The sequence below is a fragment of the Parus major genome, chromosome 2, assembly GCF_001522545.3.
Source record: "Parus major isolate Abel chromosome 2, Parus_major1.1, whole genome shotgun sequence".
Lineage (NCBI taxonomy): Eukaryota > Metazoa > Chordata > Aves > Passeriformes > Paridae > Parus > Parus major.
Window position 1 is genome coordinate 66,348,721 of NC_031769.1, and position 144,179 is coordinate 66,492,899.

General features: G+C 38.4%; 2 protein-coding genes and 1 long non-coding RNA gene across 11 annotated transcripts; 2 read left to right on the forward strand and 1 right to left on the reverse strand.

The window, feature by feature from the left end:
* The first annotated feature begins 26,345 nt into the window (after nucleotides 1–26,345).
* On the forward strand, nucleotides 26,346–52,802 carry ECI2 (enoyl-CoA delta isomerase 2). Of its 3 annotated transcripts, none has more exons than XM_015619808.3 (11): nucleotides 26,353–26,451; nucleotides 36,970–37,159; nucleotides 40,949–41,111; nucleotides 42,378–42,476; nucleotides 44,156–44,347; nucleotides 45,148–45,217; nucleotides 46,578–46,680; nucleotides 48,228–48,348; nucleotides 50,419–50,508; nucleotides 51,327–51,470; nucleotides 52,257–52,802. In XM_015619808.3, exons 3-11 carry the CDS (start codon nucleotides 41,004–41,006, stop codon nucleotides 52,410–52,412), a joined length of 1,083 nt encoding a protein of 360 aa, XP_015475294.1. In that variant the 5' UTR covers nucleotides 26,353–26,451; nucleotides 36,970–37,159; nucleotides 40,949–41,003; the 3' UTR covers nucleotides 52,413–52,802. The 3 variants fall into 3 exon arrangements, with proteins under 3 accessions (XP_015475293.1, XP_015475294.1, XP_033367989.1); XM_033512098.1 differs by lacking the exon at nucleotides 26,353–26,451 and adding an exon at nucleotides 36,431–36,480; XM_015619807.2 differs by lacking the exon at nucleotides 36,970–37,159 and having other exon boundaries at nucleotides 26,346–26,451.
* A 7,799-nt stretch (nucleotides 52,803–60,601) lies between these two features.
* On the reverse strand, nucleotides 60,602–85,689 carry PRPF4B (pre-mRNA processing factor 4B). Of its 5 annotated transcripts, none has more exons than XR_004495986.1 (19): nucleotides 85,582–85,689; nucleotides 80,683–81,876; nucleotides 77,614–77,787; nucleotides 77,190–77,345; nucleotides 76,372–76,453; nucleotides 74,601–74,811; nucleotides 72,083–72,156; nucleotides 70,735–70,825; nucleotides 70,192–70,339; nucleotides 68,847–68,984; nucleotides 67,521–67,674; nucleotides 66,508–66,622; nucleotides 65,880–66,031; nucleotides 65,317–65,403; nucleotides 64,365–64,642; nucleotides 63,867–64,001; nucleotides 63,308–63,353; nucleotides 62,702–62,788; nucleotides 60,602–61,876 (listed from the first exon to the last, which is right to left on the reverse strand). XR_004495986.1 is itself a non-coding variant. In XM_015618215.2 (15 exons), exons 1-15 carry the CDS (start codon nucleotides 85,617–85,619, stop codon nucleotides 64,439–64,441), a joined length of 3,018 nt encoding a protein of 1,005 aa, XP_015473701.2. In that variant the 5' UTR covers nucleotides 85,620–85,689; the 3' UTR covers nucleotides 63,102–64,438. The 5 variants fall into 5 exon arrangements, 1 of the variants encoding a protein (XP_015473701.2); XR_004495984.1 differs by having other exon boundaries at nucleotides 60,602–60,787; nucleotides 61,831–61,876; nucleotides 63,867–64,642; XR_004495985.1 differs by having other exon boundaries at nucleotides 60,602–61,416; nucleotides 61,831–61,876; nucleotides 63,867–64,642.
* Nucleotides 84,878–97,323, forward strand: LOC107200145. 3 transcript variants are annotated; one of them, XR_004495989.1, is made up of 4 exons: nucleotides 84,878–84,962; nucleotides 86,529–87,761; nucleotides 92,985–93,101; nucleotides 94,222–97,323. It is a non-coding gene; the product is annotated as an uncharacterized LOC107200145 (long non-coding RNA). The 3 variants fall into 3 exon arrangements; XR_004495987.1 differs by lacking the exon at nucleotides 84,878–84,962 and adding an exon at nucleotides 85,741–85,837; XR_004495988.1 differs by lacking the exon at nucleotides 84,878–84,962 and adding an exon at nucleotides 85,741–85,837 and having other exon boundaries at nucleotides 94,415–97,323.
* Nucleotides 97,324–144,179: the final 46,856 nt, after the last annotated feature.

Genomic DNA, 144,179 nt, shown 5'->3' on the forward strand with positions numbered 1-144,179 from the left:
TCAAAATATGGCAAGCATTTCAGTTTGTTTTTCTGATTTGTTTTCTGAAAATGAGATACAAAATTTTTGAATATGATATTTTCTAGCAAATACTTGTTCTGCTTCCGTTTAAAATGCTTCAGCACCTCAACTGAACACATATTTAATATCCTGTCTGTTTTTAAACAGGTGAACAGTGTGAACTGATTTCAATAGTATCTTGTATGTCTTTTAACAAGACAGAGAACAGAAGAATAGCTGAGCTCCCAGGGCAAACTCAAACTATACAAAACAGTCGTCTCTAAAGTGCATTAAGCTTGGTAGGCATGACAGGAGGCTGTTTTGGCAAGGTCATTCCCCTCTGATGAAGAAAGATTTGGGAAGCTTACAGGCTGGTCAGTCTTGTCTCAGTTCCTGAGAAGAAAATGCATCAAATCTTCCTGAACATCATTTTTGGACAAATTAAGGAGACAAAGGTGATGAGACTACTCATTCAGTAAATAAGGGTATGAAAGTGGATGTCATTTACCTTGCCTTTAGTAAGGCTCTTGACACAGTCTCCCAAAGAATCTTTTCATCCTATCTGGAAGGGTATGGCTTATGTGCATGGAAAACTAGTTGGCCTGCCAGCCTCAAAGAGCTCAAAATCAAATGGTAGTCAGTTACTAGCAATGCTTCTAAGTGTTGATCTTGGTACTGGTATTGCTTAACATCTTAAGAAGCAGAGCACAACCAGTCACTGTCTGCTACCAACACACTGCTGGCAGTAGGAATAGTCTTGGTCACAGAACCTCGAGGCTCCATGGGGATGGACACCATCGGAGTATAATGCTGTTGACTGGTGCCACTAGAAGGCATATAAAATAATGGTATAAATAAACATAACAGCACACATCCAATATGCAAAACTTACTTCATATTGACCACAATCTATTTTCTTTTCATCTGCCTAGACATGTCATGGCAGGGAACAAATCTACTTCTTAGTTTTTTGAAAGCCAGCAGCAAGTCTGTTGTGACTCAGATCTCGGGGGAGTATCAGGAGCGTGTTGAAGTACTTAGAACCACAAATTAGGAATCCTTTCTCATTTTCATAAATTGGCCTCCTTGATTTAAGATTAGAAATCCAGGACAGGATTTTTTATGGCTAGGCAGGATCATCAAAAATGTTTCAGATCTCTAAATTTATAATATGCCATTTAATTTTCAGGGATTAATGCACTGTTTTGACATGTTTCTGTTGCAGAAGTAAATCCTGAATAAGCTAGATGAAAATCATCTCTTTTCCTTTGTCTTCCTTTCTCTGTTTCAGACTTTTGGGTAACTATAAGTGTCCTGAACATTTTCTAAATATGAGTTGGGACTGTGCTTTGCAAGTTAGGGCATCATATTTACTTTTTGTAACTTCTCTTTTCTCAAGCAACCAAACACTTTTGACTAAGAATGTATACTGTACATATGAAAATATGAAGGATTTATTGCCATTTTTCTATTTCTTTAAATACATGAATAGTATCCTAAGATATCCTATCAAATGTTAATGGAAGGGTTTAGAAGGAAATGTGTTTAGCAAAGTTTTTTTTTTAAAGAATAGAAAACAATTGGTCTGGGAATACTCTTCATTACTCTTAGGGGGGAAAAAAAAGCATTTATATAAAAACAAAAGAGACTTCATGCCTCCTACTACTGTCTGCCATGACTGAATAGAAGTTGGATTAAACATTCCTGCAGGACAGATGGTGTTGGGCATCCCTCTTGACACATACCTCTTCAGCCTCTGACTACTGTAAGAGACCTACAAGGGCTTATAGCCTATTAATTTGTTTAGGTCTGTTTGGTGGTACAGGAACACTGCAGGTTTTGTTTGTTCTCTTTGTATCTGTCCTAAGCCTTCACAAAAAGCACATTGTGAGCATTGGATTAATAGCTCCTCTATGCTACAAGTATCCAGACAGCCTTGAGGTGTATGCAACTCATGCTAAAGACATCCTTCATGCCAAATATAATCATCTGTAATAACACAACAAATAGCTTTTGAAACTGATGGGAGGCTGCTGTGGAGGGCACTGTGGATGAGAAGTATGGCATTCATATCCAGTTTTAGGTCTGCTTGATGACTTTGTATCACAAGTATGCCCTTATTGATGAGAAAAACCATGGACACAAACCATAAAGCATCTACTGCTGGATTCTACTGCAATGGAGCTCTCTTAAACTATAAAATAACAACCCTCCTATTTTCATAATTTTCCTATCTTGTTTTAATTTGAATTCATTCTTTCAGGAAGGAATTGAGTCTTATCATTGTTAATGCAAATAAAAGACTCCTGCAACTTACCACTAACAGCAAAAAGCCAAAGCAAAAGTAAACTACCCAGAAGATGCAATTTTACCACCCCAGTGGTATACTGAGTAATGCATATACTGTAAACTACAGATTACCAAACTTGTGCAATGAATTTCCAGATGCCTCCTAAGGACTGTCAAAAGCAGTTGCTAATACCTCTAACATCCATTGACTTCAGAAGAAGTGTAATCAGGACAAGCAGAAGCACATCTAAGCAAGTTTACATTGTCTTTTAAGAGCATGATTACATCTAGACCAAAACCAACGTACTGAACTTCTAATCCAAAGAAAAGAAAGTATAATTTGTTCCTGTTTTGTTCTTTCTAAGCAAATATTAAGTAGAAATACAAGTGGTTAAACAGCAATATATATAACAACATATACTAACATAACAGTTTTTAAGAGATCCCCTCAAAATATAACTCTACATTTTTTTCCATGTAAACAATATATTATGACAAAACTTATTATGTGAGGTTCTTTCAAAAAGAACACCTAGACTTCAGCTGGCAGAGAAAAATTTCCAATAAAACTGAGTAGTATCAAATTTTGGATCCTATACTAGGCTGTGAATTTATCTTTACAAAATACCCAATGGTCTGACTAACATCCCTTCCTTATTAATTAACACCAGGCTTTGCATTTATAGGTGGGAGATTTCTTTCAGCCTCTGAAGTTTGTTTTCAGAACAATGTCCTCTCAAATTAGTCCTGCAGTTTACAAAGCATTAATACACTTGATTTTTAGTGGCTGAAGCTCATGATGCTTTTCTTAAAGGCATTCACTGCCAACTAGTGACTGGGGAGACAAAAGAACATGCATTTGAAGTTTACCATACTTTAAACATGTTGCAGCTGACTTAAGGGAAGGCACAAATACTTAACACCTAATATTCCATTTCTTCTTTCTCAAAAAGGATGCAAGGGCACAAATTGGTTTATGATTTGTTCATAAAACTATTCATATAAAATACAGTTATTAGAGGTTTCAATAGCTGAACTGAGTACAAACTGTTCTATTTAGTTGCATTTATATAATCTTTCTGGAGGCCAAGTCAAAGAACTGGGGAAGCCAAAGAATTCAGCCTTAAATTGATCAAAAATATTAATGCTCCTGGAAAGCTAAACAATAATTTGATTGCAACCATGGGACAGCCTACAATAAAGTCTTCTGGCTCTCAGTCTTGGCCCTAATTACACTTCTTCCAAAAATAGTGATGTGTAATTCAACTGGAGGCACTGTAAAAAGAGCAGGTGAGACCACAATCACGCCTTTTGAGTACAGTATCAACCTCTCCATACTTTTATTTAAAAAAAAAAAAAATTCCTCTTGATTCATATTACACATTTTTTCCTAGATATCCTGGCAGAAAAGCAGTCTCTATTTCTCTCTCTTTTCCTTTTTTTTATTCAGAGGTACATGGAAATTACACAGCACATGAAGAGCTGCCAAGGACAGTTCAGTTCTAAGTGTCATAACAAGCATCATACTTCATGCATTTCTTAACCAGCCTTGATGTACTGCAGAAATGATCAAATTATCTTTGGCATGTGCAAGTGAAGGACACACCAATATACCATGTCAAAGCTACAGCAGGAGGAAGCTGATATGATTGCAAGGAGTTTATTATCTGGGAAATATTTCAGCCTTGAAACCCACCAAAAGCCCTCAGATAGAGTTTCAAATCTTAGAAAACAAGGCAAGGAGCTAAATACTTAAATCTTTTGCTCCTCCTAAATCTCTCTGTGGGTGGTGTCCCTTCCAACCTTAACCATTCAGTGATTCTATGAGATTTACTTCCAAACTTGCACTGACTGGGTTACTACACATCAGACTGACTCCTTGCTTCTGTCTCCTACCTTCTCATGTACAGGCTGTAGGGTAGAACAAGAGCCCCCAGGAATCAGTAGGTCTGCAAAGAGAACAACAGTGTGTTAGAGGGCAGGCTGCTGGGATTCCAGGCAGGCGCAACAGAGTACCATGGTCAATAACAAGAAGGAAACAGGGATATGCCTGTGACCTCTATTAAAACACAGAGCACCTTTAGTAATGCTAATTACTGACTGGTAGAATGAGAATGAGTGTCTGGAGAAATACTGATTAAAATAAAATACAAACCATCTGAGCCTGGTCTTTTCCTTCATCACCACTCAGAAAGCTGGACTGGATTCCTTACCCCATTGCTTCCTTCGTGTCTCTCAGACACACCTGCATCATCAAACTGTACTTCATGTAAAAGTGGATGAATCCCACATATAAGAACAGCACCAGTTTGCATTGGTGTGTTAAGGAGACCTCCTTGTCATTCAGGGAAGTAGCAACTACTACTCTCATGAGAACAACCTCAACAATTTTACAGAAAATGTCAGAGAGTGAATAAATTAAGAAAGGACATTTTTAACTTTGGTCTGTAAAAGCCTGAGCCAAAACCCACCCAAGACAGCAGGAAAACCTAGTGCAGAACCTCTGCTGGTGCAGCTACACAGCCAATGTCTGTACTCTAGATGCAGCCTGCAGACAAGAGCGGCTCAAGGGACTATTTGGAGATTTCTGCACTGTTATCTGTGATATCAACAAGCTACAGATACAGATGGATTTTGAAACAGCATTTTTTTTTTTCCACAGTGGTAGTCAGTTGACAACAGCAGTTTTTTCCAGGAAACTTTAAGAGAATTCAGGAGAAAATAGGACTGTCCTTATATTGATCTATTTGCAACACATGTCCCACAGTTTTTTTAGCATCTCCTCCCACTATAGATCTTACTTATTCATATATCCAGCCTCACTTTACTGCATCTCGGATTCCTATAAAGCCTTTTGCATCTTATTAACTTTCATAATTCTAAAAACAACTTTCAGGAAAAATAAGGTTTTGGTCTGCTTACAAGGACCTTCCTACATGAATAAGATTTTTAAAGTACTTAAAGTCCTGCAAGTTTTATTTAAATAAAACATTGAGCCACCCACAATGAGTTCAGAGGTAGCCCGTTTCTTCTGGGATTTACTCATTTGCACAATGGCTGAGCTAGATTGAGACAGGAAGGACAAGTTCTTACTGTACCAGCTAGAGCAGCAGAGAGGCTTCAGAGCACATATGAAGGGAGGGAGGGAAGGAAGGAAATTAAGAGGGAGGAGCACTGTTTTTTGAGATGGGAGAAGGATAATAAATTCTCATCTCCTTTAGCAGAGAAACACAGGATAAGATAAAACATCATAATTTAATGGGTTCAAGTGCCCTGCTAAGGCATTCCTGTTAACCTCAAGGGTATTTTATTGATGGCCAATATTTGCTCATTTGTTCGTTGGGAAAGACTGGGAAGATGCATTGCCTCTCCTTTATTTAAAACTCAGTGATTGCTTGTTGATAATAATGGCAGACAAAGATGTCTGTTTCATTCTTACTTAAGCAACCCTTTTATCTAATTAAATCCAGTGCATGTGCTTTCCTTTCTCCCTACCCCAAAATCTTTAGACAAAACCAACATAGTCAAGACCTTCTTTTCACTTTCATTTTGTTAAAAATGCTGATCTGAAAAAAGTAAAAATAGAATTTCCTTCAAATGTCACTGAAAGTTAAAAATAGGAAGGTATCAGAAAAGCCTTTTATAGTGCAATCATAATACTACCACATCACTGTTGAGCACCACAATTAAAATGATCCACTGTGACAGTGATGTGATACATCTCTGCATTTGGTCTTTCAGGAAGCAGAAAAAGAAATAGTGCAATTCTTGTTCTGTCTGTCAATGGATTTTTCAAATGGGGTACTCATATACTTGGAGATGCTAAAGTATTCTTTCCTTTATATGTTATGATATGGATATTTTTTAAACACATTTTTGAGATGTTAAAGTAGCATTATTACATAGCCACCAAATCTGCTAAGACAAGAAAAGGAAAACTAAGACTCTAGGGTACTTAATACTTGCAGCTGGCTCCAAGAGCCACAGTTTGTTTGGAAGACTGTGGCCAGGATAGTTATGTTGCCTTTTGCGAATTAAGTAAGAGTTGCAGGTGTGAAATTACTTTTGATATTTAGATAATTAAATTAATTTAGGAGACAAATTTGTGCTGACATTTATAAACATGGAGGCTGCTAGAGTTCAGACTGAAAATGAAATGTGAAAACCCTTTAAAGGTGAAGCATGTAAAGAGGCATTTCTGAATTATACAAATCCTGTTTTCTTTACAATGAAGGGCCATCAGAAGAGAGCTGTTTTCTTCAAAAAACAACCCTGTTACATAATACATAAATTATTATAAGGGTCCACAGTACACTACAATTTAAGTAAGTTAATCTTACTTTATAATTAGCTACAATAAGATATTCATGAATACTTCATCGGTTTATTCTATATGAATTAAGACCAAGGAAGATTGCAAACTTAAAGGAAATTTTAGATGCATGTATTAAGTAAATAAAAGGAAAAAGATTTACCATTTCACCAGATCTTGAATATGCAAGGAATTATACTAAGAAATACGAACCTAAGTTTAAGTCCTTATAGGTATTTGAAGTACTGTGTTAAAAACAGGGGAGACTGTGGCCAGTCCCTAAGAGCCATGCTCTTGAACCTCCCCTCCAAGCTGACTTGGACATACCATCTGTTTGTGATATGAATGTTACATATTCCAAAACATTTGGTCAGTACTTCTTTGCTAAGAGGGCTTTGAAAAACAGCAGCTTCTTTTCTAATAGTTCTTTCTGCCAATACAGATGACACAAACTTGCATTCAACAAGATCAAGGAGTTTACCTCAGTAGGACACCAATGGAAAAACTGGTGTAGGGAAAAATTAACCTCAGGGGGTAAGAGTTTAATTACTGCTTAAGCAACACAGCTGTTTGCAGAAGAGCATACCAATGTGTTGCACAATTCAACATGGAGTGGAACCAGAGTATATAATAATGACATTTAACTCAGGAAGAAGGAAAGAGGGGGAAAAAGAGAAAAACCAGGAAAAAACCCATTGCTATCTATAGTATGGGAGACAAGGAGTGAGGAAGGATGACTTATTTGCAAGGGCAGAGTAGTCCACTTCATATCATTACATCTGAAACCAAACATAAAGAGAAAAAAATAAATTCCTGATGTTAATTGTAGAGATAGGAATAACTGGAATATGGGACAGTATAAAGACTATTTGCCAAAGGTGTACTACTGGAAACACACAAAAATTGACTGAAGAATTAACTGAAACCATTAGAATTTTCAGGTTTTTTACCACCTAGATTGTAACACCATGACCTGGACAGAAAAGTGCTGTGCAAGGTTTTGTCATCCTGCTGAAGTAAAAGCCGACGACATCCATAGCTCCTTCCTCTTTCATAGATCTAGTCATTTAGTTATAACATGAATTGTGTCAGTCAATGTAATAAATGAAACTGATTTGTGCTAACTAAATTATAACTATTTGGAAAGTTTTTATTAGAAGCAACCAAAAGAATCAGTATTACAAGGAGGTGTACCCCTTTACAGATGTTACATGTTAAAATTGAGGTGCAGGATGTAGTTTGGAAGATAAGTGATGTCCCAAGATGAAAACGGCCTTGAGATGGACAAAATTAGAACGACTTTAGGCATAGGGCCTAAATTTCATTAAATGTAAGATTAATTAGTAGACTTACATAACACAATGCTTAGTATGCACGTGCAAACCTGTGAGGCCATCCAGAGGACAGCGAGGATGAGTGTAAGCCTTTGTCCAAAGACCACCAAGAGACGACTGGAGACCCCCTAACAACAAGTGAAGCATGCACCATAAGGAATAGTGACGTAAAGTCAGAAAAATCAGAAATAGGAGGAAACTTACAGGACACGTCAATGAATACGTATAAGCATACAGTATATAAGTTTAGCTTGAAGTGCCTTGTTTTGTACGTGAGGCAGGGTGGGGAACCCCCCTCCTTACCCGGTCGGTTTTGTACGTGAGGTGGGGTGACAAGCCCTCCCTGTACTTCAGCCAGTTTTGCTTATGCTTTAATCATACTTAATTACTGGCAAATTATCGCTATAAATTGTATTTATTTTACTAATTTTTTTCTTTTATTAAATTGTATTATTTTATACCAAATTACTATTCAATTCACTAAATTGTATTCATTTTTAATTAAACTGTTATTAACTCAAGGGACCTAGTTGTCAAAATTCTAATTTCATTTATAACAGTCAAGCATATCACCCTTGACAAATTCACAGTGTTCTCAGTGATCTTCTTCTCCTTCATGTGGTGAGGACTGGCTTCCAAGAGGACTTGAGCCATAATCTCCAAAAGAAGTAAGCAAATTTGGCCCATCTAGTTCCATGTATTTTTATGGGTTGAGATTTCTCAAGTGAACTCTCACTTGGCCATCCAACACAATCCCTCCTTATCTGAACATGTCTCTGACACAAGGCTTGGGAAATGCTGATAAAAACAGAAGCATTTTTAAATCTTCTGCCACTAATTTTCCCAGCACTTTCAGCATTTGTTATTTTTGCTGCTAAGCTAGCAGTAAGCATGCCCTTGATGTTTATTGTCTGTTTCAGCTCTAGCTGAACTTTTACTGCCCTACTGCCACCCACGCCATTGTGGGCAGCCTCTATATTCTTTCTTTGTAGTCTGCTTCTGCCTCTTACATACATTCCTTTTGCCTTGGAACTGAGCCACATGTTCCCTATTTTGTCAGGCCATGATATGTATACTCATTCTCCTGGACAACACTTTCCTCCTTATAATAAATAATAACTTGAGCTCCTTTGCTCTTCAGTGATGCCTTCTACAGGATCTCACCATCCAGCTCACCTTGAATAAGCCAAAGTCTTCTCAGCTGAAGTTGAATCTGTCCCTTGTTCTTTGCCTACCTCATCCCACTCAGGATCTTGAACATTGCTGCTCTATGGTCGCTGGGGACAAGCCTACCATTGAGAAATTACATCATCTCAAATCACGGTATTCAAAGGGCTGAGATACTCAGTCCTAACGCACCAGCAGTAAAGATCACTCCTGAATTCCCAGGGCTCAGAATACTTGCAGAGGAAGGTTCACTATGCAGCAGAAAATGTGTTAATTTTCTTTTCCTTCCTAAAAAATGGAAGAAGTAGCAAAGGCTGTACAATGTATTTGTATGGATTTCATTATTTAGGAGAATCTATATCAGCTATTTGCAAGACAGAATTATCAGTTCTGGCATGTCACATAAATAAATTTATTCTTGATAGAATAGGGCACTGGAGGACTTGAAGCCATGCTCCTATCCCCTTCCCTTTAAATACCCAGCAATGACAACTGTACCAGTCTCCCATGAATTCACTGGCAGCTGTTTATTTCTTTATGCCTCACTGTCTTTCTCCATCCTGTTGTCTCTTTAATTGTAAGCTCTTTGTGGCAGGAAAGCTCTTTGTTCATTGTTTTGTTGTGGGTTTTTCTGGGCAGCACCCAGAACAACAAGGAATGAGGTTCCTAAACTTTATCATAATACTAAGCAACACATGTTCATATTTTTTTCTATTTTTATATCTTTAGAGGTGACATTTTAGACCCTTTTTGCCCAGCTCAGCTAGACTTCAGAAGCTGCTTCGTTCACATCTTCACAAAGATAGTGGTTTCAGCCACAGTAAGCAGAAGACTAATCCAAATAATCTTCTTCAAATATGTGTAACATAGTACTGTCCAATGTGTCATCTACAGATATAATCAGCTTTCTAAAGAAAGACAGAGGCACAAAAAGATGACCATGTTACAGGCAGCTTTTGCCAGAGAAAGCAAACTGGTCTTTGTTACACTGCGTGGTTTTCTTTAAAAATAACAGAAAAACAAATGAGAAAGAACATGATGTTGTTCTTCATGATAGAGGAAGACGGTTCTCATTAACTTTGCCTGAAGAACTGACATACTTGTACTTCACTTTCTACAGTAGGTGCTTGGACCCAGAGAAAGATTACTTTTCATTTTTGAAAACTTTGGAACATCAGAACACCAGTGTTTCATCATGCCTTCAACGATACAGTTCTGTAGAACAAACCTCACCTTTAAAAAAATTACACACTCTCCACAAGCATAGGTGCACAATTTCATGGATGGTGGAGAAAGTAAAAAGTGTTTGTCTCTAAAGGCCTCAGTTCCTCTTTTCACAGGTTTTCACAAACTGTTTCTTGTACAATTATTTGATAAGTTTAGTTCCTTCCAAGGCTTAGCAAGTGCTACCTAAAGTGCTACCTACCACTACATTTAGTGGTGTTTCAGAAGAGAAGAAATAAAATAATTCTTGCCTCTAGAGATGAGACTAGTCAGGTCACCAAAGAGGTGGTCCAACTGTACTAAAAGTCCCTCTCATCCCAAATGTTTCAGTGTTTAAGAAAATGGTCTACAGCTATGTAATCTACTCAAGCCTAATCAAAATATCCCAGGATAACAAGAGCACTGATGAAGGATGACTATGTTCTCATCTGTGTCTATATGTCAGACCCATTTTGTTGTGGGGGTACTTTGAATGGAACATCTTTTTGTTCCAGGAGTAACTATTCTGAGCAAGACTTGAATACATTAGTGTCTCCTTTCACCTCTGTAAATAAATTTGCCAACACTTCTAAGCATCTGAAAATAAATAATAAGAAAAATGACCTTTCATAAAGTCTGACTAGCATAATATTTTGTACTCCGTGTGCATTTTTCTCAAGAGAATCTAATGCTCTGAACCCTGAATGTATTCCACATGACTCTCAAAATTTCAACAGTTTAGTCCTATATTAAATATATCTAATGAACTCCCGAAGCAAATTCAACACATTCACCTTACACCATGACATTCTATCGAAGATCTAAGGACTAAGAAACAAGTATTATATCTAAAACGCATTTGTAGCTCTTGTAGCTTGCACATGCAAAACATTTAAGGTGTGCCTCTCAGAATTTATTTTCATAATTTAATATTTTGTTTCCAGGTCTGCTAGTTTTTCTGAGATGCTCGTATAAAAAACTTTAAGACATGACTTCTCTTTAATGCATGTGAAAAAGAGATAGGTAGATAATTTGAGTTCATACTTAGAGGATTCTGCAAACAGCAAAGGATTCTTGTGCATCATCTAACAAGGCTGGCTTTTCATGCTTGTTCTGCACTGAGAATAGAGTCCCTCACATCTCTACTACCTTGTAGTACTATAGCTATTCCAACTGAGGACTCACAAGGGGAAAGAGACTAATGGACCAACAATTTTCTACCTCACCCCATCAGTCCTGGCTGCAGCAGGACATCATGTGAGACAGAAGACTGTGCCTTTCACAGCCAAGATTAAGGCCCTTAGAGCGATAAAAATCATCAGTGGACAAGTCTGTTCATAAGGGTGATCAGAGGCTTATGCTGAGGGGCTTTTCTATATGAGCAGCTCCTCTGAGATGGTCCCTAAAATTGGTAACATCAGTGTTTTTCCTGCACCTACTGGTACTGCAATTATTTCCACAACACTAACAAGTAATTGATGCTGTTTACAATAGCACTGAATGCAGGTTTGTAGGGTAAGTGCCAAAGATATGGAAACATATCTTTGAAAAAAGAAGATCTAGTGCATGCCATTCTAAATGAGAACATAAAATTCACACAGCTTCAGAAGATCCAGGTGTCCACCTAGTGTTCCTCCAAAGCATTAATTTATGGGACACTCTCCGAAGAGCTCACAGAGCTTTAATCACATTGCAAATCCACATGTAGCCTGAATATCTGAACTAGATTAAAAAAAAAACAGATTCAATAAAGTGCTGCACCCTTGTTCTCAGTGAAAAGATGTTCAAATATCATTGTGTCAAAAGAGCAAGGCAGCTACAATTCCAGCTAAGAATAAATTTCTAGGAAGTGACAAATTTCATGTGAAACAACAACACAGAGACAGAATGTTTCTTTTGTCAGACAAGAAACAAAAGCTTCAAGGCACAAAGGAATCATGAAGGATTAATTACTTCACTGATACCGTCTTTCCCAAGTGGGCACTTCAGTGAATCAGCAGTACTTATGATGACATCTATCAAGAAAAATGCAATACCACCTTTCAGAATTATTCATTTTCACAGACCATGTTTACTGAAGCATTCTTTGTTTACTCATGAGATTGTGGTAGGAAAAGTAATATTTTTGATGGTTCTTCTTGCTATAATGCCTATCATGACCATATGAGTAGAGGCATCTAATAAAAGGAACTGGGTGCTACAAATGTAATTACTGAGAGGGCCAGACAAATTGAACTATCTAGGATATCTGCTTGTCTACAATGTGCATAACAATAACTTTATCAGCTAGACATCCAGTTGCCCATGTGCATTGAAATAAAAGATTTTGGTTCAGACTGTATTTTGAAGCCCTTTTGAAAGTATTCTCTTAGTCCAGGTGGTAAATAATGTCTCTCAGGGGTTTTAAAAGGGTTTAGTTTTATAAGAGGATAAGCATCACAGAATCGATGACACCAGAGTACTTGTATATAGACATTTGGATAAACACAAGGCAACTGGATAATTATTATAAACTCTTGCAGTTGACAGAAGTTTGGGATTTAAAGAGATCAAGAGGATGTTGGGATCTTGTTCAAAATACTCAAGAACAACTGGATGGGTCCAACAAGCAGTGATCAGGCAGTTGTCAGCCTGTGAAACTAGTCCTGCCATTTTTATTCAAAGCAAGGAGAAGACAGATTCCAGATCTGCCTAGAAAGAAAAGAAAAATGTTGTAGTAAAACACCTACTAGAACTTTACAAGGGTTTGGACTTAATCTGAAAGAAAAGGCTGCAGGACTGTCAGGAGATAATGTTACCATCAAACAAAACAGATTTGTTTGGACCATGGTAAGCATTGCTCTAATGTCTTTTTTATTGCTTCAAGAACTGCTCTCCTCCTCCCATAGTAGGTTCAATTTCTACAAACTGTAATGAAAGACCCAGAATGAAGCAGCCTCAGGAAAAGGAGCAGCAAAGAATGCAAGTTGTGCTAAACCCAGCCCCTGGCCAGGTTGGCGTTATTGCTGGCCTAAGTTTGCACCAAAGAATAAATATTGTTAATAGTAAATTGCAGAGCTTGTGGAGAGGTCATTGGCAAATCAAAACAGCACAAAAACCTAGAATTGATGTGGTAATCCATACCTGCTGGGGGCGCAGCAATAAAATGTGATAACAGATAAAACAGAAACTTATTAAAGTGTTTAAGAACACATCTGCAGATCACAGTATAATATGATTTTTTGCAGAGCTTTATCAGTAAACTGCATTTACTTAAATGCTTGACCAAAAAGGAAAATTAAAAAGATACTACAAGCATAAGCATGAGAAAGGTATCTGTAACACTTCTATAATACTTAAAGCAGTTCCTATGCTTTATGGTGGCCAAAGAACACTGTGAGGAAGCCTAACTCCTTGAATTATCTGTGGAGGAGAGGCCTGTTAATTTGCTCTCAGTAGGTATAAAAAAACCAGTCACTTCTCAAAAAACTCCATCAAGAGGAGTATAGGAATGAAATCGCATATAGAATACCAGAAAAATATGGAGCAAAGGAAAAAGGGGAAAACTAAACCAAATTTTAGGAAGAAAGTGTGCTTGCTCGTAATCAACACTTGCAAAGCAGTGAGAAGCCTTTGCAGCATTCTTGTTTACAAATTGTATCAGCAGAGCAATGGAACAATGAAAACACTGTAGTCTTGGCAAGCCTGTGAATTTTTCAGCAGACCTCTTCTGGGTTTAAGCAAATCTGGGGTTTCCTCAGTTTTGCCTCAGAATATGCAGGAATTCTCACGGCATATATATTCTTGGGTCATAGAATAGTTTAGGTTGGAAGGGGCCTTGCAGATCACCCAGTTCCAACTCCCTACCATGGGCAGGCACACCTTCCACTAGGCCAGGTTGCTCTGAGCCCCTCCAACCTGGCCTTGAATACTTCCAGGGATGAGACATCCACAACTTCTCTAAGCAACCAGTTCCAGTGCCTCACACCCTCATAGTAAAGAATTTCTTCCTAATGTGTCATCTCAGTGCAGCCTTTTTCAGTCTGGACCCATTTCACCACAAGTATAACAACACAAATCACATATAAGTGAAAGCCATTAGCAATTCTTCTGCTCCAGAAATTTTCCAGTTCAATCCAGACAGCTCCTTCTCTGCAAAAGCCATCTGTATCAGCTTGCACCCTATGCAAAAGTAAAGCTGGACTTGTGTGCAATTTCTGCAGTATTGGCCCATGGTAACAGTCTCAGACAACTGGCTGGGTTGCAGCAAATTACCTAGAACATAGATCTGTATTAGCTATAAACTTACACTGTTCAAATAAACAGTGAAGTAAAGGGTGCTAAAAATAATTTTAAGGTTGACTGGCAGAAAGAAAATTAGTAGGTTGTCTCAAGTTTACATTTAATTCCTTATAATTAACTAAGAGTATACCTAACGGCCTTACTCCAAGAAGACAGCTACATGTTTATTTATAAAACAATGGGTATGTGTTATATCTCTTAAATTGTGTCAAGAATCTTTAGTTACTAAAGGAGTGTGGCTTAAGTGTTACAGCTTGTCTTCATCAGTAGGGATAAGGTGAATGATGTTACAAATACGTATTACCAATTACCAAAGGCTAGTAAACCCTGGATGTAGAGTTAAGCATCATTAGAATTTATGCTTCAAATGTGACCGATTGCTAACGTTTCTGGTCTTCATTGACTTACTCAGATTGCACTGAACCTTGCAATCTGAAAACTGTTCTACAGGAAAGCAAGCATCTACAACACTCCCATGTATCTGTACTCAGCTTTATAATTTGACAGAGCACGAATCCTTTGATTAGGTTTGTTTCATTTGTGTTTTATGTTGTATTTGATTATCTGTGTTGGTGCACGACAAAGGATGCTGCCTTAATGTCATCCTTGTCCTCATTTTCCAGTGCTTTACCACGAGGAGGAGCTGTAGGGAGCCTTGTAATAAGATAGAAAACTCCTGGGAAATTTATCTTGGAACACACTTGCAGCAAGCATTTGCTCCAGACCCCGCCACTGCTGGCACAAGTTCTTCACACAACTGCTTACAACAACTCTTATTGTCAGGATAAAGGCTGCACTAGACTCTTGTCCTCTGAAATTATCCAATGTGATTTCTATGTTTTTTTTAAAAAAACAACAACTTTAGGTCACTAACAATTAGATTTAGCTATTTTTTCCTAGCTTTTGATCTTCCTCCCAAATGCAGGATGATGAAATTAACTGTTAATGCCAGGATTCATGCATAGTCACATGTATGTGCATGCAAAGGTCCCTTCTGTATGGGAGGTGGTATTTTTTCCCAAGCAGGAGAGTCTACCAGAAGCTGAAATCTATATTTGAACAGGCTGAGTTCTCTCCAGAGAAGAAGGAAAAAATGAATTAGCATATATTACACTCTAGTGTCTTCTAAAAATTTAGTGTACACATTATTTATAAATCCCTAGGGAGAAATTAGTAAAGAATTTCATTTGAAGCCTATAGAATTTTATGTTATTTCCTGCTCAGTTTTACAGCGGCTTTACTATTTAGTTAAAGAGATGTAAAACACCAACAGCATACTGTGAACATGCTCTTCAAAGCAATAGTCATGACAAATATTTTACAAGCCAACCATGCTCTGAAATGTTTTAACTTTTATTCCTAACCCAGATAATTGGCACATTTCTTTATGAAGCAGAAAAGGATGAGAAAATTACCACAACTTTTTCATTTAGCCTTCTCTTTCATAGAATGAGATACTTCAGTCATTTCCTGATATCCTTCTCTGCCTACCTTTTCTAACATTCTCTTTTTTCCAGTATATGAACAGTAGAAATTGTCTCACTCTTCATGTCTGTTCATCCTTTTGCTTATCTGCTGCCTGCTGCTGTCAACCAGCATGACAACTGGTGCCAGTGTCTGGTATGATCTGGACACCTACTTGCTAGGAATTAGAAATGAGCTTGGTACAATTTCAATGCATGCCTCTTTAGGATCACATTTAACTTTGCAAAAGAAATTCCTATTTCCCAATTTAATATGTTCAAAAATATTTGAATCCCAGCACATTCAGTCAAAGATAAAGTTTTATTTTCATTGCCAGAACTTTACAGTTTTGTTTTCAGTGATATTATAAACAGGATAATTTGGAGCCCTGATGTGTTCCACTAATAGCTTTCATCACTGAAAGCAATGAATCACTGTCATTGCTGAAGGTCTCTAGGCCATCACAGGAATAGGAGCCATACATAAAAAAGCTGCTGTCGTGGCCATAACTGCATACATCAGATACTCTCTCCATAAAATAACACTCTATTTTCTTTGTCTACTGCCAAAACAGATCCAAAATCAACAAGAGACACATTTAGAATCTTCAAAGATAAAACAATTCAAATCTTCTGAGAGGAAACTACAGCTCTGCACCTTCCAAGTAATTAATATTTAAATGTTAAGGGAAATATCTGCAAAGCACTCTCCACACATGACTAAAAGCACTGGACAATTAAAGGGTATTCATTGCATACGGGAGGAAAAGGACCATTATCCTCTCCTCGACCAAGCATTTCCACCACTAGAGAACAGAATTCTACTGATTTACTGCAGCAACACAAACTTCTTTGTCAGGCACAGTTTGCCCCTTTAAACATGAGGCAACACTTCTGGCTCACAGGGTTTATAGCACTGTTGGGATGCACAGATTAAATCCCCATGTACAAGAAGGAGGCATCATGATTTTCAACAAACTTTACCTTGTTTTTCAAGAAACAATTTTACTTATTGGCACAAAATGTGTGCTGTTAGACTGAAGGATCTTAGCTATGCCAAATCCATTTCAAGCAGCTTAGGTTTTTGGGGTTTTTTGAGCATAAACAGTCTTGACTTTCATTTCAGCTACAATTCAAGGCCATTTACTGGTTATGCTCAGGTTCTCTCCATGGGAATACAGGCCCCAGTACTGCCCAAATGCATTCTGTATTCAAGCCAGAGCCCAAGTTCTCACTTCATTCATAGTCATAAGATTCCTGATTTCCTTAGTGGTGATTCCATGCAACAGAAACAGAAAATGTCATGGTCTCCATTACAGCAACATAATTTAAAGGTTTTCTCTGTGAGTTTAATGGCTAGGGACTTGCATGAAAACAAAAACCTTCTAAAATGTAATTGGGAAACAGCATTTCTACAAACACTCTCCTCTAAGAGAAGCATCTCAGCTAAGTGTATTAACCTGCCTTAGATAAATATTGAATTAAATTTTTTAAAGCAACTAGTAACACAGGAGCAAGTTTGAGGTTGTGTTGGTGGGGAGCAGGGGAGAGGCAAGAGAATAGAAACTGAGGGGGTAATTTGAGAAAAGGAAATAAGAGGTAGAGAGGAAAAACTTACAGGAAGAAAAGAGATAACTTACTTAAGAAAAAACAAGGGACTCAAGATTTAAAGTATCAGGATTTCAAAACTTTGACCAAGTATAAGGAAGTTTTTACTTCAATTGACTCTTAAGTCACAGGACTCCTTAAGGGGTATGTGAGGATGTGGGGGGGGGGTGACTTCCCTTAGGAAAGTACTTCTATTATTCTAATGATTAATAGATTCCTTTATATGACCTGTTTATCAATCCAATTGAAAATAAAAATTATAATTTTAAAACAAATTAAATAAATCAGTCAGGTTAGTTCACATAATTTCAAAGTAATATACCTATAGTATCAAAGCACCTAGGTAGCAGGTTTACTTCCTTAACCTCATAAGATTTATGATATACAGGCATTTTTTCCCCAATTCATACAGACATGAACCAAGATGCAAAGAGTCAGCTCTGTTTTAATTGCTATTGAGTACAAAACTGATGTTATCACAGAATTATTACAGTTCAATACTTTAGCATACCTATTAAAATAGAATGGATATCATATAAAATTTTCTAGAGTGAATTCATCTGATATTTTACCATCCAGCCACTCAATCTTACGATGTTCTTATGCATATCTTTGCCATTGGCATGTATCTTTCCTTCTGTGTTCCTACTGTTCCTACTCCATTAAGACTTGCCAGGCCAGTGGAAGAGAAAAGTGCAGTGCATGAAATATGTTGTCCTGGTTTCAGTTGGGACAGACTTGATTTTCTTCCTTGAAATTGGCACAATGCTGTGCCTTGGACTGAGGTTGAGACAAACTTTTATATACACTGATGTTTGCTGCTAAGAAGTGCTTACCTTAAACTAAGGATTTTCAGTTTCCCATGCTCTGCTAGACAGGAGGTGCACAAGATACTGGGAGGAAGCATGGCCACAACAGGTGACCTGAGGTGACCAAAGGGATATTCCATACCACAGACATCCTGCTGAGCATATAAACTGGGGGGAATTGTCTGGGAGAGGCCTATTGCTGCTTGGGGCTGGGTATTGGTCAGTAGGGGTGAGCAAATGTACTCTGCTTTGGTTCATAGGTTTTACCTCTTTTTTTTATTCTACATTATCATCATCATCATCATTATTAGCTTCAGTTATTAAGCTGTTCTTTCCTCAACCCAAGGGTTTTACTTCTTTTCCAATTCTCTTTGCCATCCCATCAGTTTGTCTGTGTGTGTGTGTAAAGTGAGTGAGAGGCTGTGTGTTACTTAGTTGCCAGCTAGGGTTAAACCAAGGCATACATACTGACTAAAATTGACCGCAATTTCAAAACTAAACTGCCTAAAAGCAGAACCAATGAAAATAAGGATTACAAAGGAAAAATGTTATGTATTAGGGTAGTCTCCAAAACACCTTCAACAACCCACAAAATTACTAGCTCATATTTAAAGAGGAATCACCAGCCTCTGACATCTGAGTTGTGCAAGCAGTTCAAGCAAAGCTCTGAGATGGACCTACACCATACCCTTGTCAACAGATTTATGGCAGCCTGGAGTCTGCTAGGTCATCCAAGCCCTGGGCTGTGGGAGGAAATGAATGAGCAGGACTAAGTCTCCAAATTACACTGGATACAAGCAGAATGCCCTGCTGCACTTAACTCCTACCCAACTGTGATTTACTGCTAAAACTCCTGTGCTGACACTGGTCACCATGTGGAAAGGTGAAGTAATGAATTAACTAAGTGTTACTAAACAGTGATACAGTCCAAATATAAATGTTTCAGCGATCTCAAAGTGTGACTGTGCTCTGAGCTGTCAGCTCCACTGTTCTTGTGGAGAGAGAAAATCAAAATGAGAAACTGGTCCAGCTAATGGGTTTTCTTGTGTGGGTTATTTTTTAACTGCATCAGTTCTCTGATCTGGTTCGTTGAATGCCCACACAAATACCAGTGTCAGCACGGCACAGTGGGCTGTGCAAGGGTGATCACAAACAAGCAGAAGCAGAGAATGCTTCTGCTTACAATACATCATGGCCCAGAGAATCTCACACATGAGAAAAATGTTTACTACAACAATTGTTTGATAGAGGACAAAGCTTGTGATGCAGTCTTTTGCTTACTGGAACCATTAATAGCATCACTTTCTTCTGTAAACACAAAAAAATGTGTAAGGACTTAATATCTTCTGCTATCTCTGTCAAGTTTCATTTTAACATGCTACTTGATGCAGATCACTGTCAATTTATAATGTGCCTCCTAGAGGAGCCAGGTAACAGCCCCATTTGTACCTACTTATATGTATAGTGCTTCCTGCAAAATAAAACATTTTAGCAATCTAAACAGCCCAAGACAGAAAGCATACCAAATCCCTCAAGGCTGTGACAGAAACCGAAACAAATCCCCCAGAGGCAGGGCATTAATGCTTTAGTATCATAAGCTGACGAAACTGCTGCTGAAAGAAGCAATCCTACTGCCTGTCAGGCCCCTTCACATCTCCCTCCTTGGCTGATGCATGAGTGTGCATTCATGTGTGTGACGAAAGGGATAAGTTGTTTGATCTGGGTCACAATTAACCATCATTCATTTACTTACTGGGTTTTTGCCTGGTTAGTTGTAACTCAAATCAATTCCCTGAGCTGGGTCAACGCGTGGCCATGAAAACAGTCCTGTCAGCAGAAAACAAGGCCTGGGAGTGAGCTGGGAGGGACTGAGGAAAATAGAAAAACTGCTTCTTTCAGTAGTGTGTTTGCTTGTTCTGGCTTAAACTTTAAACTGTGAAACGAAGGCCCAAAATACTTTTTTTTTATTTCAAGTGAAAACACAAAAACAGGAGTGCCAGATCTTTGGCAAAAGGGTCTGATGAGCCCACAACCAACACCTGCATCATTTTAGTGTTCAGGAAACTAAAAAGGTCTCCAGCTTAAGAAGATTTCAATTCCTTTAATTAACAACAATTCTGCCATTTGTTGTTTCATATGTAAAATAAGACTCCTGTAACTACATCTCCTGATTGAATTCCAGGCAATAGTGTTTTTTTACCAGGTGATTTCAGTGTGAAAAACCAGTGGAACCCAACATATCATTTCACATGAATCCAAACAGGATTTTCTCATTTCCTGCATTTGCAGATTAACTTTAATGGATATCTTGCCGAAGTACTGACAAACGATATCTGATATGTAACCTTTCACAAATAGTTGTAGCACTTGAGAACAGGAGGATGAAAATGTACACATTCCACAGATTGTGAATAGAGGTTGCAAATCTTCAACATATTTAAAAACATAGAGGTCTTTAAAAAGCTTAATACATAGATTTGCTGGTTACCATGTAAATCTCCACAGAAATATCTTTGAGATCACTTTCCATGTTATTTCCTGAAAAAAAATAAATTATTTGCAATTGCACTTTTGTTTCTGTTCTTGTTTAACATCTTTAGAATAATATTCCTATGCAGTTTAAATGTTCATTCAATAAACCAAGCAAGATGATGAGGAAAGTGTTGCAATTTCTGAACACAAATACACTGGTTAGAGAGAGGCCTCAAAACAATATTGCCAAGTAGTTTGTTTAAACCTGAAACTGTGACTTGTAAAAGTAGCTAACAGCTGGTGATAAGAAGCACCAAAGTTATTATGATGATGACCACAGAGTGAACAGCCTTCTCAACAGTGTCTGAAGACTGTAGGTAAATAGCAGATGACCAAAGTAAATAGGAATCTGCCCACATTCTACCTATGGAAAATTGTACAAGACCCTGAGTGACACAGGCACCTCCTGCAAATGTATTGTAAAGGGATCAGAAAGATTGGAAGACTGGAAATTTTCTGGAAGAAAATTTGAGAGACATTACAGCACACAGAGAAAAGAACTAAGCAATAAAATAGAATGTGACAGCTAACTTTATGGTACACTTGAGGTAAGTCCTTCAATAGCAGTGTAGTGCCTAACTAATTACAGTAATTTCCAGACAGGAGGCTTAGCCCCTCAGATACTCCTTTATGAAAATATTTCAGTGAGACAGGCCTAAATTTATAGTCCAGTACATAGGATCTTGATAAAAATTATATGCATTGTTCAACCTTACTGAATGCTGAGAGTTTTGGAAAGATTCATAATTCAAGATAGAAGAGATTATATTTTTATTAGATGAGAATAATCTGCAGCTAGATGGGACATATTAATTTACATTCATGGTAAAAGAACTGCAATGATTTGGAGTGACAGAGATATTTTTGAATGGAACATTAGGGCAAAGTGTAAGAAGACAGAGACAGCTCAAGGCATGCATCAGGTGGTCAGCGGAGGTGACTACTGAGAATTGTGGACCAAGAGCTTGGTATTTTAGATCCAAAGTAAGCGCGATGCTGTGAAAAGGCTGTTCTTCCAGAATTAATGATTGCATGAGAATGAAGCAGCAAACCAACCAAGAAAAGTGGAGCATAATTTGTGAGCTCCTGATTAAGTCTCATGTTTATATTTCTCTGTTGGTAAAAAAAACTCTGCTTAAGTAAATAGGTCCAAGTGTAAATCCTTCTTGAGTGTCAGGAACTGAGCATACTTTTCCGGCTGAGGAAAAAACAGGGCCCACATAAACAGGAGGTTGCAAAAACGTCAGTGATTAATGCCCTTTGCTAACATTGTCATTCTCTATACTGTAGCAGCAAAACTATGAAAACTCCTCTCCCACATGTCTGAAACAAATTATCATCAATGCAAAAACCATGCTAATATCATCACAAAGTAAGTCTTGCAGGATTCATTGGACTGGTTTTCAAGTGGAAAACCATTTGTCATGGAAATCAAGTTCTGAATAATAAAGTACACAACACATCCACTTTCTGGATAAGCATTTCCATCAAGGAGAAAACAGCTGCCTTATGGTAATTCATGGTAAAGAATTGCAAATATTCAACTCCTTATATATGAGTTCAGTCCAGTAACATTATAAAAAGCTTATTCTAGAAAATCTACAGGAAAAACAATCAAACCCAACAGAAAGACTACAAAAATTATTACAAAGATGAAATAAAAAGAAAAAAAAAGATGATTGTGCTGGTCAGAGTGTAGAATATTGCATAACTGAGGAAGAAGAAACTGGTGATACAAATGATAGAATGATCACCTCAGCATACCAAAATCAGCTTTGATTGTGTCATCTCCATTCCTCCCTTCCACCACAAAGTTACGCAAAGCACTTCTTGTTCAGACTTGTACCAATACACCAGAGAACCTGCAATTATGCTGAAACAGAGAGCATGTAAGTATAGATTACAACAGGCAATCATTCTGCAAATAAAACATCAAGATCTGGTGGTCTGAAAACTTAGTGCATGATTTGATGTTTCATAAGAAAGGCCTGGTGTTTTCTCTAGCACATATATATGTGCCTATGTATAAAGGGACAGAACAAAAGTGCATAAACATTGAGCCACACTGAAAGCTGTGAGGTTGGTGGCCTTGTTCTCGCAAGATCACAATTCCAGTAATAAGAATGCATCACAAAGAAGAAACAGTTAAAAACATGCTAAGAAAAGAAACCTTATTGCATATGTAAGGAAAATATAACACCACCCATAGGACAGAAAGAGGTTTATGTGATAAGCTATTCCTAAAATGGGGGATTGATTATGTTTTAGCTCACCTGAACAGTGAGATGAATGTAAAGAAGTTGAGAGAAAAACTAGAGAAGAAAAAAGAGAAAAGAAAAAAAAGAAGAAGGACATCCTGGAGGTATAGGTTTCTAGAGACAGACACATACAGGAAATTACACTCTTGTAGACACAATACATGGATTGTGATCTGTATCTTACAGAGGTGATGAGAAAAAGAAGTTGCTGAGGCTACCATTTCTCTATGCCCCTCTCTGTAGGCACGGAATACGGCCTGTGTCTGTGTTTAATCCTATAGTATGCAATCCATCTTTGAATGCAAAGACACCTTTGTGCAGTCTTTAGGCAAAACTGAAAAATGTTCATGTATTTTCAGAAGTTCCAGTGTGACCTCATTAAAAAGTCTGGCCTATTTAAACTGACATACATTCAGCATAAAGAAATTAAGCAAAATTAGACTTCTAGGCAGTAGCAGAAAATGTGAAGATGAACTAAAGGAAAGAACATGTCAATTTTACCCAGGATAAAAGTGCAGCAAGGAAAAAAAATCTTCATCTTACCATTAATAACAAAATGCTAGAGAGGACATTGCCATGAGGGACTTGTTTGTCAAACAATAAATCTGAAGCAAATTACTAAATGAGTTCTCTAGGGAGCCCTCTCTAGATTCATTACTTTAGTGCTAACAATACTAGTACAGTAAACTTCCAACAGATATTAATAATGTTACATTTATGTAGTGATTTTTCTGGCCTTTGCAAATAACAAGACCAAAATTGTTGTGTCCATAAGGTTTTAGTTTAAAAAAAAAAAAAGTGTTCCTATAACTGAACAAAACAAATGCTAGCATTTTAGAGCCAAATTCTCCCGTTATTCACAGAATAAGCCTCGATCCTATAGCTCAGAGCAAAACTTAGCCCACAGTTCAAAATATTGTCTCTAACAAGTTATATATTTGTAAGCCATGAGTTTTGCTTGATTAGGGGAAAATAAGGATATGGATCAACAGAAGCATTTACTGTAACACCTTCAGGAGAGTGCTTTTAAAGTCTTCTGCAAATATGAAATAATTTCACATCACAGTCTAGTGTAGCAAAGATGGATATTGCTACTGAGAGGCTAAAGCACAAATAAATACCTGCTTTAAGTAGGTCTGCTAGAGCTGTAAACCAGTAAAGATTGTTTCTGAAATTGAGAAATGCTAGGCTTTTGGATCTGTAATCATGAGAAAAAGCTGTGCATCAAATTCAAAGAAAAACACCCAAACTTGAAACCCAAGGCTACACTAAAAAAAGTCAGCTACATGTGATTTGACCCAGAACACACATCACGACCTTCACAGTATGAGGGGGAAAATGTATCATCCTGATTGTTAGTCTCTAACAGTTACATACTATTTGGAAAACTCTAATCATATACTTAAGGAAGGAGAACCCTGAAGGTCATTAGCAGCTTCAAAACAGTTATCCTTGAGGAGAGTCTTAAATGCATTTATTTTTGGGGAGGGGGAGGGGAAAGCCCCAGGACTAAAAGGTAATTTTATTAGATGTCTTTTGAAAGGAAACTATCAGATCTGAATCATACCTGAACTGTGAGGATCTTCAGAGCACTTACGCAAACACAAAAACATCTTTCACAGAGCAGGTAACACTGGTAAGGGAAAATTAAATACACCTTCAGGAGCTGAAGATGAAAAAGCAAAAGCTGAGCAATAGTGATATCTTTTAAGTTAGATGGAGCGGACAGTAGTGTTTATTCTGCCCTTACATGGTTACAGTGCCACTGAGGTACAGACACCAAGCCAACCAGCAGCCTGTCAAGTGATTTGTCTGTACAAACAACAACACAAACATTTTAGGAGCTTCCTAAATACAAAGTTAATACATTATGTGGATGTAATTAATGATACAATTAGCCCACTACAAGCTGCTTTTGCAGGGACTGAGACAAGTTCACTACTTTTGCTTGTGAAGGGGTTCTGGTTTCCTATCAATTCATTTTCCATTGGCTGCTCTGGTGACTTTGGCCAACCACCAGGTTTGCACCACAGCTGGTTCCATTTCTCACCCTACAGAATCTGCAGCATGTGGAACTGCCTGGTCTTCTTGTTACCCTTGCTGTCAGTGAGTTTAAGGTCCTGAGCAGCTCCTAAAGCAACTTTAGACACTCCCAAGTTTAAGGGACCAGATGGGATTTATCCAAAGGTCCTGGGGGAGCTGGCTCTCCATCATTTATTATCAGTACTTTGAGAGCTAGAGGTGCTTAGCCTGGAGAGGAGGTGATAAGGATGTAGATGATAGACCTTATCAGTCTACAGCTGCCTGAAAGGAGGTTGAAGCCGGGTGGGATTGGCTTCTTCTCCCAGGCAACCAGTGATAGCATGAGACAAGGTAGCCTCAAGCTGCACCAGGAAAGCTTCAGGTTGGACATTATGTGTTGCTATATTTTATATATTAGTAAAGGCCTGTATGCACAAACCAGCCTTTGAAATAGGTTGTGATGTTGGGGGCTGGAGTCCTTGAAACTTGCCTGCAGAAGAGAGAGTAAACCAAAACAATATTCTTGTGTAAAAGGAAAAGAATGTAAACCTGTGTGTGCTAGCCAATAGTAGCTTGCTCTGCCCGCGGACCCTGTAAGACCCTATAAAAGGTGTGTTATTAATAGAAATAAACGGCATTCACAATTACTTCTGTGAAGACTGGTGAATAGCTGGCGGTCTCTCAATAATTATGAATAATTTTTTCACGGAAAAAGTGAAGACACTGGAATGGGCTGTCCAGGAAGGTAGTGGCGTCACCATTCCTGGAGGCGTTCAAGAAACAACTGCACTAAGTTCAGCTAGTTCACCTGCTGCCATGGTCTAGCTGGTAAAGTGGTGTTGGGTTGTAACTTGGAGCCGGTGATTTCAGACGAATCTGTGGTTCCAGGGCATAACTACGGAGCACTGCCACATACGGCAGTGCCCGCCTGCTTTTACCGACGGGACGGGGATTTACCCCGACCCCGCCCTCAGGCCGCCTTCTCCGCGGCCTTGGAGGCGGCTCCGTCCCCGGGCGGGGGCGGGCGGCCGCCACCGCCCGGCTGAGGGCCCGGCCCGGCGGGGCGGGGTTTTCCGTCTCCTCCCGCCTCCCGCCTGCTTTTCCCCTGGTTATGGCGTCCCCGGCCCTGACCTTCGTCCGGAGGCTGTGCTGGCGGTCGCTCTGCGGGACAAGGTGAGTGCCGATCTCTCCGGGGCTGCCCGGCGGGGCCCCTCACGGGGGCAGGCGGGCGGGCTTGGGCCGGGGGTGTCCGGGCCGGGGGCTAGGCAGCCCCAGCTGGCTCCCGCCGGGGCTTGGCGTGCAGAGCAGGTGCTGCCCTGCCCGTGCCGCTGGATGAGCCGGGCTGGCGTTCCTCGGATGGCCCCGGCGTTAGACACCGGGCCGGCCGCCGCTCTCATCCCAAAAATGGGGGAGGTCGCTTTCTGGGGACCCCTCCGGCCTTACCCACCACCCTTAAGAGTTTAAACGCAGCGTGGGACTGGGAAACCTATGTTTGATGCCTTGCTGAGGGGATATTTCAGCACCAGAAAAATTGTTGGTTAGGCTGAGGGTGAAGTATCCAAAACCGTACTGGAATGTGTAAAAGAGTGTGTGTGTGTGTTTGGGCCTTTTCTTGTTTTCTGCATTTTATCAGTCCCATAGACCATATAATCATGAATGGTTTGGGTAAGAAGGGAACTTAAAGTTCATCTAATTCCAACTTCACTGCCAGGGCAGGGACACCTTCCCCTGGACCAGGTTTTTCAGAGCCCCATCCAGCCTGGCCTTGACAAAACCAAGCTTAATTGTGTGTCCAGCTGATTAGGCCTTCTTGCTAAGACTTTTCTGGGTTTCCAAATAATCACACAGTCTCTCCTACACCTCTATTTATTACATATTGCTTTTAAGCTGTTTCCAAATAAAGTGTCAGTAAAATGCTTGTATATGAATAAGAATCACAAAGTATGCCAATTCATAGAATTTCCTCTTCCAATTATAAATAGCTTAATACTCAAGAAAAAGCAAGATGTGTTAAATATACTTGGTAAACAAGTTTCTAAATAGAATAGTGAAGCAGACATCATCATACAATAGATTTAAAGATGAGTGATACTCTGACTGGTAGCAACATTCAGATTTGACTGTTATAATGCACGCTTTCTTAAGTGAAATGCTTTTTCTCAATTATCCAGGTATGTCTGTTAAGCATGAGGGCATCTTAACCAGAAGACTGTAAGACATTTATGCATTAAACTGTAGTATTTTTCACCCAAAGCATTGTATGAATTCATTTGAAGTACGTACATGAACATCATAAGACAGAAGGAGAAACAAAGAGAATTGTGTGACTTCTTCCCTCATTTGAAAAAAAATCCCTAGGCAAGCTTTCACAGCTAAATAATATTAGTTTAATGTATCTAAATTGCTACAATGAGAGTGAGGGAAAGCAGTACTAGATTGGGAAAACACGTAAGAGACTTGCCTGCTGATGATCATTAGGCTGGTGGAGTCAGATGCGTTTGAAATGGCAAGATTCTATATGACATAGCAGTTCATAAATCAGCATTAATAATGGGTTCATGTTTTCAGTATTTAATCAGATATAATAAAGAAAAACAGCGCAGTTTTTCTAATGCTGGAGCACCAGAAGGGTGAGCTTTATTTTCTGTATTAGCAGTATGCAAGCAGAATTTTATTGAAGACACTGGCAACGTTGTGCCGGTGAACTTAGGAAGCATTTCTTGCAGTCTAAACTTGGAAAAAAAAGAGTCATATCCTTGGACCACTGAAAGAAAGACTTGTATAAATATAAAGGCAAAATGCAAGAATTGCTCTTGCTTTGTTTTGGTTTGTTTGTTTTTCTAAGCAAGACATAATTCTTTCAGATGTGGAATTTTGGGTTCTACGGGCTCTTCTTGCCCTTCCCTGTTGCAATATATAATTCAAGCTTAAATGTTTAAATTTGTCTGAGGAGGGGGGATGCTGATGCAAATGCACATTCAGAAGAGTCTTACTGGGGCTGTATGCATTTGATGGTCTTTGCATTCAGATCTTTGGGGCTGGAGGCCCCACAACACCACTGCTGTGAAGCCATATATGCACTTAGGGCAGGCCAGACCACTGGGTGCCGAATGCTTGCTACTGGAAAACGTCCACCTGTGCTGTCCTTGTTTTGGGGGTTTCCTTTGGGCTTTGCAGTGCAATCCCAGTGCTGAATGCCTGTCAGTGGCTGGAGGACATCTCCCAGTTTTGTGTAGTCTAGAAGGGATCTGATTTGCATGTGCCAAGCACAACTCGGGAGAGTGGAGTTGGCAGCAGCTCAGAGACTTTCTCCAAGAGCACTCTCCTGGTCAAGACAGTAACAATCACACCCAAACTTCCTAATGTGTTCCTTGGTACACGTATTTCAGCAACTTTAAAGGAGGTCAGATCTTTTCAAAGACCAATTTCCCACGAGCTTTTTTCTCAGAAAAGCCTTTTTCATAGGAGCACTATTAAAGGCTGAACTGGATTTCAATTTACTTTAGGTAAAGTAAATTGAAATCCAGTTAATTTTCTCTTACATTGTTGGCTTCTCCTTGCTTCTATAGCCTTGTTGGTCTCTGTGCCTGGAATACTTCCTGCTCACAGTAAATCTCTACTACAGTATCTGGTTTTCAGCTTGGGAGACAGAAGTCTTTAGAGTTCAAGTTTACTTCCATCTGTCTCTTGAACAGCATTCCAAATCTCCTCTTGTCATCCCCTCATCGTCTTGTGACAAAACATCTGGATGTTTACATCCCACCCACATGGCAGGAGCTCAGGTGTTCCAGCACAGTACACAACAGTTCTTATTCAGTCTCTGTAGCCTTTTTATACTTCTGCCTGGGTGTTAATTGATCCTGCTCCCTGAATTGCTTACTGTTTACTTAGTAGTGCAGTTGCATTTGTTGGTCATTATATCAAGCACTCATTAATATATTTATGGCAAAACAGGATGTTATAACCCTTTCATCTTTTCCTTTATCTCTCTCTGACTGCAGACCAATAGACCCACAGAAAAGAGCTATGGCTCTTTTCTGCCTTGCCTCCCACTAAGCCAAGTCAGATGTAAAGTCATGGGTCTTTAGGGCCCAGAAGCGTGGCTTTGCTATGAAACTCTGCTTTTAATGAGGAAGCTGCTCCACTGAGGGCAGAGGAAGAACTGATCTCTTGCAGCTGAGAGATTATTTCTTGCTTCATCAAACGAGTGTGCTCGGGGGCCTTCTTCAGTTAGAAACAGCTCAGTATTCCAGGTCATCCCCTGAAAAGACTTCTTGATTGTATTAATGATGTATCACCTGCATCACAGGTTTTTGTTTGCTTCTTTTTAATATGTGAAGAGCACATAAATACATTTTTCCACTGCTACAGACATGCAGTAAAGTTTCCTGCATTTGAGGAGAACTGTGGATACCAGCACACCCAGCGGTCATGTAAGCCTTGCCTTGTGGAAAACCTCTTTGAGGCTACTGCCATCCTGGAGGTGATCACTAAGTCTAGTGGTATCCCCTTTTCCATTCTGTTTCTTTTAGGAGCTTTGTTCTGGTGTTCTCATCTGGCTGAGCAAAAAGGGCACTATTGCCTTTTCACTCACTTTCCCCCTACCAGGCCCTAGTTCTGTATTGTAGCAGCTTTCCTTTTTTTTTCCTGCTGCCTACTGTCATCCCTAATCTAATTCCCTTTACAAGGAGGAAGAATGGATTTTTGTAGTGTTGCTCTCAAGTAATAGATCAGACTATATTTTTAAAAACCCTGTTTGCTAACATTCCTGCGTCTCTGTACCAAAACCTCTGGTGCTAGCAGTAAAAGTTGCCTTTATGCCTGAAACATTTCCCCAGATGAAGACAATGTGGGTCTTGTTTCTCTCCTGATCTCAGTGAGGAGTAGGCAGCAGGTGCCCTGTAGCCTCCTGAACATCTGCCTGCCAACTTCCCCACCCACTAGCAGCTGATTGGGAATTCATCCTGGCTCACTGACATGGGAAATGTGTCCACATATGAGGGTTGTGTATTATCCACAGTACAAAACACAGACCCTGATCCTACACCAGGGAAGCCCTGTGGAGTATGTTTTTTACTCCCGGTCTTACACAGGCTCTTGCATTTTAGTTTCTGACTCTCTGAAAGTTGTGCCTCTTGGTGCTGTATTTCAGACTGCCCTTGTACATCTTGCTCAGCTCTTTGCTATTCCCTATCAGCCAACATCTTTTTCTGTGACAGATTTCCATTCATCAGCTCTCCTTGGCTTGTGCTGGATTCCGTAGTGCTCGGGTACTCTGCTCTGCTGCTCTTGCTCAAGATAACCATGCTTTATCTTCTTTGCAAACTTACCTTTGGCAGGTCAGATCTGTAGTTCTAGTTGGTTTTTTTAATCTGGGTTATGTGGGCCACCAGAAAAGCAAGCAGAGCACATATCTGCCTTTATTATAAATCTGTTTTTTCCCTAATCTTTTCCCTAGTCTTTTCTGTCTTGGTACAAGTCAGTAGGAAGTTTAGAGAGCTCATCATACTCTTTTTACTTTTAAGTAAAAAGATTTAATTTTATTAAAGATTTAATTATTAAATTATTAAATTAAATTATTTAATTTTATTAAAGATTTAATTTTATTAAATTTTACTTTTGATATTACTTTTAAGTAGTAATATTTTTTTTTTGTTTCTTATATTGAAGAAGCTACCTTCTTTCCTTTATTGAAACATTGTGCCATTTGACTTTTGCACTAGGTTTTTGCAAAATACTGGTAAAATCAGCTTCCCCTAGCATTTGTAAGGTAGCTTTCAGAGTCTCTCAGAAAGACTCTTCATACCACCAATGGTTCTTGAAATTCTCCTTTTCTTTAAGGGCCAGGATTCTGAAACATAGTTTACACTGTGCTTTGAATATTTGACTTAAATAGTCAGAAGAATGAACAACAAAATGAACAACTAAATCTCCTAATGAGAGGCTTTCTCTGCAGATACTCATGTTAATTGCAGGGGTTGCTACATCTTGTTTGCTCATGCTGGTTTACCAATACAATTTAAAAGACAAAAGGTAATGAGATGATTGGCTAGTTTTCCAGAAAAGTGTCTTGGTAAACTTAGGTCCTTATGTAGGCACACTCTTAAACTGTGTTGAGTGGAAATACACACAGCAGTTAAAATTAGCAAAATGTAATCCAAAGCAGCAAGCTATATGTAATTGAGGTGGATTTCACAGTTCATAGCCAATATCAAGCCAAGGTGTCTGGAAGCCCTGAGGTTGGGTTGTCATGGAACACAGCTTTCTGAACAATCCCAGTTCTCTAGGATTCCCTTCACATGTGAGATGTTCCATCGTTGTGGTCCTTTTCTGGTCTCTTTCCAGTATGACCATGTCTCTTGTACTGTGGAACTTGGGACTGGATTTAGTAATTGAGGTGTGGCCTCACCAATGTTGATTAGAAGAGATTCCATTCTTAAATGTGAATAAAAATTATTTATTGAGGATCAGAAATACTGTGCTGTATGGATTCTTTGCTGATTCTTTGGCCCTCCAAAAGAGTGGCTACTGTGTTTCTGGTAAGGTGTTCTGATAATATTTTTTCTGGTATACGGGGTATGTAGTTTATAGAATGGCAAATAATTCTTGAATAATTTGGTTCTTAGAAGCTAACCATTAAACAGGGTAAATTTTTAATTTCAAATGTGCTGTCATTTCATACCATGATACACATGCTTGTAAAATGCTTGCTGCTTCAAATATGTCAGTATAGTCAGCCTGCTTCTGAAACAAAAGAACCCGTTCAGTTTTGTGTTGATTTTCTTAATTGCCAGTACGGTGCCAGATGCAACACACTTTTATTTGGAGGAAGAACTTCCAAGTTATATGGGTTGTCCACCTCTTTCCCAGATCAGTAATTCTTCAGGATCTCCACAATGACAGCAGAAGCCAGTTTGACTCTGCCTGTGTTGCATCCCCACTTTTAACTGGCACAATTCAGCAAAATTCTCTGATCTCTGTCTTGGGAGCTGCTGCTTTAGGTGCAGTCTTCTAAATGCTATAATTTAAGCTTTTTACACTGTCTCAGTGAGACATGATGTGAAGTCCCTTGCTGTGTGTGTATTTCCATTTCAGATTATCAGATTTTTGTTGAGTAAATTGCCCCTGGTCTTTAAAGACCTGTTAAAAGCCTGTTGGTCTGTTTGATTGTGGGTGCTGGAAATACTGACAAAACCAAGAGCACTGTGCTACTCTATGTTTAGACCTAAAGTGTTTAATTCTAAGGTGTCTGAAAGAGATCTAGATTTGGGCAGAGTAAGCCACTGGCAAGTACTGCTTTGTTACTGTTTTGTTCAGTATTCTTTTTGTCCACCCCTGTTGTATCTAGGTGTCATGGATTCGGGAGAGAAAGAAAGCCTCAGACAAAATTTTTGTTTTCTTTCACTAACTCAGCTGCATTATGAGGAGTGTCAGTGGGTGTTCTGATGTAGGTGGGAGCTGCAGGAGCTGCTTGTATCCATGTCAAGAAACCTACCTATGTTTGCCGTAAGCCATTAATACTAAAGTCTACGTTTTCTTGCTTTCCATACAGCCAACAAGATTTGTCCCTGCAAGCCAAATCAAAATGGCTTTTTCCTTTCTCCATTAGCAGCAAAATGATTTTGAGTATTTGTTCATATCTTTTTGTTAAGCCACCTTGGATAAGGGTGTGTAAGGAATGTATTTGAGTTTGCTGCTCTCCAAATGCTGCAATAAACTCTCAGTGATTCTCAGCAAATGTCACACGTATGAGTGTTGCAGCTCTATATTTTTTCTTCTAACGTTCTTATTTTTAACTTTGGAATGTTCTTCAAAGGATATCTCTGTAAATCTCCCGCTTTTAGAGATGTCTTGCATGGGCTGAGCATATACAGAAGGTTCTCTCATGTTTTATTAATTCACCATGTCCAGTCAACTTAAGTCTACTGGAAAGAGAGATTGTGGAGTTTTCAGGAGATGATCATAGTGTCCCTCCCAGCAGCTGTGATGAGAGCATAAATAAATTAAAGCTGTGCATGTACAGAGCACAAAGATCAGACCATTTCATATTTCAGTGAATGGTAATCTAGAGCCTTCATTCTTAGCTATTCTATAATATTGAAAAAGAAACTATCAAGCACAGCTGAGCCACTTGCACTAAACAACAGTGATTCAGCACTTCAATTTGCCAACAGACACATAATTATCCTCTAGTTTTTATATGTCAAAACAGTGTAGGAGTGTAAAATACTAAAAGCTGATAAGCTCATTTCTTTCTGTTTTTTCAAGTAGCAGTAAGTAAATTGTTTATAGAGCATTTGAACGGATGTTTTCTACTAGTTAGATACATTGGAAATATGAGAACACTGGAAACATTGCCTAATAGCAATAAATTTTAGTTACGCCATGCTGCGGTCTAGTGAGGTACTGCCAGGGACTGTGCTGGTGGAACAGGAAGGGATAGTTTCCTTACATCTTAGGAATTCTTTTAGAAAGGCTGAAGTTCTGTCGACTGAGTCATCAACTCTTTCATGGTGTTGCCATGGTTAATAAAACTTAGTATTTCCCCGGATGAACCAAATGCATTGATTTCTAGAGAATAACTTTGATGCTGATAAGATCCCATGGATGGAACAAGGACTGTGAGCACATGTGCAGGAACTCTGAGCAAACAGAAAACAGCATTGTAGCCAGCAACTATTAAACTAATTTATTAAATGCTTGTAACAAATTTGTTCTCTAACATGCTGTGGTAAGATCTGTATCTCAACCTTTTGTGCCCCACATTGAGCATCAAAAAGGACTGTTGTGGTTTAACCCCAGCTGGAATACCATGCAGCCACTTGCTCACCACCTCTCTTCTCCTAATGGTTACTCCACATTTCCCTGTATAAGAGAAGAAACTTTAAAGGACAGACCTAGTAATAAAAACCTGAAGCAATTTGCCTTCATTAATGTAAAAATTGTCAAGCTGAGATTTCTTTTAATATTATAATGTCACTGCCTGCTACACAACTCCTATTTGTAAGAAAATCTGTCTATAAAATTTAAAGAAAAAGTGCTTTGCAGCTAAAAGTCAAACAGCGGCAGCGGGCATCATTGATTTGATAGGCACACATGACAAAGTAATTCAGTAGCAAGCAAAGAAAAAAAAAAGACAATCTGGAAGAACTATGTGGTGAGAAGTGTGTATAGTTAAATTATCTGAATTTCTTTGGGAACAGCCTGTAATAAGATGGCATAAAGAAAGAAGGGAATGCTTTTCTTCTACAGCCAGAAGAAACTACCCAAAATTTATCTGTAAATTTACATCTACATTCTCCATAGCTCTTCTCTTTCTTTCTTTCTTTTTTTTTTTTTTTGCTCCCAACAGCAAAGGAGCAATGAGTGTTCCAAACATGTCACAGGATGCTCAGTTTGCTTTAGCATTTTCAGGTGCCTCTTCCTTTTCCCAGCTCAGGTCTAGGTAGCTTGTATGGGGAGAATAACTGGAGAGATACAGCAGAAATGAACCCTCTCCACTTTAAGCAGTATGGGGAAAGCTCCTACATTGCTGTATAAGTGCTTGGGCTATGTGAAAAATTTGAGTCCTTAATGTTACATTATTATCTGTTTGGTTTCAGTAGAATGTAACCAATGGCATGATGAATGAGAAGTTGGGGAACCTGCAGATTAAAATTTTCTAATCATTTTTATGTTAACAGCATAGACAATAGCTTCCTCTTGTCAGCAAAATTAAGTGAAGTACAGCTTTAAATTTAGCGCATCCAGAAAATACTGCACATAAATATGGAAAATGATAAATATTATTTTCCTGGTTACCAAGGAAGCGTGGTACTGCTAATGCTTTGCTCATTGTCATTATTTGGTAATTAAACTTTCGTTATTTAATCTTGTTAGAGATTCTGATATGAAGTCTTGGGGGGGGGGGTAATGAGAGGAGTTGATGTGTCAGGTTAAGTTTTCTTTTTCAGACGGTTCATTCATTTTCTCGTGGTTATAGTTTAAATACAGGTCTATTCCCCTCACACTCCTCATTTCTTAACAGTTGCTACAATTTCCAGCCGTGACAAGCTTTCCCACCAGCTCTGCTCCTGCGTCCCTTGATGTAGCTGAACTAATGATCCAAAGTTGCTGTTCCTTCTCCAGATCCCTCTTCCCCTCCAGGGAGATAAATCAGGATAATTTTAAGGGAGGATCAAAGTGAGAGAAATACTGCTGAAAGAAGGGGAATGAAGCCTGAAACTGGTTGGAGTGGTACTGTCCAGGCACCAGCAGGCAAGGACTGCCCCAGTGACCTTGGCAGGGAGCACACGTGGTTCCTCACTGTGGATGGATGTGTCCCCACAGCAGGAGGACAGGGAGCAAGGAGGTCTCATTTGGTTGCTCTCCTCCCGTGTGACTTCACAGCAGCCTCAAAGAGCAGCACTTGCTGGTGCTGGGGAGCAGGTGAAGCTCTTGGGATAGGTTTTAGGCTCCTGAACCTTGTAGAAAAATTGGAGGTGTGGCTGGCACCTGCAAATCAGGTGTGAGCTGGGCTGGGAAATGTGCTGTCTCTTCAGGGATTCAGGAGAGGTGTGCAATCAAAGCTTGCTTTTGGTTATAACCAAACACTGAGAACCTTGAGGTTTGTGGGAATTGATTGCTTTGAGTCATAACTAAAAAATTCAACAAAAACCAACCCATACAACTCTTTAAATAGCAGTAGCAAACCAGTATTTAATTTAATTTTCTTTTAAGATGGAAAGAAGATGGGCAGAAATAGTGGCACTTTATAATGCTGTAAAACTTTGTGTGGAGGAAATGGGGTGGTTACTGTGCCCTTTGCTGTTCTGCATGAGGAATGTGTGGAAAGAGCAATGGAAAAAATGACAGCACCTTGAGACAGCGATCATGGCAAAGAAGGGATATTGTACACATGATCTGAAGTATTACACATAATGGACAAAAGATGTTGCAGGACTCCTCCAAGTGACAGTTTAATGTGCTTCTTGCTTCTGTCTAACAACGCTTCCTGTTCTTTTTCTTGCTTGTCTCCCTAAAGCTACTTAAAATAATGTAAAATGAGCAATTTCCATTTCTGTCAAGAGTTTTAAACCCATGTATATCTAGCACCACCCGCTGCTTTTAATCCTAATAGGATTTTCTGTGTGCTTTATTTCCCAGGGATCTACTAATGTTTAAAAGAAAACTTGTACTAAGTAAATAGAAGATGGATTTCAGGTATATCCATCCCTTTCTTTTGCTGAATGTGTCTGATGTTTCCCGTGCAAAGAGATCTTTTGACTTCTGGTTAATCTTATGAGGAAACTGCTATGTTGCTTTAAAAGTTCGAAAGTGAGCAGTCAGTATTTTACAAAATATTGGCATTTTAAATTACTTTGAAGTCCTTATGCAAGTGACAGAAATACACAGGAGTGGCCTGCCTTTAACAGGCTTTGCAGTCTTTTTTGTGAATAACAGAAACAGAGAGAAATAACTTTCATTGTAATTACGGTCCTAAATTTAAGAGATATTTGGATGTTTATTGGGAAAAAAGACATTTAAGTGAACAGGTAGAGGGACTAGGATGAATGATAAGCCTCCAGGATATCCTGAATGACTGAATGGCAACAAAGAAATGTCTGAACCAAGGGAATAAATACGAAATGATTGTCAGCCTGAATGTTTCAGGTTCAGACAGTGATGCCCAGGATTTATTTCTTTTTCCAGAGCGTGCAACTTGCGAAGTCCCCAGTGACTGGTCTTGCAGGAGAGCGCAGGCATTTGTCATGGACTTTGACTGCACTGCCAAGTTGTGAATCCTCTTACTTCTGTCTCTCTGGTGGGAGCTGGAATTTTACCCAGCTGGGGGAGGTTGCCCAGCCCTCACCACTGTTCTGTGGGTGCCGCTACAGCAAAGGTAATTTGTAGTAGTGGGGCAGTGGCAGCTAATTGCCCACAGGGTGCAGGATAATAAACAGGCAGCTTTTTGAAGGAAATTATTTAGCTTTGTTGCAGTGAGTAGATGAGAAAGAGAAATACAGACGGGTTTTTGATTGCCTTTCCTAAGCTGTTTTTTCTGGTTGGATTTAAAGCTTGTACATCAGGTTCCAGGCTCTCTGCCTGCCTTGCATGGCTTCCGCAAAGTCTTGTGTGGCCGCTAAAGTGGGGCATGGATTTGCTCAGTGAGGGACTAAGAAAGACTCGGTGTCACAGCAAGGGAGCAGCAGATGGAGGGAGGAAGTTGTTGCATGCTGTACTGCTGCAGCCTCTCCTGTTCCTCTGTCCTTGGGACTGGCATGGCACCACTCTGCAGGGCCAGAGGTGGCAGCGCTGCTGTGTGTGCTGAGAGGTGTGGCGTGATCTCCTCCCTCTGCGTGATCTACTTGGGATCAAGGAGATTTCTTACTGCTGCTTGTGTGTGCCTCTGAAGAATGAAGTCCTGCCCAAGATGAATTAATTGTGAAGCAACTTAATTTTTCCTTTGTGTTTTCATCATCTGTTGTTATTTTAGTAGAGAAATCATAGTAATTGGCTTAGCCTTAGTGTATCGAGAATTGATGAGCATCTCTGATGTGTAGGAAACGTCTGTAGAAATCAGAAGGCATAAGGAATGGGGTGGCTCATCAATGTCCTGCAGAGAATTGAGCTACAAGCAGCAAGGAAGAATGAAAGATAAAAGGCCTTTTTTTATAAGCAGACTTTAATAAACACCTAAGTTGCACAATTTCCTATTACAAATCAGTAGGTAATTAGGAAAAGAAGAATGAAAGATTAAGTATTTGAAGTGGATAGATAACAGTTTTACCCAAAACATTTAACTAAGAAGCAAAAAGTGAATATAACCAAACAGCAAAGTTCCTCTGAGCCTGGAAGATCATTCCACTTTTCCCCAGCCAAACTTTTTGATTCACCTAATAGTTTTCTCATCATCTTCTAACTTGTCTACTTTGCATTCCTTAATAAGGAAGAGAAGTGTAACCTGCTTAATGCTAAGAAACTAATACCAAACCAACCTTAACCATAAATATGTGTGTACATACCTTCAGACCAGCAGCTATGGCATCCTCCTCTCCTCAGCTGCTCATCCTCAACTTTTGTTAATTTATGATCATTATCAAATTGTATATAAAATAGATTATTAAAGCCTTTTTATGACACTGACCACAGCCAGGCTGAAGTGAAGACCAGATTTTCAAACATGGTGTAAATCCAAATCTCCATTTTTAAGCATGGCATCTACCTCAATCACTGCTTAGACTGACAAGAAAATTTGTAGTAGATGTGCAGATCATCTTGTGGACAGTAGCATTCCAGTAATTCCAAAGATGGCTAGCAAAGTTGGAAGGAAAAAAAAGCCAGACCGAAACAAACAACTACTCTTCCTTCATTCTCATTTCTTCTTCCTGTAAATGTGACTTTAAAACACGTTTTGAGAATAGGAACTGAAACTGTCATGTTCTGGGACTCCAGGACAGACTAATGAAAGAGATGCAGATAAAAATCTTGTATCCATATCCATTTAAGTGCATTTTTTCCTATTGAAGCTATTTTTAATGCTGGAAATGGAGTCCACAAGTTGGCTAAATAACCTCCTGGCTATTTAAGGGGGATATATTTTAATATTTTATTTTACAATATATTAAAATATATTTTTAAAATATAATATTTTCGATTATTAAACTTTGACAGAGTCATCTGAACACACTAGCTTGAGTGTTGGTTACAGTGAGGATTGTTAACCCTGTGTTTGTCTGGGTGACCTGCTATCTTAATAGAAGCTTTAAGTTGATCAGCTGAAGTAGAAGGACTTTCTGTTCCTGCAACCTTTTTTGATAGCCTATACCAAACCTAGATAGGTTTCCTGCTACTAGCATAAGATTTTGAAGCAAATTTTGAAATCCTTTCACTTTGAAAGAAATTCTGTATGTAACAAAAAATACTTTTTCCATGTCTGTCATTCAAACTTGGTATCTCCAAAATATCAGAACTTAGAAGAAGGGCTGCAATACATTAAACCAATAGGTCTTACAAATATATTTACATCATCTATCTACATAAAATGAAAGAGGAATAAAATTGATGGGAAACAGTTCACATTCTTCACACTTTGTGCCTGCAACTTTTAGGCTTTCAGCAGAAAATACATTTTCTTTATTTTAAGCAATAAGAGCAATGAGGATATTTTTGAGGTAGGCAGTAGAACATCTTTTAAATTCTCATTAGGTGTGTATAAAAAGGCAGAATTTCCATGATTTTTAAATTATTGCCTTGTAACTGAAAGATTAATATTAAACTGATTAAACATTCTGTCAGTCTCCCTTTGAGATACTCATTAATTTTTCAAATGAGACTGATTATAAAATGTATCATATATGATGTTCTAACATGACAAGTGTGTCTGTAAGTTAGAATAGGGAAAGTTGCGCCTTTTTTCTTTTTTACTAGAATAGAGAAGAAAGGTTAATACATTAACTTAAAGCCAACATTTTAAAAATAGTAAAAATGCTTAACATATATTGCAATTTAACAACAACAACAAAAAAAAGCTGTAACAACATGCTTTTGCCCTCTTGAGAAATAAAAATTGCAAGACTTCTTGGCTTTTGATTCCAAACTTTACTGAAGTAAACCTGATTTTACAAAGTATTACAGAATTGGGTTAAGTTTGCTACTTTTGGGGGAAGTTTAATGGAACTGCCTTGTTCTGGTGGGAAGTTGTTCTCCTAGAATATTTTGACTGCCTTGTTTTTTCTCAAGCATCTACGAGTTGCTTTACTGACAGTCCTTTTCTGAAGTACATTTTGAAATTAGTCTTCACCTTTGCTGCCCTGAAAGGAGAACCAGACTTTCAAATTTAAGTGTTTCTAGCTAGAAGCACACACACTTGAAAAGATCATGAAGAGCGGACAGGCTGCGTACTCATCTTAATTCAGGGACATAAAAAGCTGCTAATCATAGAAACATTTAGGTTTGAAAGGGCCTTCAAATGAGATCTTCAAATCCAACCATTAACCCAGTATTGCTAAGTCCATCACTAAGCCATGTCCCCAGATGTCACATAGACACATCTTTTACATACCTCCTGGCATGGTGACTGCTCCCTGGGCAGCCCCTTCCAATGCCTGACCACCCATCTGGATTTTAGGATGATTTTCTTTGCTACTGGTGCAACTTGAAGCTATTCCCTCTCATCCTGTCAGTTGTTACTTGTGAGAAGACACTAATCCCCACCTGGCTACATTCTCCTTTTAGGCAGTTTTAGAGAGTGACAAGGTCCCTCTGAGCAGCCTTTTCTCCAGGCTAAAAAACCCCATCTCCCTTAGCTGCTCCTCATAGGATTTGTGCTCCAGATCCTCTGCCAGCTTTGTTCCCTTCTTTGGATACATTCCAGCATCAAAATGTCTGTCCTGTAGTGAGAAGCCCAGAACTAAATGCATTATTCAAGGCAATGACTATAAGGGGATGAGATTTAAATAATTAATAAAAATCAGAAATTTCCAAAGGTTAATTATATCACAGCAAAAGCAAACTTCTTAAGCAACTGTCTTGTGACTTTTTATATCTTTCTTGTTGTTGTTATTTTGATTAGTGTTGTATGTAATGTTTCACATTTACTTTAAATGTCTTAAAAAACAGTGTGTTTGTTTCTCCTCTAGTCTTTCACAAAAATCAAATAATGGGATTTTTTTTTCCCACTTACCCCTAGGCCAACACAAGCTGTTTGCATTCCAGCGATTCACCTGCACGTGACTGCAGCCACCATGCAGGTCAGCCAGAAGGACTTCCAAAAGGCTCAAGAACAGCTGAAGCTTTTGAAAAAGGATCCTGGGAATGAAACTAAATTGAAACTCTATGCCCTGTTTAAACAGGTAGGCTTGACTTGACTTACTTTGTTTGGTAAAGAGCATTTATAACCTGAGGGGATAGGCCTGTAAATTTTATTTAAAATACAGGCTGTTCAAATGTATTGTGTGTTAACAGGCTCTTCATTTTATGTGCTCAAATTGTATTCCTGAAATGTCAGCCCCTTAAAATGCCTAAATTCTAAGGGAAGCCAAACCTGTTTTTCACATGCTTTGACTAGAAACCTTTATTCAAAGAAAGAAAGCAAAATTACATCCATTGTGTGATGCCTTCCATATACGAATATTGATTCAGCTTTGGAAAATGGTTTATGCCTAAGAAAAAAAGAGTAGGCTGAATGCTTCCTCTTAAATTTCTTATATTACATGCCCAGATGACTGTAGATATAATGGTGCTGACATTTCAAAGTTGATTTCTGGGGGTTTTTCCTCTCTTTTTTTTTTTTTTTTTTTTTTTTAGTATGGTCATTGTAGGTTTTGTTTGGGGTTTTGTTTGTTTATTTTGAATTCAAGGAACTGTCCATCTGCAGTTCGAGTGAAGGTTATTCTTTATCACAGTATGAAAGGAGACCTTTGCAGAAATAGCTTTATATTCATAGCAGGCCTTGTATTGGTATTTCAGGAAGTATTTGTGGAGTTGAATTGACTGCAGGATCAGTAGAGGCTGTGGCTTATTATGTTGAGGAAGGCAATCAGTAACACGTTTAAAAAAACCTTAAAGACAGCTGATGGTTCCAGGTAGCTTTATTAATAGTAGTGAGCTCATAAATGTATTCTTTCTTCTTTCTTTCCTGACTCACACTTGAAATATTTCTTTCCAATAGTTTATTTTTCTTCGGAAAAACTGATCATAGAATACTTCAGGATAGTTCAGACTGTTGCAGTTCAGCTTGTCCAATGCCCTTGGTCATAGCAGGCCAACTTTGAAGTAAGATCCAAATTAATAGATCCTATTCAATGGTCTCTTCACACAGCTAACAAGTTTAGAAGATTCTAACATTGAGGCAGGACAACTTAACATGCATGGTTGTTTTGGAAACCAGTCTCTCATACTGAGTAGGTGCTTCTGGAAGCCCAATGCAATATTAGAAATAGCAGACACTGAAAACCTCATGGTATGTGGACTGTCAGAATATTATCCAACCAGTATTCCTTCTCTCTCGTAGTTGAATTCTGTGTCCTGATCAGTTAAGTATTCAAAACAGTCATCATCTTTTCAGACCATCTGAACTTTCATTAAAGGCTTAAATGTCTGTTTCTCTCTCTTTTCAGGCTACTGAAGGTCCCTGCAATGCTCCAAAACCAGGTATGCTGGACTTTGTCAAGAAAGCCAAGTGGGATGCATGGAACTCCCTCGGCAATTTGTCTCAGGTGACAAAACCCATAATTTGACTTAGATACTTTGTAGATTACTCTATCTTGAAGTGCCTGGTCTTTAAATGAATGGCTGATGACTAAAAATATTACATGCTAGTTGAACATCTCTGCTTCAGCCATCAAAATGTTTCCTACTGTATTCCTCAATCACTTCACTGCTTCAGTGTTAGGAGATTTTTTTTTTTTTTTTTTTTTTCAGTGTGTAAGCCTAGTTCTACATTATTACTGCCAGCTTGTATCTGTGTAAGAGAACTTGCGTGGTGACTCCTGATGAAAATAGTGGTTTTTTGTGTTATGGTCCATTCTTCTCTTTTCTTTAAGAAAGATGTTAAGAAATATTCTCAGTTCTTACAACAAAACACAAATCTCTGAATTCAGCATATTCATAAGTTTGCCATTTAAAAAAGTCAGTCCCTTATGCTGTTGACTAAAAGCCAACAATACTAAAAAAAAATTGGTGTATTGAGAGCCTCTCTTCATTCCTTCTTTCTCAATATATCTTGATATTTTTAGTATCTTTCATAACCTTTAGAGAAGTCAAGTGAAGCAAGCAAGGAGAATAAAGATGCAGAGATACATAAGCATTCCTTTTTCATGCAGGCTTTAGTAAGTCTGACTGCACAGAGCTGCTGTGGTTTCCTCAGCTGCTATTAAATGAAGAAAACAAGATTTTCAAATTAGCTGTTTCAGTGCTGCATTAGGCCTGCTGCTCAGTAGTAGTTGCTGAGCTCAGTCAAAAAGATTCTTTAATATAGAGGAGGGGTTTTGTATTTTTCTTTTTTTTCTTAAAGAAAACACTTGCATAATTTCATGAATATAAGATACTGTTCTGCTTTGGCTTTCTTGGGGTACATTTTGATCTTATTTTTAATTTGTGGTTTTATTTTTGAGATGGCCCTGCAGCTTTTAGGACTAGTCAAGAAATACTTAAGGAAAAGAATTAGCTCCTCAAGTTAGTGGAGAGTGGATAGACAATTTCATGTGATGCTCATTATGGATTATAAAATTGTTCAAAGCCACTTTCAAGCCAATAAGTTCTAACAACCAAGTACTTTAAATTCTTTTAAATTACTGCTTACTTTAGAAATAGGGAGACAGGATTCTTTAGGCTTCTGTGTGTCATGTTAGTGCTAAATGAAAACTATTGTCTTCAAGCAATTTTATAATGCCATAAGATCCATATCAGTGCTCTTATTTTCAACAACACATATTCTAAAATAAAAACTTCTGTTGGAGAAATGTCTGACTGGAAAGAAGAAACAAAGGATCCATAGAAATGTGTAAATGCTGGGAATATGACAAAGGTCTTTCTGGTAATTTTAATCATGGATTGGGGCACTCTTCCAGCAAAATAAATGTCATCATCCCAACATCTATGCTGTTTATTTTATATATCTATTGGTGCTGCCTTTAAGGTGACTTGAAGCATGTTCTGCAGTGCTCAAATACAACATGTTCCCCATCTCTCCCCCCCTAACTGGAATATAACAGAGATTTTAATTTTTTTTTCCTGAAGCACTCACCTTCCCCTCCACTCAGGTACCCATTTTATTAGTACTCTAATTTCAATTTTAGCTTTTCAAATCTTGTGTGTGTTATTTTCTTCTTATTTTTTTTTAAGTATTTTCCCCCTTTTTTTTTTCTTCCCTATTTTTAAATTTCTTTTATTGCAGGATGATGCCAGACAGAAATATGCTGAACTTGTCTCAAGTCTGGTCTCTGCAGAATCTGCTAGCCAGAAGAAAGAGGCTTCTCCAGAAGAGGGCAGACATGATGGCTATGAAACTTTAATAGTTACTACCAAAAACAATATCACAAAGATAATGTTTAACCGACCTGATAGGAAAAATGCCATCAACCATCAGGTAATGAAATTAACTTGGGAGGATTAATGATTTTTTTTTCATTCTGGACAAGCTACTTTAATCTTTAGAGTACTTACTACAGGTTCAACAGAACTGACTGAAGCATGGTGGTCTGAATTTTGTGAGGGATCAAAAACAGCCAAAGGAATAAATATCCAGTACAACATGAAATCATTCAGCTAAAATTTTACAGATTAGGCTTTTCCGTGTCTCTTGATTCCTTTCAAACTTAATGTAGGATTATGGTCTACACTAAATTAAAATGGCAAACTGCAGGAAGGCTGGCCTGTGTTTGGATGCAAGATTTGTCAGCTGTGTTAACAAAGCATTTGTGCAGCCTTTGGCTCAGCACTGCTGCATGTATGTGTAGGTGATCTTCAGTTTCCCACAGTTGTCTTCATGAGTAATGTTCTGTTGGAAGCATCACAATCATCCTGATTTACAACTGCAGAGATACCAGAGCAGGGTCTTCTTAACCCCACTGCTGCTAAGGCCTAAGTATGTTTTGTCCACTTGAACTGCTGTACTGAAATTAGCTGTTTCACATCAGTGCTTGTTTTTCCAAAGGACCTTGTATTGTCCTTTATATTTGCACTGCAAGTTTGAGTATTGCAACCATGTGTCTTTATGGTCAGAAGTACTTCACATGGAATAGCAAACTTTCTGTGCATGACAAATTCTTCAGCACCTAAAAGGATCATAGTTAATCTGTCTCTTGAGTTCCTTGTTGTCAGTGTCAATCTCATCTTTGTTCTTTTGCAGCATCACATTTATACTTTGTTGATTTTCCTTTTATGCAGATGTACAGAGAAATTATCAAAGCACTTGAAGAAGCTGGAAAAAATGATTCTACCATAGCAGTTATTACTGGTATGTTTTATGTTGTACCAAGGTATAGTACTGACATGAAATACCTACCTGTGTTTTAGACTAAGGTAAAATTCAGCGAGGAAGTTCTTTCCTCTGTTATAGACCAAAGATTTTCCAAAATGTTTTGGCAAATTTTCTTCAAGCTGGTTTTAAATTCTTAAGAAAGCATGCTGTTACATCAAAACATTTTTCTCAGCTGAGTAGATGGACATGGAATATTCCTAAGGGCTTTATTATTTTTGAGTAGCTACCTGTCTGGCCATCCTCATTGTAGAAAAGTGGCTTTTTAGGAAATCGGCCAAAACTTGAATTTTGGCTTGCAGCTAAGTAGTGTGAATTCAAGGTGAATTTGGGCTAGAACCTGTTTACTCTGGGGTAATTTCTTGCAAATTCTTCTCCGCTGTCTGCTTTACCAACACCTGGTTCCCATTCCCAGGATGCTAGATGTCCTTTCTGTAGCAGTTACTGTGCACCACATCCCTTACAGGATAAGAAAGGTGATTCACACAACTGAAGCTGAAAAGTCTAACACATTACATAGCTGTGAGTCAATAGCAAACACCTCTGCAAAACCTTTCTGTTCCTTTTCACACAGTGAATAAGAGCACTGCAGTGTAAAGTAGGTCCCATGCTGTGAATGTCCTCATGGAACATAGGGAGATTTAGGCACTTGAGTCATGCAGTCAGCTTTTAAATGCTTTTTGCTCTTTTGGTGGTGCCTCAAACTGACTTACAGATTGAACACCAGCTTATCTGTTTTATTACTGATGAACCCATCTTCCAGTACAGTCATGTTAATGCAGTGCTGTCAGTCTTATCCTTAGACTGCTATGCCTTCTTCTAAATAGATCATAAAAAATGTGGAACACTACTACATGTTAAATAGGTTATTCTGTCTACTTTCAATTTCTTCATCCATTTTTGAAGGTGGGTGAACGGAGATGCATCAACTTACATTTCCATTGTCCTGTTTAAAAAAAAGTTTCTCACATCTAATTGTTTGAAGGACTGCAAATTGACAGAAAAAAACCCTGAGGAAGTGTGGAGGGGGAGAAATAAAATATTTTTTCCATCTTACAATTACAGAAAAAAAAAAAAAAATTAATTTCCCCCATCAAATATTTCACAACTAACGTTCTTTGGCTTTTTACTGATTGTTTTTTTCAAGAAATTGACAGTGAAAACTTACTTTTAAGCTCTAGATGTTCTTTAAGATATTGTGTATACTTGGAGAAAATACCTCCAATTACTTAATGTTATTAGACACTCGGGATTAAATTATTTTGTAAATATAATAAATGAAAGCTTCTCTTTCTACTCAGAAACCATTGCTGCATTTACTCCTATGTGTTCTCTGCAGGAAATGGAGACTACTATAGTAGTGGAAATGATCTGAATAATTTCACTAATGTCCAGCCTGGTGAAATGGAGAAGATGGCAAAAGATGGAGCAGTATTACTCAAGTAGAACATCTTGCTTTCATATATGCATAAGTTAATGCAATGGGAAAAATACAATTTGCAGGCATTGTTAGAAAACACGACACCAGAGACCCAGTTATGCTACAATTCATCTATTTGGGTGACTGTGTCTAAGGGCTCACCATGTGCATAAACACAGAGATCATGTGGGAGGAAGTGGTATTAATTGTATGAAATTAATACATTAATACTAGAAGTACAGTGATGCTAAAATCTTGATTTCCTTAATTAGTTCCCAAAGTACATACAGATACAATGACAAAAACATTATTTTAACTGTATGAAAAAATTCTGGTGTTTACACTAGCAGGAAAAGCCAAAATACCTTCACTGGCAGACTTCTTTGAACAGAGACAGGTGTAACGAGCTTGTTCAAAATTGCCCAGTTCTGGGATCTTCGTTCTGCCTTTTAAGTTTTAATTTACCTGTTAAATGAGTTTATTTTCTAAGGCCAAGTAGATCAGGGATATCATCTCACATAAGGGTCTCTTTTTCCCTTACTTAGGCAGATTTTGTCTTCTCTTTTACTTCTGTATGTGTTAATTGCATCAGAGAGATGCTTGCAAATTGCATTGTTTCCTTAGGCACTTGCAACTGGTGGAAAAGCTAAAATACACAGAAAATCAGTGGTTTTGGTTTATGTTTTAAAAATGAACTGCATGTAAAGTACTCAGTTTTTACAGCTTTTACTTGGGTGGGCTGTCTGTGGATCACAGTTGCCCCTCCAAGTGACAGTGATGCAGTGTGAGCCTGTTGTGAAGATGTTACTCACTGGTACTTGGCAAGTGTTCAGCCTGCAGTGTTTTGTAGGATGTTCAGCACAATCCAGGGTCTCCTGTGCCTTATGCTCTTTAACCTTGCTCTTGGGAGAAGCCTGTGTTTCCTGGGCTGTTACTATTACACAGGCATAGTGCTTCACCACAACCAATGCACAGAGATGGCAGAGGAATGGAGTTCTTACAACACTGTTCTCTTTTGGAAAATGTTTTCTTTTGAGAATGCATTTTGCACCTCTTGGATGGAGAAGCAGCTGTCAGATGAAACAAAATGCTGTTTCTCAAACCTGTGCAGAAGAGCACTAGGGGATTCTGTGTTGTGGTAACATCACAGTGGTGGTGCCTGTTGGGGCTTCGCTGCAGAACAGAGTCTGTGAAGGGAATTGCTATCCCATGGGTGGAGTTGGGATGGATGCGTAGGCAGAGGGCTCTTGTCAGTGAGATGTATTCAGCAACTGTAGCTGAAGAGGAAAACACTTCCATAACTTGATCACAGGAGCTAGGAAAGCTCTGCTGACATGTACATGTTTGATTCTTAGTTGCTGAGGAAATGCAGCTTTTTCAATTAGTTCTTATTTTGTCAGAATTCATTTCTGAAAGACTCAAAAAACATACATTACATAGTTTCTATCTAGCTCATGGATTTTGTTACACAGTGTCTAATCACGTGTTCTGCAATTTGTTTATATTGGATGAAAAAGACTTGAGATGTGTGTCTTACATCTTGCATCTTCTGCTTTCCCTTCTCTCTAGAGAGTTTGTGGGCCATTTTATTGATTTTCCTAAACCACTGATTGCAGTGGTAAATGGACCAGCTATTGGAATCTGTGTAACAGTCCTTGGTTTGTGTGACCTTGTCTATGCTTCTGACAGGGTAAGTACTTTACATGGCCTATCCCAACACAGTCTTAAAGCCTCTTTCTGCATTAAATATTATTTGATTTGGGCTAATCTGAAAGAAAAGAACACTTCAGAAAAGTCTTAAGGGTTTGTATATCACATCAAGGAACACCTGCCTATATTAATAACCAGCACAGGGGTGAATCAGCCAGGTTAGTTAATGTGCATGGAATTTCCCGTGCTGTAGTTATGCTTATCAAGTTACTGATTCCAATTTAGAGGCTCTTGCTAAGAGCCCCTCCTCTAAGCTGGTGTGAAATGGTATTTGTAAGCCCCCATCTAGGTGTGAAAGGGGGAGAAGTTTATTATGGCATGCAAGTTCAGTAACTGGCTGAAGTAATTCATTACAGATCATTGATGACTGTGTCACTCCTGACATGTGCTTGTATAATGTGCATGACTTAGTCAGTCAGTTATGGCCCATAGATCTCTTTTTTTACTTGAAAAATGTTGGCTTCTCCTTCTTTCACCCCTCTCATCTGCTCTTTTTATGCTACTGGGTGAACCTGTTTTCCCTTCCTCAGTTTAAAAAAAATCTATATTCATTGTCCCTTAGAATAACTTTAGCCATCAGTGTATTTAACCTGTTAGATATACCTCAGGTTTACCTTCTCAGTCTTTTCCTTTTTTTTGAGCTGAACAGCTGCCATTTGTTCAGCTTTTCCTCATGTGGCCTGCAGTCACATTCCTCAGGACTCCTTCCATTTGCTCTGTGTCTCTTTAAGCATAGTGGTACAAGCTGGACACATCTCTCCAGCTCCTGTGTTACTGACGTGAAATGGAGCAGAGAACTTCTCCACATTCTTCAGGCTGTATATCTGATTTGACATCCCACTGTGTTGATTTACACACTTGTGATCTGATCTAACACCTGGATCTCTTACTGCAAAGTTGCCAGAAAAAGTTTTCCCTATTGTATATCACATGCTACGTACCAAGTTCTTCCTGACAAACTTTAACTTGTCCATTGGTAGTATCTTCTTACTCATTACTCTCAATTTTATTAAGACTATTTGGAATTCCAGTTACTTCCCCTTAGCATATCATCTCCTTATACCATGAGTTAGTATAGATTTAGTTGAAGTTTAATCCAAACACGCACAAAATGTTTTGTCCTGTTAACATTATCCTCCTTTCTTGAATGGCTTGAACTTCCTTTTACTGGTTGTATATATAATCATTGATAAATGCATCTTAATTTTTCCTTGTGGTTTTTTTTTTTTTTAATATCTCTGCATGCTTGTATTAGTTGCATACATGTTGTCTGCCATAGTTTTTACTTTCTGTATATTTGTGTTTAAGGTCCATGGCAAGCTCATTATTTAGAGTCTGCTAGTGCCTTCCTACCTGCACTGGGACAGCTTTTGCTTGAACCCTTGGTAACAGTTCTTCGAAGATTTCTATAGGATCTAACCTAGCCTTTCACTTAGATTATCCTTTGTGACAATTTTCCTATTAACTTCAAGTTTATTGAAGCCTTTTCATAGATGATTGTTCTCTGTTCTAACAGATTGTTCACTGTTCAGTTCTAACTTGCAATTATGGTATTATTTTGTATGACTTCTTGCTGCATTTCTGGCACAGTCTCTTTTTAGATTTGCTTAAAAGTTGGTGAAGGAAGATTCAGTGACTTGAATATTTCAGAAGAATAAACTTGGTGTGCCTTCAGAAAGGCAAAAATGCTTTTTGCCTCCTAAGTTATTTGGAATATGTATTTAATAACTTTTAAGGCAAATATGAATTGGCTTTCTCTAAAGATTTTGCACATATATATTAGTTTCTCTAAGTGCTGTATTCAAATAATATAACTTAATCAATAGGGTTGTTGGATGTAGGAATGGAATTAGTACCAAGTTGGCTCTGAGGTGCATTGAGAGGATGAAGCAATGTTACCAGATGGTGTTTGAAGCCTATTATGGTAATAGTTCAGATGTGTTTGGTGAACTCTCAGTAGAATATTTAAAATTAAAATTAAATCCTAGTACTTCAGTTCCGTGCTCTGATGTAAGGTTTCCTTTGTTTTGTTCTTTTTCTTTTTTTCCAGGCTACGTTTCACAGCCCATTTAGTCAACTTGGGCAGAGCCCTGAAGGATGTTCCTCTTACCTGTTTCCAAAAATTATGGGCTTAGCCAAGGTAAGAATGTCTGCACTGCCTGTGGGATCATCTGACCTTGGTGTGTTGGTATCCTCTGAGTGTGAGAGCAAGTGTGGTCTTCTGTCCATACTCTTAATTTCTCTATCAAGTCTAGAAATAAGGAAACTAAATAATAGTAAAAAAAAAATAAATGAGACAGTAGAATCAATTCATTTTTCTCAGAAGAGCAAAAATCCTTTTTGCTTCTTTTGATATCCCACAGAAAAAATCTGGGTAGTTTTAAATACTTACCTGACATTTCATGTATTAATATAATGTATTTTTTTGGGCAGGGTTTAAATCTATAAAGAGCAGAAGCTTCATAGAAATCCAAGTACCAAGAGTAGTCCGTTCAGTGAGACACAGCCTGCTAGTACATGTTCTAGAAATCCTGGAGTCACTGCAAAAGTGAACAAACACATTTAAGATGAGGTAATTTCAGACTGCAACCTTGGAGCTCTGCTCAGAAAGACATGTACTGTCCTAGTGAACAGTAGGAACTGTAGGCCAGTACCTAGTGATGAAGCCCAGGGATTGATTCTGGGTGTGAAACTTGCTTAACATCTTCATTATGGCCTGGATGATGGGACTGAGTATCCTGCTTGAGCAGGGCCTTTGAAATAGACAATATCTGGAAGTTCCTTAGTAGTAGTAATAATAATAATAATAATAATAATAATAATAATAATAGTTCTTTTCAGAGGGCAGATATTAACAAGCAAGAGAGTAAAATGACTATGTGGAAGCATGCAGCTTCCCTGTCAGACAACTCAAATCTTGTGTCTTGTTGAATCACACTTTTTTTTTTCCATATATAGGCAAGTGAGATGCTGCTTTTCAATAAAAAGCTGACTGCAGCAGAAGCCTGTGCCCAGGGACTTGTGACTGAAGTCTTCCCTGACAGCACTTTTCAGAAGGAAGTTTGGGCAAGATTAGAAGCTTATGCAAGCCTCCCCAAAAATGTCAGTATTTTTAATTTTCTTCCACCTTGTAAGCCTGTAGCATTCCCAATTCTTCTGCCAAACCTATCCTGTCACTTGGTTTCACTTCATCCTTAATCAAAGTAATGAGGCTCAATATATTTTCCTTCAAGCACAGATCTGTCCCCCTGCTGCTGGGAAACAGATCCTTCTTTGCTACTGTCTGCATCTAAGGCAGTGCACTGTCCACAGAGTTGCAGTGGCCGATTAATCCACCTGTGCAGTGTCTCTGTGAGTGCCTTAGGTGGCTTCTCTTAGGTTTTTATTTTTCCAATAGATTGTATTTAAGAATCTTACCACTAGTTCTGCAATATTATTATAGTGTGTGCACTCTGGGTACTCAGGACACTGGGTGGCTTTAATTTCTGCTGAACTCTGTCCCTGCTCCCTAGTTTAGGATTTGCACTACTGAAGTCATGGTGGTCTTGTGTTACCTTGGACAGGGGGAGATGTCTGTGCCAGCAGCTGATAATGTGGGTGGCATTTGACACTGCAGACAGTTGAATGGGTTTTGTTTCTTTTGCCCATCTACTCTGATTATGAGCACTCATGGGACTACTGGTTTGCTTCCCATGAGCTCTCTCCACCTTATTAGCAGTCTGGGGAATTAAATGCAATAAATACTTCCATCAAAAAGGTGGACCAAAAGCTAAGAGATCTGATGTTAATGCAGTTGGGTTAGGATTCCAGTGTGGGTTTTGTATTATTTTCTGAAGCATCCAAGTATAGAAAACTTACCTTTCTAACGTTCCTCTCTTTCTCCTCCAGTCCTTGGCAGTGTCCAAGCAGCTGTTACGAAGTGTGGAAAAGGAGAAGCTCCATGCAATCAACAGTAGAGAGTGTGAAGTGCTGACGGAGAGGTGGTTGTCTGATGAATGTATAAATGCTATTGTCAGCTTCTTCCAGAGGAAACCAAAACTCTGATCTTCACCAGTAGAGTATTTCACCATCTGGCAGTAGCCTAATCTGCCCTCATCATTAGTAAGCTTCCTCATCAAATAGTAATTCTTACACCTTTTCATGTGGTGTATCTCTGCTCTGAGTACTAGGTTAAACCTGGTTCCCAACATTAATACACTGTTATGTGCCTTGGATCCATTATGGATATTTGGGGAAAAAGGTTCATTATTCTATAGGCATCAGTAATGTTGCTGAATAATACTAAAGCAGATTGTCTTCCAAAGAAGCAAGAGCTTCTATAGCATTCTGTTTTGATTGCTCTTCAATAAAGATCTTATGAATGATTCTTTTTATTTGTCTGTGGGGAAAGAAACACTGTATTAATGAAAAAATAAATAGAAATGTTTAATTACTCTTGCAATGATTATTATTCTTTCTGTGACACATCTTGAGTGAGAGGGCAAGTAGTTACTTGGGAATTAATTGGGAGCCCTATTAATGTAATAATCTTACAAAAAAGAATTCACTTGACTTCACATTCAACTCAAAAGATGTTTGTAGCTTTGCAAGTCTAATCTCCAATGTGTTTTTCCATTTTTTGCCTCATATGACTCCTTTTCTGGGGAAAAGTGTGATGTATTTGCTTTCTTCATGGGAAAATGCAGCCCATGATAACCTGTTGATGGATGAAATAGCAGAAACAGGGATGCCTTGATCAGTAGATGCCAGCACACCTCTTACAGAAATGGGAGATAAACCACTGCTCTCTGTGAGTAATGAGAATAAATCAACATTACCCCTAGGGAATGGAACTCCTGTGTGGTTTCAGGTAACTTTTGGCAAAGTTAAATCAGTGTCTCAGATAACTTAGAAAACTTATAACTTTTATGTTCACAAAATGTTTGGTTCAAATTAGCATCTTTAGTAATTTATACACATTTTATAGTGTCTGGTATTAAGAACAGTGAAGTCTGATGACTCTCTTATGACAATTTCTATTTACCCCATACCACAAAGCAGCAACTTTGGATCATTTCTTCTGGATTACGGTAATTTATTTATTTTATCTATTAGAATTAGATGGTGAGAATTACATCAGTGTTCCTGAATGTTCCCTTCCAAGGTATCACTGTCAGATGGTGCACATTTTTGTAATGGGGGTGCAATGTACAGTAGGATTCAGGTCCTGCTCAATGCAATTATACACACACCTACTATCTGCCTCTGTGTTTGTATAAAATCACAATAGAAGGTAAATAATCATATGAACCACATGAATATCAGAGGCTAGATACAAGCACCAAGTTTCAGAAAATAAGGTGATCTAAGCTTACACTGATGAGACCTGCTACATTCATTGATTATATTCATTATAGTTGCTGCTAATACAATACCTGTTTGACTAAAAGCACATTTGAGACTAACAATTAGAAATCCAAAGTCTGTCAGAACCCACAAAACTGGCTATAAGCAATATACTCAGTATTTTCAGGCTGCATTCTGAAGCCAGCTTTTTTGTGTTTCTAACACTGAGTTTACAGTCAAATATCCATAATGACTGCTGTGTTGAAGTGCCTCTCCCTTGTTCCACCTGGATGTGAACACTTCCATGAACAGTGTATTACCTGAAGAGTCTATTACACTTCCATATAATAGATCTCTGATCTGAGCAAGGGCATAAAAATTTTCCAAACAGGTTAGAATTTACGATGAAAAACTAAACTATGGTCATAGTTAAAAAGTTTCCTGCACCTAGAAAATTTCCTTGGTACTTACAGACAATTATGCACATTATATAATCTTGTAGGAATCAAGAAAGATATTTCCATTTGCAAGATTTTCTTTGATTTTTCTTCAATTTGCAAGCAAGCAAACATGAAAACATTTTTGCCTATAACATATGTAATGTCAATATCAATCAGTATCAATACATTTTAGCCATAAGTAGGTGGAGTAGGTTTAGAATGCAACACGTAAAACCTGGGGAGGAAAACGCTAGCCCAAAAGCTTTGTCCCTTCCTAGAGTCCCCATCTTGTTCATGCAGACCCAACACCTGAGGTATGTTAAAAGCCAAGCTTAGCTCACTGAAACTAAGTTACACGCTTGTAAGAGGTTAAATTTTTCTAGTAAAAGATCAAAGGCAAAAAGCAAGTCAGTAATTTCTGAGAAGTGTTTTAGAAGTGTTTTCACATGCACTATATTTCAAATTGGTTTTCTTTTTTTGCAGGACTCTTGAGGACCTTTTTCTAAACTTGAGGTTATCTGAACATCAGTGTAGCATAACAGAGGTGAACTTTTTTTGCCAAATAAATTAGGTATCCTGTTTTATTTCATATTCCTTGTGCTTATTGTAAAATAAATTTCTGATATTTGAACAAAATTTTCTGTACTTTAGCTAACTCAAAATATCAAAAAGAATGAATATTTTATGCCTGGAAGAATTCAAATGAAGGTAAAATTGTTTTGAGCAAGTGAAATAATGTTCTAATAATTATCAAGTTAAATTGAGTAGTTCATGTCATAGGCACCCACCCAGGCCAAACAAAGGAGAGCAATGCATGTGAAAACATGTTAGCACTCTGGAATTAAATATAACAGGTAATTATGTTTATTTATTATGTACTTTCTAATTGGAGCATTCAAAATGTTTTTTATTAATTGATGTAAATTTTTTTGTCATTAAGGAAGGGCATTTGGGAAGTAAAAACCAGTATGTTCCAGTAAAAGCTTTGAGTCTTCTTTTGAGCATGTTAATCTGTTGAACCCTGAAGATGCTTGTAGACATCTAAATATACAATTCATTAACTCCATTAGTATAACTTCTTCGGTAGATAATCTTTATTCTTTGTCTAATTGTTGGTTTTAGTTATTGATGAAGTAGGATAGAGCAGGAAGGGAGGTTTTGTGTAGCTGTTTGTCTCTTACTGGTACTGGGCTTTCCCTTCCAATTTAGTGAAGATCCTAGAACTTCAAGAACCACGTCAGTACTTTCAAATATTTCTTGTGCACCATGTATTCTAATTCATAGGAAATGTTTATGCAGATTTAGAACTCCAACCTGAACTTTGAATAATCACTTTCCTTGTTTTGCCTGAATGTTTGCACAAATAATGATGTCTCCAATTTGTATCCCTCATGATACCGAGGGACATGAAATGTGTTCACCTTAATTAACATTTAGTGATGTGTAGAGTTTCATGTTTTTCAGCCAGTAAAATATCTGTTGTGAATGTATTTTTTACCTTGTTTTTTAGATAAAAGTAGTGTAACTAATTTACAGATATGAAATAAGGAATTTTTTACTTATTGATATGAATGTTAGTTTAAAAATCTGTTAAAGATAGGCATAGCTTAAAAAACCAGGAATTAAACTAGAAATTCCATGGAGTTTGTAACAACGTACCTAAAAGAAGATAACAAAACAATTTATAAGTTGCTGCAATTAAAAGAATATTTTGGCTGTCTCACAGCACTGCTGAATGTAGTTCTATTTCATTTTGACATTTAAAGTGATGACTCAGGAACATTTTAAAACTTTTTTTTTTTAAAGCATCGGAGCAACAAAAGCCAGCTTCAAACCTTATTGTTCCATTAGTCCTGATCTTTTGAAAATGTGTAACTTCACAGTTCTTTTGTGATACAAGTACAGAATGCCTTTTTATCAAGGTCTACCATCATAAAACAAGTAAAAGAAGGTACAGGTAAGTACACAAAATTCGTGGTGAGAATTTCTTGGAAATCTCCAAGTAGTAATAGAACTCACAGTAATAGAACAAAACATTTTGTCAAGGACAAACAGTATCAAATTGATCAAATTTCCTTCATGAGTGTGACCTGCTTGGTGTGTAAGTGGACAGCAGTGAATGTCATTTAAGTTTAGTAAGGATTTTGTGCTGTTCTGCTATGCAGCTGCAATAAACAATTCCAGGAAATGAGATCTAAATTAAATCACAGTTGTAGGGTTGTAGAATTGGCTGAAACACTCAACTAAAAAGCAGTCATAAGGTTATCAAAGTGAGAGGGCATAGACTGGGATCTGCAGGAACTACAGTTTGGGATGGAAGGGACCTTTAATGATCATGTAGTTCCAACCTCCCTGCAATAAGCAGGGACACCTTTGACTAGATCAGCTTGCTCAGATCCTCATCTCACATCCCCTTGAATTTTCCAGTCATAGGGCATCCCCCACATCTCTCTGCAACCTGTTCCAGTGTTTCACCACCCTGATTGTAAAAGACTTTGTTCTTAATATCCAATCTAAACCTGCTATCCCTTCAGTTTAAAACCATCACCCCCTGCATATCACAACAGGTTCTGCTAAAAAATCTAAGTGTGGTAATGGCATGTATCTTCACATGTACTTTTTTCTGGAAAAGCACACTGAAAGAATTTGCTGCTGCTGTTTTTCCTGATTGTGTTTCTAAATGAGTTGGATGTCAGAAGAAAATATTATTTTATGAAATATGTGGCTAACACCAAGATTTAACAGTCGTGTGCTGGATTGTTCATATTCAAATTCAATGAAGAGAAGAATCTTTCTACTCATACTACTACTGTTGTATTTTCTTTTGATGATTCTACTAACAAATAAATTAGTCTGGTAATGCTGCAATTAGATACCCCAAGAATGGACATAATTGCTTTAAAATTGTTACCTCAGAACAATTTGAATAATGATTAATTTTTTAGCAAACCTTAAATAGGTTTGTTTCAAATTTAGTTCTTGCTAATCTACCTATCAAGGACAGACAAATTCTGCAGTATGAAGAACCCAAAAACCTCTTCCATTAAACATTCCCCTTTCCCAAATCCTGCCCTTACCTCATAGTTCTTCATCTGTGAGAATGTGAGAATCCCTTTGCTCTTGCTGCAAAACATAGAGGAAGGTGATACTAATGGGATGGAGAGGGGAATTGTCCCAAGTTTTGCTACTATCTCTGCTGCTAGCAGAGAGCAAGTGGCCAGTTTTTTCTTTTTAATATGCTTTTGGAAGTTTTTTGCCAACTCTGTATTTCAAAAGATTTAGGAAGAATGTCTGTGATATTACATTTCCTGTTACAGGACAATCTTGTAACAGTTGTGTCTTCTCCTTCTATAATAAATCAGGAAAGCAATGGATCTATGTGTGATTGTGTCTGCTCAGTCAACTCAAAACTGTGAGAACCATGATGGGGATTTCTGCCACTCTCTCCTTCCCTACTCCATAAAGCCCTGTGGAAGCCCAGTGGCTTAAGGAGCGCTCAGCAAGGGCGGATAATATTTTATCTCTGTGATGGATGTTAAACCAAGAAACCACTAAAAAGTTTCAAACTCCTGCCCCTTCATTCAAAATGAGCTTAAACCAAACCAGTTTCCCTTGTGCTTTTCAAGCCTCATTTCCTTTTATCATTCCTATTGCAGATAAAGACCCTGATAACCCTTTATTTTCTTCTGGCCAAGTGTATTATCAGAGTGTATTCATCACAGGGCACTGGACTATTGATGGTTATGGGAAAAATGAGATTGGAGCTAGAACACTTTTTTAAACCAAAACCAGACTGCTGTTTGTGGGTTTTTGGTTTACTCTGCCTTTTTGGCATCTAGCAGTGTTATGGGCATTTGGATAGCTTTTAATACATAACATTGCAGCACATACTCTGAACAAGTCTCTGCTTTGCCACAGTCAAATTTCTGTCACTGAGGCCCAGCTGGGAAACAGCAGGAAAGCCTAGATGTTGCCTCATGGTTAATTGTGTTTTGATGTCTTGGTTTAGGTGTTAGTTCTGTTCTGTGATCAGTGTACTAGGAAATCAAAACCATGTTGTGACTCCAGTAGGAACAGTAGAGAAAAGGTCCTCAGCCTCCCCCTGGCCCCCTGGCCCTAGAAGTGTGAGAATGTAAAATGGGTGTGCACATTCTTGTGGGAGTCTGGATCAAATGTGGAAGTCAGTTACAAATGGATTAGTTGCAGTCCTTGGAGCAGATCATCTGTGAGATGCCTTAAATTGCTCTCAAATCCATGTATTCAACTACTATGTAATTTACTACAAGAAACAAGGATTTTTGAGGGTTATTTTTAAAGAAAACCCTCAAGAAAAAAAAGGATTTTGATCCAGGCATTATTTGGGATTTTCACATAAGCACAGCTCAAGTTTTTTATTAAGGCCTTATAAATATAAATAGATTGTAAATTATCTGCAAATAAGAATGGACATGGTAAATCAGCTTTAATGAGCTACAGAGCCATTTGGGTCAACTTGTGAAACCAACCGTTTCCTATGCTGTCAGAGTGCTGGATGTTCTCTGTAAAAAAGGAACCTCTGTGCCTAGATTTGCTCTCCTAGAGGGAGAAAAAAGATAGGCATCCTGTGCATTTCAGATTTAACTTAAAAATTCACAGTGACCAAATTGTCATTATTCTGTGTGAAGACCACCCAAAGGTTGGAGGCAGTCCTCACATTCAACCATGATGCTGCAACTTAATTCAAGAGGCTGAAAAGAATACACCTTTACTAGTTTAACCCAGCTGGTGTAATCTGTCTGGATATTAAATTCAGACGAAATTTTATGAAATTATTTACAGAATTCTGTGTGTTGCCTTCCTAGTTGTCTAGTAGATACACAACCATGGTATGGAGGTCACCTTGGCTTTAGTTGAGCAAAAACTTGTTCCTTCCCATGGAAAAGCTGCAGCCCAGATGTCAGGCTTTCAGGTTGTTTTACATGGAGTACCTCATCTGCATAACATTTTTAGGATGAGCTTTGTTTTAACATAAGAAAAAGATTTGTAGAATATCTGAGCTGTCCGCTTTATAAAAATTTTGCAATCAGTATTTAAGAGCTGTTTGAGAAATTAATATGCAGATTGTCAAACCCAGACTATTAAATACCCTTTTCTTGCTAAGACAGAAGATTATTTAAAGTGGTTACCCATCTTTTCACCAATGAATTCAACTGCATCCTGTAAAAAACTATGCTTGTGCCTGATACTGGGTCAGATTCTGTGACTGATCTGCCTCACCAAAGTGAAAAGTCTCGTGTAGCTGCAGGTTTAATAAATTGGCTCTCAAAGACTCGAACATGTCAGTTTCGCTAAGTCTGTGAAAAGGTCCATTTCCTCTAACAATATAGATTTAAGGTTTTAACACCTTACAATCAAGAGTGCTTTCTTCTCTCCCTTCTTGTGCCCAGTAACCTTTGTTATCAACTCCTTTATCAACTCCTTTCTTTTTAAAGCTGTACAGACTTTCTTTGCTTAATAACTTGGTAGCTACTATCAGTCCTATTCTTCAGACTGGGTGTAATCCAGGTGTCCTCAGGGACTGCCTCCTAGTTTCTTTTGATGCACTCTCACTTAAAAAGTCACTTCTGAGACTGAACCATCAACAGCTACTCTATCAGATATAGCCTATTCTTTTATACTTGCCCATAAGAAGCTTTAAATTATTTCTCAGTAACTTAAGCCAAATGCTGAATCTTTGGAAACATTCATGTGTTCATTATTTTATAAGTAATTACCTCATACCTACTTTATAGAAATATGTGTGCTACAATCATCAAAATCAGTCTTTATGAGGAAATAAATAAGACAGTGAAGAATTCAATAGATGTACAATGGAAGGAAGGCCAAGGTTTTACATTTAGAGTAAGTATTGTCACAAGTTAAAATTAAGTTTTCATTATCTACATACTTCGATCAACAAAACTAAGACACAGAATTGTAGAACAGATGTGGTAGTCTCACTTCTGTACCTCCACACAAATATACAATATTATAAAAATAATTTACAAGTTAATAAGTGAAAACACACATTTCCCCCCACTTCACCATGCTGCTCCTCCCCATCCATTTTTTCCCATATAAGGATTAATCTGTTAGTATAGATGACTTCCCTTCACTGCAATACAATGCAATTCTTTCATCTCCTGACTCAGTGCAGGTTAATACCTTGCTATAAAAGATAAAAAAAAGGCACAGTGAAAATAAAAAGTGAATTCACGTTAAATCTTTGGTGCTGAGGGAGCTTCCAAAACTAAGGGAGAGGCAACTTAACAAAAGCTCCATTTTACATGTTCAGGAAGACTTTTCCCAGAGGTTCTCTAATGCCCCTGATATCTAAGGAGACAACTCCATTCACAGAACTGCACTTAATTTCTAGTGCATTAGAAAACTGTTCATACATTTCACAGCTTTGCAGTAGGATATGTAGGCATAACAAAAGACAGGATGAAGGCAAGTTTCAAGCACAGTTTATTAATTTCAAGCAATTGCCACTTCTCAACATCCTCCACCCACATTACAATTTTACACATGCTGTAGAAGATCCCTCTATCTCCAGCAGTAGCACAGTCTGGTCTGCCTTCTGTATGGGGGTCAATATACACATAAAGGTTCTTCAGAGGTTTAATGCCACTTACCCTATGTATGGAGATAAAGTATTATTAAGAAGATTTTAAAGAAGTCATTATCTTCTATTAAAAACTCTTGAACAGTAATTAATTTTTAAACTAAGTAATATACACCAAGGTAATAAAAACACATTCCAACTCCACAGGGCTGGAATCTTGTTTTTTCTGAAGGCTTGGAAAACTGAGTGTGTTAAATGTGAAGCTCCTTGTCAACATGAGGGAGGAGGAAACAGAAATCAGCACAGTAGACTTAGCCAAACCTTCTGTATGTAGGACCTCTAGCAAAAGACAAACATTAAAGATTTGTGCTCAGGAGGAAAAGTTAAGTTATCCTCCCTATCAGATGAGCTGAGAAACTGTTCACTGTGTTGCACAGCTGTTCTGCTTGCACCCAGCCACAGCCATGAGAATTCAGCTGACTGTAGTGGCAGCCACAGCTACTCTCCTTGGAGACCTCAGGCTACAGGGACAGGCATTGCCCAAAACTGGAGAGGGGCCTTAACAGTGTCACAAAATCCTCCAGGTCCAGAGGTTTTTTGATGCCAGAACTGAAGAGTTTTCTACTGTTGTCAACAAGAAGTATCAGCTGGATGGGGGACTGAAATCCACTTTTTAAAATTAACTCCTGCCATCCATTCTCTGTATGGATAAAGTTTGACAGAATTGAAACAAATAGTGAACCTACTCATGTTAAAGAAAAAAGTGCATCACCTGCTTAAATGTTTACTGGTTAACACATTTATTTTAACCAAATATAATGGTTCAATTTTTTTCCTAAATGTAATAGATTTTGTACTGCTCATTCTATCATTTTAAGAAAACTACATTTTAAGAGTAATGCTAGTTTACCTACATTTTATTACAATTAAAAAAAAACCCTCTTCAACCAGAAACAAAACAATCTATGTAACAAATTTCAATACAGCAAATATGTTTCATGAATTATCAGTAATGCAGCAGTGTTAATCAATTCTAAACTGAAATGCTGGAAACTAAAAGATTAAGACAGAACTACATGAAGAGTATTTTTCATATCTTTTATAGGACAGAAACCTTTGTTCATGTCTTCTGGTAGCCTTCATCTTCTTTTGAGCTGCACCTACAACACAAAGAACAAGTAAACGAGCAACTTTATGCTTCTCCAGAACAGCTTAAAACAATTCTGTAGGCATTAAGGGGCATCTTTTCTACTGCTTTGTTTCTGTATCACCAACTCATTTCATTGTTTCATATTCCTATTTTAAGAATAAAGTACAAAGTAACAGAAAGAATAAGCTATTACTACATCTGTGTAAAAGTGCCCTCAGAAGTGCTGCCTACGTTGTAAAAATGGAAGTTACACTTGCTGCATTTAACTAGCAAGCAACTAGTGTTTCACTAAACATCAAAGCTAACTTCTTCCATTTCCTGTATGAAAAAGATACCTCAATACGTGGAAATAGGGAGAGATTGTTTTTTATTAGGAATTTTCCAATATAAATTGAGAAGAGACAGGTTGAAGGTTCCAAATAGGTATACAAAACCACCCATCTCCTGCTTGTTTTCGTAGTTAGTTCATTACACCTCCTCGGTGGGGTATTCCCCACCAGCAGAATGACCTGCTTTGTGGCATTTTTCCTCATTCTTGAGTGCACTAAGAGTGCATGACTGTTGCCATTATGTACCTAGATGGATACAAAAATCCTTCTTAGTTCAAAGTATTATAAAGTATGTGAAACCAGTGGGGTTTTCACAGCCTGCCAGAATATATTAATAAAAAAATGGAAAGATGAACTTCTTAACATTGTCAAAGAGAATACTAAAACAGCATTATGGACCTGAAAAAGTTGCTTCTGTTTTCCTCACCCTGTATAACCAACTCAATTGTCTCAAGCTCTTTTAACTTGTTGCTAAATGTTTATCTACACATGCTGTCAGAAATAACCTTGTTAGGAGGGTGAAGTTGGTGTCTCAGCAAATCAGACCCATGGAGTAGGCGTTGAGTGGCCTGTGACTCGCTTTCCTTTTTTCTCTTTCAGCACCATCAAAAGGAAAAGTGAGAAAAACAGCACAAACATTAGTTAAAGCCTGAATTTAATCCCATGTCCTACAGGAATAATTTCATTACAATGAAAGCAGACAGACAGTATCTGTAGGGTTTTTTGCTTTGTTTTTAAGCAGTGATAATTATATATCCAATTAATATAGCCTATAGCTCTCCCAAAGATCATAATATTTAATAATCCCTTTAATTAAATGATTAATAGGAAATGCAGGGGCGGGTCTTACAAATTACCTGATTTACCATCACTGAAGACAGATTCTTTTAAAAATGGCTACAAATGCCTTGTTCACAAAAGACTTTATTATCTAATGATGCATACTGAAAACATACAGAAATCTGCATGGTCCACTTTACATGCAGCAGAACAATCTTCACTTTACAATAAGTAAGTGTCAACTGTTTTATGCAAGAGACAACACTTTAAAGTCACATTTCTTAAAGAAAAGCTTCATTTACAAAAGAAATAAAAGGTAAAGAAGCAATTACCGCTTTTAAAAAGCAGCTGCTTTGTTCAAGAGTGGAAGGTTTATGCCTGTATTGAAAGACAACATGATCACAAATAATGAAAACAATGAACAAATGAAACACTTTTAGCATAAAGCAGTACACTTTCAAAATGACATACAAATAGTTAAAAATTTCACTATGTTGTCTATCTATCCTTTAGATATAAGGTCTTTCGAATGAGATCCCAACATATGTAATTACTAAATGAAAACGCTTCTGTAAGTATTGGTTCTATGTCATAGTGAACTGTATTTAACAAAATGTATACAAAGTCTATAGCAAGTTGATTAAAAAAACTAAAGTAATAAGAAACAGTACACTGAAGGCGCTCTATCCATCAAGTGCGCTCTCTCCCAGTTTTAAATGTGATGAACAGAACAGAAGTTGTAACTATGCCACGGTTGCAATGCCAGAAAATAAAACAAGATCATTTCTCAAACATGCAGGGAATTCTGCCACAATGCTATTGTCTCTCATTTGTCAGTTGTTCCAGTAAAATAACAGCTTAAACACCGGTGATGTTGATGGGTTAGCTTACCTTCAGTGTACTGAAAGTTGTACACAACCTGCTTTAAAAGAGGAGACCATCCCTGCGGGCAGGCTCAAGAAGGAACAGACCCCCTTCGGCACTGACTACACCAAGGGCATGCTGCTGTGGCCTGCACACACACACCTAGGAAAATGTGAATATAAACAGCATTTATGCTGGCCATTTTGTAAAGACAAAAATGAAGCCAAGTCTGCTAAAAACAAATCAACCACCCAGTATTACTGCTCTCTTTTTTTTTTTTTTCTTTCTTTTTTTTTATAACAGATGCTTTTTTCTTTTTATAATATATATGAACTGCAACCATATACATTAGCATTGTACTTTTGTGCAGTCTTGGCAATTAAAACAGTTCTACAGTGAAAATTTTCACATAAGACACAAAACAGGATTACTCTAACATTTCTAAAAGAAATATCAGCCTTGATGTTAATTCAAATGTATCATTTCTTCCTCAACTTTGCAGGGGAAATATTTATGTTTATATACATTAATAACTGCTGTGAAATTTCTTCAGTCTTTGTATCTTAATTAATCAAACCCTTTGAACTTCTTCATCTGGTTTAAATTTTCTCCTGGATGAAGGCGTGCTGCAGAGCCTGGTTGATGCTAATCCGTTTAGCTGGGTCTAGCATTAGAATCTGGTCCAACAAGTCCTTAAGCTGGTGAACTTTTTTACGCTGGTCTTCAGGGAGTCGTTGGCACCCAATCAAGTCTGCTAATAGGTCCTTGGTTGGATTAATGGTGCTCATTACAGTAACTTTCTCCTACAAACACAGAAATGGCAGCCTTGTAGAACAGAAGTAATGCAAAACCCCCCTTTCATCCCTTTTCCAGAGCTTCAGCAGCAGCTTTTCTGCAGGCTTGTCTCGTATCTGAGCAGCAACACCCCGTCCCCATATGGCTTCATAAAAATCATCATGTGTAGAGAAAAAAGTGGAAAAAACACTGTCGGGGGAGAGGCCACCAACACAGGTTCACACATGAACCTAACATCCCAGTTAATTCAGAATACAGAAATCCACATGTAAATTTCCTGTATCTGACCATTATTTTGTGATTCTTCTTAAATATAATTTGTCAGAATGATACCAAAATTAGTAGTGACCTCATACAATATAACCGTATCATACTGAACACCCTTCTATAAAATGAAGGCAGAATTAATTTTATTAGTAATTTAAGGATAGCTTATATGGAGATACCCTGTATATCTACCAGACTAAATTTAGATTTTTTTTGACTTGTGTTCCTACATGCTAGGAAAAAAAATTTCTTTTACCATTTTACAGCTATGTAATCTGTCCATATTGCTGCAAAAGGACATTCAAATAGCTTATAAAATCTCGGTTTTAATTAGGAAGCCAAGGTACATTTGAAAGACCATAGAGTAGGAAATCCTGGAAAAAGTGATGGATTAGTCAACACATAGAGGACTTACCCTTTCCGTCACTTTATCTACTTCTATATACATAAAGTTGAGATTTTGATCAAAGTGCTGATCTTTGAACACACCTTTTCGAATCATCTGGAAAATGAGGAAGAGGCAAGAGTTTCAGTCAAGTTCTCTGTGTCTTACACATTTTACAATTAACATCAATGTCTATTAATTTACTGCAATGTACAAAATTTAATACTAATAAAAATATCAAAAAGACAGGAAGAGATGTTGAGATTGAACACAAAGATACAGTGCAAACTCTCTGAAAAAGGACACAGTATCTTTCATTGACTTACGCTTTTTTTTTCAGGTCAGTGCTTAGAAGGTTTCTGCTTTCACTTTATACTTAGTCTATGAAAAAGAAGCTGTATACTTTCACTTCATAAGATTTTAAATCAATATAAATTACACAGTCAGAGCAAAGTCTAGTACTTACTGTTAAGAAAAAACGTATATGATAAGAAACAGAATTCCAGGAGAACAAAGACTGTTTCTATTGTTCATTAAAGCAGTTTCATGTATATCAGTAAGTACTTATTGTAATAAGTACTTATTTTTCTTACCTTGTTTGGCATCTTTCCTTTGAGATCCATGGCAAGTTTCAACATATGATTATTGGTTTTGCCAGGAAACAGTATTTTTCCTGTATAAAGCTCATATAATGTGCAGCCTACAGACCACATATCTATACCATAGTCATAGATCTTTCCTATAACTGAAAGAGAGCAATTCCAGTTAATTCCATAAAGGCAAACTGATACAATATCACAAAAGCAGACAGATGAAAAAATGCTGATTTATAAACTATATTGGTGCTGATCTTCTTAGGAATAGAAAGCTACCATAAAAGCAGGATGTAACCTTTTAGCTTTTAAAGTCTCCCTATTTTAGAAAGGGAGGCTTTTACCTAACCCCTAAACTGATCAGCTTTAAATCAGCAAAACCCAAGAAGTCAGAACAATACCTCTAAATTGAAACGTAACTATAACTCATCAGAATGCCTTCTCACTGAGCTGATCACCAACATACATGAAGAGTCACATGAACATGCCTTCAAAGGCTGAATTTTTGACAGCCATCATATTTCCAGTCAGGTTTTGCTAAGACTAGAGAATAAATTCAAGTCAAGTTTTCATCTGCTAATACTGGAACTTGCTGGTATATGATGTAGCTAATCCAAAATGTACTTACTGATTTCTGGAGCTCGATAAAATCTACTAACTAGATAGGGTGTGATGTCATTATCTGCGACATGTGAAGCTGAGCCAAAATCACAAAGCTTTAGTATTGTTTTAGACTCGTTCACCTGAAATAAACACAAATATCCATTAGCACTATTTGTGGATAGAATTGATAATAGAACTGTAAAAGCAACAACACATTTAAGTCAGAGACAGGAAAAATATGCAGCCTTTAAATTGGAAGTTCCTTCCTTTCTGTAATCTAAGAAAATTATAAAACTTGCTCAAACTGAGAGTTAATATCTTCAGATCCTACAAAATACAAAAAAAAGTCAGTTTCATGTACTTTTCCAACGAAATCTCTTTGGTGGACCTGGATTTCATTCCAGACACTGAAATTTTATGGATTTAGACTTTAAAGTCCAGTATCCAAAGTACCACTTATAAAACAGCATATTATTCATATCTCATGCTAACATAGTGTATTTTACTGCTGAGATAGTAATAAGAGACTATTTTAGATAAATTAAAAATCTGAGTTTGTCACAGAGATTATGTCCAAAAAAGCCAAAGGAAACCATTGGATTCCTCTGATGTAGCTCTCATGTCCTGCTGGAAAAGAGGCATTAAGGACCTTTCCCCATCATCTCACTCACATAAACAAAATCTCCATTCAGATTCAATCTACTTCCATTTTGCAGAAAGCAAAAACATCTCTCAACTATTGATGGGAAAATTTCCAGTATTTCTCCTGTAAGACACTGTCTTCCTTTGGAAAAACAAAGTACTTACTCTGCTTTCGATAGACGGGGATGCATGTTTGTTTGAAAAAGTTTTTTTTAGAAGCTGTGTTGTATTTCTTTCTTACTACTTATACCACAGTAACATTTTATACCAAAGTGTGAACCCTTAACATTTTCAGCAAATTTGACTTCATCTAAATTAACAGAACAACATGAATTGCAAATACTTTATTTTATGATACAAACCATGCAAAAAAAGTTCTAATTATTTGTTACTTACCAAAATATTATCTGGTTTAATATCTGCATGTAGGATATTGCATCTTTTAAGAAGTTTTAAAGCCAGGAACAATTGCTGGCTGTAGGAACGGACAGCTTTAATGTGGAGTCCAACATCTTTCCCATACTTCTTCAACACTTCTCGTAAATTCATACTGTTAAGGGAAAGGGGGAAAGAAAGAATTTGAAAGAGTGTAACAGAAAAACCAGTAACATCCTCCTAAATGCTAAGACAAACTTCAACAAACCACTTAGCTATAAATATTTGTTGAGAAATGCAGCATTTAACATGCCACTCTGTGAGCTACAGAACTGAAATAAAAAGACTGGTCAATCAGATCTGCCTTATACTGTGTAATTACTTACTGGACTTAGTTCAGAGCATATTCTTAATCAATATTGATATGAGAGGATTTATCTGCATGAACATGAACAGCATTTTCTTAACAACTGTAAGCCCTCTGTATTCATTTTCTTCAGAAATAAGTGAAAAAAGAAGAATGTAAAAGATAAAAGGTGAGATTTTTTGGGTGATTTCAGCAGCAGAAAAAATGACCATCACTCCAGGACAAAAACATAACTGGACATAAATAAGGTACAAGTGTGTTATCAAGAGGTACTGCAGCATAAGACAATAATTTGTTCTACAGCTTATTATTGAAATATGATAGTAATATCAAAAAAATTGCATTGTTTCAGTATACAACTTATCTTCACCCCAAATATGGCAAAACTTAAAACATGACATACACAGAAAACTTAGGATTTGAACAACTGATTTCTCTAAGTAGGAATGGGGACTAAGGCAATTAATATATCTGATCTACCATAAAACAGTATCTACAATTAACCTGTCACAAGAGCTTAATTACTTGAACAGAAAATGAGCATGCAGAGAACCACTGTAACCATTTTCTCCCTAAAGCTGTTACTACATCTGTACTATTGACAGAATATACAGCATTTCCTGAATCTCTCTGGGAATGCATCTCAATACAAACCCTTAAAATGAAGAATTATGAAAAGTATAAAAACACTGGCATATGCAAAAAATCATTAAGAGCAGTACTAGCTAGATGAACCATCTTTAATACAATATCTGGTTTCAAAAATTTTCCAGGCAGAAAACTCACAACAATGCTAAATATATATCAGAAATAGTTTGCTAGTCTGAATTTGTGCCTGCAGCCAATTTTTTTGTTTGTTTCAAAGTTCCTTGCATTCTTGAATCCTGGCACTAGAACAAGGTATCAGAACAAGTCAAATCCAGAAAGGCAAAGAACACACATGAGTACTTTACCTTTTACACAGAAATTTGTCATCTTACCTGAGTGGCTCAAATACCAGACAGAGATGTTGTTTGTGGTAGAAATGCCTGAACAACCGTAGACAATGAAACTTGTCATCAGGATCAGCATCATTTAGCTTCTTTAAAAATTCCAGTTCTTTTAGGCCAGTTTTTTGCCTGAAAACAGGGAAAAGAGGTTATAAAACAAAATCTGTTTAATTCTAGTATTTTTTTAAATCTTGCCACTTGTGCGGCTATAGTTATCCAGGAATGAGATGTGTCTTGTCATTTCTGAATGTACCACAGCTAAAAATCCAAAATCACAACGGTTTTCTGTCAGTGACTACGGAGTGGGTAAGTTGTTTTAATTCCTGGATATTTGCTGTACCTTTGCAACCTACTTATCCTTTCCTCCTCACTCTCAGTTGCCTGTAAGGCTAAAACTGGATTTTATCCTATAATGTGACACATTTCAAACAGCACTCACTTGAGAAGTTTACTTGTTTAAAAAAGTGCTTCACATACAACAGTATGAAAAGATTTAAACTGAACTGACTATAGATTCAATTACACATCCAAGCTAATTAACTACAACACACTGAACTAAAACAGTTTATCACACCCTCCCTTTTGCCTTTAAATTTTTTCTAGATACTTATTAATGTAAATAAAACAAATCCAGTTATACACACAGTAAGACAAATTTTAAAACTTCCAAGGTAAAATACATGGAAAAGATTTTCATTTAAGTTGTCATTAACAGAAGAAGACACAAGATATGACTGTATAAATACTGCAGCAGATGGTGAGAACTAGTATTGTAGGCAAGTCAAGTCCTCAAATGACATACTTAAAGAGATCTTACTTGTTAATGTTCACTCAAAGACTTTTTTTTTGTATTTCAACAGTACAAGTCCCATCTCTTTTTATGTATCTTATATACATGCAAATGTTTAGAAAATATACAAAAATAATTACATGTATGGAGATCTTAGATTTGTAAGTTGCAGATGGACACAGCCTGCCAATCTGATTTGATCAATTGAAACAAAATTTTTACTGTCCACAACTCCCATCTCAAGAAACACAGGGCTCATAATTAGCTGTAACCTTGTTTTCCTGCTATCACTGTTCCCTGCAGGTTCACAAATGAGAAAATGCCTGATGAAAAGGCAAGTACCCTTCTTCCTGTGATAGCTGTAAAGAAGTGTGGATACATAGTTCTCAAGTGCTTCCCATTATCTGGCTCATATTAGCAGAAAAGGCAGGAATCACAGCTGTGATCTGTTACTTCACTTGAAACAAAGGAAGATTCAAATCACATCATGAAAAACTTCCAACTGTTCCACATGCTTTACTACCATCAAAAAACCCCATTACTTACATAAGTTCATTGTTCCTGATGATTTTCACGGCTACTTCTTGGTTTGCTCTGGCCATATCCCTGGCTCGCACTACGTTGCTGAAGACTCCCTGACCAGTGTAACCATAGACATTGTAACGTTTATCTAGAACTTCACCTATATTAACACCTGAGGGATAAAACCAAGCAAGTTCAAGTTACAAGGGATAAATGTAATAGAACTTCTCAAGAAAAAGAAACCATTCTCTTACAAAACATTTTGTACATATTACAAAATATGAGGGCTATTGTAAGATCCTTTAATTTCATGGTGTACAATGTTCTGTATCACCTAGCTTTGTGGAAATTATGGGGAACAAAGGGTGATTCTTTAAGTCTGGAGTCCTTTCAAAACAAAACTGAGGTTAAAACCTGCATGCTTGTTTCATCTATTACATTACACACTCAGAGAGGGCTCTGGGATACATCTACATTAGAACATTTCAGTACTTTCATACATGAGGATTTTTCTCCACTCAGAACCCTCACTCAACCTGTCCTTGCTGATAAACAAACACAACTTACGGTAATAGCCTTCTGCGTCTGTCCAGTTATCCCTGAGATTGGGGTTTTCTTTGAAGTCTTTTCCAAACCCAGCAGCCCTTAAACGAGCACTCTGAAATAAAAAGTAACAGCTTTGCTTGTGTGCTCTATATTCTTCTTTTGACATTTACTTACCAAAGCCCTTTTTCCCCTACTGAAAAACTGTTCTCTCCACAATAAAAACACACTTGTCATGTTAGAATGCACATTTTGAATCATCTAAGTAAGACTTTTTATTTACAATAAGTTTATAGTAACTTTTTTTTAAAAAAAAGTTCAGCAATTTTCAAGGAAAACACAACTGTTTAAGCCTTGAATTTCTGTTCACTACATGCCACTTATTTCATACTGTTATACATACTACCATAACACTTCTATAACTGCTGCTGACATCTCTTAACATACTGGGCAATATTTTAATCACAAATTCAAAACTATGAGTGGTCAAGTTTATCTTCAGTTGAACAACAGTTTCTGGAAGGGGGAGCTGCTAACTTACAAGCAATATAAATCTCCACTTGTAACTTCTGAACTTTTAAAAATGCACCCTCCTCACACAGACACTATCTTAAGTATATCCATCTTTTTCCAGGTCAGAGGGACACCAGTGTTACTAGAATAAAACCACAGCCTATGTTATATCTGCCATAAAAATTCTCCAGTCAATTTTGGTTTAAGTTAAGAAGAAAGTTCTTGTGTTTACTTATTTCTCAGTGTTATGCATCAGCAAAAATGCAGAGGATTTATAGAAAATGGCACATAAAATCTCAAAAGCAGTCATTGGACTGCCAATATCTGAGGGTCACTGCAGCATATTTACAGAAAAGCTAATGAAATAGAATTAAAGTAAAACCAGGCAATGTACCTCTCTTCATCCCAAAAAATCTTCAAACAAAGAACCAGATTACTCCAACATAGCATCATTAGCCAATTACAGTATCTTACACACTTTTTCATTAGCCATACATGAGTCTCTGGAAAAAAGGTCATATTTAGAACATTGCAACATGGTAACAACAATAAAAAGCTGAACTTATAAATAGATTAATGTTTTTACCATGTGCCATTGTATTCAAACAGCAGGTGAATTCCCCAATCGCTTAGTCTTGTAAAATTGCCACTAATTTCAGCAGATTTTATTTCACTGAAATACTAATTAAGAATCTGCCTGCATTGGCTGACCAAAAGATTAAGAACATACAAGTCACTTAGCAGCATGTGCTTTTATGTGCTTTTTAAATCAAAGTTCTCACAACCCTCAAGTGACAGTGACTCTAACAAAAATCAAGCAGAAAAAAAATCATACATTTCATCTCCAAGAATTACCTACATCAAAGTATGCAGCGAACATATCATCTGATTCTGTGAACATATCAGGTGCTAGCAGCTTCTTCTGAGATGAACCTTAAAATGAAATTCACATTACTCAACATGAAAAAGATGTCAAATGATAACTCTGTTGCCAGTATAATTTGGCACCTGGTATCTTTACAGCATAGTCTAAGATTGGTATATTGGCAAACAGGTAGCTCTACTAATGTTTCTAGCAAATGCCATTTCACATATTTCACATTCTAGAATATAAAACTCAGACTAGTTAAGTTCTTCAAACAACCCAAAAATTTCTATCTCCTTGAAAAACTACATGTAATAGCTTTCAAGTAAGCATAGCAGAAAAAAAACAAACTACATACTTACATGCTCCCTACAAATAATGACTCTCTCTCTCTCTCTCTCATATATATATACATGTACGTATGTATGTATAAAAAGAAGTACAAAATTACTGCACGTATATAGAAGAAAAACCAGTCTTGTTTTCAGTACACAAGTTCAGGCTTTTCTGCTAATCACAAGGTACTTTACTAAAACCCAAAGTTGTAAAGCCCAGAAATTCTTTATTTGGTAAATCCTTTCCCCAGCCCTGCCAAAAATGGATCTGGTGTGCAGCTTTTTGTCAAGCACAATGTTTACTACTGCTTTAAAGAGAAACATTTTTGTTATGGGCAAGATTATCCCTTTCTCACCTTTTAATCATCTTTAAATCCCAAAGACATTTAACTTGGTTGATAAGATAAAAGCAAAGAAATGTAAATTAAGCACACGTTAGTAAAAGCAAGCCAACTTTAAACTATTTCATTCATGTACACATTATGGCAGCCCTCCACAAACACGGTAAATTGGAGACCCTCCCTTCACTACGCAATGGAGAAAAATAAATGGTTAATTCAGCTCAGAGGCTTCAGGTCTCGTGATGCACAAACCCTTTCCATACCAAATAACCCGACTGAAATCTGACAGCATAAAAAATAAAATCATCCAGCATGCTGCTACCACTGGTTCAAGGTATACACCTATCACCTGACACTTGTAGAGAGGCAGTTTACACCACTGTTTTGAGCTATAGACCCTTCTAGAAACTTCCTCATATTTTCCTTTTAGTTCCAGTTACCTGTACTGATCTGCAATGAGTTATTGAGCAGTTTCTTAGCAACTTACTACTCTGGCCTTTTAAGAGGTCAGGACACAAATAAAAATTTACTCCTGCAGAGGAAGATAACCCACTGGTTTCAGCTGTTGTTACAGCCACCTCCAACTCAGAATCCTACCACCAAGATACAACTGTAACTTTAAAAACCTCTTTTACATGTCTATGCGGAAAATGCTTACATAGTTAAAACTTAAATTTTCATATGCTTTAATAGACAAAATTAGAGAGCAGTACATGCTTTGACAAAATAGGAAAAACACATTGTCTGTTAGACATAATAAGCCTAAACCTTATGCAAAGAAAGCAGTAAAAGGGTTCTTTTCACTGATGTTGGAGGAGAACAATCTGAAAACACATGGCTCAAGGGAACACCAGGATAAGCTACAGAGCAGTACAGCAGTCCCAAAGAGATGCAGCTTTATTACTTTCAAGAGAACCATCCACTAGAGACATCGTATTTAGGCCCCAAAGATACACGTGGCACAGGATATGAAATACAAGCTAACCGCAACTCTCCCCCCGAGGGGCTGGGCAGGCTCCACAGCCCTCTTTGAACATTGTTATTGCAATTAAACTGTACAGAGAAGCCAAAGCAACTTAAACTAGCTCAAGTACCATCACACAGCAACTGCACACACCTCTGACTACTTGGAAGATGTACAGTAATCCACTTTCAAAAGACAAAAAAAGCAGCAGACTTTCAATACTAGAGGGTGCACTGGGAGATGTTCCGCATTCCTTTTGCTGCAGCTGGCACAAGGCAGGTTTTATATCAAAATTTATTTCAACATTGCTGTACAATAGAGTACATGAAGAGGGGGAAGAGAAAGAAAATACCCATTTCAGCAATTAGCTATGCTGCTAAAAGGGCCTTACTAGCAATGACCCTCAAAAGCTTTAATCATTCTTAATTACTACAGATCCACCCATATTCTTCTGTCACAGTGGCTTTAACCAAAAAAAGGTGTAAAAGGAGCAGGATTTCCAAGTCTTACAAAAGGAAGTCTAGGACTATACTAAGCTTCTAAGAAAACAACTTGCCTAAGTGAAAAGAAAAATTTGAAAGGGAAATTCTTAACCATATAGGCAGACATCATTATTTGCTCTTTCAAATGTAAAAGCACAAGTTCTGTTAAGAGTTATTAGAAATACAGAGAACGTATTCCAATCATATTATTCTTCCTAATGAGGAAGCTTTATTTTAATTCTATGCTTTAATATATGCACATAATATCTGTGAAAACATTCACAAATTCCATCCAAAAAGTCAATCTACTTTTCCTAGTCTGGAAGTAAGTAAACTAAGCCAAGTGTCTGAGAGTTCCTAAATTGCATTAGAGAGATTTCAGAATCTTACCATTGTTCTGTTCAACTGTCATGAGGTTGTGCTTGGCTTTCACTGACGCCTCAAATGTATCCACATTTTCCCGTTCATACTCCTTAACATCAGCAGCAACTCTTTCTAGAATGTCATCAGGAGAATTTGAGCGACTGCGTGTACTGCTTTGAGGGCTGCTTGGTTCAGATGGTACAGATATGTTACTGTCCTCTGTCTGGCCTTTGTATTTCTAAAAAGAAATTTAATTTTTAATCTCAATGTTACACATTATCACAATTTAAAGATTTTCATATCCACTCTTTCAATGGTTTGGGCTTTCAGCTGAAGCATCTTTGCTTTAATAATCACCTGTGTCTATAAAGACAACAGATTATTTTTAGAATGGGAAACAACTTCTGAAAATTCAATTTGTCACAATGCACCACAGCCCAGACCACGAGACTGAAACATTCACATGTGTTCTTTTGGTCTTTAAATTTATTTAAAAATAGATTATTACTGAATATTAATTATTTGGTTAAATACAACAAAATAGCAGCAGCAACAAATTTATTACTAAGCTGTCCTGGCACAGAAATACTGAAATACAGTCATTGAGGAAAAATTAATTATTTTATATCCTACATTCTAGAATATTTCCTAGTTTTACTAGTGTTATGGTACAGAAAAGTAGCTTTTAGATTCAGTTTTTTACTGTGAACTCGAAATCCTATTTATTTATTCACCTGTGCTGAAAAATTTCTGAAGCATTAAAAAAACTTTAAACATCAGCTTTAATATTTTTGTTACCCTTACGTACTATGAAATTATACAGATCTCACTTCCTACCCCAAAAGGTAAAAATCAAGATGAAGAAATGCTACTACCACTCAGTTGTCAAGGCTGAACTATTTAATAATACAAGCAGAGGTTTTTCTGTTTAGGGAATTCAGCTCTGCAATTTGCTTCCAGCCTGCACCAAAATCTGGTGTAACCTGTCTTTGAAAAGAATTTATATAGTTTGGCTCAGTCATAGCTCTGAAGAATTTTACAATGGGCTTTGCATAAAACTCAAACCATTAACAGTATTTTTATTGCTGTTTAAAATAAGCAGTACATTAAAGCCAGTGATTTTGTACCTGATACTAAATAAATATGCTACAGCATTTTGCTTGCTGTGTTTGAATTGTGTGACAAATCCCACCTTTGAAAAAAGACAGCTGACTTGTATTGTACAATGATAGCCCCTTCGGCCACAGCTTCTTTCAGGGGGTCTCAAGCAGACATTACACCTGTGGTTACTGTTACATTACTGTACTATGTACTGTGTTACTCCTTGTTACCCGGAGTAAGAAGTTCATACAACTCACCTGTGCTTTTATGGAGGAACCCATGACAGCGGCTTTACAAAATTTTGGAAATTGACATGTACAACTTCTACTTGAAACAAACTGACTAGAGTTAGGCTAATCGATATGTAACTTACTGTTACACTGGCATTATCAGATCAATGATACAGCTACGGAGAAAGCACACAGATGAAGACAACAGAAGAACATTTTTAACATGTCTTTAGACCATCAGAGAATGTTTAACTGTAGCAAAAGATGACTCACAGAAGAGTCACTTCAGTTTGAAAAGCAATACTGTAACAATAGAGGTGTAGAATTTAAGAGAGCCTAACATTTGCAATGAACTGGAAAAATACAGCAATAGGAGTTACTATTGTAATGCAGCAATAGGCAAAGAGCCTTCCTTTACCCTGACATTTTACACTAAAAACACAGAATTAGCTCCTGTAACCATGTACCTGAACAATTGCTTGCCGCTGTAATCTCCTTTGTCTTATTTCTGCTTCTTCATCCTCTTCTTCCAAATCAAAGTCTTCAAGACTACAAAAATATGATTTTTTATATAACTTCATAAACATGTAATTATCTCCTAAATTTTACCAAGTGCAGTTGCTTGGCATATAAAGCACAGAATATATTAAACAATAGCTGTTCAAGTGACTCAGAAAGCAACGGTGTATTAAATCCCACTGCATATATTTACATTTCCTTACAAAGAGAATTTATCTCTTGGTATCTCATTGGGACTTTCTGCATTCCATTTTTAATTGCAAACAACTAACAGCCCTCTTCCAGAAGACAGCAAACAAACAAAAAACGCTTGTTCCTTTTCATTGCAGCATCATTTTTCCTTAATAATTTGATTAAGAATGCATACTCTTGCACAATTTAATAGGCAGATATTTAGGAAATATAAACACAATTTGCAGACAGCAGTTAATCCTTTCAGCTATTAAAGCTTTCCCTCAAGCAGTAAGCTTTAGTAATGAGACCAAAAGTTTTCACAGGATACTAATCAAGTTGAATTTAATAACTTAGCGATATATCCTTCCCTCAGGTCTGCCCAGTAGCTAACAGGTCTTGTTAGTTTTTTGCATATTCTGAAGTTTTTCAGATTCTCACAAAACTAATTTGACAAGATTGCAAGTACAAAGACATGATTATGGTTTTAGGTGACAACTCAAAAATCCACCATGAAGATAAATGTTAGCTCATTCTTGGTATCAGTGGAACTGCAAGTTACAAATAATTAGTGTAAGTTAAAATACAGTCTTACTTTTCATCTGATGAAGACTCCTGTTCAGCTTTCATGCCCTCAGAAAGACTGCCTTTAAACTTGTCTTCTTTAACTTTGCTTCTACTCCTACGTCTATGGCCACCACGTGACCTGGATCTCCTTCGAAGGCGAGATCTACTTCTCCGGCCTCTATCCCTGTTTTATAAGAAGAGATTTGGATTTTGTGGGGGTTGCTTTGATTTTCTTAAGAAAAGAAAAACCTCTTCAGAAAACATACAGACACACAATGATTCCAAGCAATAAAAAAAAACTTAATTCACAAAGGACAAAATTAATTTAACTGTGCTAGCACATATTAACATAGACAAAAAAAATAGCACGGTCTTTTTACACATAAGATAGCAATCCTTATTCTTCCTGTTATATCCTACAAAATCCATTTAAAAACACAGGGTGTCTTTACCTCCTCCGAGGAGATCTACTCCGCCTTCTGGGAGATCGGCTACGTCGAAGGGGTGTTCGAGATCTCCTCCTAATGGGGGACCGAGACCTTCTTCTGGATGGGGACCATCTGCTGGGTGGGCTGACATCCTTGGATCTTTCACGTCTAGACAAAATGTCATCCCTGGTCCGTGTTCTTAAAACAGAGGAAAAGTGATGGTAAAAATCAGGAGCAAGCCGAAAACAAAGAAGTCAGTTCCCTCTAAAAACTCACTTGAAATTCTTACTGCAGGTGAGGGGCCACAAATGGGCTTCTGAGGGAGGGAGGGATGGATAAGGTGGCTGCAGAGCCAGGCACCCTTCCTGCATCCTCTCCCCACCCTGGGAAGTGTGTGCCCATACTAAGATCTAGTTCAGGACAAGTCTGGAAACAGCTCTTTAATTACTACCACAATGTTAAGAGAGGTTCTAAAACAAAACTTGTGTTTAGGTCTTACATAAATTGTAGCTTGTTTTCAAGTTTACCAGAAACTGTACTGAAACAATACATAACACCCAAAATCTTATTCTTGAGAATTATTTCACCAGCTTCCCACCATGCTATTGAAATTTAGGCTTAGGATCATGGTACTTCACAGTAGGGACAATAATGTCTGTTTCAATTTGGGCAGTACAACTGCATGGCTTCATTTCACACACCCTAAAACAGCAGATAAAAACTAGAATTCTTCACTAAAATCTAAACTATCCCATCTCAAATTAGAACAATAATTCAAGTGTGACACTATAAATACACTATTCAAAACTTGTTTATTCTTGCCTATAGAGATTCACAAATATTCAAGAAAAAAAATCCTTGATGGGATTACTACATTAAAAAGCTTAACTGCATGACAGCAAGAGTTCAGTCAAAAACTGGAAAGAATATAAACAAAAAATTTAACAATGTCTCTAATGAGGCTGCAATAGAAACTGGAAAATAGTTTCACACTATTTCAAAGGAAATGTTGCTACTCTTTTTTTACTGCTCTTTTTTAAAATCAAGTTGGAACAACTCATTACAGGTGCTATATCTCACCAATGAGCAAAATATCTTGGGTCTGAAAGACTAATTCCATCCATTCTGTGATTTTTTTCATTTGTATTGAGACTGCTAAATCAGTTTCAACTACCTTAACTACAGACAATGATCAGACATACAGACTGATGCAAAATAATGAGGCAAAGGGAAAATTTATGCATGTGCAGAGTATTGGCAGTTTCTACAAGGAATTACTGTACTCAAATGCTGGAGTAGGCCAATACCTTTAGCCCAATTAATTTATATTATGTTCTTGTGAACAATATTACATAAAAAGGGACAGGATGAAGAGTTCCAGGCTTCCTGACTAACAGAGTGGTTGTACTGCCAAAACCCAATCAAAATATCTGTTACAAAAAATAAATTAGTTTCAGAGATCACAGGAATGAGATAAAAAGTGGAAGGTCATTAAGAATTCATAGTAACATCACACAATGAGTAACTCCAGTCAAAGACCTGAGAAATCTTGTAAGATTAGAACACTGGAAACAAACTTGAAAAATTAAATTACTGGGATTTTTTTTGTTAAAACTGTTTATTAAAGCTCCTGAAATTCTCTGGCAGTTTGAGTAATTACAAGTAGTTAAAACTTGAACAGGTGGAATTAATTCAAATGTCTTACAAGGAAAGATTATTCCTGCTGATCCGCAAACACCTCCAGCAGAAAATATTTTAGTAGTCCCCCACTCACATGCTGCTCACCACGCAGTTACAGAAGTATGAATTTGACAGCAAAATTCTAGACACATGCATCACTTGAAATATGTGTCTAGACAACCAATTCAAACTGGCTGCAATGCAAGCTGTCAAGAAAAATGAAAACTGAAAGATGCAAAATGTTGCAGAGGAAAAGTGAACTGCTATGCCAGAAGAAGTCGGTGGCTAGGCAGACACATTCCTGATTCACCAGATAAAGCAGCCAGATAAACTGGTAACATTTACAGTACTTGCTTGATCACATTGGCATCACTGGGGCCATTCTCCAAAGTACCCAAAGATACCCCGTACCTGAAGCCAGAGTAACCTTCAGTGATTCAGGCTGAAACTTTCACATTTTTTAAGTGCCAATTCACTACACTTTGAGGGTCCAATTAATTTTAAATTTATACTTCCTTGTTCTTAGTTCTCAGACCAGGTGAAGCTAAACCCCCTGATACAAAGTTTTAAATTATTTATTATACAGTGTTGAACTCTTCTGACTCTTAAACTTCCTACAGCTAATGAATTAACTTGCAAAAATGCAAACACTTATATTGTTCTCTTCTTTGAAACTCACCACACAGGCATTATTAGCTTTCATATTTCAAGATAACTGCCTTCATAGGCTAAATATTTTTTAAAAATACCAAGACTACATCAGTACACTAAATAGATTTCCATCATCCTCCTTTAAGTCTATGCGAAATATGGTAATTGCATATGACAGTCCAATAACAAAGCAACATTACCATCCCACTAGCAAATGAAAATCCACAATATTTAGAAAAAAAAAGAAATAGGACTCTGAGAAGGACATCTTGATATAAAAACATTTGCTTACATTCACACATACTCACTATCTATCATTAGGGCTTTTTTTGAGGGGAAAGAGGAGCTGATTACTGACTTTTAGCCAACACTAATATGTAACACTGAAAAGAATTCTCACTCCACAGAAGTTTCAGAAAGCAACAGAACTACTGAGAAAGAAAAAAAATAGAAGCCAAATTCTGAATCCAACCAGAGATAAAAAGGAGAACAGTTACAAAACTTATTGCCAGTAAGGGTGTGAGCAGCAAATAACTTAGCACTTTAACAACCACAAGATGAATTAGTGTTTCTGAGAGCTGGGAGTAATAAGTTTTTTTTAAAAAAATGAATACATACAAAGTAAGCTCATGATATCATGTACAATCTGATTACCTTTTTTAATGCCTAGTTTCTGAATAAAACAAGGAGAAAAACACTGAACTAGAAAACAGTTCATCCTGTAATGCATTTTTGTGATGGCTCATGACACCTTTAAGTTACCTGGGAGAAGACAGACGCCTCCTTTCTGATTCTCTTCTTTTTCTTTCTGCAGATCTACTCCTCACTCTTCTAACTGGAGACCGGGTTCGAGAGGGGGATCTACTCTGTTTGGATCTACGATCGTTAAAGAGAGGGGATCTGCTTCTTCTTGACTTTTCACGCTGTTTGGGAGATAAGCTTCTCCCTTTTGGGCTACGGCCAGGTCGTCTAGGGGACCTGTTTTCTTTCCCTGAAGAAGCATCTTTAGAAGGAGATTTAATTGGCTTTTTTTCTTTGTCAGTCTCTGATCTCCTAGGTTTTCTATCTTTGGACCGTGATCTTCTATCTTTGGATTTGCTTCTTAGTTCTGCTGGAGATTTAGATTTTCTACCACGATCTCTGCTTTTGCTTTCATTTACAACTGGAGACTTTCTGCGGTCCCTTGATTTGCTTTTATCATCAGCCTTATTTCTCTCCTCTGGAGGAGACTTAGACTTTCTGTTTTTCTCCTGAGATCTCCTCTTAAGTATTGGAGACCTAGATTTCCTTGTCTGATCTTGAGACTTACTTCTCTTATAAGGACTTTTGGATTTCCTCCTTTCCTTTGACTTGCTTCTAGTAGTCTTCTCTTTGACCCCATCAACTCCTGCCTTAGCTTTCTTTTTGTCAGATCTGTGCCTAGTCCTTTCTTTTGATTCACTCTTACTTGCTTTCTTGGAACTAGTTTTATTGTCCACAGGTTCTAATTTCCCCTTAGTATTTGACTTAGTTGTAGGTCTTGTTCCATTTCGTGCTTTTTCATTAATCTCCCCCTCTTCTTCAGATCCTGACTCATAACCTTGTAATATTAATCCCATCCCAGACTGGACTTTTCCTTCCATTAATTCATTTTCAAGTTCAGCTTTCAGCAATGCTCTTTGTTTCTCTAAGTCTTCCAGAGGAGCCAAAAAATCAATTTTAGTTCTTTTAGCTGGTCCATCTTCTTTGTCAGAGGCATCAGCCACCTCTTTCCATTTATGTTTCTTATGTTTGTGTCTGTGTTTATGTTTTTTGTCCTTATCATCTTCTGAAGAATGTTTATGTTTCTTGTGTTTACTTCGGTGTTTGTGTTTCTTTTTTTTGTGTCGGCTGTGCTTGTTTTGAGGTTGGTCTGCCTCTGAAACTTCCCCATTTTCTTCATTCACACTTTTCTCAGACACCTCAGCATCCTCAACCCTGCAAAAAACAAAGATCAGTACTATAAACTTGCTGTAGTATTTTATCTCACGTTAAGTAGACAGCCTTTTATGATAGAAACTAACTGCCATTTATTCACCTACCTTTGGGAGAATTAAAAACGTACCACTAATTTAACTAAGTTATAACAGCAGATACAATTCCTCAGGAACAGACAACTCTGACTGCAGGAAGAAATAGTACAGAAGGAACAGATAGCAAATGCACTGACAAAACCAAATGCATGGATGGAATCAATGATTATGCCTTTACATTCAATTCAATTGACTTATCTGTCAATAGCACACAACAGTGCTAAATATTTACTTGTCAGTCCACATCCTTACCCATGTCACTTTCTGCTCCACACCAATGCCTAACCCAAGCTATGCCTTTTTTAAGTACTTTCAAGTGGCAGAAAACAGTTGTGCTCCAAAGATCAAAATTTACTTCAAGGTTTGATGCTGACCACCTTATGAAACCTTTTTGCAAAATCTCATGCAGAGCTAACTCCCTTAGTTGCATTTTTTGCTCTAAGTGTACACACCTGTTTGAAAATCAAGAAATGTTCCTATACATGTATATTATTCATGCAATACAGGGAACGCTATTAAGGAACAGGATAAATTAAGGAAATCTAATTTCAGAGCAGCCTTCTGATAGTATACAGCAGATTATCAGCTTCAAAAATACGTGGTAATCTTGACACCTGTAAAATGCCATTGACAAAAACAGCTGAAAATACGTCTACATCAGGTTATTAAAATAATAATACACAGTGTTTCTTCAAAAAATATAAAATTCAGTCCTGATGTTACACATTCCCTTGTATTATCTCCCAGAGCGACTGAAACTGGCTTAGTAATAGGGGTTTTTACAGTGTTTAGCAAATAACTCCTGTTCTCCTTAAGAAGGTAAATTAAGTTACTGTCTGTGGTAATACAGTGGACATCTGCCTTTCAAAGCATTACAGGTGCCAGAGCTCACCTTTCTACAGACACACTCCATCTAAACTACCGTTCTGAAGTTTACTAGTTACCACTTCAATAACTTCAACAGCTCTTTGCTGTTTACTAAGCCTCATTAAGTGAAAAGAAATCCCCCAACACGAGTCAGGGGCCAGGGGTGAACGTACACAGAAATGCAGAATTATCTTCTGAACTTTACTGGCCTCATACAACAGATGTTTCTAAAAAGCATGACCAATAAACTGATCCAATACATGTATCAGAGATATTCTAAGCCTAAAGGACAGCATCTCACAGCGAATTTGATTAGCATCCTCCTAATTAAGGATATGATCTTCAAGCAGTGAACATGTACTCTCTCCTGCCTGAATTAAGATAAATTCTTGTACTAGCACATAAAGCTCACTTTTCTGCAAAGTACACTAAAATTATTTGCTAAAATCGTTAGCAAAACTTTAGTGCTATGAAATTATGAACTTCCAAAAGGAACAAAACTGTTTGAGTTAAAAATATAAAATATTCAGAGACTTAACTCAGAATGTCGTTTGTCTTTAATGTTTCTATTACTACTTCTGCTTACTCAAGGCATACAGAAAGGTGTTTTTCTTAATTGCTACCTCCTGACACTCCACACCATTATGATAAGAGAATATCAAGCAGAACAAAAGAGAGAAAACTGGCTTAAAAAGAGCTCATTTCCTCTTGCACTTGGCATTTAAAAAAAAAAGGTAGAAAAAAAAAAAGAAAAAGTATTAAATGCAAAACTTCTTCAACTTGGATTTGCCTTACTGAACAAGTATATCTGTGACCTAAGTGGGGAAATGTGACAAGGAGAATTTAAAGTGAACTATGTGCCTTTCAAAATTTATTATAGATGGATCCAGGATCCTGTGTAAGTCCCCAGTTAAGACATTAAAGGTACTTCAAGACACTATAAAAATATTAAAGACAATACAAAGCACATCGGTTCCAGGTAAGTGTTCCCTCTCTTATTAACAGAGGAAATTCTTTTGTTATGGTATGTACTTTAAAGTTATGTAACAACCTCATCCTAAATTCTGGAAAAGCCAGCTGGTGGCTAAGGTGCCAGATGAGACACATCACCCCGGCAGTATCTCAGGCCACTACAGGCTGCCAAAACAACTGCCAGCTGTCTTTGTAACTCAACAAAAAAATTAGGTTCATTAATATGCAAAAAAATAGTTCATTTTCTTCATGTACAGGGATACAACTATTATTTCAAGTCATTTCATTAAACTATGGGTAAACTTCAGTTCAATGCTTCAGAGGCATAGTGGCATGGATGAAAAAACCTTTTAGGAATATTTTAGAAGGTGATGAGGCATGTCTACATGTTTAGGTGCTAATGGCTTTAAGCAGAGAAGAACTGTGAGATGAACTTGTTATAGCCTTTCTTCTTCCTATTTTTGAATTCAAGCAGAAGAATTACAGGATAAGGATGTGCAGTGATTTCACCAATCTTTTCCCTCTTACAGAATTCCTATCATAAGATTCTACCTTATCACTTCACTTTCTCTCTACAATACTAAACACTATTCTTCGTGTGCATATGTTTTACATGGCTCACATGTACTCTCGCTGCTTTTCTTCACCTTTTTTCTACTCCCAGGATAAACAATAAAATCATGCCTCTAATCAAAACTCTTTAAGGAGAAAAAAAACCACAGAAAACAATTTATATGGCTACTACTAATGTAGGAAAAAGAAGCGAGCAAGCATCAGATCGTTAACTCCCAGCAGAATTTCCAGAAGACTATGCTCACGAGCTCCTGAGTGCGGACAAACCCAAACCTCACGGCACTAACCGGGGTGCCTGGAAAACGCACGCCCGGGAGCCCCGTTCCGGCGGCAGCTCGATCTTCGCTTCCCAACGGGAGCCGGGACTTGCCAGTCATTTCGAGGGCTGGAAGGAGGGGCTGGCGGCAACAAATCACTTTCTGCTTCCACCAGCACGGGCACTTTCTATACCGCGAGAGCGGCCGCGGCCCGGGGGAAGAAGGGAGGAGGGTTCGCCGCAGGGCGGGCAGCGGCTCGGCGGCCCCAGGGCAGCCCCGCGGCACCCGGCAGCCCGGAGCCCCCCGGCTCCGCTCGGAGAGGGTGTGTGGGAGTGTGTGTACGTTTGATAGCGGCGGGTTAGGGGATCCCAGGGAGCGCCGACCCGGATCGGCCTCAGGGATGCCCGAGCCCTGCGCGCCCGGGCGGGCAGCGGCCCCGCTGCCACGCGGGGGAGGCGCATCCCTCCTCCGCGTTCCTCCGTCCCACGACCCCCGCGCCAGCGGCAAGCCCGGTTGGCCGGCGGCGATCCCGGTTCCCCGCGGCCGGAGCGCCACCAGGGCGGGAAGGCGCACGCGGGACTCCCGGGGACACGCGCCCGCCGCCGCTTCCCTTCCCCCCTCCCCCCGCGCGGCCCTCCCGAATCCACGGGCGGATCCAGCGCCCCAGGCCCCGCCGGACCGCCTCGCCGCGGGGCCGGTGGCGCCTACAGCAACCCCTCTCCCCCGGAACGGCCGCCGTCCCCCATCCTTCTCTCCATACCCCCCTCCTCCTCCTCCTCCTCCCTCGCCACTTCCATCCGGGCCGCTTCTCGTCGTCCCCGTCCCGTGTGTGCGCGTCCCCCCTCCCCAATCCCCTCACCCGCGCTTCTCCGTCCACCTCCCTTCTCCTCCTCCCCAAAGCTCCAGGGCGCGGAGCCTCCCCCCCTTCAGCCGGTCCTTACTCGGGCGGTCGCTGCTCAGGCTCGGCCGCGGCGGCCATTTTGAACTTCCGAACTCCTTCGCTGCCGCCGCCGCTGGTTGGGGGCGGGGGGAGACGCGGGGCCGGAAGTGAACCCCGCGCGCGGGGCCGGGAGCGCGGCGGAGGCTCCGCCCCCCCGCCTCTGTGGGCGGCCGAGGGGAGGCGGCGGCGGCGGCGGCGCTGGCGGGAGTGGATTCGGACAGAAGGGGTCTGGCCGGGAGTCAGCGGGGTTGAGTGAGGTATTGCGAGCGAGCTCTTCGCCGTGAGGGCCCTGAGACACCGGAATGCGTTTCCCAGGGAAGCTGTGGATGCCCCAGCCTTGGGAGCGTTCAAGTCTGGTTTGGTCGCAGCTCTGAGCAGCCTGGTCCAGTGGAAGGGTATCCCTGCGCGTGGCAGGGGGTTGGAACTGGGTGATTTTTAAGGTCCCTTCCGACCCAAGCCGTTCTGTAATTCCATGATTCTGTTGAAAGGCGCTTAATTTGCCTTTCCAGGCTCGGCCTGGCTGTGCCGGGCTGCAGGGAAAGGATCGGTGCGGTTCGGGGCCGGGGCCGGGGCTGTGTCCGGGTGCGCTGCTGTGGCTCCTGGGCTGGAGGGTGTAGGTTTCTCGCCAGCGTTTCGCATTTTAAAATGAGTATTAGATTTAAGATCATTGCTGCATGTCTGCTAACAGGGGCTGTTGTAAACTTAGCAGAGAAATGCCCTAACGTTGCTAAGCTGCATTTCATTTTTAATTTCAACAGGTGGTTTGAGCAGTCATTTATGGCATAATTTTTCTCATGCAGGACCCTCACTTCTTGCAGATGGTCGTAAAATCTGCAGACATCCCTAGGGCTGGAATCTGAATCTGAATGTCATTGCTCCCCAGACTTTGGCTGAGACACTCGAAATCATGAAGTGGATTTTAACTCTTTGTTTTTTGTCTTTTCACAGATTCACAGACTGTTGGACTAAGTTGGAAGGGATCCACAAGGATCCTCGAGTAAAACAGATTTACTCTTAAGTAAATGTCCCGTAGAGGGATAGAACCCACCACCTTAGTGTTACTAGCACCATGTTCTAACCAACTGCAACTACAGAAAAGTAACAAATTTAACTACTAGTACTGATATGTTCTGTCAATGAATCCGCACGTCACCGTGAGGACGTCACAGCATCCCAGCTGTATGCTGCTCTGCTTCAGGATTTTTAAGCCCAAATTGCCTGGTCTGGTGGAAATATTTCTGATGGAGATATGTTAATGCAAGCTCTGCCATTTCACAAGCAGGATCAAAAGTAAGATCAGGATGCACCTGGTTCAAATGCGTGAAACTGATATGTTGTGTGGAATTTCAGGCTGCCCTGAAATGGACCATGGTAAAAATGAATTATGTAGCATTAGAGATGAAAAGAATGAAAAGAATGAAAGCAAAGAAAACCTTGCAAAAAGTTACTGTCTTGTTGCCTGTGTATCAGATACCTTAAAATAAGAGTCCTTGCTGTTGTGACATGATCTCAAGCATAATCCTTGTGCATCTCACTCCTGCGAAAGGAACACCTTGTTTGGAGAAGTAGAAGATTATTTTCAATTTGAGGAACCCTGCAGTGACTTCCATATTCCAAGAGAAAGGACAGCTAAGCCCAGTCTGTGCTTCTTAGCATCTGTCATGTTTTCACTGTTAGAACCCAGATGTTTGCTGGGGAAATTAAAAGCCCCTAAAGCTCAGTCAAGGTGTAAACATCACAGGAAAATCAGTTGAAAGCTGGATCTAAAAGCTCTATTCGCCCTGTGGAAGATGCTTGTGCCTTAAAGTTGGGTTCTGAGAGAAAGCAGCATTTCTGAATGTGTGGGATGTAGCATTAGAGCTGAATGATGCTGAGAAAATCCATTTAAAGGATCATGACATGGATCATGACTTTAAATGTGTTTGTTGTCACAAGACAGAGTAGATCTTAATGGAAAATCACTGAAAATCACACATGTGGATAAAAGAAACCTACCAGTGCTTCATCTGTGAAAGTGCTTTTATATCACTTTATAAAGTGCCTGGAAAGTGTGCAGAAACATCCATCAGAGGAAACCTCATCTCAGTGCACATCATCTGAAACTGAGCAGATAAGCAATTTTCATGTAGCTTGCTTGGCAGTACCAGGATACAGTTATGTGCCCACACAGTGATTTTACCAGTAAGTCAGGTTTTATTTTTCACTCTCATCCAGTTGCCTCCTCAGGTTAAACTTATCACTGCAAATAACTTTCTTTGGTCAATGCAAAATTTGTCGGAGCCTTTCAGTATGAGCTATAAATACTATCATCAGAAGCTACTATAAAACATCTTCATGCTGTTTTGAGCAAAGAAAACATAAGAACGGTAAAAATTCTAAAAATATGTTATAAATGTTCACCTACTGATGATGTTCCTTTTTCAAAATCCTTTCTCATTTCATATTTTGGATTTTGAATATTTTTATGAGTAGTTAACAGTCATATTCCAACAATTTTAATATTGGTGTCTTTTTAATGACTCTTAACATTACTCAGAAGGTACTTCTATCAAGGTGAATGTCTTTTATCTCTACATTTCATGATATTTCTAGTACTTAAATAGTATCTCCATTTATAAAATGAAAGACCTTGACTAGTGTAATCTGTCTCCTAAATCACAAAAGGACACTGTTCCAGTATTCTATTTCTGTTCCCCTTTGCATTAACTATAAATGACACTTTTGTACCGATTATACATTTTTCCTCATTGCTTAAATGATGCCTCTGTTTGTAGTTTCAAGTGCTATGCCATCCATAAAATGGATCCATCTGCATCCAAATGCATCCATAAATGCATTTAGTGCTCACCTTCATGTCTGTAGGTAAAAATCTGGAATGATTGTGTACAAAGGTAGTCTGTGAATTTTTCTGTTTAACCATTCAGTATTGCAGGTGGTTGCAGTGATTAATTGACTTTAGCAAGGTTTCCCTGGCTGCTGCTGGGAAATAAACCAAATTCTTGCTTTGTGGGTTGAACTACTGATTTGGTTCTGATTTCTCAGTATGGCTGAATAAAAGAACAGGTCACGGTGAAATAAGGTGATGGCTCCTCACGGGTGTGCTCTGGAGTTTGCGGCAGTGGTCAGGTAAGGAAACAGACAAGGAATGTGGAGGGACAGAGCACCCTGTGGTTTCAGCCAGGCATCTGTGTCATTATGTAATTAGATTATGAAGGGTTTTGATTGAAAGGTTTAGATTGGATTACATGTTATGCTGTCTAGTTTTGATGCCTTTGTTGTCTTTGTGATACACGGGCTTGTTCTGAGGTTTTTACTGCTTGACAGGGCAGGAGATAGAATTTTTTAAAAGGTTATCGCACAATTTCTGGAGAAGAAGTAATTGAGAAAATGGTAATTTTTAGAACTGAAAGAAAACCAGGTTTTTTATTTGCTTCACAGTAACTTACAGTGTCCCCTTAGTTATGACTGTAAGCCAAGAACAAGGCTGCAGTCCAGTATAACATTTCTCTAAGGGGGTAGGAAGCAAAGCACATGGAAAGACAATTGAAATTCACAGTATTTCAAAATAGAGATGACTGCAGCAGTGAAAAAAATTATGAGTGCTTATACAGACTATTGTTTTTTTAAGTGAAAGGAGAACTGCTTTTTATTAACAAATTATAAATTGTCTCTTGAATGAGTAATCTCATTCCTTTTGGGTGGGAGGCGTGGGAATGAAAAATCCATCTTCCTTACAACTGTAGTGAGAAAACCTGGGACTGGGTTTTCTGAGATGCTCTTTTGACAATTTCCATTATGTCTGGGGGTGATGAATTTTAAAGATTATAACTTACTATTCATTGTTATGTTAATATGCAGAAAGTTTACTTAATTTTAGCTTCCTAGTGAAAAATCTGATAGGTTAAATACTTAATTTTTTAAGCTCTTGGAAATATTGTGGAATTTTAAATATTTTATATTTTTTGTGAACATTACTTACATTTTTTGTGATAAATATGAGCAAAGGAAACCTTTTAAATATTTGTTTAACACCATGGTAATTTCTATACCTTTTTAAGGTGCAGAAGAAACAATAAAGTAACTAAGAAATCTTCAACTTGCTAATGTTTTTCAGATGTTTTAATCCATTATAGGAAGCTTTACTGTAAAATTATAAGGAACTGTTGTCTGCTGATTTATTGTGCTTGTGGAGCTGATACAATGAGAGCCTTTCTGCTGGCTATGGGGATGGTTTTTGAAATAGTTTTAAACACAGCTTCTTAGCACTAAGCTTGTGTTTAACTTAGTGTTGAGTTCTCACTGGAATCGCTAACGTTATTTGGTACAATAATGCTTGTTGTAGCTTTTAACCTACTTGAAAGCCTAACTGGTTAGTGGAAAGCAACATACAAAGTGAATCTTAAATCTTAGAAAAAGAGTTCAGAAGTCACTGGGAAGCTGAGTGATTTTATATTTAAAGCTTTACAAGAGAGGGTTAGTGGTCTTGACTGCATTTCCCTTTAAACAGGAATCCTCTGTGCAACCTCCTACCACTACTTTCTCCAGACCAAATTTAGACTGTCAGCAGATGTGCTTAGAATAAAATGGACACGTAAAGTGTATTGTATCTGTCACTAAAAATACTCCTTTGAAGCTTGGGTGTTCTAATGTATCTGTTTCTTCAATATTTTTCATGTGCTTCATAATTCATAACAAAATAACTTCACTGAAAGTGCATATTTTGCTAACTCATTTTTAATTGTGGTTTGAAATCTTTGAGAGCTGCTTGTATCATGTTTTGGTTAGTTTTGGTTTTTGTTCTGGTTTGACACTGTGAATGCACTAAGCATTCTTAGAGCTGAGCTAACCTTGGATTTGCTCATGGAGTCCCCATGGTCAAATTATGTCTTCATAATCAATAACTGCTCTTTGTTCTTAAATGCTGTGCATCTCAGCCAGATTTGGCCTCATATTGCTTAAATAACCACAAAATACTTTAAAACTACATAGGAGTTAAGTTTGAGCATTTATATTAATAATCTTAATGTGGATAAATTTCTTCTATTTTAAATTAACGTATTTGCTCTTGTTTTAAGCTGTTGTTACAAACTATGGCTTTTAATACAACAAAGGGATGGCTCAAACTCTGCAAGCATCTGTGCCAAGAACAGATGCTGTTTCTAACTGTACTGAATAGAAGATGCAAGATTTTTTTGCAATTATTTTTCTTTTTTTCTCTTTCAGTGCTAACTATTCACTTAATAAAAGTGTACGTACAAGTAAATTTATTTTAATTGACAGAAAAAGGTGTTAAAACTCATCAAGATAGATTAGAATGGTGGTTTGAAGGGCTGGGAGGAAGGATTAGGGACTTCTTAGAGTTTGCTTGAAGGCACTAAACAAGGATCCCCATCTTTCCAAGGTAGTAGGTGGGCTGGGATGTGGCAGCTGCATTGAGCTTGCAGCTCAGCAACTCTTATGTAGGTAAAGAAGCCAGCATTCAGTGCAGGAAATCTGGATGGCAGGACATGATTAGATGCTTGGGTTTTGAATACATACTAAGTTGTTTTGAGTTTCTGATGGGCTCATTTTGGAAATTGATAATTGCTTGGTTGGATAACTAGCTGTTAGTTCAAAAGGAAATTCTGCCTTGTTAAGTTAGTAGCAGCAAGTCTATCTTCTTTTGTCAAGTGTTGCTTCATCTCAGTGAAGCTTAATTTCCATTTGCAAGAGGTAGAGATCCTTGCTTCATACAAGGAAGGCTATTAATTTTGTTTGTTGTGTTACTAAACTGGGGTGGGCATTCTATACTGTGGGAAATATCAAGGATGCTTCATGTCTGAAGCTTTTCTGGCTTGAACTTTATGCCCGTGTGATTAGAATAACATGAAAATTGTAATACTCTTCATGATGACCATCCAGCTTCAATATTCAATTTAGATCTATTTTAACCCAAGGGTTTAGTCTCTTTCTGATTTCTTTTTGGACATTTAATTATGTCAGACATGCAAATCAACCAAAATGATTCTGATCAGCCAAGTTTCTAGAATGCATATGGGGAAAACTTTCTGTTCATGTTTTCAAGTGGAGCCTGCAAGACTGTGTATACCTTTTATTTAAGAAGTCCTAATAGTACATGCCTTGCAGGAAATATATAAGCATTTTTCAGGTGATGTCATCTATTAGAACATCTGAAAGGCCACACTCCTGATGGAAAATCAGTTGAGATTTGGCCTTTTCAGTGCTTCTGAAAAATGCAATGAACAATGACAATACCTTTCTGCAGGAAGCTAATTCTGACACACTTTTTCAGGGAGGCAGGGACAGGAGCTTGGAGAACTTGCCAGTTTCCTTTGGCACCTGGCTTGCAATGGTTTTTGATTCTTTTGTAGACAGCATGTAAAATGTGGTGGGTACTGAAGACCAGTGAAGCAGGGAAACCTGTGAGCTGTTGCCAGAGGTAAAGATGAGATTAGGAGATGAATTTAAGCAGGATTTGTCATATTAGGAAAAGTGATAATGAGTCATGGTAAAGTGGGAAAATAGTAAAATAATGGGGAGTCTCAGAAAATGAGAATAACCTGTGCCACAGTTTGGTTTGAAGTGAACAGAAGGATTTAGTCTCAGACATGTGAACCAGCATTAAAATAAGAAGGGTACACAATCACTTCTATTTACTTTTGCTGCCATTACTCAAATAACAATTAGTTCAAGTATCCAGAGAGTTTTGGTGTGTGCATGTGTGTGTATATATATATATATATATATATATATATAATTCCCCATTATGAAACCTGGCATTGATGTTTTAGAATGTTAGGTATTTTGATTCCAAAAATGAAACCTAAAACTTGTTGAATGTTGAAAAGAGAGCAAAACAACAAAAACAACAACAGTATTTTAAGAGAACTCTCAATACGGGTCAAAAAGCCAAGCACTTATCTGTGTGGGTGGGTACACTTGCAAAATCTTGCTTTATTTGCCTGTATACAAATTTCTTCTCCCAGTAATCCTTCTGAAATTCAGTGTGTGGAATGGGTAGTGTTTCATTAGACTCACTTTATTCTTTAAAGAGCAGAGTAAATAACACAAAAAGCAATGAGATTAAGGCTACAAAGGCAGCTTTGATTTTGGCAATTCAACTTTCATTTTGGCAATACCTATTTTTTATTTCTTGTCTTAGCAAACTTAATGAGTTGAGACTTTGTTTGAGTTTTTTAATACAGCTTTTATTTTGTGTTGTGGGAAATATGTTGGGAATTTACCTTAATGTACTACAATAAATGACCAGAATGCTATCTTCTTTAGCAGTATGTACTGTACTGAGTTACTACTTACTTACTACTGTAAGTTCTACATTGCTATACACTATGTATGTGCCATACAGTACATGGCTATATAAAAGTTCATATATTTCTTCCTTAGGTCCTGTGACATACAGACCCTTTAGAGTTATGGGCTTCAGCTCCATCACAACATCCATACATGTGTTGGTGGTGTCTTGACTGAACCACACTGGTGTACTTTGAATTGGAGACTCAGGTAAGTGTTTATTTATGCTTGAATACAGCAAATGGAAAAAGCAGTAAGATTCTTAGATATTTTTTAATCTGTATGTGGTCACAAAACTGGAAATTTATCCTCCCTTATCTCTTAGTCACTAGAGACTCCAGAATCCAGCAGTATTTGTAATCTAATGCCTGCTGTATCATCCCATTAAAAGCAATGGGCAATTTAGTAAAAAAGGCTCAGTGACACTGGGTGAGGAAAAAAATCTTTGATTTTTTCTTTCTGTAAACAGCAGTCTGTTAAAATGTCTCACATTATCAAGTTCTGCTTTTTACAAATTATCTTTGGAGTTGTTACAGCTGTTTTGAGATTGATATATAACAACATCAGCTTTTATATCTTGTTTGTAAGCTTTTGGGAGTGTAGTGAAAGGTATTTTGGTAGTTTGTTGCTAGTATAAAAGCATTAATAGATATACTATGTCAGGACCAAACATTTGAGTCAAATTTAGTTATTCTGTACCAAATGATACTTGCATGGTTGAAAGTATTTAATTTACTCTGAAACAAGCACTGGATATCTTCTCAATCATGTAATGGGCTTTGTCCTTTCCTAGTTTTACAAAGTATGATATATATTTAAAAGTATATGCAGCACTGTATTTCTTAAGGTTTTATCTTGGTTTGACATTTCACTGATCTTTGCATTAGTCTTAACAACATAATTAGCATTTTATGTTATTTTAGCAATTTTTGGATATTCATAACATAAAGAAAGTCAATTCTTTGCAGCACAGTAGCTGTATTACGTAAAAAGATTGGTTGTTCTTTATCTACATGTATTAGGATCACTGGAAGTTTGCCTGAGGAAACTTAGAAAAGACAGGAATGTTAGAAATGTGCATTGTATGATAAAGCTTTTATATGAAAAATACATTGTAATCTGGTAAAATTAAGGGATTCAGATCAAATGAGAAACCTGAAAATCATGTTTCTCCTTAATGCATTGTCATTTTTAAAAAGAAAGGGGTATTTATTGTCATGCAGGTGTGTCAAACGCAGTAGTAACTTTTCAAATGCTGTCATTTTTATGATTGTAATTTGTGCTTACCCAATTATCTAATTTTGTTTTTATCTTTCATTGTGTTGAGCAGCACTTCAGCAATTTTATAATGCAAGTGTGCATCCAATAATGATAATCTGTACTTGCAAGATATGTGTGAATGGTAGTTGATCATTTCTATAAATCACTTGCCTATTCATTGTATTTGCTGTGTACACAAGAATAAAGAAGGGCAGCTCTTCAAAATTACTTATCTTTAACTTGCTTCTCATTTTGTCCTACAGGTTAAAAAAAACCCAAACAATACAACAAATGAACAAACAAAAACCAACTCAAACAAACAACTTTTCATGGGAAGCTCTATTTTATGTGTGTTTCACAAACAGCACAGAATGAGGAGCAAGATTTATTTTCTCAACAGCTTTTTCTTTCTTCACCTGGAAGCTTCATATCTGACTTTTAAGTCTTTCCATCACTGATGGTATTATAAAATACTGGTATAGTGTATTTTGGGTTTCTTTTTTAATTGGTTTGCTTAGTTTATGTCTTAAATGGCAATCCAGAGAAGAGTTGAAGGAGCATATGGAAAATTACAGAATTGCTAGCGCCCTTTTTTTCTTCATTTCAGGATCAAGTATTCAAAACCAGACATCAGTTGAGTGGACATCACAAACAAATCCATCATGAAGAAGCACCAAACCCACAAATGAAAGAGAGGAAGAGAAGAACGAAGTCTGAAGATAATCCTGTGTTTCAACACAAAAGCAGCTTGAAAGTAGAATTCAAGCTAATTTAAATGCAGTATCTACATACCTACACAGTAGGTATGATCTGTATTACAGCAAAACTTTCTGTTTTATTTCTTAATTGCAGAATATTTTGTAATGTGGCATGTTTATTTATTTGCTGATTTACTTACATATTTTTGTAAGGAAGTTGCTCTTAGATAGCCTGAACAAAAATAAAAATAGCTACCTTCTACTTGGTTTGTGATAGTAGCAGTCTTTGGAATAAATTAAGTATGTGCTGGTCAAAAGGTGCAGCTAAGATTTTCTGCTATAGTTTGTCCCACACAATAACAAAGCACAGCCACTGAAATAAGCTCTTTCAGGAGCCAAAAGAAGTGCTGTGGGACTTCTTGGAATGGTGCAAGTTAACTAGGTGAAAAAACAGCTTCTAGTCATGGCTGCATTTTTAAGAGGAGTACTAACTGAAGCATCAATTTTATCAGTTAGTATAAAATTATACTTATCTGGACTTGTAAGAGTTAACACCAAGACTTTGCCTGGCCTCAAGTGCATCCTTTCTTCCAAAGAGATTTTGAGAAGGCATTTGATGCAGCTGCCTGTCCGTGAGTTGACATTACAAAATATTCTGATAGCTTTTTTAATACTTAAGTAGAGAAGCTTGAGTACATCTCTTTCTCTAGGTTTCTTCTAAGTATGTGCATTTGGCTTAGGGTGTTTTCTCTTTTTTGTTGTTGTTTATGGCTATACATGTCTCTTACATTATCTGAAAACATTTCTGCAATAGTTTAACTAAAGAAATCACTTTCTTAATTTCACAGTTGTGTATCATAAATTAATTCAAATCGTCGAAGATTTTTTCCCCAAAGACTTCTTTATCTCACTATTTTCCAGGACTTAAATAATTGTCTATACTGAATCTGGCTTTCTTCATTTGAAGTTGTTACTGCTCATGTGGAAAGAAATAAATACATGTTTTAGTCACTCTCTGATATTAGAATAATAAAAAGAATCCAAAAATGGAATTTGGGTTTGGTTAGTCAAAGGCCTAATTGCTTGAAGTGAGCTAGAGCATTTTTGTTAGTAAGTTGGGAGCAGATCAATGTGCTGATGATGTACCTTGCACATAGGCTTCTGTCTTCTGGCCTTTTTTAAAGTGGTCAGTTAACACAGCTCATCAGTGCTTTGTTAACTCAGAAGTAAAAGGTTAAGCACTTTACATTGTTACATCGTTACAACTGTGACTTGTGAAACAGTGGAGTAGGGAAATCCAAATTTTGTCTGAGGTTACATTTGAAATGAGACATATGATGTAGGCACTACAGCTCTTTTGAAAGAAAAAGGAACTTTTATGGACTGGGTCTCTGGAGCTCTCCCTGGAACCATGGACATTAAGAATTTATTTGAACTTTTCATACCTACTTCTGACTCGAGCTTTGCTTGATTTTTGTACAGCAAAACAAACTTCATGTCAACACTGTTCCTTTCCTACAGCCCCTCTGAGGTGCAAACTCGTAAAACTGGCAGGAGCTGTATTCGCTGCCTGCAGCTGTCTTGTAATTCTTTCCACTAAAGGCCCTGTCCCCACAGTAGAACAGGATCTGTTGGGAATCACAGCCAGCTCAGTGGTGTGTCCAGCGGCACAGATGGAATAGCTGATGGCAGAAGGCGTAAGGATAACCCTGCTGTGCTGACTGTGACTCTGAGAGCACGGGCTGTGCCCTGCACAGAGCTCCAGAGTGCCAGAGCAAGCTGCCTCATTTCCTTTCATCGCACAGTTGTCTCTCGTTATGCCCAGATTAACAGATGCACATGGGAAGTGTGTTTTAGAGTCTATTCATACTGTAAAACTTAAAGGAATTCCTTTAAACGGAGAAAGATCTGCTGTCAGGAGGTTACCAGCAAAGTGTTGGAAGCTGGACTGGGAAATCCAGCTGTTTTCCTGGCTGTCCTGTGGCGCTTTGTTTGCTTTCCACCAGGAGGGGGCAGCAGATGAACAAGATCACACGGGCTGTTTTCTGCTTTTCAAACGCTTCCAGTGTCCCTCTCTGCCTGTGGGTCCTTGCAGGGACTCCTTACCGATATGAGAGTTTAAAATTATGGTTCCTGTTTGCTACAAGGATAGCTGGAATGTATGAATCAGAAGTCTTCATTCTGTTCAGTATTAAGGAATAGAATTTATTTATTAAAATCTACCTCAAGTTTATAAAGAGGGCAGTTCTTTATTGAGACTTAAGATTTTTATGACTATGGCATTAGGTGTATATATATTTTAAAGGATAAAATAACCAAGCAACGCTAGCCCATCAGCTCATTAATGTTACCTAAGTCTTGCTGAACATCTTTCAAATACTTATTTTTGTATTTTAAGTTGCATATTACAATTCGAAATAATGTTCTCACAGCCATTTTCTCCCATCAAAAAACAAAACTGAGAATACACTAAATCTAGTGATGCTTTTAATTCATGTGTAATAAATGTGTTCACGTACAAGGATGGCCTATGCGTTCTGCTGGCAGAGCATGGGAGTTAAAGGCCTCAATTCACATGTAGTGCTAGTGGTGCTAAACAATAGAACCAAATTTTATTGCCTTATTTCAGCCACAAAGTGCAGTCTTATCATCTAAAAGTTTATGGACGTGTACCATATTGGGAGTATAGTGGGGACTTTTTTAAAACTGTTTGGCAAGTAGTGATTATAATCTGCTATTGTGAACTTCTTGAAAGTGTGTGGCTATAGTTCTGTTTAAGGTGCAGATGAAGTTAACAAAAAGCCACAGAGAGAGGGCAGTCCAGTCCTTTTAGCTGCTAAGTTTTATCCAGTAGTTCATATAAAGAAAGGAAAACCATGGTGGCTTCTGTGAGTATCAGCTGCCAGTGTTCAGAAGCTAACTGGGAAGAATGAAACTAATTCCTAACAGGACTGATTAACTGATATACTTGTCTTGATGATTTTCATTAAAATTGTGTTGTAATGTGTGTGGGATCTTTATGGAGCCTAAAACTTTATCAAGTGACATGATTTATTTTTTTTTCTTTTGTGGTGATTTTCCTCTTTAAAGATTACAAATGTTTAAGAGAAGAGGAAATAATTTCAAAGATTTATTCAGAATGGCACAACTTGCCTTTCAGAGCTGGCTTTCATCTTGAATCCCACTGTTTAAATCACAGATTTTTCCATATAGTCCCCATGGTTCTACTGAGGTCACTGATTTAGCACCTTCTATGCATCAAACACTTAAACAACTCCCCTGAGTACTTAAGTTCCCTCATGTAAGTTCAGGGCTTTTATTCTATGACCAAACTAAGCTTTAATTTTCTGGTGCAGGAAATCCACACAAATAACTGGGGATTAAATTCCCCTTTTCCTCTTTCTTGTTTTGAATACTGTTGCATAAAATAGCAACTGTATGATTCACTCTTGCTTTGTGTAGTAATTAGCAGGAGGATTTTAAAAGTAGAAGTCTTGAGTATATATAGTATAAACTAATACCATAATATTCTAAAATACCTCGTTTTCAGAATAGCTGGACTTGAATTGCCTTCACAAATATGTCATGAAAATAGCTCTGATTTCCTTATAGAGTGTTTAAAGAATGAGTAATCCTGTTTATTGCATCTAATACATGAGTACAATACATGTATTTGGGAATGAGTATTGACTCAGGTATTAATTACTTGCAGTGTTTTGAAAGGACATTGTTTCCTTTTGCTGAGTGCTGGTCAATAATCTAGATAGATGTGTAAGCACCTTTTAAACCTGTTATAGTTGGTTTTCACAGGACAAGGATTTTAAACTTCTATGCTTGTATTTCTCTCTTTGAAAAAGTGTGTTAAAGATGTGACTTATAGACATTATAAGCATTATAGACTTGTGTTGAATTTTTGAACAGCCAATGCTTCCTCTGTTGTTCCTGAGGAACCCCTAAGCATGGTGAGAGGGATAATACAGAAAATTTGGGATAGCAGATCTGTAATCTGCATCAACCTTTTCAAATGTTGTACCATTTCCCTTCCCAGAATCTTCTCTTTGTATATTAGTACATTTGTAATTTTCATGTGGAGGGTTTTTTCCCTTTTTAAATAAATTTCACTTGCAGGCCTGAAAGAGTAACAGGTCATATAGCAGAGACAAGAAATTTCAAGAAAGCTTTGGTGGACCATTCAAACATCAGAACAGAACAGTCCAATATGATCATGTTGCATTGTGCAGAATTGGCTGCTAGGAAATTAATTCAACACAGCAGATGATGTCATTTTGGGAATGTAAATAAATAATTGAAAGATAGTAAACTAGAAACTGAAGTATTTCATTGTAAACAGGTGTGATAGGAATCTTTGTCTTCTTATCTTTCCCATAGTGGTATTAGTCTTTCCTAACTAATACCTTTAATACTCATGATAAAAGGCATAAAAAGCCTAAATTAACATTGTAACTGAGAAATGTAATCCCTTCACACCACTTACACAGGAAGTCTAGATGATGATTTTCCAGCTGTGACAAGCTTCATTTCCTTTCTGACAGGAAGTATTCCTAATAGTTAGTTCTGCAGAAACACACAAGAATGCGTGCTGGCATCACAGCCCTTCATTACCAGCACTGGGAGCAGGGAACAAGGTCTCTCTGACACAGCAGGTGCAAACACATACAGGTGGATTGCATGGATGTCCTCTTCATGTTACAAATTCCATAAATTGCTCAGGGAGGAAAAAAAAGTACTCTTCTGTTGAGTATTAAGTGCTGTGTAAGAGTGATTATTTTGTGACATGAAAAGGATTTCTAGAAAAAAGTGATATTTTTTCCCTACTGGTAGTTTTCTCTCTTATGTTGAATATGCAAAAACCAAGCACTGTGATCCTGGTTTAACAAAACAGGTTAATTTTAAACAATTTTTAACTGATGGGTTTTTTATGGCAATTAGGTATATTGATCTTTAAGGATTTGTTTGATCCTGGTTTGGAATTTGTGTTCCGAAGACAGCTATTTAAAAATATAAATACTGCAAAGACAAGGACTGCTTATATTCCTGGCTTGTTAACTCAAAAGGGTGTCTTTACTAGTTCAGAGGGATGTGGACTTTAACCACACCTTCTTTTTTTTTTCTCTTCTGATATTCCACAGCCATTAATTAAAAGATTAATTATAGGAATTATTAAAAATAGCAATGTCCTCTCAAAACTTTTTAAATCAACTTGCACATATAGGCGTATTTCAAGATTTTCAATATCATAAAGTTTGGTTTCCACCTTGACTACATTCCTTTTCATCTTCTGGAAAGCTCCCTACGTCATCTTTTTGGTTTGAACTTCAGTGAACCTCTGTCAAAAGCCCAGTCTCTGTGACTGATGCTGTGGTGTCTTTCTGACTCAACCAAGTGATTTGTTTAAATAGACTTTGCATTGCCATGGTTATAGTAAACCATCATGCCGGGGAGATGGGAAGAGGCAATTAATTACATTAGAAATTCTGAATTACACAGAAAAAAGTGCCTTGTAGCACTGTCTGCTTGGAACTGTTGGATCCACTCCATCTTGTTGGTATTTAAAAAGTGAAGCCTTCCTTCTTTCTTCTGAATTGTGCATTTTACAGGATTAGAAAATAAGGTCAAGTGAGTGCATGGATGGAAACAGGCTATGTTGTGTTAAAGCCTTCCCAAAACCTCCTACTTGGTGTGTGGGTGCATAGGACAGTGGGAGCCAATTTGATTCTTGTGATAATACTTAAATGAAACAGCTTGTGGAGAATTCGTGCTAATGGGACCTGGCAGCATAGTGGATAAGGAATATCCACATTAGTCCACAGTGGCAAAATTGAGTTCACTGAGCTGAAGAAATGAAATACTCTTGCAGTCACTTGGCAGGAGCACGGTGCTCCAACACTTGAGTGCTGTGGGTGGTGCTGCATCCCGCAGCCTTGGAGCCGTGGCATCACACACGATGGCACAGGAGAGTAGGCAGATGTCTGGCAGGAAACCTGGGTGTGAAGGGGCTGATAGACGTCTCTTTTGCTACTGGGACAGATGGCTCTCAGTCTCTGTAGCAAGTGTGCCATGTCTTCAGAGACAGACATTTGCTCTATTAAATATTCTTAGCTTATGTAGAAGCCAACTGACAGGGCTTCAAAAGTTACAGGAGAAGGAGAGTGATGGGAAAACAACTTCTGCTGGGAGGCTGACTGAGCAGTGTGGCCAGGCACTGTTAATGGTGTTTAGGTGCATAAGTAAACAAGTGTCCAAACCCCTGCAAAATAAACTGTTCCAAAAAATTGAAGACAGTCACTGTCTAGAAGAACGATTGCAAATCTAGAACTGTCTCCTAGTCCTTGTGCTGCTAGGTGACCCACAGCAAACACATGTAACTTGTTTTAGGAAGGTACTTATTACCTATGAAAACACAATTTACTACTTTGACAGCTGCTCGTGAACATGATGTCAGCCTCTTCCTCTTCATTTCCCCATCAACAGTTGGAGGTAAACCTAAAGAATGCTGGCCATGCAGTGGTCATGCAATGCATTATTTATTGAAAGATAGCAGTAGTAGAACTGGTACAGCAGAGATACTTATAATAATGCTGGAGTGAAATTCTTGAGAAGAATTGTTACTGTACCAGGCTTGGTGTTAAACTTAGATTCTTGAAATATGTTTACTTTTCATTAGCTTTTTTAAACTCAGATGTTTTCATTGGTATGTTTTATTGTTGGATGTAAAAATGAAAACAGGTTTGCTTATGTGGGGCTTGTCCTCTATTCAACCCTGACCATTCTGTGATTCTGTTTAATTTTTTCAGTCTGTGCTTTCTTCCTGATTAGGTTTATTTCAGGTTCTCCACTGTAAGACTAATATTTCAGAATTTTCGTGCAAATATGAAATAAAACATTGTAAATTAGATTTTGTCAGTGAGAATGTAAATGAAAGGGATGGCCTGTCCTTTAAGAACATACCTCTTGATGTTTTTGAAAGTCATTCTTTTCCTTTGTATTTGTGACCTAAATGTTCTCCTTGATGTCTTTACAGAAAATTCTTTGTGTGTTTTCTTCATTAAGTAAAATTATTTTACCTTAATGTAATTTCATATTGCTTTTTGAAAATTTCCTTTTCTGCTACATTTCCACTTTCTGGGATTTGTTTGGATGTAATTGGCGACATAGAACACACTTGTAGTTGTCCTTCTGAACTTTGATTCACTAAAAAAGATCAAAAATTAAATTTGGGAATCGTTCTGGCCAGTCTGTCTTGGTTAGACTTACGGTTGAAGCCAAATTTAGATGCAGTAGGTTTGCTACTGGTAAAACAGACTGCAACCTTTAATTGCTCAGAGCAGTGTCCAAGATCATGTTTCATTAGCAACAGGATCATGTGAAAGATGAGCTGCAGCTTGGAGGACATCCTGAAAATGCTGATCCCCTGATACTCTTCTGAATTTCCCACACACACTCGATGTTTGCCTGGAAGATACAGCATCCTTCCTATTTGCTTTTCATTTCTTGATAGGCGAGAAGCTTTTCAAATGTGTACTCTGCTCTTGTGCCACTGTGGTGGCACTTGCAAACACATGCAAGTGAGAGGCCCTACAAATGTTGGCTCTGCTCACAGAGTTGGTAAGCATAAATAATCCCTCTGTCAGAAAATTTCTGTAGATCTGGTGGCTTTTTAAACACAACAAAATCCCACGCTTTAAGGTATGCTCTCCCACCCAAGTCAAGCATTTACATATATTCCTTGGCTCTGTAAAGGCTTTTTTGGGATCTTGGCTCTGTCAAAGCTTTTTGCTTAAGGGAATTGCTTCCTGGCTCTTCTTTCCCTTCTGGAGCATGTATGGAAGGAATACTAATGGGATAAATACAAAAATATCCAGTAGGTGACAGTATCAGTGCATGTGTGTGAAGGGGTGCTGGGAAAAGTGGTAGTAACTTACATAAAAAAAACAGAAATATGTTCATTCACTAATTTTATATCTTAATTTGGTGGTTTAAATTCACCATGAAGCTTTTTCAATGATTTTGTCTGCAGCTTTGCTTGTAGTGTTTTGATTCCACAACCCTCCCCCTCCCCCATGCTTTGAGGAAATGATCACATTCTTGATTGTGCTAAACATACCTAATTTTGCATTGTTGGCGGGGCATGTCATGTGATGAGTGGGAGCACTAGCTGATCTTAGTAAAGCCGAAATACACGTTCCAAGTGTGTACTTAGCAGCCTTAGAGGATGTTTAAATGTTAAATTCATGTGTGTTTAAACTCTTTACACTAAATGCTCTTTGCTTCTTTTTCTTTTTTTCTTTTTTTTTTTTCCCCTAAAGCTGAAAGATTTAAATTAAGATGAACTAATGTCCGCAAGTTCACTTCTTGAGGTATGCAGTGGCTGGTGGAGAGAAGGTTTATTAATTAGCTGGGATTTGTTACTTACGTAACAAAAAATAAAAAGCTTATTCTAGTCTGGCTCTTTAGCTGTCATAATAATGGTAGTTCTGAATATAAAACCAGTGCTCTCTTTGGAGAATCTTTTGATGCCTGAACTAAAATCTGGAAATGCATTTATCAATAGTGATAAAACACCTTGAGCTTAAAGTAGGTTCTTTCTTCACTGAGAGCTTTTTAATATTAGGTAATGGAATAACAGGCTAAAACACTTTTTCTTAGCTTTTGTGGCAGGTGTGCAAAAATGCAGAATTGTAAACATTATCCAAATGTTGTAACAAAAAGTAAAGGTAATTCATATTATGGAATGGATGGCTTACTGATCTTGTTACAACTCTTTCCTTAGCAATTAGATGCAGCTTAATGACAGGCAGCATTACTTTTTATGTCCTGTGTTACTAAAAATCCTTTTAAAAGTAAATAATTCTGTAATATCTGGCATGATATTTTGTCTCTTTTTGCAGTATTGTTTCAGAAGCATATACTTTTCATTTACTTGTAATTAATCAGTCCTTCTTACAGGGACCAACTATTTTGCTGCTTGCCAATTTTCAGTCTGCCTCCTCCCACCAGCCTGCTTTTCCCTGTTAGATGCATGTTAGATCATGATACTGTAAATCCTTGCATGCTCTGCTTTTGCTGTAAAACTGGTTTCATTGGAAATTAATAGAATTTTTCTTTAGTAAGTCAAAAACTTATAATGACTGTCTGTGAGATCAGGAAGTGAATAATTTAACTAGTGTTCACTAGAGTAAACAATAACACTGTCTGAAAGTACTCTTTTGTTGTATGTGAAATCTGTACTTAAAAAATATTTTGTTCCTATCTGCATCATGTTCCTGACCTAAATAGTTGGGATGTTTGAAATTGCTACTTGTGAAAGAGTTTGTCTGAATTGGGTAAATGCAGTTAAGGCTGGGGTTTTGTTGTGTTGTTTTTTTCCTTAAGTAGATTATTTCAGGCCTGTGTTGGTTTTAAGATTTTTAAGCACAATACAATGTAACACCCTCTACTTCTGAAATTGTATAGAAAAAAGACAATAAAATTTAAGAATACTAAAGAAAAAAAAAAAGAAAAAGAAAAATCTGGACAAACCCAGCCCAGTCCCACAAGGTACACTTTACACCCACACAGAAGCCATTGACTGATAAAGTGGCCTGTGTTCAAAAGTGAGTTGTAAAGAGCAGAAATAGCATGTAGATCTGAGTGTTAGCAAGACTAAGGATGGCATAACTGCAGTGATGAAATATGCTGAAAAGTGTAATCTCTAAACCTATACAGTATTCTCATACAGTTAATGAATAAATATAAATTGTTTATTGATACTCAGAAAAGAGCACATTTCTACATGTGTTGCTACTTGGATATATGTATGTGAGTATGTAACTGGGCTGTTCACAACTGTCTTTTACTTTTAGGCTTTTGTCTTATCAAGAGCTTAGATCGGTGTAGAAGATGGGATGTAAGTTTGCTTGAGATATTTGCCATACTTAGTGACTTGGAAGAGGCAGATGACTGCTTCTGATGACACAGAACCTGACAGGTTCACATTTTTTGTAGCTTTGCTGTCAAAGACTGCAAGAAGATCTCCTGAAAATTGTGTTTCCTCATGATAATAGAGATGGTGAAGGTTCTGTGCTGCTTTAATAATAATATATGGGATAATGTTTCATCTTTTGTATAAATCTTAGCTTGAAAATGGATTTCTTTTCCTTTGGTAGGTCAACCAATGAAATTTTTTGTTAGGTGTGAAGGAAAAGGAGGGTTAAGGTACATTTTCCTATTAAGCATACTTGTAAGGAAGTCTAGGGTTTTTTTTGCCATTTGTATTCATGTAATAACACCATCACCCAGGTACCACTACCCCAAATAGAGAAAACCCATAAATATTGGCATCACCAGCCTTGAGGTTTTTCAACTAGTATGGTGTGTACCTCAGTCTAAAAAATTAGGTTTAGCCAAATTAATTTTAATCTGACCTCTCTGTGGGTGCCCTTCTATGCTCTTGGAGGATGATGGGTGTTTCTGTAAGACACTGTAATTTCGTATGAGGCATCACTTAAATGTGTGGGTTAATTCACCTGTTAGGATTTCTTACTGCCTGCATGCAGTTAGCTTTACAGGGGAAATCTAGAAAATAATACACCTGTTTGCTGACAGTGTGTGGGATGAATCCTCCTGTAGGTGATTGTTTCACTATCCTATCTTGTAGGTCTGCAGAGTGCTACCAAAATAAATGGATCCTCAATATTGGTTGAATGGAAACCTTAAATTCAGAGAAGCTTATGTTACAAATTGGTAAGTTTTAGAGTCTCATTGCTTGATGTTAGGTCACAAGTGCTGAGATTAACCCACAAGTCACAGGACTGGATTCTCCTGTAGCCTGTGTACAGCTGTATTCTTGGCTGGTCTTGCACAAGGAAAGTGCCAGAACCCAAAGGTTTAGGTTCTAGATTTGATATTTCCTGAATCTGAAAGAACTGAGGTTTTATTAATATCAGATGATAGTTACACTGTCTCAGGACAGGATTTTGACCCATAGTAAATGTGTGGCAAATCTCACATTTTAATATAGAATGAATCCTTGACAGTATTTGTGTTATGGTTAAGTTCTTTATTCTGGGGTATGTCCTTCTGTCATAATGCAAAATAGGTAGGGTAAGTGACAAATGCAAGTTCAGGGCAGCTTGCAGCTTTCACTACACTGACCTGGAATTATCTGCACACACAAATATGTTCAGCTCTGGTGTAGGTGGTTGCATGCTGGAGCAACTGTGTCCAAAAGATCTAAATGAATATAGGTCCTATTAAGACAGAAAAGTAAATCAGAACACTTCTGTTTGTAGGAATCTTTTATTGTCTCTGTGGAGGTTTTATTTTAAAAGAATAGATGCATCCACAGCCGCACAACTGAAATAAAAATACTGCTGAAAACATGGTGCAAACTCCACTTACTCCAGTAGTGGGGGGGAAAATGGTGAAAGGCATCGTCTTGCTTGTGTAAAAGGAGAGGCACTTTAGGTCTAGAATCCCTCACTTGGGAATACAGCTAAGCTAAGCTGTCTGTGAAATTGCTCAGGAGAACTGGTCTGGGCTAGCTCTGCTGCTGGGTAGAGCCAGGAGATCTTGCTAGGCTCATGCCCTGACCCACTGTTTGACTGTTTTGGATTTGTGAGCACTACAGTTCGAGACTGACAGCCTGCGTAGTGTTCACTCGCTGCTGCTGATGGTATTCATCACTGAGACATTTCTGTTTTATCACAGCATTCAGAAGAGCTTGGGCCTTCACACTGCCTGACATCACACGGCTGATGAAGTGTTGGGCTGTAGTTTTTGCTGCTCTTCTTTGCCTGACAAACAACTTCTCTGAAAATACATTAAGAAATATCACCTGAGTTCAGGAATCTCATTAGTTGGTTCCCAGGTCATCTTTACTCTCAAACCACTCCCTGTAGAACATTAGGTTCTTAAACTTCTACCTAAGCATTCCAGCAAAGAAAGAAGTTGTTGGCATTGTCAGGCTTTCATGTTGAAAGCCAGGGATTATATGTAAGAGGAGAAGAAATTGTTCTTATGTGGCAATTAAAAGCACTTAAGAGTGGTCTTTCCAAAGTGCTTTGCATGGGGTATGGTACAGGTGGTAACTCCAATGTGCTGAGAGGATTCTGGGGATTTGTCCTGTCCAAGGGGTGAATGTGTTGATTTCTGTTCTGGTTACCTCCTGCTGACACATTCTTCTTACTTAAAAATGGAGAGATTGACATTTCAAAGCAGAATCAGTTGAAATGTGTCAAAGCTGACTGTGAACCTTACAAGTGTTTTCTTCTTTTTGTCTTTAATTTTTAACACAATCCCTATATAAAAGAGTAAATGATTCAAGAAAATATAGTGATGCTGTAGAATTCAGTGGAGTAAACATTTCATCATGGTTACTTTTTATAACAAAATGAGTATGTTATCATAAGCTTATCCAATGTTGAAATAAAAATAAAAACTAGTAAAATACTATATCAAATAAACTTTACTTAAAAATTCAGTGGCTAAGTATACCTGAATCTTATTTAGCTGAATAAAAATAGCTCTTTAAAATAGTTTTACTCTAAGACTCCACATTTATTATTTGAATATGGTTTAAAAAACCTAGGGGGATAAAAAGCCTAGTATCGCAACTTTCTACCAGACAGAAGCACTGTTCTTTGAAACACAATTGTGAAGAATATACTACTACAACAGGATAAAAGTTTCCCTTCAGGTAAATTGTAGATTTCTTGATTTACAGGAAAATGTTAGAGAGTTATGTGGAGAGAAGTTACTGGCAATTTGTAAGTAGAATCTCTATGAAAGAATGAAAGAAAAAAAAAATTAAGAGAAGAAAATTCTCATAGTGTAAGAAACTGATAAGCATCCCCAGTCTCATCTTCATGTTGTACATTTGGCAGAGAAAAGGGAGATTCATAACAAACATAAACACTTGGTCCCTCTTCATGTGGAAGAGTAATAGTTGGAAATTTACAGGTGAGTACATAGAGTATTACTAATGGGAAATGTTTTCTTTCCTTAAAATGCTGCCATGTGAATTGTACTAACTTGTTTGCACAACAGTCTGATGGTTCTTTAACTTGAAATTGCTTGAGTGGTAAGTACTCATTTATGACAACAGTACTAAAGCAGTACTTCATTCAGAAGGATTCCAGTGGCATTTCACTGACTGCTTTGGGGAAATGTCTCCATCCTTGTTGATATTGGGCCCAGAGGACACTGATGTAATGTGTTGGTTATTTAATAACATTTAGCAGTAGCAAAGGGATGCGAGGGAGATGTAGGTATGTGGAATTTAATTAAACAAGTTGGAATTCAGCCAAAACTCAGATCAACAGTCCCAATCTTGCAAAAAAGCACAAGACTTGTAATAGTTGGTAAGTGAACTGAGCTTTCATTTTAGTGTCACCTTGACAATTGTGTTGTAAGCTATCTGCTTTTCTAGGGAATTTATTCAGTAATGTTGTGAAGGATGGTCTGTACCACTTACTAAATTACTAGTAATTACTAGAGATTACTTCTGGCAGCATTCTGCCCTGTTTTTGCATCTTTCACATAAGCACCAAGCTCAGTCTTAGCATTTGAGAGCAGGCAAGAGTAGCTTGTAGTAGCAGTGCTGCAGGTGAAACGTACTGCAGTTGCATGCCCACTAGAATTTTTAATATGCTGGGGGTTTTATCCCATTTTTTTCCCCACTGTTGTTCAAGCAGGCTGTATAGTAAGCTTGATAAGGTAATTAGAAAGGGGACCTTGAATACAAAATAAGTGCTCTATTTCTTTGTGTGTGTGTGTGTGTGTGTGTGTGTGTGTGTGTGTGTGTGTTTATTACCCTGTTGTAAGTAGACAGAAATATTCAGCATTAATTAGTTTACTGAAAAGACTGACTGCTGATAACAGGTTTTGTATGTACAAGGTGCAATTTATAGAACCAAATTCTAATCTGTTCTTTCTCCCAGCCCCAGGCAGCATAGTTATTCTGAAGTAAAGGATTTTGGTTTGTCCTTGTAAGCGATCTTTCAATATGAATATGACAGGTTCTATCAGAATTATTTCTTTACACTCTAGAAAAGGAAGAAAATTTAGGTGCAGAAATTAATAATCTCGACACATTTCTGGTTTGCTTTGTAAGACATCCTGGAACAGCAGCCTTTTCTCGAAGTTCAAAAACTTTGGTATTTCAGGGACAGCTAGTAGTATAAATCTAATGTGGCTTTCATGTGTAACTATCATTGAATAATATAGAATATTTTAAATGTACTTAGACCAGTAAGCAATTATTTTCTAGTCCAACTTCCAGGTATAGAAGAAATCTTCCAAGTCTACTTCTGACTCCAAGCCACATTTTTCAAGGAATATCTGAATTAGTATGCTTTTTTTTCTCTCTGTGTAATCCAGCAAGCAGTGAGTGGTTTTTTGAATGTCAATTTCTGTGAGTCTGAGGGGAATCTGAGCTATGTCTTAAGGTGTTAACTGTGCTTCCCCTTGAACAAACTGATCCTTGCATTCCCTGTCCTTCCTACTTTGCTATCATGAAAGACCTTTCATAGAGCAGTAGCTCCATGAAGTGCAGGCTTAGCACAGGTTAAGGGCTGTAGCAGAGTTGACAAAAGACTCTTGTGTTATATTCAGGCAAAGGTTCTACTGCTATAAATAATGCATGTTTTAACTGGAAACTTCAAATGGAAATATCCGTCTCTAAAGGCTCATTGATTTCAGTATAATCTCTAGAGGCAGATTCTGCTTACATGCTGAACGTGCAACACATTCCCCATATTTGTGGTTGGTTTTCTTTACCAGCACTACCTGCACAAGTGGGCTTCTTCCTATAAATTAAGACAAATGTCACATCTACATAATCATCTGTGAATTTCTGTCACTGTGCATTATAAAAGTTGCATGAAACACCGTTACAAGATGGGGTACCCACTGATACTGAGAATTCTAGTTTTCCCTTGGTCGGTATTGATTGGAGAGTGCACCATACCTATTAAATTTGATTATTAGTAGGGAAGGACTTTAAAAGCAGATAATAAACATTAATTTCTTGCCAGATTTTCCTGGGGTTAATCACACTGTGCCTAATGTTAACCACAGGCTTAGGCCTCCATGTACAGACACAGTGGCTAGGCTGATACCTGGCTAATTCATGAATCTGGAATTCTGATCTCATCCAAAAAGATGGGCACAACTCTTGGTACTTTTTAAATTCAATTGATTTAAAACCACATCTTAAGGCCTCTTCTGAACATAATATCCTACTGACTCCACTAAGGGTGTCTGACAGTTAGGAAAGTGGTGTCTAAGTGTTTGAATACAAATCCGTGTGAAGGCTAGTAGTTTGCCTTGGGCTAGGTTGATTTTTGCATTAATTTGGATCCTTAATGTTTGCATGCATTCATCAGTCTTGTTTTAAACTCATTTAACAGTGTCAAGATGAATTTTGAAAATTATATTAGTAATTTATAGATATTAAAATAGTAAATGAGTTCCCTGCCACTCAGCATGCAGAATTGTAGAAAAAAGAGAAGCAGATTGGGATGGGCAATGTCATTTCATTGCTGTCCTCTTTGGGCCCACTAATCTCCTGTTGTCTGTGGGCAAGCCTGAGCAACTTACACCTAGAATGCATCTAAGATGTAGAATTTAGGAATACAATAGGATTTAGGTGTAGAAGTCCTGAGTGATGTGGAATCCTTCCAGAAGTTCCCAAAGACTGATTTCCAAAAAGGCTGCAGGAACATCAGACCCCAACCTCTGAGTGCCTATAGGAACCCAGTGTTTCAGCATGGGTATGTACTGACAGGTGTCTCAGAGTGCCATCCAGAAGATGCTGACATTGAGTTGGGAGCCTTCAAGTTAAGAGGCAAGGTTGAATTTAGGATTGACTTTTTTACCCCCAATCTTCAGGCTGAAGTAGTTCCAGCTGGACATGATTAACTCATGTACTCTTACCTCTTGTTTGATGGCTGGAGTTTCCTTTGACAAGGCACAACCTGGGAAAGTCTTATTGCACCTACGTTATTTGTCTGTGTGAAGATACTGTGTCATGGTTCAGAAGACTTCTTTGCATAGCAAGACAGTGTTTTGTATTCTGGGTTTCCCAAGAGAGTGCAGAAGGATTAAAGCCTTTTGGAAATGGGGTTTATCAAATGCTCCTATGAAAGTGTTATTTATGCATGAGGAGACCAATTTCTATTTCAGAGGACATGTAATTATTCTGTATTAAATGGAACAGGATTTAGGTCACATCATTCTGTGTAACACAGCTTAAATGTTATGTTGTATAGACTTTCTCTTATTTTTCTAATGGCTAATAGAGACTGAATTAGTCTGTTTGCAGAGGTTTCAGATGTTCTAGCTTCATGGTCAGAGCCCTTCCTTTAGGGATGGCAGAGGTAACATTAAGGGAGTAGAGAGTTTTTTAATTTTTTCACTGAGGCTTCAAAGTAAGTCTAGAGCACAAGTTAGTCAAGGAAAAATAGTTGTGTCTCATGCATGAGTCTTTTCAAATGTATCTGTCCTCTTTAGGATGGTACTAGAAATAGAGAAGAAAGTTAACTTCCTTCCATTCTTTCACTAGAAGAATCTTGTTGAAAACAAATTCAGGTAGCTACAAAAACTTAAAAGTAGGAAGGAGAACCAGATAGAACTGCTCAAATCTAATTGTTTGTCGAAGAGCCAATAGTAAATGCTATTATATTTAGTTAACTCTGAATTCTGCATGGCAGTGCATCGTATAAGTACATTATTCTTTTCTGGGTCATAAATATACAGGACTTAGTGGTATACATGATATACACTCTTGGATTGCATTTCACCTAAATGAGTGTTTTTAGCTTCACATTCCTGTTCCAAGGCAATTCTGCATATAATGGGAAATCTAAAAGGCCAGCAGAAATAAATTTGCTACAAACAGAGCAGCAGTATTAGCAGAAAATATACTGAAAACATTTATGGATTATGTTTCCTCATTTACACTGTATTTTCAAAATAAACAGCTCCCTGTGGACTCTTAGAAAACGTGCTAAGAGATGGCATGTAAAGATGAACCAACAGAGGTAGGGTAGGTGAAAGTCCAATGCTGTAAATATGTATTCAACATTCTTTTGGGTCATTGCCCTGATAACTCCACACCCTCTGGGTAATATGGTCATCCAGCAGTGACAAGCCACCATAGCCCCCGGAGAAGGAAGTCATTTTTGAATTCCCACCCAGGCATATACAAAGGTATGCCCATAAGCTGTTGCTGAAAGTGCTGATTGTGTCTAATTGGTGATAATTTATTCTGGTCTGAATTGTACTGAGTAACAGCTGTTAGCAGGAGCAGAAGAATTTTCTTCTTGATAGGTGTTGATTCAAGTCTTGCTGAAGAACAGTGTGCTGCTGTGCTTATTAGTAATTCTTATTATCCCTGAGGAAAGGAATATGTAGCACTCCTTTTGTGTCATGAGGAAAATTTTGGCCAGAATTTTAGTATTCTTGCCAGTATGGGTTGGCTCTCTGTCGTCTCTATCTCTCCAGTGGCCCTGCCACTGAGGTTACACGTACTAGTAGACCTTGTCCTGAATGAGATTGCTTAAGGAGTTGTTCCCAGATTTTTGCTCCTGACGCATTTGCTGTGAAACAATGTCTTTCTCTGGCTTCTAGTTTATAGGAGAGGGTGTGTCCAGTGTTAGAAAAGGCCATGCAGTGGTAAATAGCTGCGTTTCCATTCCATTGTCATTGTTCTTTCTTCGGGTGCAAATACAAGGAAGCAACAACCTCATATAATGTTATAACCTAATACTAAGAAAGCTTTACTTCCTCTGTGATAGTCAGTGCAACTGGCTCAAGGCATTTGATTGTTGTCTGAATTTCGGAAATGATGTCTTGGTGATTGGAATGCCTTTTCTTTATTTGCCAGCTGCTGTGTGGAGGTGCCTCAGTTCCATTTTCACGTGGCTGCTTTTTTTTCTGTTTCCTTAACAGAAAGTGAGCAATGCACACCTTTCCTAGTGTGCAATTAAACCTGCTTTAGTCACTGTTGGCAGAACAGGCAGAAACAGATCATTTGATAGAAACTGTCTCTAATTAAACCGAGGCAGACATGTCCTGTTAGAGGTCTGAGGAAATCTCTTCAGAAAAAAAAAAAGAAAAAAAAAAGTGCTTCCTAAGGATGGACTTAGCACGGCCTTCCTTGTATTGTATTTTCCTTCCTGTAGATGACAGATACGGTTAAATGCTGGTGGCATTTCTGCAAGCAATGGCTTTACTCCACACCCTGCTGCAAGGGGTCATGGTGGCTGCAGCTGATTCTTCCCAACCTGATCTTGTACTAATTTCAAACTTTCCTGGAGCCAGATGTGGGATTGAGCTTTGCAAATTTTAATGGCCTAAGAAGTAATGCATTCCATCTAAAATTAGGTGCTTGGATACTTTCTAGAGGCAACAGAGACTGTATTCGTTTCCTGGAAGTAATAAATCCCATTCTGATGGGGGTGGTGGGGTAGTAAGTTGTTTGCTTCTTAGGTGTAGCCACAGCAGGAAGTGTTTTCACAAGTGATCTAACATCTCTGCTCTCTGCAAACCCAGCCTTGCAAGAGGATCTGCCATGGGGTCCTTTTCAGTTGTATTTTCAGAAAAATTAAATGCTGCCAGTAGCCAAACTGGTTATTAAACTCCTCTTTCCAATCATCTGGAAATTGTAATGGTATTTTAAAAAGATCAGTCCCTGCAGTCTCATGTTCTGTGTAGGATTTGGGTAAGTAAAAGCAGTATTGTCCATCATGTTTTTCCCTACTATGTTTTAGAGAGCTCCTCAGACTAAGATTGGTAAAGGAGTCCTACTAATGGCAGATTTGAAGAAAAAGTAACACAATGGTATAGATCTTAACGCCAAAAGAGATTGTAACATTAAAATCTCCCAGATAACTTCTATTCTGAGATGAACATGGCCTGTATGCTATCTATAGCCACAGCACAAAATTGCTCTTGTAATATTCCCACTTCAGCAATTTCATGAACAGCAAAGCTATTGAATCCTTGTTCCCAAAGTGTGTATATGCATGTTTCATGTCCTCCCACATGGATTCTCTGATGTCTAATTCTGTGGTCCATTCCTCTGTGGGGAATGAGATCCATGTGTTAAGAGGACATCTTCTGTGTTAAGGACTGGTTGGGCTGTTTGATATCTTTATTTATGATCTGGATGAGGGGACTGAGTCTGCTTGTACTAAATTTGCAGACAACACCAATTTGGGCAGGAGTGCTGATCTGCTGGAGAGTAGGAAGGTCCTGCAGAGGGACCTGGACAGGCTGGATCAGTGGGCTGAGACCAACAGGTTCAACAGGGGCAAGTCCCAGTTCATACACTTTGGACACAACAAGCCCATGTGGAGCTACATCTGGCACTGGTGAGACCAAACCGTGAGTACTCTGTCCAGTTTAGAAATCCTCAGTACAAGAAAGACATGGAGGTGCTGGAGCAAGTCCAAAGAAGGATGAAAAAGGTGGTAAAGGGGCAGCATCACGAGTCTGATGACGAGTGGCTGAGAGAGCTGGGGTTGTTTAGCACTGAGGAAAGGAGACTCATGGGTGACCTTGTCATAGACTGAAGTCATTCCAGGGGAGGTTTAGGCTGGACATTAGGAAGAATTTCTTCACAGAAAGGGTGAATAGACCTTTCATTCCAGTGAATGGACAGCCATTCCCATGCACAGGAAGGTGGTAGAATCACCATCCCTGGAGGTGTTTAAGAAAAGACAGCACATGGCCCTTTGTGCCATGGGCTATTTGACACGGTGGTGTTTGCTCATAGGTTGGACTAAATGATCTCAGAGGCCCTTTCCAACCTAATTGATTCTCTGTGTGATTCTGTGATCCTCTCTCACTTGTCTCTTTTCACAAATTATTTAAGCATTTCGTATTTAGCAACCCCCTACCTTTTAGTTGAATTTCATTAAACTTTGCCACTGGGTTCCAGAGTTACTAAGAGGCAGTGCACAGACCCATTTCTATGTAGAGCACAAAGCCAAGTTTTATTTTCACAGGAAACTTGTCAATAAATTTAGAGTGAGGGGTGTGGTGATGTGGTAAGGGTATTGAGAAACAAGTAATTTCATAGTCTGGTTGGCCCCAAAAAGCACAGAAAGGTGCCTGTGTCCGATCTCCTACCTGGCCTGTTCTCTGTAGTCCATTTCACAGAACTCCTGCTAGACAAGAGATGGCTTGTTTTTTATTAAAATACCATAAAATTAAAACCTAAAAAAAAGGAAGTTTACTACTTTAGTTCATAATCGGTCTTAGCAATGGGTCATAGTTAAAATTTTACTTATTTCTAAATTGGTGTAATTTTTTGCTTTAACTTTTTGCTATTGATTCTTACACTGCATTTCTCTGTTAAGTTAGATAACCTTCTGGGACTTGCTGTTTATTACAATGAGGCATGTGTGTGCTGTAATTGGATCATTCATGATTTTTTTTTTGATAAATGACGCACATTGAATTGTTTGGGCCCCTATGATAGGGCATCTTCTCTAGCCATCATATTCTCCTCATTCTGTAATTGCAATCTGTGTGGTCAAAAACTATTTCTAAATTAGTTGTCAGTTTTTGGCTATAGTATTCTTTCTAGCTGGCACAGATCCTGCAGGAAGAGAGCAATATCCAGTTTGCTATCTGCTTTGCATGATAAAAATGCATGATAAAGTAAGGATGGCAGCATCAACTAATTTGTTGGAGGTTTTTTTTTCCAGTGTGGCTGGGAAGATGCTACTTCAGTACAAGCTGTAGAACCAGCTAATTTGAAGTTGCATTTTTATATTTATATTTAGTTTTCCTTTTACAACTCTTGCATTCATTAGCAAGCATTTGTTGAACCGTGCTGTTCCTTTGAGTTCCTCAAATGCCCTGCTCAAAGCCAAGCACTGTGTGCATTCAGGAAGATGTTGGTCTATCACTACATGTTTCCATTTTTCTCTCTATGAAGAACAATTTAAATTTATTATTGCCAGCTGTTTCTTTCTATGGTGTTGTGCTGTGTTTTTTTGTCATGTGATTAGTGATCCTGACTGATTCAACTCCTTGCCCTGCACAGGAATAACATCAAGACTGCTCTGTTATGTTAAATTGCCTGGCAATCTAGCATCACAAAAGATTTAAAACCGTAAGCAGAAAGAGCATGTGTTTGACCAGATTTTGCTCTTTGTAAATTTCCTCTGAAGGAGTAATTTTTTTATTTATTAATTACAACAATAAACAAATGTGATTAAGTTTACAGCCTGTATCAGTTTTATCTAGTGTGGTCATCCTCTTGTGATTTTCTTGGGTAAACACTCGCACCAATTTTGTTTGCTTCCCTCTATCTGACGCATGAGAGCACCATCTCACTGACTGCTAAAAACCCCTAGCTCACAGCGAGTTTCATGCAGACACAGTAAAATGCTTAATCCTCAGTCTCTGGGGGTGATCAGAAGAGTCAAGTTAACCATTTCACCTTGTGGCTAAACATTAATTACATAAGGTGCACTAGTATTCTTTTCTAGGAAACATTTTAACCTAAAGCATTCAGTGATTAGTGCTGTCAGGTCATTTTTTTTCCTGTGCTGCTGCAGTGCAAAGTTAAACTTTGCAGGTTGCAGCTGTGCCTCTATCTGGGTGATGAGTTGTAGAGGTTTAAGACAACACTACTGACAAAATGGATGGATTGAAAATCAGATTACTCTGTTGTTACAGAACAGCCAGGCTAGAATGAAATGGCAGTGGTTCAAGCTCATGCTAGACAGACCATATGGTCCTTACAGTGAAATGGTGTTGCATACGTGTATAGCTAGGCATAAGGACAACAGCTCCAGCTTTCAGAACTGCTGGCAGGAGTCCTACAGAGAAGAAATGTTCCCTTCCTCTATCCCTTAAAAGTCATTTAGGAGTGAAGCCAGTGTCCTTGCCTGTCTCATGCTAGAGCAAGATGTACTAGGAAAACATGCCTCTTACAAAGAGGACATCATTAATATATTTCAACTATATATGCAAATAAGTTCTGAAATAATCAGCTAAAATTGTCACAAAACTATCAGTACTGAAATACAGGGCTGCAAAGGATCTCTTGGGTGATTTTATCTTACCCATCTTCTCCCCATAATTAAATCAATGCTGATTAATTTATCAAATTCAGTTTTGAGCATTTGTCATTTTTCTGCCCTATTGTTCCATAGCTCTGATTCTCTCCTACCTTAATTTTCTAATTCTCACTACAAATTCTAGACTTGCATGGTGATGCCATTAACAGCATTTGAGATTTTTGAGAGAAATACCCAATTGTTTTGTGTCTGGGAGAAGAGTTTGAGATAAGTGTGTTTGGAGTAAAAAGGGCTTGTTAAAGATCTAGCTGTTGGTAACTTAGAGCTGCATAGTAGAAACAATAATTTTTCCAGCATGTAAGTGGTGAGTGAGCCAAGTCATCCTCAGGTAGAAGAAGTAAACTGCCAGCCTTCCAGGAAATCTACTTCTAAAGGCTTTTTCCCAGCTTTACAATTTGCATGGCCTTAATGAGTGAATGTACACACCTGAATTGGTAGATCTCCATAGGAGATTTTCACAAATCCCACTGTCTTTTATGTGGTGCTCTAACTAAATCAGAACAAGGATAAAAAACAAATTAGCTCTGCTGTGACTTAGGCATGGGTAAGTCAATGGCAATGCGGTCATATGCTAGAGCAAATTGCTCAGGCTGGGAGAAGTTTATCTCTACACCCTCTACAGCCACTCTCACCCCTCTATCCTTACACCCTCTCTTTCATCCTCTGGGTCTTTTCCTGCTCTTTTCAGGTCATGGTGCTATTATTTCTGGTGCTGTGCTCTGCACAGTGGGTAGTGGAATGAAGTGTGTGTGCCTGTCAGAAGGCAAATCTCACAGGTTTGCTTTGTGACTTCTGACTCTTGGATTTAGCTATTGATGTCATTTGCTAAAAAGCAGAAGGGATTGAGCCATTAGCAATAAGACATTGCCTTCAGTTTTTTATTTTCCTTTCATGAAATGCTTTCATGCTCTTAAGCAGAACATTGTTTCTGCATTGACCCTGCCTGAAATGGTGTATTAGGCTAGCTGCCATCCAGGAAAAGAAAGAATAATTTAAACACCTCTCCATGCAGTGACAACTGAAAAAATTGGGAAATAATACACAAGTCTGGAAAGTGTGAGGGTCATATGGCTTAGTGGTTTTGTCAGTGCTGCCAATAAATATAAGGGCCCAGTTTTCCTGCTAGCACTGTGTGCATCAGGCAGTGGTATCTGGAAGCCCACAGAAGCAGAAAAAACTAATATCTACCCCAAACTTTGTCACTGATGAGTCTCCCAAGACAGTAAGAGAAATACAGTGCTGCTAGGAGGGGCTTTAGGACTGTGAGAAGTAGCATTGTGTTGTGCAGTTTGACTTGCACAGTGCCGGTTTTTGAGGTCAGGTCTGCAGCTGGTATAAATCATGACAGTGAAAACAAATGTTGATGCGAATTTCCCTTGTAATCTTTAATTCATTTTTTGTAAATAATATAGCAACTGCAAAACAATTTGTCTTCATTAGCATGAAGCAAAAATCCTAAAGGCTGTAATAAATTAAGCAAAAAAACCCACTACATCTTCAGATGAAGATGTAACGTAGATCCAGCTGCAAACCACTCAACCTTAGTGGAAAGTAGTTCAGAATTCTTTATCAAGGATACCAAACACTGCAGCAGCATTGGATTTAGGGCTGAGTGTCTTCTGCTTCTGCACAGGTGTAAATTTGGATCATATCCAAAGACATAAGTGGACTTGCACTGTTTCTGCACTGGTGTAAGGGAGGAGAATGGTCTATAGGGGATTGTCTGGGCCTCGTCTAGAGAATCACAATTCCTCCTTTAGGGAGGGATCTATGTTACAGACTTCTGTTGACACAGCAATATGAGCCAGGGATATGAAAAGGTGTCATCTCTGGCAAGTGGAGCCAGGCCAGGGAAATCTAATACAAATGCAATTAGCCCAATGTAACTATTATACAGTTACAGGGTGACTTTCAGAAGGGTTGCCAAATGCAGTGGTTCTGCTGCTCCTGAATTACATCCACACAAGGGATGCTCTGCTGGATGCTTTGGCTAGAATGGTTACTCCAACGAAACACCCAGTTAGTATAGATCAGATACACATCCTTTTAGACCTGCCTTCTTTAGCAGTTAATAATTAGTAAGTTTTAGGCAAATGGGGGGATCTGGGTTTATAAGCAAACTGTGGAAGACAGGTTAAAGCTGCCCAAACCAGCCTGTATTACATGACCTATGAAGCAGTAACTAGTCCTCCCTTGCAAGCACAGCATTTAAGAAAAATTTATGGTTTATTCATAAGATATCGGATTTTTTGTTTAGGATTTGGGTTTTGTTGTTCGTATTTTATTTGGGTTGGTTTTGTTTTTAATGTTTTGTTTGTGGTGACTTTGGTAAAGAGATACCAGAAGACATGATATTCCCAAGCGAAGTGGAAATGTTTTGCAAGAAGTTTAAATTGTAACACAATGTTTGGGTTTGAGTGATGAGGGAGAAGCAAGACAGCATCTGATTTGGATATATATGTTTATCCTGCAGCCTAACTCCCAGGGCTTTCAGAGCCCATCCATGAACCCAATCCCAAATCCACATACTTCCCTGGGAACAGCAGATGTTTCACATCTAAAAGGGTTCATTTCTCTCCCATTCTTCTTATTTATGGAGCCTTTCTCCTGATCTGGTAATCATTTGACTAGTTAAAAATAAATAGGGTTTGAGAAATGAATAATAAACAGGGACAATAATAATATTAAATAAGCAAGCTGGTCTCTTAAAGAAAAAAAAATAGAGGAAAAAAATCTAACTTTTTCTAGCTGTTTTCTTTATTTTAGCAACTTGACTTGCAGTAATGCTTCCAGCACAGAGATTCCTAGAGAGTCATAATTCTTCTGCTTTGTAATATGTTGCCATTTTGGATAATCTAGGCATTGTTGCCAATGGCAGAATGGGAAAAGTGGGACAAATTTGTTCGTGTGCGTACCCTAGCACTTGCATTCGTCTCTGGCTTATATGTGCCTGGAAGGATTCACATCCCTCCCCTCCAAGTATATGGCCTCCATGTGTTTGGGATTTGTTACATTCCAGCCAGTGCAGCATAAATCCTTATTAGGTAGGTCATAATGATTCTTACTACTCAGCTGGGCATGTATTTGATAACTTTAGCCTTTTGCTAGTAGTATTTGGAACTAGCTTCTACTGAAACAAGTAATAAAGCAGCCTTTGAATTTTTAATACCTCTTATTGCATAAGTTAGTTTAATTAGTTCTGCCCCCTCACACTGATTTGTTAAGACATCTTCCTTAATATGTTGCCAAATTAAGATATTGCAGAGAAAAATATTGGAAGAGAAGGAAAAAAATATCTACAGCCGAAGAGCAAGAGAAATAATTTTCTGTGTGTGGGATCTGAAATGAAGCTGAGAACAAGTGAGGTACCACTAGGAAAACTGCTGCCGTCAACACTGCTGGGAAGAGCTGTGGTGCAACATCTGGTTGTCGAAGCTCTGTTGCTTTGCAACACATCTGGAACACTTAAACACGTTTTTAATGACATGAATGCAAAATGATGGAAAATAAGACTCAGCAGTTTGTTTTAGTGTAACACATTAAATTATCCAAGGGCCCAAACCAGTAATGTGATGAGCCTTCTCCAAAACCATCCAGTAAAAGCAGACAAGAAAAGTGACCTATTTCCAGATGAACTCCCACATATCATCCACTGTATGTCCACATATTTCATAGGCAAGCACACCAGCTGATGATATAAAGGGTAAACTTTAGCAAGATAATAAGCTCCTCTCACTGATCCAAAACTGTAATCTCTGCTGTTTTGAAAATGGTCTTCTCTAGAATTTCTACCATGCATCTCTAAAGGAAGTAGTCTTTTGTGGGAATGAATTCTGATTTTAGCCTTCAAGTTTCATTTTTGTTGTTACAGCATCTCTTGTGAGAGCCAGCTGAAAGTGATTTTGAAATTATTTAGTAAGGAACATCCACTGTAGTTTGACATCTCTTGTGTTTCTGATCAGATGAGCACTGCTGAAGGGTTTTGCATGCCTATCACAGGAGACAAACAGACTTCCAAACAGTAAGGGAGATCTTTAAAATTTAAAGACAAGTTCTGATTGTGTCAGAACATTTGTAGAAAATGTTACAACTCCACACAATTATTAAGAAAAGGGCTTTATTATTTGAAAACTCAAGACTATCACCTGAATATTACCAGTTAGTCAATGTGGTTGTCACACTACATTAAGAAAGCCCTGCAGAAAATAATCTAGTTCTGACAGCTATTATGTGATTCTGCCTGCATCACAAATACACCTTTAATTCAGAGCTTATTCATAAAAAACTGAAAATGCCTAAATGTACATGGTTGAAGTTGCTTCTTTCCTGGTGTGGAAAACCAACCAGCCAGCCTCTTGCTCCCAGATACCACTGATTAGGAAGATGCTCTTTTCTCAGAATGTGATGAGGCACTGGAACAGGTTGCTTAGAGAAGTTGTGGGTGCCCCATCACTGGAAGTGTTCCAGGAACACTGTGCTGGAAGGCCAGGTTGAAGAGATCCTGAGCAACCTGTTCTAGTGAGTGGCATCCCTGCCTGTGGCAGGACAGTTAGAACTCGATAAGATCCCTTCCAAACCCAAGTCACTTTATGATTTGTGGCAGTGACCTTGGGAATTTAAGCCTCCAACGGAGAGGGACATTTTGAGATCTGAGTGAGTTTTATGAAATCAAATAACTGTACAAGTTGGAGATCTCTTTATTTGCTGTTAAAGTCTCTAAAATCTGATATACTGTCAGCCTAGAAAGTCCTCTTATTACCAGACTTACTCCCTGCCTTGTTATTGACGGATAGACTTGAAAACAGGTTCACTTTGAAAATGTAAAGTACAGAGCATAGCTTAGTTACTGGCTGCTTGTCACTGTTACCAAATCTCCAAAAACCAGAATAAGACCTCTTTACACCAATTTTTCTGTGTTAAAGCAGGCATCATTTATTTGGGTGCCTGGAAGGGGTCACTCCTCCTAACATGCCCCTTGATTTCTACAAGCGTGTTCCTAATGTACAGTCACTACCTGCATATTAAAATTTGTTCATTACCATAACCCCCTCCCCCACCCATGTTCCCCAAGTTCCTAAACTTTGGTCCTTGTTTTGGTTGTAGCTGCATTCCTGAGCCAGATGTCTCCTCTTTATCTTCTAACATCCTTCTAACTTGGAGAACAATTTCTACATGCTTTGCTTCTCTGCTAAAGTCTGCAGGCACAGTGTCTTCTCTGCTAAAAATTCACAGTTACAGTGTCTTTCTACTAAGAGCTCACAATCACAGTAGAAATTGAATTAACCTTTTTGGTATTAGGGGAGTTTTATGTGAGGATGAGAAGATGAGACATTTTACTGTGAAAAAAAAATTACAGAATTTAAAACTAGTAGCAGGAAAAGCTTTTTAAAAAGAACTGCCAAAACTTGTGCTGATCTAATATGAAAAAAAACCTGACCAGCTCACCTGCAAGTGGAAAGCATCCTTAAATGAAGTTCAGGACGCCACTCCAGTTTACTGACTTTGAAGATACAAGATCTGTCCAGATGTTTGAGATATTTTTGCAGCATTTGGGAATGTGTATAAAGATATAGTGTTGTCCAGAATTACTCTGCCTGGAGGAACTCTGTTCTCATTAGTGTGATAAATAGATAATGCAAGCCAGAGGCAGACATGATACATCCACCTCTCTGAAAGGCCCTGATGGTTCATTCACAATGTTCATGTTATAACCCTGTGGTAAATGCTCTTCTGGGTTTCTCCTTGGGGACTATCCCTGGTGCATCCTAACTCACTTAACCAGCTGCAGTAGATTGAGAGTATTCACTATGGCTCTACAGGCTGAATGGAAGGCCTGTCTTGGGGATCCTTGTTAGCTTTTTAAAGTTTGCTTTAGCAAAACCATCCAGTTGTTGACGGTCACTCTGGCTGCCCTGCTTCCAAATCCTGCCCTCAAGGTCAGTGGGATGGCATGACAGGCTTTGACCCTACCAGGTCATGGCAGTGGGATAGGCTGCATCAGACTAGACCTATTTTCACAGTACATATTTGTGAGGCATTTGCTTTGGTGCTGCTGCACTGGGTGAGAATGGGGATGATCAGAAAGCCAGGGTAGAGACATTGCTGGCCTTCATCTGTCCTCGTGTGAGCATGAAATGTTTTACCAAGGTCAAACAGGGCAGGAGAAGATTGTGCAGCACAAGGTAACACCAACCTGGTCTTAATTGCCCTCAGTTTTCCCAGTTTTCACATTTGTTTAAGTAGTATAGACAGTTGTGTGGGAGAACAGGTTGTGGAAGATTAGGAATGGGGCTGTGGCTGAGGCTCATCCCTAATGGCGTGCAGCTGTATAAGAAAGGTGAGCAGCATTGAAGGAGAGGAAGCCTGGAATGCTGATGTGTCAATTCCAATCACAAAAGAGTAAAAGGGCTTGCAGGTGTTATGCATGTGAGCAAGAAAGGTATAGTCAGGAGGAGAGAGAAGAGATTTTTGCTGGCTGTCCTGTGAGGAGGAAGGGCTAGGCAGTGGTGTAAGGGACAGGAAGGAGTTAGCCAGCCCTGCAGAAGGAAGAGGGAAGGAAAGGAGGAGTCAGTGTTGAGTGAAGCTTCCCCTGAAAATACATTTTGAAAAGGTATGAGAGTTTTTACTACAGGATAATAAAATGACTGCATCAGTCTGTTTGAGACTATGGTCCAGTGGTGCCAAGCACCAACACTAGAATGGTTGTATGAACAGCCCTTTGCTGCATCTTCTTCTGATCTTAAAATTTCTTTTTAAGTACTATGCAACAACCAGTTTACTTCCTGACATGAAATGTGTTGTGAATTATCACCCTGGAATTGTGGGATTTAGAGTAATTGAGTTTCAAGCTCAGGCTTTCTGGTCCAAAGCTCTTGGAGCGATACGCATCTGCCTTCACAGACAGCAAAACCCAAAGTGATTAGAAGCTGAGGCAGCTCTACTCCTGTTCTCTCTCAAATTAGTTTACTGTCCATGTTGATTTGAGAGTAGAGTTGCAAGGAAATGCAACATAAGGTACTTGGTGGTTTTGAGCATTTTGGGTTCTGCCTCCAGTTAGTTTCTTCTTGCTTGTGCTGAACTTTTACAACTTGTCTGGATAAGAAACAATTCTAGAGTAAAAGGCAAGCAGCTTTCAAGTGAGCTACATGTGTAAATACATTATTAGTGGCAGCAGAATGGTGATGGTGCCTCCACTGTTTGCCACTTTGAAGGAGCCTGTCTCCCTTTGATACTACACATAACACATTTTGGGAGCCCTATTACAAGTAAAATATTTTCTGTAAAGAAAGCTGCTTTGCAAATTGCAGTGGTCAGAACTGAGGCTCACAGTATTAAATCCCAAGTCATGAAGCAATGAAAGTGTCCTCAAAATATATCAGTCCTCTCCAGAGCTCTTTCTGTCTTGCAGATGTATGACCAATGTTAATTGCTGCTGAGCAGAATGCTAGAACTATGTTAAAAGATCAAGTTATTCAAGATCCTTAGTGTTATGCAGTGTATTAAATTATATTATTCCTTGGTTTAAAGTAATTTTTTGTAATATTTTTGCTCTTTGTTATTACTTTGTTTTTAAAAACTTGCTGTGGAAGGGAATGTAGAGGTTGAAAATCGGGAATAGTAAAAGTGTTATTTGCTGAAACATGGGAAATTAATTTTCTCCTCTGGGCCAGTTTGTTTTGACATCTGGGAGGATGCAAGTTCTCAGCTGCTTGCTAAGCATTATTTCATGGTCTTCAGATAGTGTAATCCAGCACTTCCTTTTTTGAATCATACTTCTCACACTTGTTCGTAGTTCATCAATATCTTTTCTCTTTCGCTCTGGAAGTTCAGCAATTTTTCAAGAATAAAAGTATTTGATTTTCTTTGATAGAAAAAAATCCCCCAAAAAACAAGACCAAACAGTCTTTTGTAGCATTTTTATAGAGATATTTGGCCTCAGCAAGAGACAATGGAAACATATTTGACAGAAGCAAAGATACTTATTAAGAAAAACTTCAGTATCACCTGAAAACTTGGTTCTGATTGTAACTGGACAGGCAGCACATTAGCATAAGCACAAAATCAAGCATAAACTTGAGTTTTTTACTGAACTGGTATTTTTTGGTGCCAGGAAGGAACAAGTTCTCAGAGGACTAAATTAACAGTCTCCTAAAAATCTGTTTCTTTTCCATATACTGTTACTGGTCATACAATAAGCCAAGTTCTCTCTGCATTTCATTAGCTTTGCCCATGCATGCGTATGTAAAGAGTATGGCAGTGCCCACGGAGCAGACAGTCTCTCAGTGCTCCATTGTGTTTGCACATGCATGCATAAGAATGTTGCTTTTTAATATAGAGAGGCTGCTGTTATGTGGTCTGTGATGATGTTTGTGTAAGCAAGCAAGGCTTCCTGGCTCGTCCTGTCTCCTGCTGCCAACATCCCTATCTCACCTTTTTGTCTGCATTGGGCAAAGGGGTGTTTGGCTTCCCAGATCCAAAACTCATGCTTCTCATAATGGGATTTCTAGTGTAAAAGTTCTCTGCTGAGATTGTTCAAAAACAAATAATTTTTTTTACCCTTGTGGGTGTGTTATGGTTCAGACTTTTTCACTTAGACCCATCATTTTAATTCTGTAGAAAAAAGTGCTCCACTGGGATGAAATGACACAGATGTGTTCAGCAAATGGTGTTTGCAAATAGATATCCCAAACAAAGAAATTAAAATATTTTAAAATAGTAATGCATTTATAGACATCTCTTCTGCAGAGGCAACGAGGCCAGGTCCTTGTGTATTAAACAGTATGTGATCAAATCGCTAGGAAGTTTGTTGGAGTGTGCAGCGTGGAGGAAACATAATAAAAAAACCCTGTTGAGAATCCTAATGTGGATTTTTTTGGGTAGAAAAAGACACAGGTGGTATTTAGGAGTGTGAACTAGTAATTAAAAGTTACATCATATATACATTCTTGCACATTTATTAAAAACCTGTGTGGTGGAGAACATAAGTGATGGAGAAAACCAGCAGAGTAAGATGATGCCAAATAAAAAGTGTACAGCTTTTTATGAATTGAATGTGCTTTGGCTGTGAGCTAAGCAATACATCCATTCCTCCTGTTCCAGTTTAGAGACAGCTGTGGAGTAATGGTGACCTTCCTTGTTTGTGTGATAGAGCAAGATGTTATCAGTGGAAAATTAGATCAGTACTGCCTTCAAGTCATACATTTTGAATTCCAGTTTAAATGCCTGTAACAAGAGAGAAAAGCATTTTATTTAACTGAACTATTTTATTGAACCTGAAGCCTCTTCTAGACATCCTTGCAGACCAGCAATACAACTCTCCTCTAACTTTCCTGAGTATCTTTGCTGTGGAGTATTTCTGTTTCTCGCCTGGGGAAGCTGGTCATGGGCTCTCTGCAGGAGCATGTGCTGATGCCTTCTAAAGTCAGTAGGCATTTTCTTATTTAGTCAAATGATTATCAAAGGAAACCCTCATCTCAGGCAGTTGCAGTGCTTCCTATAGCCACTGGGGAAACATTAACTTCTGATCTGGCAGCTTTTGGGTACCATCTGCCCTGCCAGGCTGTCAAAAAGTACAGCTTAGTAACCCAGCTGGAATTGTTTGAGAATATGTCATGGATAAATAAAAGCAGAACGTGATGTTTACTTCTCTGTCTTCAGTTTCTGCTCTAAAGCAGGATTTGAGGAGGTTTCCAGCTGACATGGAAAAATCTTAGAGCCCCAAGTAAATACAGTGGGAAGTGGTGACTCTCCACATTTCCTCTCACAGGTTCCATTGTTATGAAGATGCTGCCCTTGGAGGGAAATGACCAGATAAATCCTGGCCTCTTCCAAATTGAGTCCCAGGTAGTGGCACAGAGAGATAAAATGAGCTGAGAGATAGTGATTGACTGACCAGACCGGAACTGATCCTCTAAAAGTCAAAATTGCCATGGCCATACTACAGTTTCCTCTATCTGAAATGTAATTCTTGAAATCATTTGGTTTGGAAATGCTTAGAAAATAAGGTTTTGTCTGCCTCTAGAGAGCTGAGTGTGGGTGGGGGGAGATCAACGGGTTTGATTATTTCTCTGCTTTTAGCTCAACTATTTTGTGTTATGAATTATTCATGGCATCAGTGTATGGTACTGCTGACATTTGTCATTGCAGGTTTCATTATATGCAAATGTTCAAGCCCCTTTTGCAGACACTACATGAGACTTTTTTTCATGATGTGAAAGAGTGGATATATAATTAACAGTGCACCAGTGAAATCAGCACTTACTTGGCCTATCATAACAGGAATCTGTTCTTCTCTAATAATGTTTTCAGTTCATCACACACGCTATATCTCCTTGCAATATGAGTTATAACCTTGCCTTTCTTGAGTCAGAATCAAATGGTGCTTTTTTCCCTCCTTATTGCTGTAAAAGAAGTCTGAACACTGTAGAATGTGGTAATTTAAGCTACTCGTGTTCAGATATTGCAGGCCTCTGCTGGTACATAAACATCAGGCTTTCATTAGCCATAAGCATGAGAATTTAGCTCTGAATATGGTTATCCTGATTTATCTCTGGAATATGTCCATTGAGAGCCACAGCCTGACTGCAGATGTCAGGTTGTACCTGGGGTGGTAGAGAGAATGTGCCTTGGGAAAAAAGTCAAGGCAACTGGTACTCTGTGAATAAGGCACTAGATTTATGTGTAAATAAGAGAGGATTTTGGCTCTAGAGTACAAAATTATACTCAGGGGATGGTGTTTTCATTGCATTTATTTTAAGAAAAATCTGCTGTTGGAGCAGGAGCAATTTAACTCTTATTATGTTCATTTCTGTGAGACTCACTGAAATATTCCCTGCTGGAATATTATTCAGAGGGGGCTTATTCTGTATAAGGATATTCATCTATTTAAAGTTTCTTAGGTTAAAACCTCATCTGCTAAAGAAATCATTATCACAGGCACTTTCTATGTGTCAGAGTTCACCCAAACTTTTAAACTAACAAAGAATATTGCCCTTTTCCCTGCCCCTTCTTCTTTAGGTCTGTGTTTATCCTTCCAACACAGTGCTCAGATAAATAGGTTCTGTTTGCAGCTCTTTGCTGGAACAGCAGGGGAATAGGGAAAAAATGATTTATTCAAGTTGTCATTACTTCATCGTGGGGGAAAGAACACCACAGTGCTGTGCCTGAGAATCTTTCTGGGACTGCTAAGTCTGTGTCAGGGACTGAGATGAGGGCCAAGCCAGCCCATGAGGAGCACAGACACACTTTGCAGGGATTTTACTCCTCTCAGTCTGTTGTTTCTGCAAGCTCAGCAGTAAGGGGAGTCAGAACAGGGAAATTTAAATGTGTGTTTTTTAAAATATTCAATGCATGCTGTCTTAAAGTCTGCCATGGCTGTTCCAGAAGGCAAAGCATCCCCAGAATATTTGAAGTAGTTTTTCAAAACCCTTTTTCCTCCCTCTCTCAGCTGGAGTTTTTTTGTTTTTTGCCAAAAAGGAATTTTTCAATAAAAAGGAAAGTGTTTTATTCAGAAGTCTTTACAGCAGAAAATATTTTTGTTTCTTAAATTAAAAACAAGCTATTTTACTTCAGAAACCCCATTCCTGACTTGTTTAAAATCTCCATGGAAATAATTTGGGATTTTTTTTGGTTTGGTTTATTTTCAACAGCTAAACTAATAAAATGCAGTAGAATCTTAGGAATAGTCTATTGTTGTTAAAATGTCTTAGCAAATGAAGCCTTCCCTGATCTGTGATTTCATCTCATTACCTCTGCAAACAGTAACCTCAGCAGTGCTCAAAAGCCATTCGCTGTACCGAAACCAGATTGAACCCTGCTGTAACTCCTGCAGCTCAGCAGGTGAATTTGCCCTCTGAAGTCTCCAAGGCAATTTAGCAAATCTTATTTGCAGAAGGGATCAGATGAGAAATTGTTGCTGCTTTGTTTAATCTGATTTGGTTTTCTAGTTGAGATGGGACTGTTCATCCCCTGTTCTGCAGCAGAATTTTCAGTGTATTGTGGAGTTCAGGCATGTGAAGGTCACACACACCCCACTTCAGCTGCATTTTTTTACCTCCAGAAAGAAGAACTTCTCAAAAGAGGCATGATTGTTATTGCTACTTATATTTATGTCTTGAAAGAGCTGCCATTATGTGGTAAATTACAGTGTTTATATATGGGTTTGGGACCTTGAACAAAAAATAGAGGGTTTTCTTAATCCTGCTTGTCAGAGGCAAAGATTAAGTGTAGATAATCCACTAAAAGAAAAATGGAAAGAGTGCCTGGATTTGATCCTAGCCTGACAGAAGTGGTAAGCTAAGGATGGAGCTGTTCACTCTTAAAGGCAAGCCAGGGATTCTCCTAGAAAACACTATGACTATTGATAAATTCTGTAGACATCCTCAGCATATGAAAATATAGTACACACAACATTCAGAAATATAAATGAAGCTGAGCAGAATTCCTAGATGTTTCTGGCACTGTTGTACAGAGAAGCCTTTGTGGTGTTGTGAATAAAAAGTATTTAACCTCTAGCAAAAGCATTTTACGTGTACAGTACATTTCAGAGTGGACAAAGACTCTGAAATGTGGCTAAAGGAGAAAATGTGACATTCCACCCACAGTAACCCCAGACAGTCTCCAATCCCAGATATTCTCCAGGGATTGGGCAGTGTACCTGGGGCTTCTGAAGCATCTTTTGCATTGTGGCCTGAAATCTGAAACCCAGCACTGTTTAGATGTCTCTGAGCTCTTGCGAGCTGCTCAGGCTCATGTGAAAGAAGCTTCTTAAGATTAGTTCCTAGTACACTGTGGGTTTTGCCATAGCTAGCTGTAGTAGAAATTATCTACAAAAATTTATAGTGTCTGTCTCAGGGTACAAATCTCCTTGATGTGTAGGAAGAGCCAGCAGGTTAAATGAAGCTCCAAAGGTGACAAGTGTGTTTTGAGCTTCAAAGCCAGTTGGATCAGCTGTAGAAGGACAGAAGTAAGTCTTCTGCTCAAAGCATTTGAGAAATGTAACAGAAAAAGGTACATGATTAAGTGTTTATTAAGATGTTACCACTTAAATTCACACTCCTGTGACAGAAAAGAAAATGTGTTGCTTGCTTATAGCTGAGACTGTTAAAGCCTTACTGTCAACAAATGCTGAAATGCAGCTTATTTTATTGCCTCTGGAAGTGATCACTGTGAGAAGTCATGGTGATCAGCAATATGTAGCCTTTCTCCCAGCAGGAAGGGGAAATGCATTTTCTGCTTTGAAAAATCCAAGAGTTGGCTTCAGTCAACTTGTTGTACATCTATTGCTGTGCAGGAGTCAGGATTTGTCTACCACATGCTCTGTAAAAAAAGCCCCAGATGAATTTGCTGAGATGCTTTAAAATTTTCTTTCTTTCCAAGAAAAATCTAGTAGTAAAGACAAGTGGAACAATACAGACATGCAGTGCTGCCAAAATTGTTCCCTCTTCCACCTTGGGAGAGGAGCAAAAGGGCAAAAGAGCATTAAGACCTATGCCAACTTATCAGCCAGTCCTGGAGTACTGCCGCTCCATGCAGCGTAGTGCTTTCACCTCCCTTTCTGCTCTGATTTGCTGCCTTCTTCTTCCATGTGTAGAAACAGACCCTTACTTACTCTTAGGTATTGGGGAATAGATGTATGAAGCAAATTGGTGATAATGTGCTGCTTTGATACCTATAACCCTTGAAAAGGTACTTTCTTCCAGAAAATAATATGACATTCTGTCCTGTGCCCCAGATTTCCCTACTCTAAAACTCTCCAAACAAAATCAAGTTCTTAAATAAATCTTCTTTCTTGATGTCATGCCAAGTACAGCTCCTATTCCACTGCTGACATTCTTTAGTGGGCACTGACATGATTTGAATGTCTTTTAATATGTTTTTCTATTTAATTATATATTTTTTTCTTCTGCTGAGCTCTCTCATTATCTGTGGCTCTGGTCTTGCTCATCTGTATCCAATTTATTTTGTGGCTTTGAGAAAGGTAGTAGTTAATGCTGGAAGCTGTGAAGGCTGATAATTAATTACAAATATCAGTAAATTCTTCTGAAAAGGGCTCAGTGCTTGAGAAAGGTTGTGAGCAAACAGAACAGGGACCCAAAATCTCTTCCTGACATACTTTTGTAGGAGACTCAACCAGGGCAATACTCCCTTCACTTTAGTGAGGTGCTGCCTTGCTTGTGGCTGACTTGATAAAACAGAGCTTCATGCACCTGGCTGCAGTTCTTGACTCCACTAGTGAGGTGCTGGCCAGCTGATCTACCTGCCCATGCCTTGCCCCTCTCTGAAGAGCAGGGATGGTGCTGCCAGCTATCATGGTATGCCTTTGGAGAGTGCTCTGAAAAGAAAGGAAGAGTGGCCAAATGGTTACTTGAGAAATATATGGTGAAATATCCTTTAAATGACAATTTTAACATTTTTCTGGTCTGCTCAGTGTAAAGCTCATGGTTTGTAGCCAGAGCCCTGCAAGGCAGAATTGCTTCTAAGTACTACTATTAATTATGTACTATCATTTATTAATAATTGATACTGCTTTTTTAGACAGGCAGAAGGGCTTGGAGCTAGTTAAATGTGCCTAAGGAAACAATCTCTCCATTGAGGGGTTGAAATCTGCAGGAATTGCACTCCGGGATCAGCATGAATGCAGTCCCGCAGTTTGTTGTTGTTTCTGACAGTGAAGCTATTGTGGGGCAGGAAGGGAGGGAAGGGGAAACATCCACAGCTGGAATTTTTCCTCCTGCACACTGCTGCCTCCCTCTCTGTGCCTTGAAGCCAAAGTGCAAAGCTCTCTAGAGCTGGCACATTTACTGCAGGAGGAAGTTTCAGGTGCAGTACCATCCCCAAGGTTGCTCTGTGAGGCTGAATTTCAACATCTGCTGCAGCAGCAGCTGAGTTGGGATCTTGGCTTCTTCACTCGTGCTCATGTGAGTGCTGATGTCTTTTTGACTGACCCTTTTGGCCTGGAGGAGAGCCCAAACTAAAATCCCATTTACAAGCACTGTCCACTCTTAGTCTCCTAGGGTCTGGATGGAGAGAGCCTGTGTCTCAGACATTGTGGATGTGATTCCTCTAGAGCTCGTGGTTTGGCTCTGTTTCTACATTGCTTTTAGCAACTAGCATAATTGCTGAGGGGCTGAGCCATAGAAGAACTTAGATTATATTAGTAATTTGAAGCTTTAATGCTGAGAATAGGAGGTAAATCTGGAGATTTTCCTGTTGTCTCTTTCTAACAAGCATTAAATAGTATCTAGGGAATCCCACTCAGGCACAGAATTCAACCCCCCTTCCAAGTGATTTCTCGTGACCTTTTGCTTTGGATGGTGACTTTCAGCCATGTGTTGGTTAAACTTCCTTTTAAGTTACCTGTTGCCTTTCAAGAAACTTAATGGCTTTGTGAAACTATCAAATGCATGACAATTCTTAAAGCCCCTGTTTCCTTTCCTCTGTAAAGTTCAATGGTTGTTAACAGCACAGAATACTGGAAGAGGTCATTGCAGACTTCACTAATCACATATATCAAATATTCAACATCCTTTCTTCCTGGAAGGAACTGACAAGAGCGTCCTTCATGTTAGATTGGATAAATAATGAGAACATTACTTCTATTTTTCATGGGTCAATATAATAATGTGTCAAAAGGTAAATATGTTCTCTGTAAAAATTTTATTGCTTGTGCTACAGGGAATTTTTTTACTTCACTAATAATAATATTTAACAGATGTATATTCTATTTTATAATTGCATAAAGTGAGATAAAATGGCAGTGCAGTGAAAACAGTGTTTTTCAGGGCTAAAAGAGAACTGTACCATAAGAGCTGAAGTAACAGTATTATAATGAGACATCAATTAATATATGTGTCACTACCAGAGGAGAGACTGGTTACAGAAAACATGTTTTACAAAAGCCAGTTAGGGCTTATAGAGCCTAAGTTTCAAGCAGAACTTGAAGAAGATGTTAGCCTTGATGACAGCTTGTATTTCTGGTTATATCCTTTCATGGAGATACAGAGGTGGTTTCATGAGTTATCACAGGGCTTTGTTACTCAGGTGAAAACTCCCATTCTATACAAAAGTATTTTATAATGCCAAAAAGGTGGTCCTGCAGCCCTTATGCTTTATGATATGGTAATAACTTCAGCATATCTGCAACCCTTTCCCTCTGAGAAGCACTCTGCCATCCCTTGAGAATAAATGTTATGATGTATGGTTTTTCACAAACCTAAAAATGACGATTGCTGCTATAGGTGAAGATTTATTTCTTGTCTTTATCCATCCTGTCTAATGATTTTGGAGGGAGAGAGGGGCTAGGACCGAGAACAAAAAACAAAAAAATACAAGGTGTGTTTTTAAATGTTTGTAATTTTCCATATCTGGGGTTAGAATTTAAATCAAGTTTTTTCTTTGTTTCCTGGGTTTTTTTAATTTTTTTTTTATTAACAAAAGCCCAGTAGACATTTTGCTCTAATTGGCAGCTGCAAATAACTGAGTAAGAAAAGAACTTAAACAGAATAGAGAGCTGCAATAGGCAGCCAAAACTGTGGGTGGGCCTTCCGCAGAGCTAAAGAAATGAAGAAAAAAATGAGAAAGTCAGCTCCCTCTGAGGGATTTTCCTCCAAAAAGCTTTTATGAGGTGGGAATTCAGCTACCAGCAATTGAGAAGGCAATAATCTGAATGGCAAACATACTGCAAAAAAATCTGTGTCTCTCCTAGCACAGAATTGCTTTCTTCGTGCTGGATGTTTGAGAGATTGAATTCTGTCGTGTTATTTTTTGGTGGCAGTGGGCTTTGTTCACCTGATGTGCGAAAATTTGCAACTAATTTTGGAGTAAAAAGTTCACATTGGTGCAGTGTCAGTCAGTGCCTGTGTGTGATCAGCATCAGCTCTTAGGGCTGTTGGTTCACTGATGTTGCTGATAAAATCAAACAAATAAAAGGGATCAGCAGAAGTCATCTGAAACAGGAAGCTCTTTAGAGAGGCTTTTGATTAGTAGTTAGTTGGATTACAGTAGCTTCAATTATTACTTTGTTTTTACTCTCAGTTTCTTGTCTATGACAGCTATTCTTTTAAAAGCAGTCTTTTGGATGTCATATTACATGTCAGAGATTTTAAGGCTTGGGAAGTAATAAGGACCAATAAAACTCCAGTTTTATTGCTTAAGGGCTGAGTTTGCTGTTTGATCAGATTAGCATTATATGGGCCTTTCTTTTAAAACATTGTCAGGTATGACTGCAGTGGCATATGTCACAACTAGGTTGTATCCCAGAGATCAAGATACGTCCTCCAGTATTTTTGCAGCATAGTTTGGACTATTCTTAGGAGTGATCAAATGCTGGAACAGCTTCTTTTAGTGTAATAGTTTATGTATGAGTCTGACAGATACATAGCTTAAAGCTAGGCTTTTCCTGAACTAACTGTGCTTCTAAATAAATATTTTGTAGGTGCTGAGTTGCCTAGGGGACCTCCTGCGCTTCATATGAACTGGTGGCATTCAGCTGAACCGATGGCATTAGAGGAATTCTGAAAGCATGTTTGTGTGAGTTTCCCTAGTGCTGATCCTTTCTAACACATACAGGTTTTAAAATCTTGACTCATGCTGTTTTTTCTAAGAGATAATTGCTTTCTTGTGAAAATCTCAGAACAAAATGTACTCCCTATATTATCCCTGGAGAAAAGCAGAATACACAATTCTTGATATATCTTTTCTTTATTACTGATGATGTGGTGCCGTTCATTTTCTTCATTGCTCACTGATACAGGTGAATGAGAAAGGAGTAATGACCCCTCCTCAAAGTTTCCTTAGAATATCTGGGTGCTTAATAAACCCATGAACTGACAATCAGAAGGCACATTGGTGGAGTGGCCTCTATGGCTGTGGACATAACCCCAGCAGGTCACCTATGCAGGACAGCTCACCTCCAGATCAGGCTTTTCACAGGTGACCAGTCTTCCTCTCTTGGGAAGGGTCCATTGGACCATTCTAACTGCAAGATCCTGTCTGGTGATGGCTTAGAGAGAGTGCAGCTGAAATTGGTAAATTTGTGACAAAGAGGATGTTCAATGGTGAAGAGAAACACGTTGGAGCATGTGGAAATGCTTTTGGACCTGGTTGGTCAATGAGGCCTAATTGGTTAGTGTGTGCTGGTGCTCTCTTCCACATGGTAACCACATCATATAGGGCAAAAGAATTCAGAAAAGCTCATTTCTAACTCTGCCTCAAAAGCAGATCTCTTGCTTGATCCTAATCAAGGTAGCTGTCACTGTACATTTGGCTGAAAACCTGGGGAAAATGACCTTTCTTAAATGACTTATCATACTGATGCTACTGCTATTACTGTGATTAGAGCAGTTCGTGGGTGTGCACAGTCTGGCTGTAGCCCCTACTACTGCTCCAGACAAAGACTATTGCAATTTCAGTGTCACCTCATGGGCAGGAAGCCAGTTTGAAAATGTTAATTCTCAGAAGTTTGAGTACTCCTTCCATTATATCAGCACATGTGAATGTTAGTAGTGGTTGTAAAATTATGCAGCCTTAAAAAAAAGATCCATGCACATGCCAGTTCTATTATAGACCCCATCTGTGCATCTACTGGTTCAAAATGGGGGGAAAAAAATCCCTTGCCTAGCATGTTGATCAACTAATTATTATAAACTACATCTCGCAGTAACATTCTGTTTCAATGGTGTACAGCTGTTTCTATGTTTCTTTCGTCTTTTCTATCTTTTCCCTGTTGTCTTTCTTATTGCTTTGTAGTCAGCAGAAGAATTGATGAAGTCTTTAAAATATTTGAATTGTAGTCTTGATCAAGAACAGTGCACTCAGTCTTTCAAATGTACTCGGTGGACTTCAGATCAGTATCTAATCATAAAAACCAAAGAGCACTGAAACATACCCTCTGCTTTTGCCCCCGCACATCTGTGGACTTTTAATCTTGTTTTCAAGGCCCACAGGGATTTAAATCTGCTTCTCAGGCTGTCCTGTGACATGGCAGGATCACATGGGTATTTCAGTAGCATCAGAGCTGGCTTATGGAGCTCGGTCCCTGTTGGGCCAGGTCAGGATTCCATGAGCTGTTGTGCTCGGCAACCAGACTTCCTCCATCTCTGCCCACCTTTCCCTTTTCCTTTCCAGGCTCCCCACTCAGTAGTGCTAACACAGTGACTGGTGGAATCCCACCCTAAATGGGCTTGGGGAGCCAATAAGCCAATACTCTTTATTTCCCTCCTCCTCCCCAAATTTCCATGCTCCTTTTTTAAGCTGAACTATTCCCCAAACTGGTTTTACAGTTTGTCCATGCAAAGGGAGATACTGGCAGAGCTGAAGACAAACAGCATGGGGTGAGGAGCAGGGCAGACAGGGGAACTGTTTGCAGGATGTTTTCTCCCAACCAGTCAATGCAGAAGCCAAGGAAATGGAGTTAAGCCAAAAGACTAAATTATGAGGCTCAGGGTTCAACGTTTACTCTGTGAGTATTTCCACTGAAATTGCTGCTGCTGCTCCCAGGAAGGAAGTGTGAGCACTGTCTAACTACATCAGCCCTCAGCTCCAAGGCAGGCCCATCTGGTGATGGATCTCTTTCAAACATGAAATAAATTCGGATGCATTTATGCTCTACCTAAAAATCATGCAGTACTTCCAGAGCTGAATGTTCAGTTGACTCTGAACCAGGCAACATTAGAGCTATGTTTATTTTAGTTGTTTGTCTTTGCAAATCAGCTCAGACTGAAGGCAGAGAAAGATCTGCATGAATGATTGCAAACAAAAAACTGCTGATTTCCCCAAACTCTAGTTAATTGACCATCCACCAACTCTAGGAAAAAATGGATGGAAACTGTGACCAGAAAAATAATTTTCAAAATAAAGTCCTTAAAAACAAACAAAGAACCTGCAACATAAATCTGTAGCAATGACTGTCTTTTGGGAATCTTTAGTATTCAGTCAGAGCACTAAAGTCAGCAGAGCAGGGCATACATGACCCTTGGATCACTTCATATTGGCTGAGACCCACCCAATTGTTGCACACTATAAACATTGCCTCCCCTTGCCTGGCACTGACAGGTTTTCCCACGGTGGGAAACACCAGCAGCACCAAATGTTTTCTGAGGGTTTCTCAAAGAAAGAAATTGAATCTGAAAACTGGAATCTGAGTGGCAAGCCAAGGAAAGGCCCCTACAAGTCATCTAGAAAAGATAGAGAAGCCTCTGTCTGAGGAGGAAGCTTTTTACCCTGAGTGTCAGAGTATCTCTGAGGAAATGCCTGTGGAATCTATGAATATCCCCATAGAATCTTTCTCCTGTCATATTATTACAATTTGGACTGCAATTTTATTGCAGTGTACAAATGAAATCCAAGTTCTAAGACTCTGTTCCCTGTTGGTCTCTCGGCTGCTCACGTAAGAGGGATGAGGAGAGAACATAGAAGTGTCCCCGTTTGCACTTCTTGTTTGAAGGCTGTGTTTTGCAGTCTAGACAATGGGGAAGATTAGTTTGCTTGAAAGATGTTGTATATTAAACATAATCTTTGAGCAATGGCTGGTCTTGAGGGAGGGATTATGAAGCCTCTGTCAGTGCCTGAGGAAGAGAGAGAAGCTTAGTGTTTGACTGGAGACTAACCCTCACATTCATCTGCTGGCCAGATCTCCAGGCTGATGATGCAATTCATGTTCCTCTTCAACTGCTGGAAGTAAAAAGCAGTTTTGTGCAGTGACTGTGCTGGGGTTGTAACTACTTATTAATTTAGTGAGAAAAGAATGCTAAATTGGTGGGATACTATTTTTCAAGCTGCTGCTTTCACTGTTTCAGCTAAGAGTTAGCCCTGTAAAGTGAGGTCTCTGAGTAGGCCTGTGCACTTCAGCCTAATGACTCTTTCTCCAAGACAGAAGTTATTTCAGATGCCCTGGGGGCCAGAGAACATTGTCTTTGCTTGTCCTTACATGTAATAGCTTACAGAAAACTTCCCTATAAATTAAAGACAAGAGCAAACATCAAAAGCCATGACTACCATATGTGCCTCAGGAAGAGAACATGAGACATCAGGGGACATCTCTTTGATTATTTTTTCCCAACAGTTTTAAATCACTCCACAGTTTACAATTGCAGGGGTATTCCTGCAATGACTGAAAATACTTTAAGAAACTTCCTCTATGAAAATAATTATATTTCTCCCCACCCTTTCGAAGTAGACTCAGATCTTCTCCCCTTCAGTTCTGTGAGTGTTGTAGCCGGCTTAGATTTCACAGGGAGCTTTTCTTCCTCCTAAGTGTCTTAATTTATTTCTCTATTTGAGCTTCATAGATGTGAGCTTTATAGCTCCACCATCCAGAAAATGTGTATAGCAAGTGCTTGCCACACCAGGCAGTGATTAGGAATTAGATAGCTTAATCCTCAGCCACAAATCAAATGGTGTGTATGAAAAGGAGAGGCATTACACGCTCCAGCAAGATGCCAGTCTCTCAGGAAATACACCACCTTACTTTATGCATCTTTTTTTTTTCTACCTCAGGCTTTAATGTTATCACTCACTACATCTTTTTTAAGGCTTACAGGTCATTGCATGAGTCATGCCTTAGTTGAGGCTTCCCTTCTTGAAGCAGGATGTTGTTTCATCATGGCTGAAGCCAGTCCAAATCCAGCTGGTTGTCAGTTGACACTTGCTCTCACCACAGCGGGTTCTGTTGTCAGGCAGTGGAGAGGCTCAAGGAATTGATCTGGCTAAAAATGAGTTTGGCAAGAAGTAAAAAATTAATTTCAGTCTCCTTGAAGTGGCTTACTTTCTAGTTGCTATACTACTTATTGCTGGCACAAATTAAAAGGTGGGGAAACAGCCTACACAGACAGAAAATCTGGGTGATTCAGCAACCTGCAATATTCTTACACAGTCAGAGTGATTCCACACTGGCTGCTGGATAGGGATTTTTCAAGAGTTGTGGACACAGAGTTTCTTTCTGAATGATGGTGAAGAAGCAGTATCCTGTGGGGAAGCAGAATTAAAGGTCTTTATCCTTGCCTCCATCAGTGAGAACTATAGGAATGTTGTGGAGGTGTTCTGAAGAATGAAAGCATAGAATCATAAAATCATAGGATGGTTTGGGTTGGAAGATACCTTAAAGATCATCTGGAGGGGGAGGGACACCTTCCACTAGGCCAGGTTACTCAAAGCCCCATCCAGCCTGGCTTTCCACACCTTTAGATCGAGGGATGGTGGCATCCACAACTTTTCTGGGAAACCTGTAAGTGGTGTATCACCATTCTTAAAGAATTTCTTCATAATATCTTTTCTAAATCCACCCTCTGTCAATGTAAAGCTTTCACCCCTTGTCCTATCACTCCATGCCCTGGCAAAAAGCCCCTCTCCAGCTCTCTTGCAGGTCCCCTTTGGTTCTGGAATGCATCTCTGTGGTTTCCCCAGAGCCTTTTCTTCTCCAGGCTGAAAAGCCCCAACTCTCCCAGCCTGTCTCCACTGTTCTGTCTTTAACTTGAGCGATGCACTGCAAAGTTCAGAGCAGAAATAGCCAGACAAGGGATGTAAGTTCTGATATTGTGCTCTACTCTGGGAGAGCTGAGACCATTCAACTCACCTTTCTAACTTCCTGAGCAGGCACAGCTTGCTGTGGAGCTCGCAGCACAAGCAGCAGCTTGCTGTAAGACAAATAGTCAGGAGAGCAGCTGGGCCTTGCTGACTCAGCTGTGGCAGCTCTGGTGCTTCCTCACATCCTGCTGCTTCTCATCCTCAGTGCTGGTGTCACAGCATTCAATCACGGGCATGTCACCTCCTGCAGTCATGAAAGGCAGAAAGGGAGGTGAACACACACGCACACACAGAAATACACACAGACACACAGATGTACCCCGTGCTGTGCACGTGTAAGGATGCAGCAGCCACAGCAGCAAGTGAATTCTGGCACTTGCACAGCAGCAGTGCCCTTATGGCTCACACAGCTGCTCTGCATCCAAGGAGGGATGTCCCCTGCTCTGCCACGGCAGATGTCAGACACAGCAATTTAGGGGTCAGGGTGCCACCACAGCCCCAACCAGGAGGTCATGAAAGAAAAGGCACAAAGCAAGGCCGCATCTGTTCTGAAACAAAGGACATCTGTCCTTGGCCCGAGCAGCTTTCTGGCATGATTTCACAAGGACAAAGGCTCAGGTTGACTGATACAAGGCTGGTACTCAATAAAACAAGCCGTAAGGTCTTAGGCTGTCCAAATGTGTGCTGACAGTGAAGCGGCACTCTGGCAGGAGTGAGGTTTTATTCTTCCATCTAAGGAAGTGGGTAGCACAAGGCAGGGATCATCCTGTGCACTGCCTTTAACCACACATCTGCCCATGTGCTAGGATCTTTTTGCACTGTTTAAAACCTACACTACTATCAGATTATAGACAACAGATGTTCTATTCAAGTAGTTTTGTGTGTGACATACTCATAATAGGAAAAGTTCTTTTGCTTCTTTAGAAATGGGGTTCATCCGTTCCTTTCTCCAGGCTGTTAAATTTTACTTACAATAATGACTTGTTTATTGAAAGGCTGCAAACCACAGATGTGCATCTGCCTTCTACATGAATGTGAGTCTTACAAGAGAAAATCTTTTAGAAAGGACAAATTTCAATAAAGTGTTTGGGAAAGAAGCTGTCCATAGTAAATTGTATTTATTAACTTGCTTAGCATCATTGTTAAGCAATATGCTGTACCTCCTTTCTTTTTCTGCTGCTGCCAGTAGTGGCTGTAATGTTTTTTAGCTGGGGAGAATCACAGTACAAAATTTTGTAGCTGAGTGTGAATGTACATGTGCACACCAGTACAATGCAGTGGAGATTTAGTAGAACAATATCACAAAACCAGAACAACCTCGAATTGTATTAACAAGATGAGTCTATTAAGTTGTTATATACTGAAAAACAGAAGCAAATGACCATTAATGTTTTATGAGCTTGTAACTTTTCCCTATGCATTCCTTTTTATGTTCAGCCCAAGCTACTGCATGTCAGTCTGTGAGGGTGTGGGGAACAGCCAGCAAAATTCTCACAACTGGGCTGCTGCATAAGTATACAAATGCATGAGAGCAATGTGATACATTTAGGCCATTTAAGAAAATCCCAAATCTATGGAAACTTTCCACATGGTACTTCTTAATTACGTGCTGGCTCCACTGTGCTTGTCCATGCTTGATAGTGTTAAAGCAGAAAACATAAAAAAAATTTAGCCTGGTTTATAAAGCTCTGGGGATGGTGTCCTGCAGGTAAAAGCCTCTGACTTTGCATCTCAAAATAACAGTTGTTGAAACTGTTGGCTTTGCCTGGCTGTTAAAGAACTGAATTTCTTACTGTATCTTTGAAGAAAAAAACAAAATAGAGTGTATTCCAGTGAATGAAGAGCAGAGGTTTGTATCCTTACTCTGCCCATTGAGTGGGAAATATGATTGAGAACAAGGAAAAATTTCAGAACTGTAACATTCTGCTAGATGTTTTGAAACTTTACACCTGCTGCTGTATCTGCTGTGTCTGCAGTTTTAACAGGGCAGTGTGAGCCCTAAAATTCACACTGGCATTGAGATGAAGTCAGTATGTCAGAAAATAGAGTTAAAATAAAGATGATAGAAATTATTCTTGCATATACAGGGGTGCCCAGATAGAATTTCAAATGTCCAGTAATGGTATGAGAAACTGCAATGAGAGAATAGTTAAAAAAAATGTAATTTTCAACTGCTAACTGAAGATTTACTTCTACAGAACAATTTGTTACATTCTGCCATTTGATGGCTTTTGAAAACACAAAGTTTTCCCAGTTCCTGGCCACTTCTGGCTAGAGGCATGACCCCCAGCCAGCACATGCTGAACATAGGAGAAGGCAGAGCCCCTCCTCCAGATGAAGTTTTCATCTGAACCCGCTATCACTAACAAAGGATGAACTCCTTGAATGCTTTTACTGGCTCCTGCTTGGCAAGCTGCTCTTGAATTTAATTCAAGGCCTCTACAGATGTCAATATGCTCTACCAGCAGATGAGATAAAGACATCAATCTGGGCATAAAGCCATCAATTTTGTCCTAAAGTAGCTTTTTACAAGTTTGGGGGCCTGGGAAGAAAGTTTAAAACATCTGTGGATGCTCTTGATGCTGGCGCCACCTTCACCGCCATCATTCTCAGTTTTGTTTTGGTTTTTTTTCTTCAGTCATAATAATGATGAATCAGATCTGGGAACTTACTTGTGTCAAAAAATGCCCCAATTTAAAACCTGGAGCAAAGCTATATTACCTGAGGTTTGTTCAAACATGAGTTTCTATTCAGTAAGTGTCCTGACACCACTGAAGGAGTGGGGAAGTAGTGGAATTGATTCAGCTGTGAAGGGTACAGGAGCTGATGGAGGTTGACATGAGCACTGCCACTAAAGGAGATGTGCAGGAGCCGTGGCCTGGGTGAACTGTAGATGCAATGTACCATGCAGAGGCAAATAAAAAAATATATTCTTGGATTACCATTAATTAAGGAATGTTGTGACAGGGCTCAAGATTCTACTGCAGACCTGAGCAAATTATTCTGCTGGAGATTTTTCATTCCCCAAATTCCTCAAACACTCCAGTAGTTATATATAGCCAAAGGTTTTGGAAGGCTGCCATTTAGGAGGAAAAGGACAGTATTTAGCACGTACTGCTACTATGACTGGTACTCAGAGAAAATAATAATACACGAAGTTGAGATGATGTTGAATTTATAGGTAGCAAATTCTTCAAGGAACCATCATTATCAAGTGTTCACTCAAAAGAATAAATATATGTTTCTTTTGTCAGCAAAACAAGAAAAGCTGGACTTATTTTTTTCTGATTTTGAACTGTGACTTGGATACCCTCTCCAGCTATGCAAAACAAAATAAGAGGCATTGTTTATTTACTGGTTTTAAGCCATTTTCTTGCACTGAACTTTCCTAAGTCTTGTATTGTAAGGATCAGTACTTTGCAATGTGTATTTTAGCCTGTTGACATGTATTTTAGATTGTTGTTTCAAAAATAAGTGTCTAAAGTAATCACAGTAATGACTGAGAAAGTTTAAGAAGTTTCATCTCTTGCAAAATGTCATTCCCACTCTTCTTAGTTAGCCTTAGCCTTCAGCCAAGATTTGTATCCAAGTTATATACCACACCCCAAAGAAATACTGAAGTTTTCATAAGAGGAAAAGAATGCTTTGGGATCGCCAGAATAAAAGCTTCCAAAAATATCTTGGCAATTACTGAGTCATAAACAAAGACATTCTGTAATGAAGGCATAAAAGTCATTTGGATTAGTACCAGATCTTACATGTTTGTAGCAGTTAGGACTTCTCCAGTCCAGCAGTGAAGGTGAACAAATGCTCCAGATGTGAACCACGGGCATGCTGAGTCCAGAGATGTCAAGACTTAGCCTTGGCCCTGGTCCTTGTTGCTCTCCTCTGTCTCTCCAGGCTCTACAGCCAAATGTCAGTTCCCTGAACTGACACTGAGACTCTGCTGGCTCCTGTAAAATCTTGTACCCTAAAATAGTGTCAGGGTGAAGCTGTATGGAGAGGGGATCATTTATTAATGCTATAAGTAGCAAATAGAACCCATTGTTTCTCCACAGGATTTAGCATCCGAGTTACTTAAACTGCCTCTGGGTTGTCTGCTGTGACCAGAGAGCTCTCCTTTGCATTGGATGAAGAAATTTGAGGTTCTCTTGCTCATTTCTTGACAGTTTTTTGATAATGCACTGAGCCATTTATTTTCTGGTGGAAAGTCTAAAAATGAACACTGGAAATTCTTCAATAAAACCTGGCAATTAAAAAAGTTTGAGTGCACTGTCCCCCTGCCCTAAATCCTTCATCACTTACAGTTGCAGATGGATGGTAGTCAAAACCACACTATTGTTGTTTCCATGTTTTGTTTTCAATAGATCTTTCTCTCTGCATTTTATTCTTTGGAGACTTTCCTGGTGGATATGACAGAAATTTGAAAGCTGTAGCTTTTATTTATTTATTTATCTACATACTTTGCCATTAAGCCCCAGGACTGATCATTTGCTTTCCTCTGAGAAGTTGTTCATTGTGTAACATTAATTATCCATGGTTGCAGAGACTGCAAAACCTCTAGTGGCACAGTGGCCCCGTGGTAAATGGTGGAGAAGCCTCATTATAGTTCACATTAGCAATATTTTAGTTAAGAACTTTTGAGCCTCCATTAAACCCCCCCCATTATTCAGGATTTCTGAGCAATCTATAAATATTTGCTCTGGTAC

Bases quoted from the DNA above. Each gene is read 5' to 3' on its own strand.
- PRPF4B (XM_015618215.2), bottom strand. From the start codon at position 85,619: ATGGCCGCCGCGGCCGAGCCTGAGCAGCGACCGCCCGA. The intron at 77,788-80,682 runs GTAACTTAAAGG...CTCTGTTTTAAG, and splicing joins AGGCGTCTGTCTTCTCCCAG to AACACGGACCAGGGATGACA. The intron at 65,404-65,879 runs GTAAGAAAAATA...CTCATTTTCCAG, and splicing joins AAGGAAAGATGCCAAACAAG to ATGATTCGAAAAGGTGTGTT.
- ECI2 (XM_015619807.2), top strand. From the start codon at position 26,390: ATGGCGTCCCCGGCCCTGACCTTCGTCCGGAGGCTGTGCTGGCGGTCG. The intron at 46,681-48,227 runs GTAGAACATCTT...CCTTCTCTCTAG, and splicing joins GATGGAGCAGTATTACTCAA to AGAGTTTGTGGGCCATTTTA. The intron at 50,509-51,326 runs GTAAGAATGTCT...TTCCATATATAG, and splicing joins AAATTATGGGCTTAGCCAAG to GCAAGTGAGATGCTGCTTTT.